Raw genomic sequence first — 142,431 nt, 5'->3', positions numbered from 1 at the left:
CTCAAGGTAGGGAGATCTTCAGGGGGGTAGTGTTAGGTTTATTTAAGGGGGGTTTGGGTTAGAGTAGGGGTATGTGGGTGGTGGGTTGTAATGTGGGGGGGGGAGATTGTGTTTTTTTTTTTACAGGCAAAAGAGCTGTTTTCTTTGGGGCATGCCCCGCAAAGGGCCCTGTTCAGGGCTGGTAAGGTAATAGAGCTGTTAACTTTTGTAATTTAGTATAGGGTAGGGCATTTTTTTTATTTTGGGGGGCTTTGTTATTTTATTAGGGGGCTTAGATTAGGTGTAATTAGTTTAAAATTCTTGTAATATTTTTTTATTTTTTGTAATTTAGTGTTTGTTTTTTTTGTAATTTAGTGGGGGGTTTTTGTACTTTAGTTTATTTAATTGTAGATAATTGTAGGTACTTGTAGTTAATTTATTTAATGATAGTGTAGTATTAGGTTTTATTGTAACTTAGGTTAGGATTTATTTTACAGGTAATTTTGTAATTATTTTAACTAGGTAGCTATTAATTAGTCAATAACTATTTAATAGCTTTTGTACCTAGTTATAATAAATACAAAGTTGCCTGTAAAATAAATATAAATGCTAAAATAGCTACAATGTAACTATTAGTTATATTGTAGCTATCTTAGGGTTTATTTTACAGGTAAGTATTTTGTTTTAAATATGATTCATTTATTTAATGATAGTGTAGTGTTAGGTGTAATTGTAACTTAGGTTAGGATTTATTTTACAGGTAAATTTGTAATTATTTTAACTAGGTAGCTATTAAACAGTAAATATCTATTTAATAGCTATTGTACCTAGTTAAAATAAATACAAAGTTGCCTGTAAAATAAAAATAAATCCTAAAATAGCTACAATGTAACTATTAGTTATATTGCAGCTATCTTAGGGTTTATTTTACAGGTAAGTCTTTAGTTTTAAATAGGATTCATTTATTTAACTATAGTAAATTTATTTCGTTTTATTTAAATTATATTTAAGTTAGGGGGTGTTAGTGTTAGGGTTAGACTTAGGTTTAGGGGTTAATAACCTTATTATAGTAGCGGCGACGTTGGGGGCGGGAGATTAGGGGTTAATAATTGTAGGTAGGTGGCGGCGATGTTAGGGAGGGCAGATTAGGGGTTAATAAAATGTATTATAGTGTTTGCGAGGCGGGAGTGCAGCGGTTTAGGGGTTAATACATTTATTATAGTGGCGGCGATTTGCGGTCGGCAGATTAGGGGTTAATACTTGTAGATAGATTGCGGCGACGTTGGGGGAGGCAGATTAGGGGTTAATAACTATAATGTAGGGGTCGGCGGTGTTAGGGACAGCAGATTAGGGGTTAATAGCTATAATGTAGGCGGCGGCGATATCGGGTCGGCAGATTAGGGGTTAATACTTGTAGTTAGATTGCGGCGACGTTGGGGGAGGCAGATTAGGGGTTAATAACTATAATGTAGGGGTCGGCGGTGTTAGGGACAGCAGATTAGGGGTTAATAGCTATAATGTAGGTTGCGGCGATATCCGATCGGCAGATTAGGGGTTAAATAATGTTATTATAGGGTTTGCGATGTGGGGGGGCCTCGGTTTAGTGATTCATAGGTAGTTTATGGGTGTTAGTGTACTAAAACATACCGAATTTCGGAACGGAATAGAACCGAATTCAGCCGAATCAGAATAAATCCAAAACGAATTTATTCGGATCCGAATAAATCCGAAACGAATTTATTCAAATTTTGCCGAATCCGATTCGATCCGAAACGAAATTTGAAAAGTCCGAATCGTTCCGAACCGAAAACGAACCGAATTTTTTAGCCGTGCACATGTCTACATGAAAGAAAGTCCGCGCCAAGAATGACGCAATAAAATGAAGCATTTTCAGCCCCCGCGAGCCTAATAGCCCACAGGGAAAAAGTCAAATTTTAAGGTAAGAAAAAAATTGATTAATTCATATGCATTATCCCAAATATGAAACTGACTGTCTGAAATAAGGAATGTTGAACATCCTGAGTCAAGGCAAATAAATGTTTGAACACATATATTTAGAACTTTATATAAAAGTGCCCAACCATAGCTTAGAGTGTCACAGAAAATAAGACTTACTTACCCCAGGACACTCATCTACAAGTAGTAGAAAGCCAAACCAGTACTGAAACGAGAATTAGTAGAGGTAATGGTATATATAAGAGTATATCGTCGATCTGAAAAGGGAGGTAAGAGATGAATCTCTACGACCGATAACAGAGAACCTATGAAATAGACCCCGTAGAAGGAGATCATTGAATTCAAATAGGCAATACTCTCCTCACATCCCTCTGACATTCACTGAACGCTGAGAGGAAAACCGGGCTCCAACCTGCTGCGGAGCGCATATCAATGTAGAATCTAGCACAAACTTACTTCACCACCTCCATAGGAGGCAAAGTTTGTAAAACTGATTTGTGGGTGTGGTGAGGGGTGTATTTATAGGCATTTTGAGGTTTGGGAAACTTTGCCCCTCCTGGTAGGAATGTATATCCCATACGTCACTAGCTCATGGAATCTTGCTAATTACATGAAAGAAAAGGCGTCCTCCAGATGGAGGATCCGCAATGCTACGGGAAAACTGCATGTGTAGAGATAACAATGTAGGGTACGCACCTCACTGGACGACAACTCCTCAGAGGTGGGCGGTTCCGTGGTATCAAACATGTTTAATACCACATTATCAAGGCATATGGAAGATAATTGAGAGGGGGAACTAGGACATCCTCACTATATAAACAGGAATTACTCTTTAGGAATAGAGGGAGTGCCCTCTAAAGTAACAGAATCCTCCATCGCTAGTGCAATAAACAGAGAACTAGAGAAATAAAACATTTTATTTTAATTAAAAAACCGGCACCCTTATACCCCAATGACTGGGGCACTCACCACTTCCTATGACCCAGACAGTAAAGAGATTTATGACTCCTCTCTGATAGTCCGGTCAGGAAAGAGGGAATGAATCACATAGTGCACAATGCAGGACTGTCCCTGCTATGAGAGAAAGCGTGCCAAGCTTGTAAGCTGCATGGCTCTCAAAGTGAAACCTGTATATTCCATAACAGCCTATGAGCCTAACATCTCACACATAAAGCAGCATAAAATCAAATAAACATAAGATTATTACTCCCCCCTGATCGATAATCCCCCTAAGGAGATATTAACCCTTGATTCTATAAATATAAAAGGTGCCAAACTGTGACCCTGTCTTCTGTGTTAACATTATATAATAAAAAATGAAACGATTTTAACAGAATCTACGCCGTGGAACAGGAACACGGCTTTTCAAGTGTGATGGTTTAGTAGCTTCGCTCCTGACATGGACTTGAGTGTAAAAAGCAGGCAGTGAAACTCATCAACGCCGATTGCTATAGGAGCTGTTAATATGAGTCTGGATGGTGTTGCAGAGTAGAGCTCTCCCTGCATCTCCGGACTCTAACTTTCACCCAGGCCCTCAGTGAGAAGCTTATAGGGCTACTTAAAACTCCTGTCCCATTGCAAAGAGTAGTACCCTCCATAAGAGACAAAACAAATTCTGACACTTCTCTGCCAACCTCCTGGGATGAAAGGCAAAGAATAACTGGGGGGATGAGGGAAGTGGGAGGAGTATTTAAGCCAAAGGTAATGAAGGTAATGAATTTCCCAAAGGTAATGAAGGTAATGAATTTCCCAAAGGTAATGAATGCGGCTGTGGACTCTTTCCCATTAGGAAGAAAACGGCTTTGAAAGCTACAAAAAAACCTGAGAGAAACATGCAAAACTATTCGCCTGAATACTAGTTAGGCAAATGCTTTTGCCTAAGCAAATGGCTTTTAAAGCTAAAATAAATATTTGCCTGAAATTACTATTCGCCTACCACATGTTCACTGCTACACATGATCACGAACATGGCAAACAGACCTTACCAACAAATTATATCAGACTGCATGAAGTGTGAAAACACATACTTAGGATACTTGTGCAAAAAGGAAAATTGGTACAGTTGTTACACACACCCTGATCCGTAGATCTGCCCTCTAAAAGCTTAACAAAAAAAGTACAGAGGGGACTAATTTGTAGGACTCCATAATAGAGAATCAAACCTTAGAAACAACTAAAGAGTCAAGTTAACACACAGAAAAGTAAAGAAAATAGTGAGATGTATCACACAGTGTAATAGGAAAAAGCAGTATATACCAAACAAGATCCTCATCCCCCTAAAGGGTTAATTAACTGCGGACCCAGTTTCACCTAAAAACAAAACAAAAAATAAAACCAGTCAGCCCTAGCTCTTACCACATCCATATTAGTAAAACCAGTCAGCCCTAGAATTTTCAGCAGCTCGCAGCAGATACCTCTGGTCCCCAGTATTAGAGAAAGCAGGAGACATAATGTGCGCCACAGCCAGAAAATGCTACAGCAACTATGCCGCCTGCTTATTAAAAAAATGCATATATCTCAAGTGAAGGAAGCTTCAACAGTACGTGGATCAACAAACTTATGATGGGATGAAAAAAGAAGTACGTTAGTGGAGTACTATGCAACCAATATGGTGATCAGTTGATGAAAAGGGGCATACTAAACACTGGTGTGAATAAACCTGCAGTGTGATCTTAATATTATGCAGTACAATAATGCTAGTTTCTACATTTCACAGGTAAAAAAGGTATGAAATAAATCAGATGATATCGTCATGTTTGTAAATATGGATAAACAACTTTTGCAAACCCTTGAAGAATTATCTGCACATATGCTTTGCTTTGAGAGGGAACTATGCAGCGCATTTCAGCATAATTATGGAGAAACCTTAGATAAGAAATGTCCTACCAAAAATCTACCAAAGGTGCCGAACAAGGGACCAAACATAGCCATCCTGCCAGTACTAACTGAATATGGGGTAAATGTGACACATATGAATAACGTAAATCGCCAAAACTGACCAGTTAAAGTCCGGAACAAAAATGGAGGCTGCAGCGTCGAATAGTAGACATATTTGCTTCAATATGTAACAATATTACAAACCTTAGAAATAACAGATCAGCAACGGAATAGTAATATTCGTTCATGCCACAAACGAAAGCCACAGGCTTCCATCGGATAGGCCGTCAGACTAAGGGCTAGATTTATCAAAGCTGAGGCGTACAGGGGCACGTATACGCGCCCCTGTACGCCTCAGCTCGCCTGTGGCGGGGCAAAATTACCCGTAGGTAATTAACATTGCACACGAGCGCAATTTTGCGCTGGCATGCAATCCCGCCACCTGCCCGCGCACAGCCAATCACGCGCGGGCAAGAGCTGTCAATCTCCTCGGTCAGACTCGACCGCGGAGATTGAATTTCGCCACCTTAGAGGTGGCGAAGAGCTTAGGGAAGCAGCGGTCTGGTGACCACCGCTTGATAAATTACGGCAAGTTCTTATGAGAACTTGCAGCCGTAGGGGCTTGATAAATCGAGCCCTAAACGTCAAAGCATAGTAACGAGACAACCAAGTAGCTAGTAAACTCACACCAGGACATTCCTGGAAGTATAAGAGACAACTCAAAGGAAAGAACCCACCACCACTGCTAATGGAAGGTTCCTGCAAGCCCTCCAAACCTAAGAACGATCCTGCGAGAGACAAAATACGTGGTCGATAGCCAAACAGAGCAGTCAAAATAACTGACCTCTACTCCGAGCGAACAGTCCTATCATAGAAGCGACTGTCAATGTCCCAATGTCCTAATGCGATCAAATAAAAACAATTGTTCACTTTTTCACAAACTTTAGGTTTCTCACTTAATTTATTTACAAACAACTTGTGCAATTATGGCACAAATGGTTGTAAAATGCTTCTCTGGGATCCCCTTTGTTGAGAAATAGCAGACATATATAGCTTTGGCGTTGCTTTTTGATAATTAGAAGGCCGCTAAATGCCACTGCGCACTTCATGTGTATTATGCCCAGCAGTGAAGGGGTTAATTAGGGAGCATGTAGGGTTAATTTTAGCTTTAGTGTAGTGGACAACCCCAAGTATTGATCTAGGCCCATTTTGGTATATTTCATGCCACCATTTCACCGCCAAATGCGATCAAATAAAAAAAAAAAAATGTTAATTTTTTCACAATTTTAGGTTTCTCACTGAAATTATTAACAAACAGCTTGTGCAATTATGGCACAAATGGTTGTAAATGCTTCTCTGAGATCCCCTTTGCTCAGAAATAGCAGACATATGTGGCTTTGGCGTTGCTTTTTGGTAATTAGAAGGCCGCTAAATGCCACTGCGCATCACATGTGTATTATGGCTAGCAGTGAAGGGGTTAATTAGGTAGCTTGCAGGGTTAATTTTAGCTTTAGTGTAGAGATCAGCCACCCACCTGACACATCACATCCCCTGATCCCTCCCAAACAGCTCTCTTCCCTCCCCCACCCCACAATTGTCCCAGCCATCTTAAGTACTGGCAGAAAGTCTGCCAGTACTAAAATAAAAGCTATGTTTTATTTTTTTTGGGCATATTTACATATGCTGTGTAGGATCCCCCCTTAGCCCCCAACAGCTCTCTAACCCTCCCGCTCTAACTTATTAGGAGCCATCTTAGGTACTGGCAGCTGTCCGCCAGTACCCAGTTTACAAAAAAATAGATTGTTTTCTTTTTTTTCTGTAGTGTAGCTTTCCTCCCCCCCAAAGACCAAACCGCCCACCCCCTCAGATTAATTTTATTTTTATTTCCCTCTCTGTAGTGTAGCGGTTCCCACCCGCTCCCGCCCACGGCTAACCCGCCCACGATCTTGCACCCCTCTGCGTCACACAAGCCATCGATGGCCGCCCACCTGCCTCCCACCCACCGACAATACCGGCCATAGATGTCCAGTGCAGAGAGGGCCACAGAGTGGCTCTCTCTGCATCAGATGGCCAAGGAGGGTTATTGAAGGATGCCTCGATATCGAGGTATTACTGCAATAATACAGGGTACATCCTCAGTCGTTAAGGGTATTTTTTTGGAGGATGTACCCTGCACATTGTCGGTCGTTAAGGGGTTAAAAGTCCCCCACTGTTCATTAACCCCCCTTAGGAGATATTAACCCTTGATTCCATAAAGATAAAGGAGTCCCAACTGAGACCCTGTATTCTATCACTACAAATATTCCACAGTGAAAGGAAAATTAAACGATCTTACCAGAATCTATGCCGTGGAACAGTAACACGGTCCTTCAAGTGTGACAGATAGTAGCGTCGCTTCTGACATGGACTTGAGTGCAGAAAGCAGGCAGCAAAACTTGTCAACGCCGATTGCTTACGGAGCTGTTGATATGAGTCGGGATGGTTTTGTAGAAAGACTCTCCCTGCATCTCCGGACTCCAACTTTCATCCATGCTCGCACTGAGAGGCTGACAGGACTACTTAAAACTCCAGTCCCAACTCGAAGAGTACTACCCTCCATAAGAAACTATTCCGTTATCTTCTGACACTTCTCTGCCAACCTCCTGTGACGAAAGGCTGGGGATGAGCGAAGTGTGGGAGGTATTTAAGCCTTTGGCTGGGGTGTCTTTGCCTCCTCCTGGTGGTCAGGTTCTGTAATTCTGAAAAGTAATGAATGCAGCTGCGGACTCTCCCCGTTTTAAGAAGAAAATTAGAACCCCAAGGTGTAGGGGTGAATCGGTGTAACCAAGTGTCCCAAATATACCAGTATGTTTCCATTTGGCTGATTGTATTCTATAAGTATTTCTCCATTGTGGCCATATAGTATACTGTATCTTAGTAAATCGAAGAGTTTGTTCGTTTCCAGGCTCGGGCAATAAATAATTTAGTGCCTGTTAAAATAAAAATAGTCAGTCTCTTTGACGTGTCTGGGGTGCCACTTTCAAGAACATGTAAAAGTGTGAAGGGGTTAGAGTTGATGTAAGGTGTAAAGAATTTAGCAGTTGTTTGATTTCTCCCCACAATGGGGACAAATTCGGGCAAGCCCACCATATATGTAGATACGATCCTAAAGAACACAAATCTCGCCAACAAAGTGGCAAGGCCGTTGGAAACAGTTTAGCTAGTCGAGCTGGGGTTCTATGCCACTTAAAGGGACAGTCAACACCAGAATTTTTGTTGTTTAAAAAGATAGATAATCCCTTTATTACCCATTCCCCAGTTTTGCATAACCAACACTGTTATATTAATACACTTTTTACTTCTGTGACTTACTTGTATCTAAGCATCTTCTGACCGCCCCTAATCACATGACTTTTAGTTATTATCTATTGACTTGCATTTTAGCCAATTAGTGCAGTGTCTGCCACTAGCCACGGGCGTGATCACAATGCTATCTATATGGCCTACATGAGCTTGCTCTCCCCTGCTGTGAAAAGAAAATAAAATAGAGGCGGCCTTCAATGGCTTATAAATTATCATATGTGCTTTCCTATGTTTGCTTTCAACTAGAATACCAAGAGAACAAAGCAAAATTGTTGATAAAAGTAAATTGGAAAGTTGTTTAAAATTACATGCCCGATTTGAAAAATGAAAGTTTTTTTTGGACTTGACTGTCCCTTTAAGCAATAGCTTAATATAGACCTCCAGTATGGTAACACAATGTAGTTTTCTTGGTCAGAGAAATAGAATTGTCAAAATATTGATCAGAGAATACTGTCTCAAGTTCTCTGCTCCATGTTCTAAGTTGCCAAGGCATTCAAGTAGTGAGTTCTGAGAGGAGAAAGAGGGGTTTATACAGTTTAGAGCCGCTAATCCACTTATTTTCCCATGGTGTAATTTCTCTAAGTGTGTTTGGGAAAGCCCCAGGTTCTGATGAAGCTAAGGACGCGAAAACTAAACTAAGTGGGTACCACATTGAATCTCTGAGCTGTAGAGGTTAATGAGGTTTGGTCATATAAGTTCTCTACAAATGTCAGGTCCTTAGTCTTCCAAAATAACTGTACTAGTATACACCCATCCTACTATATATTATACTACGAGCTGCACCACTGTTGGTGAAAACCCCATCAAGCCCCAGACTAACATTTAGCTATTTCCTGGAAGATAGAAACTTAAGATCTTGTACTATACCCTATTTAAATTTTATATGTGCAAATAACCTAAATATAACATAAGTATAAACTTCTAGCCCCGCCCCCATATAGTTTACTTGGTAAGTGTAGGAAAAACATAATTTATGCTTACCTGATAAATTTATTTCTCTTGTAGTGTGTTCAGTCCACGGGTCATCCATTACTTATGGGATATATTCTCCTCCCCAACAGGAAGTTGCAAGAGGATCACCCAAGCAGAGCTGCTATATAGCTCCTCCCCTCACATGTCATATCCAGTCATTCGACCGAAACAAGACGAGAAAGGAGAAACTATAGGGTGCAGTGGTGACTGGAGTTATAATTTAAAATTTAGAACCTGCCTCAAATAGACAGGGCGGGCCGTGGACTGAACACACTACAAGAGAAATAAATTTATCAGGTAAGCATAAATTATGTTTTCTCTTGTTAAGTGTGTTCAGTCCACGGGTCATCCATTACTTATGGGATACCAATACCAAAGCTTAAAGTACACGGATGATGGGAGGGACAAGGCAGGAACATTAAACAGAAGGAACCACTGCCTGTAGAACCTTTCTCCCAAAAACAGCCTCCGAAGAAGCAAAAGTGTCAAATTTGGAAAATTTGGAAAAAGTGTGAAGTGAAGATCATGTTGCAGCCTTGCAAATCTGTTCAACAGAGGTCTCATTCTTAAAGGCCCAGGTGGAAGCCACAGCTCTAGTGGAATGAGCTGTAATTCTTTCAGGAGGCTGCTGTCCAGCAGTCTCATAGGCTAAGCGTATTATGCTACGAAGCCAAAAAGAGAGAGAGGTAGCCGAAGCCTTTTGACCTCTCCTCTGTCCAGAGTAAACGACAAACAGAGAAGAAGTTTGTCGAAAATCTTTAGTTGCCTGTAAGTAGAACTTCAGAGCACAGACCACGTCCAGATTATGCAAAAGACGTTCCTTCTTTGAAGAAGGATTAGGACATAAGGATGGAACAACAATCTCTTGATTGATATTCTTGTTAGAAACAACCTTAGGTAAAAACCCAGGTTTAGTACCCAGGACTACCTTGTCTGAATGAAAGATCATATAAGGAGAATCACAATGTAAGGCAGATAACTCAGAGACTCTTCGAGCCGAGGAAATAGCCATCAAAAACAAAACTTTCCAAGATAAAAGCTTAATATCAATGGAATGAAGGGGTTCAAACGGAACACACTGAAGAACTTTAAGAACCAAGTTTAAGCTCCACGGGGGAGCAACAGCTTTAAACACAGGCTTAATCCTAGCCAAAGCCTGACAAAAAGCCTGGACGTCTGGATTCTTTGCCAGACGCTTGTGTAAAAGAATAGACAGAGCAGAAATCTGTCCCTTTAGTGAACTAGCGGATAAGCCCTTTTCTAAACCCTCTTGTAGAAAAGACAATATCCTAGGAATCCTAACCTTACTCCATGAGTAACTCTTGGATTCACACCAATATAAATATTTACACCATATCTTGTGGTAAATTTTTCTGGTAACAGGTTTCCGAGCCTGTATTAATGTATCAATAACCGAATCCGAAAACCCACTCTTTGATAGAATCAAGCGTTCAATTTCCAAGCAGTCAGCCTCAGAGAAATTAGGTTTGGATGGTTGAAAGGACCCTGAACTAGAAGGTCCTGCCTCAGGGGTAGAGACCATGGTGGACAGGACGACATGTCCACTAGGTCTGCATACCAGGTCCTGCGTGGCCACGCAGGCGCTATCAGAATCACTGATGCTCTCTCCTGTTTGATCCTGGCAATCAGTCGAGGTAGCAACGGAAAAGGTGGAAACACATAAGCTATGTTGAAAATACAAGGGGCTGTTAGAGCATCTACCAGCACCGCTCCCGGGTCCCTGGACCCGTAACAAGGAAGCTTGGCGTTCTGGCGAGATGCCATGAGATCCAGATCCGGTTTGCCCCAACGATGAATCAGTTGGGCAAATACCTCCGGGTGAAGTTCCCACTCCCCCGGATGAAAAGTCTGGCGACTTAAAAAATCTGCCTCCCAGTTCTCCACGCCTGGGATGTAGATCGCTGACAGGTGGCAAGAGTGAGACTCTGCCCAGCGAATTATCTTCGAGACTTCCAACATCGCTAGGGAACTCCTGGTTCCCCCTTGATGATTGATGTAAGCCACAGTCGTGATGTTGTCCGACTGAAATCTGATGAACCTCAGTGTTGCCAACTGAGGCCAAGCTAGAAGAGCATTGAATATTGCTCTTAATTCTAGAATGTTTATTGGGAGGAGTTTCTCCTCCTGAGTCCACGATCCCTGAGCCTTCAGGGAGTTCCAGACTGCTCCCCAGCCTAGTAGGCTGGCATCTGTTGTTACAATCGTCCAATCTGGTCTGCGAAAAGTCATTCCTTTGGACAGATGAATCCGTGACAACCACCAGAGAAGAGAATCTCTGGTCTCCTGGTCCAGATTTAGCAAAGGGGACAGATCTGAGTAATCCCCGTTCCATTGACTTAGCATGCATAGTTGCAGCGGTCTGAGATGTAGGCGCGCAAATGGCACTATGTCCATTGCCGCGACCATTAAGCCGATTACTTCCATGCACTGAGCTACTGATGGGCTTGGAATGGAGTGAAGGATACGGCAAGCATTGAGAAGCTTTGATAACCTGGACTCCGTCAGGTAAATCTTCATCTCTACAGAATCTATAAGAGTCCCTAGAAAACAAAATTTATGCTTACCTGATAAATTCCTTTCTCCTGTAGTGTGGTCAGTCCACGGGTCATCATTACTTCTGGGATATTAACTCCTCCCCAACAGGAAGTGCAAGAGGATTCACCCAGCAGAGCTGCTACATAGCTCCTCCCCTCTACGTCACCTCCAGTCATTCGACCAAGGACCAACGAGAAAGGAGAAGCCAAAGGGTGTAGTGGTGACTGGAGTATAATCCAAAAAATTTTTTAGCCTGCCATAAAAAACAGGGCGGGCCGTGGACTGACCACACTTAACAGGAGAAAACAAAATTTATGCTTACCTGATAAATTCCTTTTATCAGGTAAGCATAAATTTTGTTTTCTCCTGTTAAGTGTGGTCAGTCCACGGGTCATCATTACTTCTGGGATACCAATACCAAAGCTAAAGTACACGGATGACGGGAGGGACAGGCAGGCTCTTTATACGGAAGGAACCACTGCCTGAAGAACCTTTCTCCCAATAACAGCCTCCGAAGAAGCAAAAGTGTCAAATTTGTAAAATTTGGAAAAAGTATGAAGAGAAGACCAAGTTGCAGCCTTGCAAATCTGTTCAACAGAAGCCTCATTCTTAAAGGCCCAAGTAGAAGCCACAGCTCTAGTAGAATGAGCTGTAATTCTTTCAGGAGGCTGCTGTCCAGCAGTCTCATAGGCTAACCGTATTATGCTACGAAGCCAAAAAGAGAGAGAGGTGGCCGAAGCCTTTTGACCTCTCCTCTGACCAGAATAAACGACAAACAGGAAAGACGTTTGTCGAAAATCCTTAGTTGCCTGAAGATAAAATTTCAGGGCACGGACTACATCTAGATTGTGTAGCAGACGTTCCTTCTTCGAAGAAGGATTAGGACACAAGGATGGAACAACAATCTCTTGATTGATATTCCTGTTAGTGACTACCTTAGGTAAGAACCCAGGCTTAGTACGCAGAACTACCTTGTCTGAATGAAAAATCAGATAAGGAGAATCACAATGTAAGGCAGATAACTCAGAGACTCTTCGAGCCGAGGAAATAGCCATTAAAAACAGAACTTTCCAAGATAACAGCTTGATATCAATGGAATGAAGGGGTTCAAACGGAACACCCTGTAAAACATTAAGAACTAAGTTCAAACTCCATGGCGGAGCAACAGTTTTAAACACAGGCTTGATCCTAGCTAAAGCCTGACAAAAAGCTTGAACGTCCGGAACTTCTGACAGACGTTTGTGTAAAAGAACGGACAGAGCTGAAATCTGTCCCTTTAAGGAACTAGCGGATAAACCCTTTTCTAAACCTTCTTGTAGAAAAGACAATATCCTAACCTTACTCCATGAGTAACCCTTGGATTCGCACCAATATAAGTATTTACGCCATATTTTGTGGTAAATCTTTCTGGTAACAGGCTTCCTAGCCTGTATTAAGGTATCAATAACTGACTCAGAAAAACCACGTTTTGATAAAATCAAGCGTTCAATTTCCAAGCAGTCAGCTTCAGAGAAATTAGATTTTGATGTTTGAAGGGACCCTGGATCAGAAGGTCCTGTTTCAGAGGTAGAGACCAAGGTGGACAGGAGGACATGTCCACTAGATCTGCATACCAAGTCCTGCGTGGCCATGCAGGCGCTATTAGAATCACTGATGCTCTCTCCTGTTTGATTCTGGCAATCAATCGAGGAAGCATCGGGAAAGGTGGAAACACATAAGCCATCCCGAAGGTCCAAGGTGCTGTCAAAGCATCTATCAGAACCGCTCCCGGATCCCTGGATCTGGACCCGTAACGAGGAAGCTTGGCGTTCTGTCGAGACGCCATGAGATCTATCTCTGGTTTGCCCCAACGTCGAAGTATTTGGGCAAAGACCTCCGGATGAAGTTCCCACTCCCCCGGATGAAAAGTCTGACGACTTAGGAAATCCGCCTCCCAGTTCTCCACTCCCGGGATGTGGATTGCTGACAGGTGGCAAGAGTGAGACTCTGCCCAGCGAATTATCTTTGATACTTCCATCATTGCTAGGGAGCATCTTGTCCCTCCCTGATGGTTGATGTAAGCTACAGTCGTGATGTTGTCCGACTGAAACCTGATGAACCCCGAGTTGTTAACTGGGGCCAAGCCAGAAGAGCATTGAGAACTGCTCTCAATTCCAGAATGTTTATTGGCAGGAGACTCTCCTCCTGATTCCATTGTCCCTGAGCCTTCAGAGAATTCCAGACAGCGCCCCAACCTAGTAGGCTGGCGTCTGTTGTTACAATTGTCCAGTCTGGCCTGCTGAATGGCATCCCCCTGGACAGATGTGGCCGAGAAAGCCACCATAGAAGAGAATTTCTGGTCTCTTGATTCAGATTCAGAGTAGGGGACAAGTCTGAGTAATCCCCATTCCACTGACTTAGCATGCACAATTGCAGCGGTCTGAGATGTAGGCGTGCAAAGGGTACTATGTCCATTGCCGCTACAATTAAGCCGATCACCTCCATGCATTGAGCTACTGACGGGTTTTGAATGGAATGAAGGACACGGCATGCATTTTGAAGCTTTGTTAACCTGTCTTCTGTCAGGTAAATCTTCATTTCTACAGAATCTATAAGAGTCCCCAAGAAGGGAACTCTTGTGAGTGGAAAGAGAGAACTCTTCTTTTCGTTCACCTTCCATCCATGCGACCTTAGAAATGCCAGTACTAACTCTGTATGAGACTTGGCAGTTTGAAAGCTTGTATCAGAATGTCGTCTAGGTACGGAGCTACCGAAATTCCTCGCGGTCTTAGTACCGCCAGAAGAGTACCCAGAACATTCGTGAAGATTCTTGGAGCAGTAGCCAATCCGAATGGAAGAGCTACAAACTGGTAATGCCTGTCTAGGAAGGCAAACCTTAGATACCGGTAATGATCTTTGTGAATCGGTATGTGAAGGTAAGCATCCTTTAAATCCACTGTGGTCATGTACTGACCCTTTTGGATCATGGGTAAGATTGTCCGAATAGTTTCCATTTTGAACGATGGAACTCTTAGGAATTTGTTTAGGATTTTTAAATCCAGGATTGGCCTGAAAGTTCCCTCTTTTTTGGGAACCACAAACAGATTTGAGTAAAACCCTTGTCCTTGTTCCGACCGCGGAACCGGATGGATCACTCCCATTAGTAAAAGATCTTGTACACAGCGTAGAAACGCCTCTTTCTTTATTTGGTTTGTTGACAACCTTGACAGATGGAATCTCCCTTTTGGGGGAGAGGATTTGAAGTCCAGAAGATATCCCTGAGATATGATCTCTAACGCCCAGGGATCCTGGACATCTCTTGCCCAAGCCTGGGCGAAGAGAGAAAGTCTGCCCCCCACTAGATCCGTTCCCGGATCGGGGGCCCTCAATTCATGCTGTCTTAGGGGCAGCAGCAGGTTTCCTGGCCTGCTTGCCCTTGTTCCAGGACTGGTTAGGTCTCCAGCCTTGTCTGTAGCGAGCAACAGCTCCCTCCTGTTTTGGTGCAGAGGAAGTTGATGCTGCTCCTGCTTTGAAATTACGAAAGGAACGAAAATTAGACTGTCTAGCCTTAGGTTTGGCTCTGTCTTGAGGCAGGGCATGGCCTTTACCTCCTGTAATGTCAGCGATAATTTCTTTCAACCCGGGCCCGAATAAGGTCTGCCCTTTGAAAGGTATATTAAGCAATTTAGATTTAGAAGTAACGTCAGCTGACCAGGATTTTAGCCACAGTGCTCTGCGTGCCTGAATGGCGAATCCGGAATTCTTAGCCGTAAGTTTAGTTAAATGTACTACGGCATCCGAAATAAATGAGTTAGCTAACTTAAGGGCTTTAAGCTTGTGTGTAATCTCATCTAATGGAGCTGATTCAAGTGTCTCTTCCAGAGACTCAAACCAAAATGCTGCTGCAGCCGTGACAGGCGCAATGCATGCAAGAGGTTGCAATATAAAACCTTGTTGAACAAACATTTTCTTAAGGTAACCCTCTAACTTTTTATCCATTGGATCTGAAAAGGCACAGCTATCCTCCACCGGGATAGTGGTACGCTTAGCTAAAGTAGAAACTGCTCCCTCCACCTTAGGGACCGTTTGCCATAAGTCCCGTGTGGTGGCGTCTATTGGAAACATCTTTCTAAATATAGGAGGGGGTGAGAACGGCACACCGGGTCTATCCCACTCCTTAGTAACAATTTCAGTAAGTCTCTTAGGTATAGGAAAAACGTCAGTACTCGACGGTACCGCAAAATATTTATCCAACCTACACATTTTCTCTGGTATTGCAACTGTGTTACAATCATTCAGAGCCGCTAACACCTCCCCTAATAATACACGGAGGTTTTCCAGCTTAAATTTCAAATTTGAAATGTCTGAATCCAGTTTGTTTGGATCAGAACCGTCACCCGCAGAATGAAGCTCTCCGTCCTCATGTTCTGCAAATTGTGACGCAGTGTCTGACATGGCCCTAATATTATCAGCGCACTCTGTTCTCACCCCAGAGTGATCACGCTTACCTCTTAGTTCTGGTAATTTAGCCAAAACTTCAGTCATAACAGTAGCCATATCCTGTAATGTGATTTGTAATGGCCGCCCAGATGTACTCGGCGCTACAATATCACGCACCTCCCGAGCGGGAGATGCAGGTACTGACACGTGAGGCGAGTTAGTCGGCATAACTCTCCCCTCGTTGTTTGGTGAAATATGATCAATTTGTACAGATTGACTTTTATTTAAAGTAGCATCAATGCAGTTAGTACATAAATTTCTATTGGGCTCCACTTTGGCTTTAGCACATATAGCACAGATATCTTCCTCTGAATCAGACATGTTTAACACACTAGCAAATAAACTAGCAACTTGGAAATACTTTTCAAGTAATTTACTATAATATGAAAACGTACTGTGCCTATAATAAGCACAGAAAAAGTTATGACAGTTGAAAATTAATAAACTGAGAAGTTATAGCATCAAATCTTTGAAAAAACACAATTTTAGCAAAGGATTGCTCCCATTAGCAAAGGATAACTAACCCTGATAGCAGAAAAAAAACAATACAGAAATAAACGTTTTTTATCACAGTCAACTACAATCTCACAGCTCTGCTGTGAGTGATTACCTCCCTCAAAATAAGTTTTGAAGACCCTTGAGTTCTGTATGAGATGAACCGGATCATGCAGGGAAGACAATAAACTTCTGACTGAATTTTTTGATGCGTAGCAAAAGCGCCAAAAAAGGCCCCTCCCCCTCATACACAACAGTGAGAGAGATCAGTAAACTGTCTTAAATTAAATAAAACGACTGCCAAGTGGAAAAAAATAGTGCCCAAAACATTTTTTCACCCAGTACCTCCGAAAATTAAACGATTTTACATGCCAGCAAAAAAACGTTTAACATTAAATAAATTAAGTGTTATTAAAAAGCCTGTTGCAAGTCCCTGCAAATTAGGCTAAAGTCTTATGTATACAGTATAATTCCAGTGAAGTGCCATTCCCCAGAATACTGAAGTGTAAAATATACATACATGACAGCCTGATACCAGTTGCTGCTACTGCATTTAAGGCTGAGTTTACATTATATCGGTATGGCAGATTTTTCTCATCAATTCCATTGTCAGAAAATAGTAAGCTGCTACATACCTCTTTGCAGATTAATCTGCCCACTGTCCCGTGATCTGAAGTTTACCTCTCCTCAGATGGCCGAGAAACAGCAATATGATCTTAACTACGCCGGCTAAAATCATAGAAAAAACTCAGGTAGATTCTTCTTCAAATTCTACCAGAGAAGGAATAACACACTCCGGTGCTATTATAAAATAACAAACTTTTGATTGAAGGTATGAAACTAAGTATAATCACCACAGTCCTCTCACACATCCTATCTATTCGTTGGGTGCAAGAGAATGACTGGAGGTGACGTAGAGGGGAGGAGCTATGTAGCAGCTCTGCTGGGTGAATCCTCTTGCACTTCCTGTTGGAGAGGAGTTAATATCCCAGAAGTAATGATGACCCGTGGACTGACCACACTTAACAGGAGAAAAGGGACCCTTGTGAGTGGTAACAGAACTCTTTTCCACGTTCACTTTCCACCCATGCGACCTCAGAAATGCTAGAACTATCTCTGTATGAGACTTTGCATTTTGAAAACTTGACGCTTGTATCAGAATGTCGTCTAGGTACGGAGCCACCGCTATGCTTCGTGGTCTTAGTACAGCCAGAAGAGAGCCCAGAACCTTTGTAAAAATTCTCGGGGCCGTAGCTAATCCGAAGCGAAGCGCTACAAACTGGTAATGCCTGTCTAGAAAGGCAAACCTTAGGTACCGATAATGATCTTTGTGAATCGGTATGTGAAGGAAGTCATCCTTTAAATCCACTGTGGTCATATATTGACCCTCTTGGATCATGGGTAGGATGGTCCGAATGGTTTCCATCTTGAACGATGGAACCCTTAGGAATTTGTTTAAGATTTTTAAATCTAAGATTGGTCTGAAGGTTCCCTCTTTCTTGGGAACCACAAACAGATTTGAATAAAACCCTTGCCCCTGTTCCGCCCGCGGAACTGGGTGGATTACTCCCATCACTAAGAGGTCTTGTACACATTGTAGAAATGCCTCTTTCTTTACTAGGTTTGTTGATAACCTTGACAGATGAAACCTCCCTTGTGGAGGAGAAGTTTTGAAATCCAGAAGGTATCCCTGAGATATAATCTCCAACGTCCAGGGATCCTGTACATCTCTTGCCCAAGCCTGGGCGAAGAGAGAGAGTCTGCCCCCCACAAGATCCGTCTCCGGAAAGGGGGCCCTGACTTCATGCTGTCTTAGGGGCGGAAGTAGGCTTTCTGGCCTGCTTGCCCTTGTTCCATGACTGGTTGCCTTTCCAACCCCGTCTGTAACGAGCAGTAGTTCCTTCCTGTTTTGGAGCGGAGGAAGTTGATGCTGCTCCTGCCTTGAAATTACGAAAGGCACGAAAATTAGACTGTTTGGCCTTCGATTTGGCCCTGTCCTGAGGAAGGGTGTGGCCCTTACCTCCAGTAATGTCAGCAATAATTTCCTTCAAGCCGGGCCCGAATAAGGTGTGCCCTTTGAAAGGAATGTTTAGTAATTTAGACTTAGAAGTTACATCTGCTGACCAGGATTTAAGCCAAAGCGCTCTGCGCGCCTGTATGGCGAATCCGGAATTTTTAGCCGTAAGTTTGGTTAAATGCACTACGGCATCCGAAACAAACGCATTAGCCAGCTTAAGGGTTCTAATCTTGCTCAGAGACTCATCCAATGGTGCTGTGCGAATCGCCTCTTCCAGAGACTCAAACCAGAATGCCGCTGCAGCAGTGACAGGCGCAATGCATGCAAGAGGCTGTAATATAAAACCTTGTTGAACAAACATTTTCTTAAGATAACCCTCTAATTTTTTATCCATTGGATCTGAGAAAGCACAGCTATCCTCCACCGGGATAGTGGTACGCTTGGCTAGAGTAGAAACTGCTCCCTCCACCTTAGGGACCGTCTGCCATAAGTCTCGTGTGGTGGCGTCTATAGGGAACATTTTTCAAAATATCGGAGAAGGGGAAAAAGGCACACCGGGTCTATCCCACTCCTTACTAATAATCTCTGTAAGCCTCTTTGGTATAGGAAAAACGTCAGTACACACCGGCACCGCGTAGTATTTATCCAGCTTACATAATTTCTCTGGGATTGCCACCGTGTCACAATCATTCAGAGCCGCTAACACCTCCCCTAGCAACACGCGGAGGTTCTCGAGCTTAAATTTAAAATTTGAAATTTCTGAATCCGGTCTCCCCGAATCAGAACCGTCACCCACAGAATGAAGCTCTCCGTCCTCATGTTCTGCAAACTGTGACGCAGTATCAGACATGGCTCTCGTGTCATCGGCACGCTCTGTCCTTAACCCAGAACTGTCGCGCTTGCCTCTTAACTCGGGCATATTGTATAATACTTCTTTCATAACATTAGCCATATCATGTAAAGTGATTTGTAAGGGCCTTGATGTACTTGGCGCCTCAATCTCACGCACCTCCCGAGCGGGAGACGAAGGTACTGACACGTGAGGAGAGTTAGACGGCATAACTGCCCCCTCGCTGTCTGGTGATAATTTTTTAATCGGTACAGATTGATTTTTCAAAGTAACATCAATACAATTGGTACACATATTTCTATTGGGCTCCACAACGGCTTTTAAACATAATTAACAAGCAGATTCCTCTGTATCAGACATGTTTAAACAGACTAGCAATGAAGCTAGCAAGCTTGGAAAATACTTTCAATAAGTTTGCAAGCAATATAAAAAACGCTGCAGCGCTTTTAAAAAACACAGTTGAGTAACAAAGAACTAATTTAGTTATAGTCAACAATTCCTTAAATGTATTAATTAGCATTGCACCCATAGAGGATTGCACCCATTAGCAACAGGATGATTAACCCCTCAGTACCCAAATAAACGGATATCAAATTAATATTAAACGTTTTTATCACAGTCTAACACACTGTCACAGGTCTGCTGTAACTGATTACCTCCCTCAAAAACTAATTTTGAAGACCCCTGAGCTCTCTAGAGACGTCCTGGATCAAGGAGGAAGAAGCAGCAAGACTGTGCTAGAATTTTAAAGGCGCTAAAAAGAGGCCCCTCCCGCTCATTTACAACAGAGGGAGACCTGATATAACGGTTTCTATGCAGAAATATACGTTAGCCATGTGGAAAAAAATTCATGCCCAAAAGGATTTATCACCAAAGTACCTCACAAAACGAATAACATGCCAGTAAACGTTTTGAAAATAAACTTCTTTTAATGTCATGCAAAGTTATCACTAAGCCTGCAACCAGTCGCTACCACTGCAGAAAAGGCTTAAGCATTATTTCAGTATTAACAGTATTTTCTCAGTCAAATTCTAGTCCCTAGAAAATAACTCTACTGTGCATACATTTATCAGCCTGATACCAGTCACTACTACTGCATTTAAGGCTGTACTTACATCATACGGGTAACAGCAGTATTTTCTTAGTCAATTCCATTCCCAGAAAATATTGTACTGCACATACCTCATTTGCGGGGGACCCCGCATGCTATTCCCATGTTCTGAAGTTACCCCACTCCTCAGAATGTCGAGAACAGCCAGTGGATCTTAGCTACGCCTGCTAAGATCATAGAAAACGCAGGCAGTTTCTTCTTCCAAATACTGCCTGAGATAGAAAAACAGCACACTCCGGTGCCATTTAAAATAAACTTTTGATTGAAGAATAATTAAGTAAAAACTCCAACTCCTCCCATGACCTCCTTCTTTGTTGAGGGTTGCAAGAGAATAACTGGGTATGACATGTGAGGGGAGGAGCTATATAGCAGCTCTGCTTGGGTGATCCTCTTGCAACTTCCTGTTGGGGAGGAGAATATATCCCATAAGTAATGGATGACCTGTGGACTGAACACACTTAACAAGAGAAATGTATACAATGACCTATATTCCTAAAATCTTACTTTATATAACTCTATAGCTGTACCTATTGTTTGACTTCCTCTAGGGGATCTTAACGTACACTTGTCCAAAATAACTGAGGTTTGTTTTATAATTTGCCTGGCCGCATAGAGGACATTGCCATGTTAGACCACTTTACAGTTAACTATATCTAAGTTATGTCAATGTTAATTGATATTATGTGATTGTTGCCCTTAAATATTGTATTGCTAACATAATATGCCTAATAACAATTTTGTTCATAGATGTACATTACTTTTCACTGTATGAGAGACTCTGTATGTGGCACTTTGTATGGACTTGTTTTTCTTTTCACCTCAATAAAAATATAAATTAAAATTTAACAAAAAAAAAAAAAAACAACAACAGACCGTTAAATCCATTAAATATTTAAGTAAAAACAAGCTTTACAAATAAAAAGTATTTTTAGTTAAGTGTACAAAATATTTCCATTGATAACAGTGTACAAAAAGGTTATACATTTTAAAAGTATTAGCTAATACTAAAAGGTGCTTAATATTTCCTTCATTAATAGTGTTAAAAATATCAACATAACTGACATGCGTCATATAAAGCAAACTTGTGGCCAGACCACTCACTTGTCCTCTGAAACCAACACAATTTTTGTCCAGGAATATATTTATATTTTAATCAGCTGTAGATAAAAACAGACAAATAAAAAGGAAATTATATTTTGGAGACATTATGCTAATAGGGTCCAAATTCCTTCTGAAAAGCAGCTATTATGGTAGTAACTTATATTTAAAATATCTCCTCAAAGTGTTTTTATTTCAAAAGAAAGGTTGTAGGAGCATTTAACTGCTTAGGAAGAAATATGAAGTAATTTTTTTCTTGCTACTAGGGGACATGCTAGAATACCATCTGCAATCAACAAATGTGTATTATCCCATGTCTTCGTACAGCAAATTACACGGTTGGGAAAAGGAATTTAGACAACTTTCAAAACAAACTGCAGAAACAGCAAGATATTCTGATTATACATTTATATACAAGACTTCAGGGTCACTTGCATACTATTTTTGTTAATGCTTTCGTACATATTTTTCTATTTAAAAAACAAAATAAAAAAAGAATGACTGAAGGATCTTATTTTCTTACATTTTTTTAACTTTTGTAAATTAATTTGTAATTGCAAATACTGGACATATTTAAGTATGATACAAGAATGATTAAAATGTTTAAGTATGTATAGTTAGAAAATGTTAGCAAATATGTGCTTGCAAAGGATAAAAATACCATCTTTAGTAACTCCACTGGCACACGATTAAGATTACCTGAGACTGTCAGTGCTTTAGATGTCCTAAAAACAGACACCATTAGCTCCTTATAGTATGTTCTGTAGAACGTTGGTTTATATTCTATATTCATGTAACCACTTTCAATAAAAAAGGGATTCATATGGATGTGCTTAACTTTTCATTTTTTCAATAGAAAAAAAATAGTAGTGGGCTAAATTTATAGTAATAATTTCCTAAAGTGAAATGAATTAACTGACAATTTATTCTAGCATTGATTTCTGCCTGAGTACCAGAAGCTTGGCACAGCGCTACTGTCCATTTGTAAATGTTAATATATAGATTATAAGGCATTCTCATTGTGCGCCCATATTAGCAATACTGGTTAGAGCCATTTCTGTCAGATCCCCAAGCGTTCTCTGAAGTCCCCTTGTCCTCCTCTTCAAAGCTGGCCAGGAGCGGTATGCGCCATGCAACTTATTAGTCATTAAATTGTGGTAATTCAAAATAGCTTCTTTTCTAAGAAAAAAATAAAGAGGGGAAAACGTATTAATATTAAATTGTATTTAACAGACGCTATTACTCCTAAGAGTAAATAAATGTACTTGGGTTAGAAGCACACTCCTGAGCTTACATCCTTGCTTTTCAACAAAGGTTAAGAGAATGAAGCAAGTTTGACAATAGAAATAAAACTAGAAAGTTGTTTGAAACTGTATACTCTGAATCATGAAAGAAAAGGTTTGAATTTATGTCTCTTTAACAAGAGTGACATGTTAAAGGGACAGTAGACCCAAAAATTACTATTACTTATTTAGATTAGTTCATTAAAGATCTTTACAGCCAACTGTAGCCCAATTTTCATCTAAATAAAACGACAGAAAAACATAATTTATGCTTACCTGATAAATTTATTTCTCTTGTAGTGTAGTCAGTCCACGGGTCATCCATTACTTATGGGATTATATCTCTTCCCCAACAGGAAGTTGCAAGAGGATCACCCAAGCAGATCTGCTATATAGCTCCTCCCCTCACATGTCATATCCAGTCATTCGACCGAAACAAGACGAGAAAGGAGAAACCATAGGGTGCAGTGGTGACTGGAGTTTAAATAAAATTTAGACCTGCCTTAAAAAGACAGGGCGGGCCGTGGACTGACTACACTACAAGAGAAATAAATTTATCAGGTAAGCATAAATTATGTTTTCTCGTGTTAAGTGTAGTCAATCCACGGGTCATCCATTACTTATGGGATACTAATACCAAAGCTAAAGTACACGGATGAAGGGAGGGACAAGGCAGGAACTTTAAACGGAGGGAACCACTGCCTGAAGTACCTTTCTCCCAAAAATAGCCTCCGAAGAAGCAAGTGTGTCAAATTTGTAAAACTTTGAAAAAAAGTGTGAAGTGAAGACCAAGTCGCAGCCTTGCAAATCTGTTCAACAGAAGCCTCATTCTTAAAGGCCCAGGTGGAAGCCACAGCTCTAGTAGAATGAGCTGTAATTCTTTCAGGAGGCTGCTGTCCAGCAGTCTCATAGGCTAAGCGTATTATGCTACGAAGCCAAAAAGAGAGAGAGGTAGCCGAAGCCTTTTGACCTCTCCTCTGTCCAGAGTAAACGACAAACAGGGAAGAAGTTTGACGAAAATCTTTAGTTGCCTGCAAATAGAACTTCAGGGCACGGACTACGTCCAGATTATGCAAAAGTCGTTCCTTCTTTGAAGAAGGGTTAGGACACAATGATGGAACAACAATCTCTTGATTGATATTCCTGTTAGAAACTACCTTAGGTAAGAACCCAGGTTTAGTACGCAGAACTACCTTGTCTGAATGAAAAATCAGATAAGGAGAATCACAATGTAAGGCAGATAACTCAGAGACTCTTCGAGCCGAGGAAATAGCAATCAAAAACAGAACTTTCCAAGATAAAAGTTTAATATCAATGGAATGAAGGGGTTCAAACGGAACGCCTTGCAGGACGTTAAGAACTAAGTTTAAGCTCCACGGCGGGGCAACAGTCTTAAACACAGGCTTAATCCTAGCCAAAGCCCGACAAAAAGCCTGAACGTCTGGAATTTCTGCCAGACGCTTGTGTAGAAGAATAGACAGAGCAGAAATCTGTCCTTTTAACGAACTAGCGGATAAGCCCTTTTCTAAACCCTCTTGTAGAAAAGACAATATCCTAGGAATCCTAACCTTACTCCATGAGTAACTCTTGGATTCGCACCAATACAAATATTTACGCCATATCTTATGGTAAATTCGTCTGGTAACAGGTTTCCTAGCCTGTATTAGGGTATCAATAACCGACTCCGAGAAGCCACGCTTTGATAGAATCAAGCGTTCAATCTCCATGCAGTCAGCCTCAGAGAAATTAGATTTGGATGGTTGAAAGGACCCTGAATTAGAAAGTCCTGCCTCATAGGCAGAGACCATGGTGGACAGGACGACATGTCCACTAGGTCTGCATACCAGGTCCTGCGTGGCCACGCAGGCGCTATCAGAATCACTGATGCTCTCTCCTGTTTGATCTTGGCAATCAGTCGAGGCAGCAGCGGAAACTGTGGAAACACATAAGCCATCTTGAAAACCCAAGGGGCTGCTAGAGCATCTATCAGCGCCGCTCCCGGGTCTCTGGACCTGGATCCGTAATGAGGAAGCTTGGCGTTCTGGCGAGACGCCATGAGATCCAGATCTGGTTTGCCCCAACGATGAATCAGTTGAGTGAAGACCTCCGGATGAAGTTCCCACTCCCCCGGATGAAAAGTCTGGCGACTTAGAAAATCCGCCTCCCAGTTCTCCACGCCTGGGATGTAGATTGCTGACAGGTGGCAAGAGTGAGACTCTGCCCAGTGAATTATCTTCGAGACTTCCAACATTGCTAGGGAACTCCTGGTTCCCCCTTGATGATTGATGTAAGCCACAGTCGTGATGTTGTCCAACTGAAATCTGATGAACCTCAGAGTTGCTAACTGAGGCCAAGCTAGAAGAGCATTGAATATTGCTCTTAACTCCAGAATATTTATTGGAAGGAGTTTCTCCTCCTGAGTCCATGATCCCTGAGCCTTCAGGGAATTCCAGACTGCGCCCCAACCTAGAAGGCTGGCGTCTGTTGTTACAATCATCCAATCTGGCCTGCGAAAGGTCATCCCCTTGGACAGGTGGGGCCGAGAAAGCCACCATAGAAGAGAATCTCTGGTCTCTTGGTCCAGATTTAGTAGAGGGGACAAATCTGAATAATCCCCATTCCACTGACTTAGCATGCACAATTGCAGCGGTCTGAGATTCAGTCGCGCAAATGGTACTATGTCCATTGCCGCTACCATTAAGCCGATTACTTCCATGCACTGAGCTACTGACGGGTGTGGAATGGAATGAAGGGCACGGCAAGCATTTAGAAGTTTTGATAACCTGGCCTCCGTCAGGTAAATTTTCATCTCTACAGAATCTATAAGAGTCCCTAGGAAGGGAACCCTTGTGAGTGGTAATAGAGAACTCTTTTCCACGTTCACCTTCCACCCATGCGACCTCAGAAATGCCAGAACTATCTCTGTATGAGACTTGGCAGTTTGAAAACTTGACGCTTGTATCAGAATGTCGTCTAGGTATGGAGCCACCGCTATGCCTCGCGGTCTTAGTACCGCCAGAAGTGAGCCCAGAACCTTTGTAAAGATTCTTGGAGCCGTAGCTAACCCGAAGGGAAGAGCTACAAACTGGTAATGCCTGTCTAGGAAGGCAAATCTTAGGTACCGATAATGATCCTTGTGAATCGGTATGTGAAGGTAGGCATCCTTTAAGTCCACAGTGGTCATGTACTGACCCTCTTGGATCAACACAGCATAGAAACGCCTCTTTCTTTATTTGGTTTGCTGATAACCTTGAAAGATGAAATCTCCCTTGTGGAGGAGAAGCTTTGAAGTCCAGAAGATATCCCTGAGATATGATCTCCAACGCCCAGGGATCCTGGACATCTCTTGCCCAAGCCTGGGCGAAGAGAGATAGTCTGCCCCCCACTAGATCCGTTTCCGGATAGGGGGCCCTCTCTTCATGCTGTCTTAGGGGCAGCAGCAGGTTTTCTGGCCTGCTTGCCCTTGTTCCAGGACTGGTTAGTTTTCCAGCCCTGTCTGTAACGAGCAACAGCTCCTTCCTGTTTTGGAGCGGAGGAAGTTGATGCTGCTCCTGCCTTGAGGTTACGAAAGGCACGAAAATTAGACTGTTTGGCCTTTGATTTGGCCCTGTCCTGAGGTAGAGCATGGCCCTTACCTCCCGTAATGTCAGCGATAATTTCTTTCAAGCCGGGCCCGAATAAGGTCTGCCCTTTGAAAGGAATATTAAGCAATTTAGATTTAGAAGTCACGTCAGCTGACCAAGATTTAAGCCATAGCGCTCTGCGCGCTTGGATGGCAAATCCGGAGTTCTTAGCCGTAAGTTTGGTTAAATGTACGACGGCATCAGAAACAAATGCGTTAGCTAGCTTAAGTGCTTTTAGCTTGTTCATAATTTCATCCAATGGAGCTGTGCAAATGGCCTCTTCCAGAGACTCAAACCAGAATGCCGCCGCAGCAGTGACAGGCGCAATGCATGCAAGGGGCTGTAAGATAAAACCTTGTTGAACAAACATTTTCTTAAGGTAACCTTCTAATTTTTTATCCATTGGATCTGAAAAACAACAACTATCCTCCACCGGGATAGTGGTATGCTTAGCTAAAGTAGAAACCGCTCCCTCCACCTTAGGGTCCGTCTGCCATAAGTCTCGTGTGGTGGGGTCTATAGGAAACATTTTTCTAAATATGGGAGGAGGGGAAAAAGGCACACCGGGTCTATCCCACTTCTTGCTAATAATCTCTGTAAGCCTTTTAGGTATAGGAAACGCGTCAGTACACACCGGTACCGCATAGTATCTATCCAACCTACATAATTTTTCTGGAATTGCAACCGTGTTACAATCATTCAGAGCCGCTAATACCTCCCCTAGCAATATGCGGAGGTTCTCAAGCTTAAATTTAAAATTAGAAATCTCTGAATCCAGTCTACCTGGATCAGATCCGTCACCCACAGAATGAAGCTCTCCGTCTTCATGTTCTGCAAATTGTGACGCAGTATCGGACATGGCTCTCACATCAGCGCGCTCTGTCCTTAACCCAGAGCTATCACGCTTGCCTCTTAATTCTGTCATAACAGTAGCCATGTCTTGCAAAGTGATTTGTAAGGGCCTCCCTGATTTACTTGGCGCCTCAAAATCACGCACCTCCTGAGCGGGAGGCGAAGGTACTGACACGTGAGGAGAGTTAGTCGGCATAACTTCCCCCTCGTTGTCTGGTGATAATTTCTTTGCATGTAAAGACTGACTTTTATTCAAAGTTACATCAATGCATTTAGTACACAATCTTCTATGGGGCTCCACATTGGCCTTCATACATAGTGAACAAACAGATTCATCTGTGTCAGACATGTTTAAACAGACTAGCAATGAGACTAGCAAGCTTGGAAAATACCTTTCAAATAAATTTACAAGCAATATAAAAAACGCTACTGTGCCTTTAAGAAGCACAAAAAGCTGTCACAGTTGAAATAACAATGAACCAAATTAGTTATAGCAACCAAATTTTCACAGTAAATATATTAAGTTAGCAAAGGATTGCACCCACCAGCAAATGGATGATTAACCCCTTAATACCCAAAAACGGATAACAATTTAATAATTAACGTTTTTATCACAGTCAACCACACTGTCACAGGTCTGAGGTGACTGATTACCTCCCTCAAAATGAATTTTAAAGACCCCTGAGCTCTCTAGAGACGTCCTGGATCATGGAGGATGAAGTAGGAAGATTGTGACTGAATTTTTACTGCTCAAAAAAGCGCTAAAACAGGCCCCTCCCACTCATATTACAACAGTGGGGAAGCTCAGTTAACTGTTTCTATGCAGAAACAAAAGTTAGCCATGTGGTAAAAATCATGCCCCAATAAGTTTTATCACCAAGTACCTCACAAAAAACGATTAACATGCCAGTAAACGTTTTGAACATACATTTTATAAGTTATTAAGTGTTATTAATAAGCTTTCTACCAGTTGCTTTTACTGCAGTTAAGGCTCACACATTACTTCAGTATTAACAGTATTTTCTGAGTCAAATTCCATTCCCTAGAAAAATACTTCAGTGTACACACACTCCTCAGCCTAATACCAGTCGCTACCACTGCATTTAAGGCTGTACTTACATTACATTGGTATCAGCAGTAATTTCTCAGTCAATTCCATTGCTTAGAAAAATAATTTACTGCACATACCTCATTTGCAGGGGGGCCCTGCATGCTATTCCCCTTTTCTGAAGTTACCTCACTCCTCAGAATGTGCGAGAACAGCCAGTGGATCTTAGTTACGTCTGCTAAGATCATAGAAAACGCAGGCAGATTCTTCTTCTAATGCTGCCTGAGAAACAAACAGCACACTCCGGTGCCATTTAAAATAACAAACTTTTGATTGAAGAAATAAACTAAGTTTAAAAACACCACAGACCTCTCACAACAACCTATCTTTAGTTAGCTTGCAAGAGAATGACTGGGTATGACATGTGAGGGGAGGAGCTATATAGCAGATCTGCTTGGGTGATCCTCTTGCAACTTCCTGTTGGGGAAGAGATATAATCCCATAAGTAATGGATGACCCGTGGACTGACTACACTTAACAAGAGAAATACACTTACTAGTTCTCATCTGGCCGTTTTCAAATGGCCGCCTGACCCCTCCATCTCTGATGTCTCCCAAAGCTTCCACTACAAGATCCTGTTGATCCTGCGCGTTCCTGTCTCCCGCATGCGCTGTTTTTGTTTAGTGAGACACCCATATGGCACCCCCCCTCACTATCTCCCCTCACTTCACTATCTCCCTCATTCATACCCGCAATCTCAGCTCTCAAGCTGTTCCTACCTGGTACTCACTGCCAATATGCCAAGTACTGTGTGTTACAGAGAATGAGAGGCAGTGAGTGCCGGGCAGTAACAGCTTATAGACCCAGTTATCGCTGTTACACGCGCAGACCCACATCACATCGCCGCCTGTCCGGCACTCACTGCCTCTCATTCCTCTGCAACACACAGCGCAAGGAGGTTGGTTAAAGAGTCTCACTTATAGGCAATCTGTACTCTGCTACTATGAAGTAAACAGTGAACTGCAAATGCTATACATCTTGCAATCTATTTGCCTTTTAAACTAATACTCCCAGGAAATTCATGTTTGAACACAATTCATACCTGCAGTTTCATTGCTCACAGGCTATTAGGGACCACCAATAGCTTTGTAGGTACAGACACACCTCCATAACTATGGCAACCTAAATATGTGTTTTTTTAAATCATAAATAAACTTTTTTTTTTTTTTTTTAGAATGAGCATAGGAAGCAGACTTGAATGCTCTGTCCTTTAAACAACAACCATGATATTTTGTCCCTTTGCGGCGCTTACTACAGCTCCGGCTGGTGGTGTGATCAATGCTATATGTTACAGAGAATGAGAGGCAGTGAGTGCGGGGCAGGAAAAGCTTGTAGACCCAGTTATCGCTGTTACACGCGCAGACCCACATCACATCGCCGCCTGCCCGGCACTCACTGCCTCTCATTCCACTGCAACACGCAGCGCACAGCATGGATCACACCACCAGCCGGAGCTGTAGTAAGCGCCGCAAAGGGACAAAATATCATGGTTGTTGTTTAAAGGACAGAGCATTCAAATCAGCTTCCTATGCTCATTCTAAACCCCCCACCTATTTAGGTTGCCATAGCTATGGAGGTGTGTCTGTACCTACAAAGCTATTGGTGGTCCCTAATAGCCTGTGAGCAATCAAACCGCAGGTATGAATTGTGTCCAAACATGAATTTCCTAGGAGTATTAGTTTAAAAAGCAAATAGATTGCAAGATGTATAGCATTTGCAGTTCACAGTTTACTTCATAGTAGCAGAGTACAGATTGCCTATAAGCGAGACTCTTTATCCAACCTCCTTGCGCTGTGTGTTACAGAGGAATGAGAGATAGTGAGTGCCGGGCAGGTGACGATGTGATGTGGGTCTGTGCGTGTAACAGCGATAACCGAGTCTACAAGCCGTTTCTGCCCGGCACTCACTGCCTCTCATTCTCTGTAACACACAGAGCACAGAACTTTGCATATTGGCAGTGAGTGCCGGGTAGGAACAGCTTGGGAGAAGAGATTGCGGCCGTGAGGATGAATGAGGGAGATAGTGAAGTGAGGGGAGATAGTTAGTGTGAGGGGGGTTGCCATAAGAGTGTCTCACTGAACTGAACAAAAACAGCGCATGCGGGAGACAGGAACGCGCAGGATCAACAGGATCCTGTAGTGGAAGCTTTGGGAGACGTCAGAGAAGGAGGGGTCGGGCGGCCATTTGAAAAGGGCTAGATGAGAACTAGTAAGTGTATTTTCTGGCAAAGTTTATTTAGATGAAAATTGGGATACAGTTGGTTGTAAAGATCATTAATGAACTAATCTAAATAAGTAAAAGTAATTTTTGGGTTGACTGTCCCTTTAAAAGGAATATTAAACCATGAGGAAAATAAATAATTGCAATATACATTGCCTCTCTTTTGCTATTACTATAAAATACATAAGAAAAAAACATAATTTATGTAAAAACTTACCTGATAAATTAATTTCTTTCATATTGGCAAGAGTCCATGAGCTAGTGACGTATGGGATATACAATCCTACCAGGAGGGGCAAAGTTCCCCAAACCTCAAAATGCCTATAAATACACCTCCCACCTTACCCACAACTCAGTTTAACAAATAGCCAAGAAGTGAGGTGATAAAAACAAGGAGTAAAAAAGCATACAAAAAGAGGAACTGGAAATATAATTGTGCTTTTATACAAAAAATCATAACCACCATAAAAAGGGTGGGCCTCATGGACTCTTGCCAATATAAATGAATTTATCAGGTAAGTTCTTACATAAATGATGTTTTCTTTCATGTAATCATGAGCTAGTGACGTATGGGATAGAAATACCCAAGATATGGAAGTCCACTAGAGAGGGAGGGATAAAATAACAGCTATTTCCGCTGAGAAAATTAAATCCAAACAAAAAAATAAGTCTCTCATAAATTTCTCAAATTTTCAAGAAAAAAAAACAAATCATAAGCAGAAGAATCAAACAGACAGCTGCCTGAAGAACTTTTCTACCAAAGACTGCTTCTGAAGAAGCAAATACATCAAAATGGTAAAATGTAGTAAATGTATGCAAAGAAGACCAAGTTGCTTCTATGCAAATCTGATAAACTGAAGCTTCATTCTTAAAAGCCCCAAGAAGTGGTGACTGATCTAGTAGAATGAGCCATAATTCTCTGAGGTGGAGACTGTCTCGCCTCCTAATAAGCCTTGTGAATCAAAAGCTTTAACCAAGATGCCAAAGAAATGGCAGAAGCTTTCTGACCTTTCCTGGAACCAGAAAAAACAAATAAATAGACTAGAAGTCTTTCTGAAATCCTTAGTAGCTTCGATATAGTATTTCAAAGCTCTTACAACATCTAAAGAATGTAAAGATCTTTTAAGAACATTCTTATGATAATGACACAAAGAAGGAACAACAATTTTCCTACTAATGTTGCTAGAATTTTCAACTTTAGGAATAAATTTAAACGAAGTCCGCAATACAGCTTTATCCTTATGGAAAATCAGAAAAGGAGACTTGCAAGAGAGCAGGCAATTCAGAAACTCTTCTAGCAGAAGAGATGGCCAAAAAGAACAACACTTTCCAAGAAAGTAGTTTAATATAAAAAACATGGATAGGCTCAAAAGGAGGAGCCTGTAAAGCCTTTAAAGCCAGATTAAGACTCCAAGGAGGAGAGATTGATTTAATAACAGGCTTGATACGAACAAAAGCCTGAACAAAACAGTGAACATCAGGAAGTTTAGCAATCTTTCTATGAAATAAAACAGAAAGAGCAGATATTTGTCCCTTCAAAATACTTGCAGACAAACCTTTATCCAAACCATCCTGAAGAAACTATAAAATTCTAGGAATTCTAAAAGAATGCCAAGAGATTTTATGAGAAGAACACCATGAAATATAGGCTTTCCAACCCCCCCCCCCCGAGAAAAAAATCTTCCTTGAAACAGACTCACGAGTCAGAGAAACCTCTATGACTAAGCACTAAGCGTTCAATTTCCATAACTTCAAAATCTAGCGATTTGAGATCCTGATGGAAAAACAGCCCTTAGGCCCTTGCCTTAAAGGAAGTGGCCACGGTTGGCAACTGGACATTTGGACAAGATCCGCAAACCAAAACCTGTGAGGCCATGCTGGTGCTAACAGAAACACATGCGATTGTTCCATTACAATCTTGGAGATCACCTTTGGAAGAAGAGCTAGAGGCGGAAAAATATAAGCAGGTTGGTAAAACCAAGGAACTGCTAACGCATCCACCATCTCCGCCTGAGGATCCCTGGACCTGGAAGCTTTTTGTTTAGATGGGAAGCCATCAGATCTATTTCGGGAAGACCCCACATCTGTACAATCTGACAAAATACATCTGGATGGAGAGACCACTCCCCTGGATGTAAAGGCTGGGATATGTATCGCAGAAATTAGACATGAGTCGGATTCCGCCCAAGAAAGTATCAGAGATACTTTTTGTCATCGCTAAAGGACTGCGACTCCCACCCTGATGATTGACATATGCCACAGTTGTGATATTGTCTGTCTGAAAACGAATGAAATATTCTCTCTTTAATAGAGGCCATGCCTGAAGAGCCCTGAAAATAGCACGGAGCTCTAAAACATTGATTGGTAACCTTGCCTCTTGAGGATTCCAAACTCCTTGTGCTGTCAGAAACCCCCAGACAGCTCCCCAACCTGTGAGACTTGCATCTGTTGAAATCACAGTCCTGGAAGGACGAACAAAAGAGGCTCCTTGAATAATCCGGATGATGGTCTAACCACCAAGTCAGAGTGAGTAGAATGCTGGGATTTAAGAATATCAATTGCGATATCCGAGTATAATCCCTGCAACATTGATTCAGCATGCAAAGCTGCAGAGGTCTCATATGAAAATGAGCAAAGGGGATCGCGTCCGATGCTGCAGTCATGAGACCTAAAACTTCCATGCACATAGCCACTGAAGAGAATGATCGAGACTGAAGGTTTAGACAGGTTGAAGCTAGGGTTGCACCGATACCGATACTAGTATCGGTGCCGATACCAAGTATTTGTATGAGTACTTGTACTCATGCAAATGCACCGATTATTGAAACCGATACCTCCAATTCCTACCCATATGCCATCTTGTGGCGTTTTTCAAACTGTATTTCATTTTAAGCTGGAGTGGAGACTTAACTAAAAATTGTTCACTTCTGTTCTGCCAATACAAATTGCTGTTAAGTGCTTTAAAAGCTGCTACTTTACAGCTGGAAGCCTCTCATCTTGCACAATTATGCTCAAAATATACTGTACTCTGAGGAACACCCTTAGCCAGGGCTGGACTGGGAATAAAAAGCAGCCCTGGAAAAATATGAAGACCAGCCATATTTTCTGTTGAGTCAGTAGAATACAAATGACCCATTTTTCTCAAAGGGGATTACTGGGATACTATTTCCCCAATATTAATTTTCAGAATTAAATTATATTACTTTGTATTAAATACAAATGTCAGATTTATCAGTTATATAGGCACCCTACAACCCAATTGCATCCAGTAATCGCCCCTTTAAATTGTAGCTTTCCAGCCCCAGCTGCTGCAGCTGTTATTTATTGTTGTTGTTAATATATTTTATTCTAATAATTTTATTTATAAACATGTTCTGTGAACTTTGTGACAACAAGCACATAAAACCGTTTTATTATTTCAAAATGTCTTTTAAGATACAGTTCATAATTCTAAAGAAGTGATCTTAAATCATTAGTCTGTACTGTGCTTGGTACTGTTATGACATAAAAAAAGTATCGGTAATTGGTATCGGTGAGTATTTGAAAAAAAGTTTTGGTACTTGGTCTTAAAAAAATGGTATCGGTGCAATCCTAGTTGAAACCAACTTCAAACGTCTCTTGTCTGTTAGAGACAGAGTCATGGATACTGAATCCATCTGGAAACCTAAAAAGGTAACCCTTGAATGAGGAATCAAGAAACTCTTTGGTAAATTGATCCTCCAACCATGTCTTTGAAGAAACAACACAAGTTGATTTGTGTGAGATTCTGCTAAATGTAAAGATTGAGCCAGTACCAAGATATCGTCCAAATAAGGAAACACTGCAATAACCTGCTCTATAATTACAGATAGAAGGGCACCGAGAACCTTCGAAAAGATCCTTGGAGCTGTTGCTAGGCCAAATGGAAGAGCAACAAATTGGTAATGCTTGTCTAGAATAGAGAATCTCAGAAACTGATAGTGGTCTGTATGAATCAGAATGTGAAGATATGCATCCTGTAAGTCTATTGCTAAACAAAAGGCAAAATAGTTCTTATAGTCACCATCTTGAAAGTTGGGACCCTTACAAATTGATTCAAAAACTTCAGATCCAGAACTGATCTGAATTAATTTTACTTCTACATGACAATGAATAGATTTGAATAAAAACCCAGACCCTGTTCCAGAAGTGGAACTGGTACAATCACTCCTGAAAGCTCCAGATCTGAAAAACACTTCAGAAATGCCTTAGCTTTCACAGGATTTGTTGGAACGTGAGAGAGAAAATATTTTCTTACAGGAGGTCTTATTCTGAAACCTATTCTATACCCCTGAGAGACAATATTCTGAATCCAATGATTCTGAACGGAACCTGCCCAAACGTATTGAAATAATTTCAGTAGAACTGGATTGAGGGCCGCACCTTCTTGCAGTCTTGGGGGCTGGCTTTGGTTTCTTATAAGGCTTGGATTTATTCCAACTCGAAGATGGCTTCCAATTGGAGCCAGAGTCCTTAGGGGAAGGTGGCGAAAGGAACGAAACCGATTAGACGCTTTAGATTTACCCTTAGACTTTATCTTGAGGCAAAAAAAAAACCTTCCCCCCAGTAATAGTGGAAATAATAGAATCCAACTGGGAACCAAACACATTATTACCCTGGAATGATAAAGATACTAACCTAGATTTAGATACCATGTTAGCATTCCATTATTTGAGCCATAAAAGCTCTTCTAGCTAAAATAGCCAAAGACATAGATTTAACATAAATCTTGATATCAAAAATAGCATCACAGATAAAATCATTAGCATGTTGAAGCAAACGAAGAATGCTATGCAAATCAGAATCTTTTTCCCGTTGTACTAAGCTATCCAACCAAAAAGTTGATGCAGCTGCAACATCAGCCATAGAAATGGCAGGTCTGAGAATATAGCCAGAATTTAAATAAGCCTTCCTTAGATAAGATTCAATATTCCTATCTAAAGGATCCTTAAAAGAGGTACTATCTTCCATACGAATAGTAGCATGCTTAGCAAGAGTAGAAATAGCCCCATCAACCTTAGGGACTTTTTCCCAAAGCTCTAACTTAGCCACTGGCAAAGGATACAACTTTTTAAACCTTGAAGAAGGAACAAACGAAGTACCAGGCTTAGACCATTCCTTAGTAATCAGATCAGAAATAGCATCAGGAACAGGGAAAACCTCATGAGTATTCACAGGAGGTTTATAGACAGAATTTAAACATTTACTGGATTTATTATCAAGAGGACCAAACTCCTCAATATCCAAAGTTATTAACACTTCTTTTAACAAAGAACAAATATACTCAATCTTAAAAAGATAAGTTGATTTATCAGTGTCAATGTCTGAAGTAGGATCTTCTGAATCAGAGAAATCCTCATCAGAGGTGGATATGTCAGTAATTACAAATTTCATCAGTATTATGAAAAGTTTTAAAAGACCTTTTACGTTTATTTGAAGGCGGAATAGCAGCCATAGCCTTCTGTATCACATAAGCAATATCATTTTTCATATCAACAGGGATATTATGTACATTAGATGTTGAGGGAGCAACAGATACTGTACTAGCACTAATAGAAACTTTTTCTGCATGCAAAAGCTTATCATGACAACTGTTACATACTACAGCTGGAGATCGCCACTAGCTTACAACAGATACACTTAGCTTTGGTAGAACTGTGTTCAGGCAGCATGGTTCCTACAGCAGCTTTTGACACAGGATCAGATTGAGACATTTAAACAAAAATATCTTATTTCCACATATAGCAGTTTCAGGAATGGGAAAAAATGAAAATGCTAAAATTGCCAAAAACAAATAGCATAGCCCTCTGAGCATAAAGAAGGCAAGGAGCATATAGGAAGTGGGGTAAATAAATAACAGCATTTTGCGCCCTCGCAAGCCTAATTTGCCTGCAAGTTTTAAGACAAAAACATGTCAACTTGGAAAAAAGACTATACCCCAGGTAAGACAAAACTTCCTAAAACATGATTCCCCTATTGAAACTGCCAGACTGCAAAGGGAAATACACATAGACCTGACGCATGGCAAATATAAGTACAATACATATATTTAGAACTCTATATAAATACATAAAGCGCCAACCATAGCTGAGAGTGTCTTAAATAATGATACATACTTACCGAAAGTCACCCATCCACATATAGTAGATAGCCAAACCAGTACTGAAAACTATCAGCAGAGGTAATGGTATGTAATAGTATATTGTCGATCTGAAAAGGGAGGTAGGAGATGAATCCCTACGACCGATAACGGAGAACCCTTGAAAAGATTTTCCGTGAGAAAAACCATAAAAAAAAAAAAATCAATAGGCGATACTCTCTTTATATCCCTCTGACAAACACTGTACTCTGAGAGGAATTGGGCTTCAGAATGCTTAGAAGTGCTTATCATAGAAGAAATCATAAAAATCAAGCACAAAGTTTGTAAAACTGAGTTGTGGGTGTGATGGGAGGTGTATTTACAGGCATTTTGAGGTTTGGGAAACTTTGCCCCTCCTGGTAGGATTGTATATCCCATACGTCACTAGCTCATGGACTCTTGCCAATTACATGCAAGAAATGTTCTAATCCTACACTTCCTAGAGAGGCTGGAGGTCAAATTCTGACATTGATATTTAGCCAAGTATTGTATCCAAGTGATTGCTTAGAGAAGTGCCAAGTCGTGCACTGAAATTCAGAATTTTCAAGTAATTTATTAGTGATTTGTACAAAATGACAGATATATAAACTCAATTTTAAAAAGCGAAATACATGTACAAAACCAGCTGTTCAAACTGCTTGGGATTGGAAAAGGTTTGGATTTCTGAATATTTGTATAAATGGGACAGCTTGAAGAAGGAATGGAACCAAGTGTAAAGAGCAATATCTTATGCCATTTAGGCAATATTTATATGTCATAATACAGCTTCTACTGTACGTGCAACCTAAAGGTAGTTTTATATAGTTTTGTATACATAATACTAACATACACACACATTATATATAATTTCAGAATATTTTTTTTATTTTGGATTTGGGGATTTGTAGCTGTAGCAGTTTTAAAGGCCTAAAACCCAAAAGGTTAAGCATATTTTTCTATGTTTTATATAAAGAATACTTACAGCAAAACAGATTTTAGAAAGAGTTTGGTTTGTTTCCTTTGCTAATTTAGTAAAATGATCACAGATAACTTTGTCAGGATCTATTCCTTAAGCAATCTATTTTTTTTAAAGGGACAGTATACACTACATTTTTATTTGCATCAATGTTTTGTAGATGATCCATTTATATAGCCCATAAAGTTTTATTTGTTTTTTTAAAATGTATAGTTTTGCTTATTTTTAAATAACATTGCTCTGATTGTCAGACTCCTAACCAAGCCCCAAAGTTTAATGAGAATACTGTCAGCTACCTTCTCCAGCTTGCTCCTGTTTGTGTAAAGGGTCTTTTCATATGCAAAAGAAGGGGGAGGGGGGGGTGTCTTATTTCCCACTTGCAGTGGGATTTCCAGCTACCTTTTCAACAGAGAAACTGAAAGCTTCTAAGTTTTTAAACAGTTTTATACTGGATTTTTATATCAGTGTCTGTGCATCTTATTCTTTATAGTAGTGTCAATTACATGCAGTTATATGAAAATGAGTGTATACTGTCCCTTTAAGAACCGAAAGAAGCAAAGTTATAGTTTTGTATTCACAAAGGCATCAGTACAAAAATCTAAGTAGTAAATATATCTGGTATACTGCCAGACAAGACTACCGCTCCTATGTGACAGCATTAAAAATTATGTGCACCATAAATTAATACAAGGACCCATATAAAGAGTGCAAAGCGTAAAAAGCACAGAATATCTTAAGAACAAGTCAAGTATTGTCATGAAAAGAATGCATTAAGTTATACACAAATAGAACATGAAGATTACACAGAGATTACAGCACAGCAGTGGCAAAGAATATGCACTGAAGAGAGCGATAACTGGGAAAGACGCCAGAGAGGAAGAATATGTTATAAAGGAAAGCAGTCAATTCCATTAAATCTTTTTTTTTTTTACAGCAGAATTGTATATCCACAAAAGCACAATAAAAAGACAATGCAATAGCGTTTAGACTAAATTTCAAATTATCAGTAGATTTTTTTTTTCTGAGATCCCTGCCTCACGAGACAGCCATCAGCCAATTACAGACTCTTACATATACACTGTGAACTCATGCACATCAGAAGATGGTGCCTCAAAAAGTGTGCATATGAAAAGACTGAAAACAAGTTGATAATAGAATTAAAATTTGAGGTTTTTTTTGCTTTAAACTGCATAATTTGAATAATGAAAGTTTAATATTGACGTTAGTATCCCTTTAAACTAGTGGAAGCACTAAGGGAGCGCATCTACAAGACCAATGAAGAATAAAATACAAAATTGCTGGTTTGCTGCAGGTAAAAGGAGAACTTTTTTTTGTATTATTCTGATGGACGTGCTCTTTGACCTTTTAGTATGTTAAGTTGGTAACTTTTATAAGTTAAAATAGAGAATTCATTAGTTTAGCCATGGAACCAAAGAATGGTAATGGAGCACCAAGCACAAAAGCGGAATACAAATGAACAGAGCCTTAGATAAGTGGTTCGGATTAACAATATGTTAAAGGGACAGTCTAGTCAAAAATAAACTTTCATGATTCAGATAGGGCATGCAATTTTAAACAACTTCCAATTTACTTTTATCATCAATTTTGCTTTGTTCTCTTAGTATTTTTAGTTGAAAACTAAACCTAGGTAGGCTCATATATGCTAATTACTTAGCCCTTGAAGGCCGTCTCTTATCTGAATTCATCACAATGGGCTTTAGTTCATGTGTGCCATATAGATAACATTGTGCTCACCCCCGTGGAGTTACCTAGGAGTCAGCACTGATTGATTCAAATACAAGTCTGTGAAAAGAATTGAAATAAGGGGGCAGTCTGCAGAGGCTTAGATACAAGGTAATCACAGAGGTAAAAAGTGTATTAATATAACTGTGTTGGTTATGCAAAACTGGGGAATAGGTTATAAGGGGATTATCTTTTTAAACAATACACATTCTGTTGTAGACTGTCCATTTAAGTACAATTAAATTACATATCTGATCAACAGAAGCCTCGTTCTTGAAGGCCCATGTGGAAGCCACAGCCCTAGTGGAGTGAGCTGTGATTCTTTCAGGAGGCTGCCGTCCGGCAGTCTCGTAAGCCAATCGGATGATGCTTTTAAGCCAAAAGGAAAGAGGTAGAAGTCGCTTTTTGACCTCTCCTTTTACCAGAATAGACGACAAACAGAGAAGATGTTTGTCTGAAATCTTTTGTAGCTTCTAAATAGAATTTTAGAGCACGGACTACGTCCAAATTGTGTAACAAACGTTCCTTCTTTGAAACTGGATTCGGACACAAAGAAGGTACAACTATCTCCTGGTTAATATTTTTGTTAGAAACAACCTTTGGAAGAAAACCAGGCTTAGTACGCAAAACAACCTTATCTGCATGGAACACCAGATAGGGCGGAGAACACTGCAGAGCAGATAACTCTGAAACTCTTCTAGCAGAAGAAATAGCAACCAAAAACAAAACTTTCCAAGATAACAACTTAATATCTATGGAATGTAGAGGTTCAAACGGAACCCCTTGAAGAACTGAAATAACTAAATTTAAACTTCAGGGAGGAGTCAAAGGTCTGTAAACAGGCTTGATCCTAACCAGAGCCTGAACAAATGCTTGAACATCTGGCATAGCTGCCAGTCGTTTGTGTAGTAACACAGATAAAGCAGAAATCTGTCCCTTTAGAGAACTCGCAGATAATCCTTTATCCAAACCTTCTTGCAGAAAGGAAAGAATCTTAGGAATTTTTATCTTATTCCAAGGGAATCCCTTGGATTCACACCAGCAGATATATCTTTTCCATATTTTATGTTAAATCTTTCTAGTTACCGGTTTTCTGGCCTGAACCAGAGTATCAATCACAGAATCTGAAAACCCACGCTTTGATAGAATCAAGCGTTCAATCTCCAAGCCGTCAGCTGGAGGGAGACCAGATTTGGATGTTCGAATGGAAACTGAACAAGAAGGTCCTGTCTCAAAGGTAGCTTCCATGGTGGAACCGATGACATTCACCAGGTCTGCATACCAAGTCCTGCGTGGCCACGCAGGGGCTATCAAGATCACCGAGGCCCTCTCCTGTTTGATCCTGGCTACCAGCCTGGGAATGAGAGGAAACGGTGGAAACACATAAGCTAGGTTGAAGATCCAAGGCGCCACTAGTGCATCCACTAGAGTCGCCTTGGGATCCCTGGATCTGGACCCGTAGCAAGGAACCTTGAAGTTCTGACGAGACGCCATCAGATCCATGTCTGGAATGCCCCATAATTGAGTCAATTGGGCAAAAATCTCCGGGTGGAGTTCCCACTCCCCCGGATGCAATGTCTGACGACTCAGATAATCAGCTTCCCAGTTTTCCACACCTGGAATGTGGATCGCAGATGGATGGCAGGAGTGATTCTCCGCCCATTGTATTATTTTGGTTACTTTCATCGCCAGGGAACTCCTTGTTCCCCCCTGATGATTGATATACGCAACAGTCGTCATGTTGTCTGATTGGAATCTTATGAATCTGGCCTTTGCAAGCTGAGGCCAAGCCCTGAGAGCATTGAATTTCGCTCTTAGTTCCAGAATGTTTATCGGGAGAACAGACTCTTCTCGAGACCATAGTCCCTGAGCTTTCAGGGATTCCCAGACCGCACCCCAGCCCACTAGACTGGCGTCGGTCGTGACAATGACCCACTCTGGTCTGCGGAAGCTCATTCCCTGGGATAGGTGGTCCAGGGATATCCACCAACGGAGTGAATCTCTGGTCTTCTGATCTACTTGAATCACTGGAGACAAGTTTGTATAGTCCCCATTCCACTGTTTCAGCATGCACAGTTGTAATGGTCTTAGATGAATTCGCGCAAAAGGAACTATGTCCATTGCTGCAACCATCAACCCTACTACTTCCATGCACTGAGCTATGGAAGGTCGTGGAACAGAATGAAGAACTTGACAAGCGCTTAGAAGTTTTGACTTTCTGACATCTGTCAGAAAGATCCTCATTTCTAAGGAATCTATTATTGTTCCCAAGAAGGGAACTCTTGTTGACGGAGACAGAGAACTTTTTTCTATGTTCACCTTCCATCCGTGAGATCTGAGAAAGGCCAGGACGATGTCTGTATGAGCCTTTGATCTTGAAAGGGACGACGCTTGTATTAGAATGTCGTCCAAGTATGGTACTACTGCAATGCCCCTCGGTCTTAGAACCGCTAGAAGGGACCCGAGTACCTTTGTGAAAATCCTTGGAGCAGTGGCTAATCCGAATGGGAGGGCCACAAACTGGTAATGTTTGTCCAGAAAGGCGAACCTTAGGAACTGATGATGTTCTTTGTGGATAGGAATATGTAGGTACGCATCCTTTAGATCCACGGTAGTCATAAATTGACCTTCCTGGATAGAGGGTAGAATCGTTCGAATGGTTTCCATTTTGAACGATGGTACCCTGAGAAATTTGTTTAGGATCTTTAAATCCAGAATTGGTCTGAAGGTTCCCTCTTTTTTGGGAACTACGAACAGATTTGAGTAAAATCCCATTCCTTGTTCCGTCATTGGAACTGGGTGTATCACTCCCATCTTTAACAGGTCTTCTACACAATGTAAGAACGCCTGTCTCTTTATTTGGTTTGAGGATAAGTGAGACATGTGGAACCTTCCCCTTGGGGGTAGTTCCTTGAATTCCAGAAGATAACCCTGAGAAACTATTTCTAGCGCCAAGGGATCCTGAACATCTCTTGCCCAAGCCTGAGCAAAGAGAGAGAGTCTGCCCCCCACTAGATCCGGTCCCGGATCGGGGGCTACTCCTTCATGCTGTTTTGTTAGCGGTAGCAGGCTTCTTGGTCTGCTTACCCTTGTTCCAGCCTTGCATCTGTTTCCAGGCTGTTTTGGACTGTGAGGCATTACCCTCTTGCTTAGAGGATGCAGAATTAGAGGCCGGTCCGTTCCTGAAATTACGAAAGGAACGAAAATTAGACTTATTCTTGGCCTTGAAAGGCCTATCTTGTGGGAGGGCGTGACCCTTTCCCCCAGTTATTTCTGAGATAATCTCTTTCAATTCTGGTCCAAAGAGTTTTACCCTTGAAGGGGATGTTAAGCAATTTTGTCTTGGATGATACATCCACTGACCAAGACTTTAGCCAAAGCTCTCTGCGCGCCACAATTGCAAACCCTGAATTTTTCGCCGCTAATCTAGCTAATTGCAAAGCAGCATCTAAAATAAAAGAGTTAGCCAACTTAAGTGCGTGAACTCTGTCCATAACCTCCTCATATGGAGTCTCTCTACTACCTCGAACCAGAACCACGCTGCTGTAGTGACAGGAACAATGCACGAAATGGGTTGTAGAAGGTAACCTTTCTGTACAAAAATCTTTTTAAGCAAACCTTCCAATTTTTTATCCATAGGATCTGTGAAAGCACAGCTATCCTCGATAGGAATAGTAGTGCGCTTGTTTAGAGTAGAAACTGCCCCCTCGACCTTAGGGACTGTCTGCCATAAGTCCTTTCTGGGGTCGACCATAGGAAATAATTTCTTCAATATAGGAGGGGGAACAAAAGGTATGCCGGGCTTCTCCCACTCCTTATTCACTATGTCCGCCACCCGCTTGGGTATAGGAAAAGCGTCGGGGTGCACCGGAACCTCTAGGAACTTGTCCATCTTGCATAATTTTTCTGGAATGACCAAGTTGTCACAATCATCCAGAGTAGATAGCACCTCCTTAAGCAGTGCGCGGAGATGTTCTAATTTAAATTTAAATGTCACAACATCAGGTTCAGCCTGTTGAGAAATTTTTCCTGAATCTGAAATTTCCCCATCTGACAAAACCTCCCTCATGGCCCCTTCAGATTGGTGTGAGGGTATGACAGAACAATTATCATCAGCGCCCTCCTGCTCTTCAGTGTTTAAAACAGAGCAATCGCGCTTTCTCTGATATGCAGGCATTTTGGATAAAATATTTGCTATGGAGTTATCCATTACAGCCGTCAATTGTTGCATGGTAATAAGCATTGGCACGCTAGAAGTACTAGGGGCCTCCTGCGTGGGCAAAACTGGCGTAGACACAGAAGGAGATGATGTAGAACCATGTCTACTCCCTTCATCTGAGGAATCATCTTGGGCAATTTCATTATCTGTGGCAGTACTGTCCTTACTTTGTTTGGACGCTATGGCACAATTATCACACAATTTTGAAGGGGGAGACACATTGGCTTTCATACATATAGAACATAGCTTATCTGAAGGCACAGACATGTTAAACAGGCTTAAACTTGTCAATAAAGCACAAAAACCGTTTTAAAACAAAACCGTTACTGTCTCTTTAAATTTTAAACAGAGCATACTTTATTACTGAATATGTGAAAAAATATGAAGGAATTGTTACCAAAATTTCACCACAGTGTCTTAAAGCATTAAAAGTATTGCACACCAATTTTCAGAGCTTTAACCCTTAAAATAACGAAACCGGAGCCGGTTACAGATTTAACCCCTATACAGTCCCAGCTACAGCCTTTGCTGTGACTTTACCAAGCCCAGAGGGGAATACGATACCAAATGACGCCTTTTAGGAACTTTTCCAACTACTTTCAGGTCCTCACACATGCATCTGCATGTCTTGCTCTCAAAAACAACTGTGCAGTAATGGCGCGAAAATGAGGCACAGCCTACAACTGGGAAGGCCCTTCCTGACTGGAAAAGGTGTCTAACATAGTGCCTGACGTTAAAAAACGTTCCCCAAGTTTATAAGTGTGAATTATCAGCATAAACATGTATAAAATATCCAAATAAAGCAATCGATTTAGCCCATAAAAGTGTCTACCAGTTTTATAGCCCATATTAAGCCCTTTATTCTGTTTGAGACTAAGAAAATGGCTTACCGGTCCCCATGAGGGGAAATGACAGCCTTCCAGCATTACAGTCTTGTTAGAAATATGGCTAGTCATACCTTAAGCAGAAGAGTCTGCTGTTTCCCCCAACTGAAGTTACTTCATCTCAACAGTCCTATGTGGAAACAGCAATCAATTTTAGTTACTGTCTGCTAAAATCATCTTCCTCTCACAAACAGAAATCTTCATCCTTTTCTGTTTCAGAGTAAATAGTACATACCAGCACTATTTTAAAATAACAAACTCTTGATAGTGGAATAAAAAAACTACAACTAAACACCACATACTCTTAACCATCTCCGTGGAGATGTTGCCTGTGCAACGGCAAAGAGAATGACTGGGGTGGGCGGAGCCTAGGAGGGACTATATGGCCAGCTTTGCTGGGACTCTTTGCCATTTCCTGTTGGGGAAGAGATATTCCCACAAGTAAGGATGACGCCGTGGACCGGACACACCAATGTTGGAGAAAATATATCAGTACATTTTTTACTAGCACTATGAGTAATAAATCTCCCCCTCTAGAGGCTAAGTATGTGCAGTTGTGAGAAATATAAATAAATGAACAGCGAAGTGTTTCTAAAAATTGTGGTGAACCACCCAATCTGCCAATTGATGCCCCATACTTGTGGCATTGGTCTGCTCTTAACTCCTCCAGGACATGGTGGGTTGCGTGTCAAACTCATGAGTTTGGCAGGCAAAAAACCTTAACTCTCTCCTCCTTGACTTCCCCTCACCATGTTCCAGTTTGTCCTGTATCCGGCAAAATTATGACTACCACTGATCCTACTTAGTGCTCCAAGAGGATATGCGCAATGAGAGAAGTGCTTATAATCACCCCAAATGAGTCTTACAGTGCAGCCACTGATTTAGTGTTCTACATATAGTTGCAAGCATTGCCCATCAAAAACCCCCCATATATAACCACCTACAAATACCTCAGAGAGACAATCGTGCACAAACCTCAGCAAATAAATGACACACTGGCCTATGCTGATGTGTGCTAGCTACAAAGTACCTAACAATGTACTTTCTGAAAGCCTGTGGGCTGTGTGGGACATGACATACACAGCTGTTAGTCCAGAGGTTTCATCAGAGAGCCCATACTCTACTGATACTTACAACATAGGACATAACCAAGGAGTAAATCTTCTTGGCCAACCAGAGGGGCAAAAGGAACTGTCCCAGCGACCCCGTGGTCAGCTTGTGACCACAATTCCTGTGATTCCTGCAATTCTCTTCAAAGATTTACCTTATGAGGGAAATTTTGGATCAATATCCCAGAATGTTCTGAATAAAATAGTTTAACACCTCTATCTTCACTTGCTCTCAGACTAGGCAAAGAAAATACTGGTAATGATGAGATCTATTTCACGCATGCATCCTTCAGGTCTATGGTAATGAGGAGATCTATTTCACACATGCATCCTTCAGGTCTCTGGTAATGAGATCTATTTCACGCATGCATCCATCAGGTTGTTGGTAATGATGTGATCTATTTAACATATGCATCCTTCAGGTCTATGGTAATGATGTGATCTATTTCATTCATGAAACCTTCAGGTCTATGGTAATGGTGAGCTCTATTTCCCACATGCATCCTTCAGGTCTCTGATAATGATGAGATATATGCAATACATGCACTTCAGTTCTATGATAATGATGAGATCTATTTAAAGTATGCAATCCATCAGGTCTCTGGTAATGATGTGATCTATTTCCCGCATGCATCCTTTAGGTCTCTGGTAATGATGCGATCTATTTCACGCATGCATCCTTCAGGTCTCTGGTAATGATGAGATATATGTAATACATGCATCCTTCAGCTCTACAGAACAAGGATGAGTCAATCCACTGCATTTTCTTTCTTTGAAGAGAAAAAGGATTGGAGAAAAACCACAATGCTGCTTTTTACAAGGAACAAAATTAAATCTTAGTTTAAAAATGTGTGAAGTAGAACACTCTTGTGATTCTTCATGAACAGGAGAAAACCTCAAGATTTAAAAAGCTTTTCTAGATTCCCGAGGAACCTCAGAAAGACTGAGCCTCTTAGGACTAAAAATTGCCTACCCTAAAAAACACTATGGTTAAACCTAGAATGAGATATATAAAAGCCATACCTTTTTTTAAAAGTCTCAGCCTACCAATCTTGGATAAGCATTTGGATCACTTTTTCATTAAGAGGAGTTTCTATGATATGTAACATATTTAATAAAAGATTCTAAGTGCCAAGAACCTGTACCTTTCCCTTCAGAGGAAATATATAGAAGGATACCCTAGGATATATGTATCCACAATCCAGGTTTTAATCTGCAAAAAATTAAAATGGCTGAAGAGAAAAGTCCAAACACGGAATATACATAAAAGGGTTGCAAAAAATAAAATATAAGAGCTAAAATCACGTCTTATGCAGAACCCCCTGCCAAGTATTGAAAATATACCACACACAGTTTGTCTATAAAGAGAGAACAAAAAAAAAAAGTTAATTTGTTCGTCTCAAGACTGATTCCACTCACCATGGATGTTTAAGGGATACTGAACATAATTTTTTTCTTTTGTGATTCAGATAGAGCATGCAATTTTAAAAAACGTTCTAATTTACTCCTAGTATCAATTTTTCTTAATTCTCTTGATATCTTTTATTTGAAAAATAAAGTCCAGAACCCCGGACAGCACTTGTTTATTGGTGGATGAATTTATCCACCAATCAGCAAGAACAACCCAGGTTGTTCACCAAGAACATTTGCTAATGGGAGTAAATTAGAAAGTTGCTTAAAATTGCGTGCTCTATCTGAATCACAAAAGAAAAAATTTGGGTTCAGTGTCCCTTTAAGGAAGTCATCCTTCACAGGAATACAACGGTGCTTGGCTAATTTAGATATGTGGCACAGTACCGTACAAAACTAACAATAAAACAAACACATAGCAATATAGTATACGTTTTCCTGTTTCTCAATGTTCACGAGGGAAGACGGGGATGCCTTTGAAATATGCAGAATGGAACCACCCCACAGACAAAACAATCACATATTCTAATTAATTTGTGCACACTCACACAAAGCAATGATACTTGTCACAGTTCTCATCAGAAAGCGTCCATGAACGAGTGAATGCATATATATATATATATATATATATATATATTTACACATACACATACATACTGTATATACACACACATACATATACACACACACACACACACACACACCATGATAAAAAAAATAAGTGTTTTTTATATTTTATTTTGTATTCAAGTCACATCTTTCCAATTTGTCTTTGAAATTAATAGTCTTCTTATTTTGACAGAATTCTGCATAGAGTTTTAAAATATTAGATATTTTCACAATTGTGCTACATAATCGCGATTTTTTTTACTGGAAGCCAGACAGGTTAAATAAAGAATGCACAAATACTGCAGGTAGCTAAAGTGCTCAAATGTGAACCCTAAAAACATGCAAATAGTTTACAAATATGAATAAGAACGGTTAGTGTGCAAACAATGCTGCAGGTACACAGACAATATGTATTTTGTATCTTCAAGCTAAAAGGGCAATTTGAAAGTCCCAAATTTAAATGTTTCCATGTTAAAAGTGTATTTGTAAGTGACGGTGGCCATAAATAAAAATTGATAAAGTGAACAAACAGTGGATTCTCTTTACAAATTAACTTTATTATACGTGGCTTACTCTCAGCTAGGTGCAGACAATATATAGGAAAATAAACATAAAATACTGCAAACCAAAAATAGATGGTATTATATAAAATCCTCACTAGGCTTACAGCTGACCGATTGTGCAATAGTAAATGTATTCCTTTAGCGTATCAACTGTAATCTCTGCTTGGAGAGCTGCTCTTTCAGCAAAGGGGATAAACACAGAAGCGTATCATAGGCTTTGTGTATTGTTTATTAGGAGAGCGTGGATGAATAAAAGAAGAGAGGGTTTTTAAGATGTATAATAGGCCAAGCGTGTCCACAGAAACCTTTTAACATTTTTTTATTTATTCTTAAAAATTGCCGTTTTGGAATATTTAAACTTCCATTTATCTAAAGGACAGCTTTAAGTATGTATACAATTATTTGTATCCTCGGTTTAGAAATTACTTTCTGTTTGTAATTGATTGCCAATAATTTCTATTTCTAAAGAAAATGATTTATCTCAATTATAACAGGTAAACAGTAAACCATAATTATTTGAATTAATTTATTTCATATAGTTATTGAGTGACTTAATTCCCTTACCAGAGGATACAAATATCATCTATATATTTCGTTAATAAGAATTGCGCCTAGTATCCATACAATTTTTACTCTACAATTGGTATAATGAGTTACTGGAAACACATTAAAAAGGGACAGTTAACAGTAAAATTGTTATTGTTTAAAAAGATAGATAACCCATTTACTACCCATTCCCCAGCTTTGTTATATTAATATACTTTATAACATTCAAACTTCTAAAGTGCTGCTTGTTTCTAAGCCACTATAGACAGCCTCTTAATCACATGCTTTTTTTAAATGGCTTTTCACAACAGGAGACTGCTAGTTCATGTGGGCCATATAGATAACATTGTGCACAAAACTGCTAAAATACAAGTCAATAGATAATAAATAAAATGTCATGTGCTCAGGGGGCTGTCAAAATAGGCTTAGATACACGGTACTCACAGCATATTAATATAACCATGTTGGCTGTGCAAAACTGGGGATTAGGAAATAAAGTGATTATCTTTTTAAACAATTTTTTTAGTTGAAAAAGTCATTTTACAAAATTAAACTTTTATGATTCAGATAGAGCATGCACTCCTAAGTAACTTTCTAATTGACTCCTATTACAAATTTTATTTGTTCTCATTGTATCTTTATTTGAAAATGCAAGAATGTAAGCTTAGGGGCTGGCCCATTTATGATTCAGCACCTGGGTAGCGCTTGCTAATCGGCGGCTACATTTACACTCCAATCAGCAAGCGCTACCCAGGTGCTGAACCATAAATGGGCCGGCCCCTAAGCTTACATTATTACTTTTTCAAATAAAGATATCAAGAGAATGAAGAAAAAAATTATAATAGAAGTAAATAAGAAAGTTGCATGCACTTTTTGAATCATGAAAGTTTAATTTTGACTAGATTATCCCTTTAAGAGAAAAAGTAATTAGTAGAGGTATTTGTTATATGGTTGCCTCTTATGTTAAAACAAAATTTATGCTTACCCGACAAATTTCATTTTGGATATGGAGAGTCCACAACGCCAATTAATAGTGGGAATATAACTCCTGCCCAGCAGGAGGAGGCAAAGAGCACCACAGCGAAGCTGTTAATTGTCACTCCACTACCCATTATCCCCAGTCATTCTACCAAAGGGAAATGGAAAAAGAAATAGCACAAAGGTGTAGGAGGTGCCTGGGGTTTAGTAAAAAATAACCGTCTTAAATTAAGGGTGAGGTCGTGGACTCTCCATATCCGGAAAGAAATGTATCAGGTAAGCATACATTTTGGTTTATTTCCTAAGATATGGAGAGTCCACGTCGTCATTCAATTACTAGTGGGAACCAATACCCAAGCTAGAGGACACAGAATGACTAGGGAGGGAAAACAAGAATGGCAGACCTAACCAGAAGGCACCACCGTTTGAAGAACCTTTCTCCCAAAAGAAGCCTCAGCCAAGGCAAAAGTATCAAGTTTGTAAACTGTGGAAAAAGTATGCAGAGAGGACCAAGTTGCAGCCTTGCAAGTCTGTTCCACAGAAGCTTCATTTTTGAAAGTCCAAGAAGAGGAGACAGCCCTCGTGGAATGAACAGTAATTCTCTCAGGAGGCTGCTGACCAGCAGTCTCATAAGCAAAACAAATAATACTTCTCAACCAGAGAGAAAGAGAAGTAGCAGTAGCTTTCTGACCCTTACACTTTTCTGAGAAACAAACAAACAAACAGGGCAGAAGACTGGTGAAAATCCTTAGTCGCCTGTAGGTAGAATTTCAGAGCATGCACATCATCAAAGTTGTGCAACAGACATTCCTTATGAGGAGGATTAGGACACATAGAAGAAACGACAATTTCCTGATTAATATTTCTATCCAAAACCACTTTAGGGAGAGATCCTAACTTGGTATGCAGGCCCACTTTATCCGCATGAAAAATAAGGTAAGGCAATTCACACTGCAAAGCCGAGAGCTCTGAGACTCTCCAAGCAGAAGAGATAGCAATAAGAAACAAAACCTTTCAAGATAACAACTTAATATCTATGGAATGCATTGGCTCAAACGGAGCCTGCTGCAAAACTTTAAAAACAAGGTTAAGGCTCCAAGGAGGAGCAACAGGTTTAAACACAGGCCTAATTCTGACAAAAAGATTGAACATCTGACACATCCGCCAGACGCTTGTGCAACAAAATAGATAAAGCAGAAATCAGACCATCCTAGAGAAAAGACAGAATTCTAGGAATCCTGACCATACTCCAAGAATAGCCCTTTGATTCACACCAATAAAAAGGTATTTACGCCATACCTTATGGTAAATTTTTCTAGTAACTGGCTTGCGAGTCTGAATCATGGTCTCAATGACCGACTCAGAAAAACCACGCTTAAACAGAACTAAGAGTTCAATCTCCAAGCAGTCAGCTACAGAGAAACGAGATTTGGATGGAGGAATGCACCCTGAGAAGGTCCTTCCTCAGAGGCAACCTCCAAGGTGGCAGAGATGACATTCACTAGGTCTGCATACCAGATCCTGCGAGGCAATGCAGGAGCTATTAGAATTACCGACACAATCTCCTGCTTTATACGAGCAATATCTCGTAGAAGGAGCGCAAACAGAGGAAACAGGTATGCTAGACCAAAATCCCAAGGAACCGCCAGAGCATCTATCAGGGCGGCCTTCGGATCTCTTTACCTTGAACTGTACCTTGGAAGTTTTGCGTTCTGTCGAGACGCCATCAGGTCCAACTCCGACACCACTCATTTGAGGGTTAACCTGGAGAACACCTCCAGATGGAGAGCCCACTCCCCGGGATGAATTGTCTGTCTACTCAGGAAATCCACTTCCCAGTTGTCCACTCCTGGAATGTGGATGGTAGACAGACAACAATTGTGAGCTTCCGCCCACTGAATAATCCGTGCCACTTCCTTCATGGTTAAGGAACTCTGAGTTCCTCCCTGGATGTAAGACATTGAGGTGATATTGTCCGACTGGAACCTGATAAATCGGCCTAAGGACAATTGAGGCCAAGCCATCCGAGCATTATAAATCGCTCTCAACTCCGATATGTTTATAAGGAGAGTAGATTCCTCTCGAGTCCATAGACCTTGTGCCTTTAATGAGTCCCAGACTGCTTCCCAGCCAAGCAGGCTGGCGTCCGAGGTCACAATCACCCAGGAAGGTCTCCGGAAGCATGTGCTCTGCGTCAGATGCTCCTGAGAAAGCCACCACGAGAGTCTCTTTTGAAGACTGGTCTAGATCTATCCTCCGAGACAGATCCGAATGGTCGCCGTTCCATTGTATTAGCATGCATAATTGCAGAGCTATCAAATGGAATTGAGCAAAGGGAATGATGACTATCAGACCAATTACCTCCATACATTGAGCCACTGATGGCTGAACAGTAGACTGAAGAGAGAGGCAAGAGGAGAGAATTTTAGTTTAGGTTTTTTTTTTTTTTAATTATAGTCCCTAAGAAAACCACCCTTGTAGCTGAAACAAGGGAACTCTTTTCCAGATTCACTTTCCAACCGTGGGAACGTAGAAAAGACAACAAGATCTCTGACGAGAGTTTGCTTGTTGAAATGATGGCGCCTGAACCAATATGTCGTCCAGGTAGGGCAACACTGCAATTTCCCGAGACCTGATCACTGCCAAAAGAGCCCCCAGAACCTTTGAGAAAATTCTGGGAGCTGTGGCAAGGCCAAACAGAAGAGTCACAGACAAAGTTTTTGTCTAGAAAGGTGAATCTCAGGAACTTGTAATGATCCTTGTGGATGGGAACATGAAGATACGTGTCCTTCAAGTCTATGCTCGTCATAAACTGACTCTCTTGGACCAAAGGAAGAATGGAACAAAGGGTTTCCATTTTGAAGGACGGTACCCTGAGAAACTTGTAGAAACACTTTAGGTCTAGAATAGGGCGAAAAGTTCCCTTCCTTTTGGAAACCACAAACAGGTTTGAATAGAATCCTAGACCCTGTTCCCTTACCGGAACAATCACACCCAGGGAGGAAAGATCCCGAATGCAGTTAAGGAATGTCTCTTTTTACCTGATCTGCAGATAATCTTGAGAGAAGAAACCTGCCCTTGGGAGGAAGAGATTTGAATTATATTTTGTAACCTTGAGACACTATGTCCACAGCCCAAGGATCTGCGACATCTCGAATCCAAGCTCGACAAAACAGGGAAAGTCTACCCCCCACTTGATCTGATCCCGGACCGGGGGCAAACCCTTTATGTGGATTTAGACTCAGCTGCGGGTTTCTTTGATTGCTTCCCCTTGTTCCAAGACTGATTGGGTTTCCAGGAAGGCTTGGACTGTTCCTGCTTAGAAGAGGAAGACTTTCCTTTGAGGTTGCGAAAGGAACAAAAATTACTTTGACATCCTTTAGGTCTGTTCTTCTTGTCTTGTGGTAGAAAAGACCCTTTCCTCCCCGTAATATCAGAAATGATCTCTGACAGACCAGGTCCAAACATGGTCTTACCCTTGTAAGGAAGCGCCAGAAACTTGGAATTAGAGGTAACATCAGCTGACCAAAATTTTAGACATAAAGCCAGACATCTTGGCTCCCAGTCTAATAATTTGAATGTTAACATCAGAAATAAAGGAATTAGATAGTTTGAGAGCCTTAATCCTGCCCTGGATCTCCTCCAACGGAGTCTCTGCTAAAACTGATTCAGACAAGGCATTGTACCAATAAGATGCAGCACTTGCTACTGTGGCAATACAGACTTCTGGTTGCCATGGAAGACTCTGATTAACATACATCTTTATTAAATAAGTCTCCAGCTTCTTGTTCATGGGATCCTTAAAGGAGCAGCTATCCTCTATAGGGATTGTAGTTCTCATAGCCAGAGTAGAAATAGCCCCTTCTACTTTAGGCACCATGCGCCTTGAATCTTTATTGAAGTCAGCAACAGGAAAAATAAAATTAAAGACGGGGAAAAAGGTATCCCTGGCTTCTCCCATTCCTGTGAAATAATCTCTGTCACACAGTCTGGAACAGGAAACGCCTCCACAGAGGAAGGAACATCATAGTATTTATTAAGTTTACTAGATTTCTTAGGGTTGATAATGACAGGAATATAGGAGTGGTCCAAAGTAGCTAATACCTCCTTTAGCAATACACAAAGGTGTTCAAGCTTAAATCTGAAGTTTACTTCTTCAGTATCAGATGAAGGATTAATACTGTCCCAATCTGAGATTTCCCCCACAGAGGCTACCAACATATCCTCCTCATCAGACTTATGAGGAAGGGCAACCTAAGTAGCAGTAGGTGGAACAGAAACCAGGAGGCTGAGAGGAACAGCAGGGCACTGCATGTGGCACCACTGAGGCTTGGGACGTTTGAGGAGAAAGCTGTGGCATTGCCTGAACAGCATCAAAATGAGAGACATTAGGCTCAGCAAAAAGAAGTTTATCTTTACATTTCAATGTCCTTGTTACACATGATGAACAAAATTGCATAGGGGAAACAATTTGGGCCTCTAAACACAATAAGCAAATATTCATAAGAGCAGACTCCTGCTCCAGATCCATAGAAGACATGTCCCCAAAAACAGTTTGAATGACACAAAAAAATAAAACTGTCACTGTAAGAAAAAAAAAAACATAATTTATGCTTACCTGATAAATTTATTTCTCTTGTAGTGTATCCAGTCCACGGATCATCCATTACTTATGGGATATATTCTCCTTCCCAACAGGAAGTTGCAAGAGGATCACCCACAGCAGAGCTGCTATATAGCTCCTCCCCTCACTGCCATATCCAGTCATTCGACCGAAACAAGACGAGAAAGGAGAAACCATAGGGTGCAGTGGTGACTGTAGTTTAAATAAAATTTAGACCTGCCTTAAAAAGACAGGGCGGGCCGTGGACTGGATACACTACAAGAGAAATAAATTTATCAGGTAAGCATAAATTATGTTTTCTCTTGTTAAGTGTTTCCAGTCCACGGATCATCCATTACTTATGGGATAAGAATACCAAAGCTAAAGTACACGGATGATGGGAGGGACAAGGCAGGATTAAACGGAAGGAACCACTGCCTGAAGAACCTCTCCCAAAAACAGCCTCCGAAGAAGCAAAAGAATCAAATTTGTAAAATTTTGAAAAGGTGTGAAGCGAAGACCAAGTCGCAGCCTTGCAAATCTGTTCAACAGAGGCCTCATTTTTAAAGGCCCAGGTGGAAGCCACAGCTCTAGTAGAATGAGCTGTAATCTTTTCAGGGGGCTGCTGTCCAGCAGTCTCATAGGCTAAGCGAATTATGCTCCGAAGCCAAAAGGAAAGAGAGGTTGCCGAAGCTTTTAGACCTCTCCTCTGTCCAGAGTAAACGACAAACAGGGAAGATGTTTGGCGAAAATCTTTAGTAGCTTGTAAGTAAAACTTCAAGGCACGGACTATGTCCAGATTATGTAAAAGACGTTGCTTCTTTGAAGAAGGATTAGGACACAATGATGGAACAACAATCTCTTGATTGATATTCTTGTTAGAAACCACCTTAGGTAAAAACCCAGGTTTGGTACGCAGAACTACCTTATCTGCATGAAAAAACAGATAAGGAAAATCACATTGTAAGGCAGATAGCTCAGAGACTCTTCGAGCCGAGGAAATAGCCATCAAAAACAGAACTTTCCAAGATAAAAGCTTAATATCAATGGAATGAAGGGGTTCAAACGGAACTCCTTGAAGAACTTTAAGAACCAAGTTTAAGCTCCACGGGGGAGCAACAGTTTTAAACACAGGCTTAATTCTAACCAAAGCCTGACAAAATGCCTGGAACGTCTGGAACCTCTGCCAGACGCTTGTGCAAAAGAATAGACAGAGCAGAAATCTGTCCCTTTAAAGAACTAGCTGATAATCCTTTGTCCAAACCCTCTTGGAGAAAGGACAATATCCTAGGAATCCTAACCTTACTCCATGAGTAATTCTTGGACTCACACCAATAAAGATATTTACGCCATATCTTATGGTAGATTTTCCTGGTGACAGGCTTTCGTGCCTGTATTAAGGTATCAATGACTGACTCGGAGAAGCCACGCCTTGATAGAATCAAGCGTTCAATCTCCATGCAGTCAGTCTCAGAGAAATTAGATTTGGATGATTGAAAGGACCTTGTATCAGAAGGTCCTGCCTCAGAGGCAGAGTCCATGGTGGAAAGGATGACATGTCAACTAGGTCTGCATACCAGGTCCTGCGTGGACACGCAGGCGCTATCAGAATCACTGATGCTCTCTCCTGCTTGATTTTGGCAATCAGTCGAGGGAGCAGAGGAAATGGTGGAAACACATAAGCCAGGTTGAAGAACCAAGGAGCTGCTAGAGCATCTATCAGCGTCGCTCCAGGGTCCCTGGACCTGGATCCGTAACAAGGAAGCTTGGCGTTCTGGCGAGACGCCATGAGATCCAGTTCTGGTTTGCCCCAACGATGGATCAGTTGAGCAAACACCTCCGGATGGAGTTCCCACTCCCCCGGATGAAAAGTCTGATGACTTAGAAAATCCGCCTCCCAGTTCTATACGCCTGGGATGTGGATCGCTGACAGGTGGCAAGAGTGAGACTCTGCCCAGCGAATTATATTTGAGACTTCTAACATCGCTAGGGAACTCCTGGTTCCCCCTTGATGGTTGATGTAAGCTACAGTCGTGATGTTGTCCGACGCTAACTGAGGCCAAGCTAGAAGAGCATTGTATATTGCTCTTAACTCCAGAATATTTATTGGGAGGAGTTTCTCATCCTGAGTCCACGATCCCTGAGCCTTCAGGGAGTTCCAGACTGCGCCCCAACCTAGAAGGCTGCCTGCGAAAGGTCATACCCCTGGACAGATGGACCCGAGATAGCCACCAGAGAATAGAATCTCTGGTCTCTTGATCCAGATTTAGAAGAGGGGACAAATCTGAGTAATCCCCATTCCACTGACCTAGCATGCATAATTGCAGCGGTCTGAGATGCAGGCGCGCAAATGGCACTATGTCCATTGCCGCTACCATTAAGCCGATTACTTCCATGCACTGAGCCACTGACTGACGTGGAATGGAATGAAGGACACGGCAAGCATTTAGAAGTTTTGAAAACCTGGACTCCGTCAGGTAAATTTTCATCTCTACAGAATCTATAAGAGTCCCTAGGAAGGTGACTCTTGTGAGTGGGGATAGAGAACTCTTTTCCACGTTCACTTTCCACCCATGCGACCTCAGAAATGCCAGAACTATCTCTGTATGAGACTTGGCAATTTGAAAGCTTGACGCCTCTATCAGGATGTCGTCTAGATACGGAGCCACCGCTATGCCTCGCGGTCTTAGAACCGCCAGAAGTGAGCCCAGAACCTTTGTAAAAATTCTCGGGGCTGTAGCCAACCCGAAGGGAAGAGCTACAAATTGGTAATGCCTGTCTAGAAAGGCAAACCTTAGGAACCGATGATGATCTTTGTGAATCGGTATGTGAAGGTAGGCATCCTTTAAGTCCACTGTGGTCATGTACTGACCTTCTTGGATCATGGGTAGGATGGTGCGAATAGATTCCATTTTGAATGATGGAACTCTGAGGAATTTGTTTAAGATCTTTAGATCCAAGATTGGTCTGAAGGTTCCCTCTTTCTTGGGAACCACAAACAGATTTGAATAAAACCCCTGTCCCTGTTCCGTCCGCGGAACTGGATGGATCACTCCCATTACTAGGAGGTCTTGCACACAGCTTAGGAATGCCTCTTTCTTTATCTGGTTTGCTGATAACCTTGAAAGATGAAATCTCCCTTGTGGAGGAGAAGCTTTGAAGTCCAGAAGATATCCCTGAGATATGATCTCCAAGCCCAGTGATCCTGAACATCTCTTGCCCACGCCTGGGCGAAGAAAGTTTGCCCCCCACTAGATCCGTTTCCGGATAGGGGGCCGTTCCTTCATGCTGTCTTGGGGGCAGCAGCAGGTTTTCTGGCCTGCTTGCCCTTGTTCCAGGACTGTTAGGTTTCCAGGCCTGTTTGGAATGAGCAACAGTTCCCTCTTGTTTTGAAGCGGAGGAAGATGATGCTGCTCCTGCCTTGAAATTTCGAAAGGCACGAAAATTAGACTGTTTGGCCTTTGATTTGGCCCTGTCCTGAGGAAGGGTATGACCCTTGCCTCCAGTAATGTCAGCAATGATTTCCTTCAAGCCAGGCCCGAATAAGGCCTGCCCCTTGAAAGGAATATTGAGTAATTTAGACTTTGAAGTCACGTCAGCTGACCAGGATTTAAGCCATAGCGCCCTACGCGCCTGGATGGCGAATCCGGAATTCTTAGCCGTTAGTTTAGTCAAATGAACAATGGCATCAGAAACAAATGAGTTAGCTAGCTTAAGCGTTCTAAGCTTGTCAATAATTTCATCCAATGGAGCTGTATGGATGGCTTCTTCCAGGGCCTCAAACCAGAATGCCGCCGCAGCAGTGACAGGCGCAATGCATGCAAGGGGCTGCAAAACAAAACTTAGTTGAATAAACATTTTCTTAAGGTAACCCTCCAATTTTTTATCCATTGGATCTGAAAAAGCACAACTGTCCTCAACAGGGATAGTGGTACGCTTTGCTAAAGTAGAAACTGCTCCCTCCACCTTAGGGACTGTCTGCCATAAGTCCCGTGTAGTGGCGTCTATTGGAAACATTTTTCTAAATATAGGAGGTGGGGAAAAGGGCACACCGGGTCTATCCCACTCCTTGCTAATAATTTCTGTAAGCCTTTTAGGTATAGGAAAAAAGTCAGTACACACCGGCACCGCGTAGTATCTATCCAGCCTACACAATTTCTCTGGAATTGCAACTGTGTTACAGTCATTCAGAGCAGCTAATACCTCCCCAAGCAATACACGGAGGTTCTCAAGCTTAAATTTAAAATTAGAAATCTCTGAATCAGGTTTCCCCGAGTCAGAGATGTCACCCACAGACCGAAGCTCTCCGTCCTCATGTTCTGCATACTGTGACGCAGTATCAGACATGGCTCTAACAGCATTTGCGCGCTCTGTATCTCTCCTAACCCCAGAGCTATCGCGCTTGCCTCTTAATTCAGGCAATCTAGATAATACCTCTGACAGGGTATTATTCATGATTGCAGCCATGTCCTGCAAGGTAATCGCTATGGGCGTCCCTGATGTAGTTGGCGCCATATCAGCGTGCGTCCCCTGAGCGGGAGGCGAAGAGTCTGACACGCGGGGAGAGTTAGTCGGCATAACTTCCCCCTTGATAGAACCCTCTGGTGATAATTCTTTTATAGATAAAGACTGATCTTTACTGTTTAAGGTGAAATCAATACATTTAGTACACATTCTCCTATGGGGCTCCACCATGGCTTTCAAACATAATGAACAAGAAGGTTCCTCTGTATCAGACATGTTTAAACAGACTAGCAATGAGACTAGCAAGCTTGGAAAACACTTAAAACAAGTTTACAAGCAATATAAAAAACATTACTGCGCCTTTAAGAAAAACTAATTTGGTCCTAAATTTGAAATAACAGTGAAAAAAGGCAGTTACACTAACAAAATTTTTTACAGTGTATGTAACAAGTTAGCAGAGCATTGCACCCACTTGCAAATGGATGATTAACCCCTTAATACCAAAAACGGAACAACAAGTGACAAAAACGTTTTTTAAACAGTCACAACAACTGCCACAGCTCTACTGTGGCTTTTTACCTCCCTTAATACGACTTTTGAAGCCTTTTGAGCCCTTCAGAGAAGTCCTGGAACATGCAGGAAGAAGCTGGATGTCTGTGTCTGTAATTTTTGGTGCGCAAAAAAGCGCTAAAAACAGAATTTATGTTTACCTGATAAATTACTTTCTCCAACGGTGTGTCCGGTCCACGGCGTCATCCTTACTTGTGGGATATTCTCTTCCCCAACAGGAAATGGCAAAGAGCCCAGCAAAGCTGGTCACATGATCCCTCCTAGGCTCCGCCTACCCCAGTCATTCGACCGACGTTAAGGAGGAATATTTGCATAGGAGAAACCATATGTTACCGTGGTGACTGTAGATAAAGAAAATAAATTATCAGACCTGATTAAAAAAACCAGGGCGGGCCGTGGACCGGACACACCGTTGGAGAAAGTAATTTATCAGGTAAACATAAATTCTGTTTTCTCCAACATAGGTGTGTCCGGTCCACGGCGTCATCCTTACTTGTGGGAACCAATACCAAAGCTTTAGGACACGGATGAAGGGAGGGAGCAAATCAGGTCACCTAAATGGAAGGCACCACGGCTTGCAAAACCTTTCTCCCAAAAATAGCCTCAGAAGAAGCAAAAGTATCAAATCTGTAAAATTTAGAAAAAGTGTGCAGTGAAGACCAAGTCGCTGCCTTACATATCTGATCAACAGAAGCCTCGTTCTTGAAGGCCCATGTGGAAGCCACAGCCCTAGTGGAGTGAGCTGTGATTCTTTCAGGAGGCTGCCGTCCGGCAGTCTCATAAGCCAATCGGATAATGCTTTTAATCCAGAAGGAGAGAGAGGAAGAAGTTGCTTTTTGACCTCTCCGTTTACCAGAATAAACAACAAACAAAGACAAAGTTTGTCTGAAATCCTTAGTAGCTGCTAAGTAAAATTTGAGAGCACGAACTACATCCAAGTTGTGCAACAAACGTTCCTTCTTTGAAACTGGATTAGGACACAAAGAAGGCACAACTATCTCCTGGTTAATGTTTTTGTTAGAAACAACTTTTGGAAGAAAACCAGGTTTAGTACGCAAAACCACCTTATCTGCATGGAACACCAGATAAGGAGAAGAACACTGCAGAGCAGATAATTCTGAAACTCTTCTAGCAGAAGAAATTGCAACCAAAAACAAAACTTTCCAAGATAATAACTTAATATCAACGGAATGTAAGGGTTCAAACGGAACCCCCTGAAGAACTGAAAGAACTAGGTTGAGACTCCAAGGAGGAGTCAAAATTTTGTAAACAGGCTTGATTCTAACCAGAGCCTGAACAAAGGCTAGAACATCTGGCACAGCTGCCAGCTTTTTGTGAAGTAACACAGACAAGGCAGAAATCTGTCCCATCAAGGAACTTGCAGATAATCCTTTTTCCAATCCTTCTCGAAGGAAGGATAGACTCTTAGGAATCTTAACCTTGTCCCAAGGGAATCCTGCAGATTCACACCAACAGATATACCAAATTATGTGGTAATTTTTCTGGTTACAGGCTTTCAGGCCTGAACAAGAGTATTAATAACAGAATCTGAGAACCCTCGCTTTGATAAGATCAAGCGTTCAATCTCCAAGCAGTCAGCTGGAGTGGGTCGAACGGACCTAGAACAAGAAGGTCTCGTCTCAAAGGTAGCTTCCATGGTGGAGCCGATGACATATTCACCAGATCTGCATACCAAGTCCTGCGTGGCCACGCAGGAGCTATCAAAATCACCGACGCCCTCTCCTGATTGATCCTGGCTACCAGCCTGGGGATGAGAGGAAACGGCGGGAACACATAAGCTAGTTTGAAGGTCCAAGGTGCTACTAGTGCATCCACTAGAGCCGCCTTGGGATCCCTGGATCTGTACCCGTAGTAAGGAACTCTGAAGTTCTGACGAGAGGCCATCAGATCCATGTCTGGAATGCCCCACGGTTGAGTGACTTGGGCAAAGATTTCCGGATGGAGTTCCCACTCCCCCGGATGCAATGTCTGACGACTCAGAAAATCCGCTTCCCAATTTTCCACTCCTGGGATGTGGATAGCAGACAGGTGGCAGGAGTGAGACTCCGCCCATAGAATGATTTTGGTCACTTCTTCCATCGCTAGGGAACTCCTTGTTCCCCCCTGATGGTTGATGTATGAACTTGGCCCTCGCTAGCTGAGGCCAAGCTTTGAGAGCATTGAATATCGCTCTCAGCTCCAGAATATTTATCGGTAGAAGAGATTCTACCCGAGACCAAAGACCCTGAGCTTTCAGGGATCCCCAGACCGCGCCCCAGCCCATCAGACTGGCGTCGGTCGTGACAATGACCCACTCTGGTCTGCGGAAGGTCATCCCTTGTGACAGGTTGTCCAGGGACAGCCACCAACGGAATGAGTCTCTGGTCCTCTGATTTACTTGTATCTTCGGAGACAAGTCTGAATAGTCCCCATTCCACTGACTGAGCATGAACAGTTGTAATGGTCTTAGATGAATGCGCACAAAAGGAACTATGTCCATTGCCGCTACCATCAAACCTATCACTTCCATGCACTGCGCTATGGAAGGAAGAGGAACGGAATGAAGTATCCGACAAGAGTCTAGAAGTTTTGTTTTTCTGGCTTCTGTCAGAAAAATCCTCATTTCTAAGGAGTCTATTATAGTTCCCAAGAAGGGAACCCTCGTTGACGGAGATAGAGAACTCTTTTCCACGTTCACTTTCCATCCGTGAGATCTGAGAAAGGCCAGGACAATGTCCGTGTGAGCCTTTACTTGAGGAAGGGACGACGCTCGAATCAGAATGTCGTCCAAGTAAGGTACTACAGCAATGCCCCTTGGTCTTAGCAGTGGCTAATCCGAAAGAAAACGCCACGAACTGGAAATGCTTGTCCAGGAATTCAAACCTTAGGAACCGATGATGTTCCTTGTGGATAGGAATATGTAGATACGCATCCTTGAAATCCACCTTGGTCATGAATTGACCTTCCTGGATGGAAGGAAGAAGTGTTCGAATGGTTTCCATCTTGAACGATGGAACCTTGAGAAACTTGTTCAAGATCTTGAGATCTAAGATTGGTCTGAACGTTCCCTCTTTTTTGGGAACTATGAACAGATTGGAGTAGAACCCCATCCCTAGTTCTCCTAATGGAACAGGATGAATCACTCCCATTTTTAGCAGGTCTTCTACCCAATGTAAGAATGCCTGTCTTCTTATGTGGTCTGAAGACAACTGAGACCTGTGGAACCTCCCCCTTGGAGGAAGCCCCTTGAACTCCAGAGAATAACCTTGGGAGACTATTTCTAGCGCCCAAGGATCCAGAACATCTCTTGCCCCAGCCTGAGCGAAGAGAGAGAGTCTGCCCCCCACCAGATCCGGTCCCGGATCGGGGGCCCGCATTTCATGCTGTCTTGGTAGCAGTGGCAGGTTTCCTGGCCTGCTTTCCTTTGTTCCAGCCTTGCATAGGTCTCCAGGCTGGATTGGCTTGAGAAGTATTACCTTCCTGCTTAGAGGACGTAGCCCTTGGGGCTGATCCGTTTCTGCGAAAGGGACGAAACTTAGGTTTATTTTTGGTCTTGAAAAGACCTATCCTGAGGAAGGGCGTGGCCCTTGCCCCCAGTGATATCAGAGATAATCTCTTTCAAGTCAGGGCCAAAGAGTGTTTTCCCCTTGAAAGGAATGTCAAGCAATTTGTTCTTGGAAGACGCATCCGCTGCCCAAGATTTTAACCAAAGCGCTCTGCGCCACAATAGCAAACCCAGAATTTTTTCGCCGCTAACCTAGCCAATTGCAAGGTGGCGTCTAGGGTGAAAGAATTAGCCAATTTAAGAGCACGAATTCTGTCCATAATCTCCTCATAAGAAGAAGAATTACTAATAATCGCCTTTCCTAGCTCATCAAACTAGAAACACGCGGCTGCAGTGACAGGGACAATGCATGCAATTGGTTGTAGAAGGGAACCTTGCTGAACAAACATCTTTAGCAGACCTTCTAATTTTTTATCCATAGGATCTTGGAAAGCACAACTATCTTTTATGGGTATAGTGGCGCGCTTGTGTAGAGTAGAAACCGCCCCCTCGACCTTGGGGACTGTCTGCCATCAGTCCTTTCTGGGGTCGACTATAGGAAAACAATTTTATAAATATGGGGGGAGGTACTAAAGGTATACCGGGCCTGTCCCATTCTTTACTAACAATGTACGCCACCCGCTTGGATATAGGAAAAGCTTCGGGGGGCCCCGGGGCCTCTAAGAACTTTTCCATTTTACATAGTGGTTCTGGAATGACCAGATAATCACAATCATCCAAATTGGATAACACCTCCTTAAGCAGAGCGCGGAGATGTTCCAACTTAAATTTAAAAGTAATCACATCAGGTTCAGCTTGTTGAGAAATGTTTCCTGAATCTGAAATTTCTCCCTCAGACAAAACCTCCCTGGCCCCCTCAGACTGGTGTAGGGGCCCTTCAGAAACCATATCATCAGCGTTCTCATGCTCTACAGAATTTTCTAAAACAGAGCAGTCGCGCTTTCACTGATAAGTGGGCATATTGGCTAAAATGTTTTTGATAGAATTATCCATTACAGCCGTTAAATGTTGCATAGTAAGGAGTATTGGCGCACTAGATGTACTAGGGGCCTCCTGTATGGGCAAGACTGGTGTAGACGAAGGAGGGGATGATGCAGTACCATGCTTACTCCCCTCACTTGAGGAATCATCTTGGGCATCATTTTTACTAAATTTTTTTATGACATAAAATACATATAGTTAAATGAGAAGGAACCTTGGTTTCCCCACACTCAGAACACAATCTATCTGGTAGTTCAGACATGTTAAACAGGCATAAACTTGATAACAAAGCACAAAAAACGTTTTAAAATAAAACCGTTACTGTCACTTTAAATTTTAAACTAAACACACTTTATTACTGCAATTGCGAAAAAGTATGAAGGAATTGTTCAAAATTCACCAAAATTTCACCACAGTGTCTTAAAGCCTTAAAAGTATTGCACACCAAATTTGGAAGCTTTAACCCTTAAAATAACGGAACCGGAGCCGTTTTTATATTTAACCCCTTTACAGTCCCTGGAATCTGCTTTGCTGAGACCCAACCAAGCCCAAAGGGGAATACGATACCAAATGATGCCTTCAGAAAGACTTTTCTATGTATCAGAGCTCCACACACATGCAGCTGCATGCCATGCTGTCCTCAAAAACAAGTGCGCCATACCGGCGCGAAAATGAGGCTCTGACTATGATTAGGGAAAGCCCCTAAAGAATAAGGTGTCAAAAACAGTGCCTGCCGATATAATCATATCAAAATACCCAGAATAAATGATTCCTCAAGGCTAAATATGTGTTAATAATGAATCGATTTAGCCCAGAAAAAGTCTACAGTCTTAATAAGCCCTTGTGAAGCCCTTATTTACTATCTTAATAAACATGGCTTACCGGATCCCATAGGGAAAATGACAGCTTCCAGCATTACATCGTCTTGTTAGAATGTGTCATACCTCAAGCAGTAAGAGACTGCACACTGTTCCCCCAACTGAAGTTAATTGCACTCAACAGTCCTGTGTGGAACAGCCATGGATTTTAGTTACGGTGCTAAAATCATTTTCCTCATACAAACAGAAATCTTCATCTCTTTTCTGTTTCTGAGTAAATAGTACATACCAGCACTATTTTAAAATAACAAACTCTTGATTGAATAATAAAAACTACAGTTAAACACTAAAAAACTCTAAGCCATCTCCGTGGAGATGTTGCCTGTACAACGGCAAAGAGAATGACTGGGGTAGGCGGAGCCTAGGAGGGATCATGTGACCAGCTTTGCTGGGCTCTTTGCCATTTCCTGTTGGGGAAGAGAATATCCCACAAGTAAGGATGACGCCGTGGACCGGACACACCTATGTTGGAGAAATAGGCCCCTCCCACTCATATTACAACAGTGGAAAGCCTCAAGGAACTGTTTCTAGGCAAAATTCAAGCCAGCCATGTGGAAAAACTAGGCCCCAATAAGTTATCACCAAACATATATAAAAAACGATTAAACATGCCAGCAAACGTTTTAAAATACACTTTTATAAGAGTATGTATCTCTATTAATAAGCCTGATACCAGTCGCTATCACTGCATTTAAGGCTTTACTTACATTACTTAGGTATCAGCAGCATTTTCTAGCAAATTACATCCCTAGAAAAATAATTTAACTGCACATACCTTATTGCAGGAAAACCTGCATGCTATTCCCCCTCTGAAGTTACCTCACTCCTCAGAATATGTGAGAACAGCAAAGGATCTTAGTTACTTCTGCTAAGATCATAGAAAACGCAGGCAGATTCTTCTTCTAAATACTGCCTGAGATAAACAGTACACTCCGGTACCATTTAAAAATAACAAACTTTTGATTGAAGAGATAAACTAAGTATAAAACACCACAGTCCTCTTACGACCTCCATCTTTGTTGAGAGTTGCAAGAGAATGACTGGATATGGCAGTGAGGGGAGGAGCTATATAGCAGCTCTGCTGTGGGTGATCCTCTTGCAACTTCCTGTTGGGAAGGAGAATATATCCCATAAGTAATGGATGATCCGTGGACTGGATACACTTAACAAGAGAAAAACAATTTCCCCCAAAGAATCAAACTACAGATCTTTTTTTTTTAAATTTTTTATTAATAACCTGATAAAAGACAACCTCTACACCTCAGATAAACTGAGGTGCTCCTACCGGGCCCCTCTAAAGAAAAACGCTATTACATCTTTTGCAAACAGATCTCTGAGAACTCTGGAAATGGCTCCGACAGGAACCACTGCTCTGTTCATATGCTGAGAGCGGAAGTGCAGGAGAGTCACACGATCAGCTAAAAAAAACTGCGCCACACACAAAAGCGCGCGTTCCCAATACAGCCGACGAACCGTCCCTACCAAGAAGCGTAATAAAAGTTTAACGATCCTAGTGAGAATCTTTCTCTCTGCAAAAAGCTCTATGAGAATACGCTATCAAACTGAGTTATGCTGCCAAAGTGTCTTAAAAAGTACCACCATTGCGAACATACATTTGTCCCTATTAAGTACAAAATGAGCCACGTTTTTAATAAAATAGGTTAATCCTTCCCACAATGAAAGATATTAACCCACAAGTATCTCACATCGGTGCCTGCAACCTGCCAATGTTAAATCCTTAACAAAGGATAAATGTGTCTCAAAAATTTTGCAGCCATATTCTTGTAAAGTGAAAGCCTCCAGTATCTAGAATACAAAATGCACTTACCTGCAATCTAGCAGTCCGGCAGGGAGACAGCTCACAAGGTGTTAAAGGACACATACTCCTTACAGAGACCTGCAGAAGAAAGAACAGAGACGCCAACTCTATAGCTAGGGCAGCAATATGATGGGAAACAAAGCAAGGACTACTTTACAACTTCCTAACTGCTTAAAAGCAACCACTACTCTACTGAAGAGATAACGTGGACTAAGCTAAACCCCTATCCTTGCTTGCAGGGAAAAGTACCCAAAAAAGGATATAATTTCTTCAGACACCAAACTTCACCTCCTCCATTGGCAGAGGCAAAGAGAATGACTGGGGATTATGGGTAGGGGAGTGACACTTAACAGCTTTGCTGTGGTGCACTTTGCCTCTTCCTGCTGGCCAGGAGTGATATTCCCACTAGTAATTGATGACGTTGTGGACTCTCCATATATTAGGAAAGAAATATATATTAACACAGGTTTTTTTTTATAGTTTGCTTTCAAATACTATATTACTTAAAGGGACATAAAAGTATTACATATGCATAGGATATCACTTTAAATATAAGAATAACCCCATTCACATGGTTAAAAACAAAGTTATATGCAAGAAACTGAGCAATTATAAAATGCTAAAACACATTATCTTTTTACAGTTAAGTCCTTTTAAAAACCTGCTTCAGTTTAAGTAGCCGACATATCTAAAAAAAAATATTGTACAAGCTAAATTTCTTTTAATAGGATCAAGACATTGTAGTAGCTTTGAAACAATGTTTAAAATTATGAATAGAGAACATTATAAGGACAATTTATTAGAGTTATGAAACTGCCAATTCCAGTGTTTTAAGAAGAATATACGCTACCTTGTGAAAATAAGGGACCCAAAGCGTGAGATAGCTAAATGTAACCATCAGTAAGGCTGACAGACATTTCCTTGTGTTAGTATAAAGTGTAGAAAATCAAGTCCATGCAGTATTATATATAATTAAAATTTGAAATGTTACCTGTTTGATATCTTCAGTTATCAATAAGAGAAACGGTCAAGTCACTGATAACAGATGGAAGAATAAGATGTCAGGAGGTTTGTTGTTTTTTTTTTTTGTTTATGGAAACGTCAAAATAAAACATGTAATAGAACAGTGTTCTCCAACTAAAAATGTTGCCCACTCAGGTAGGGGCATATTAATACTTTGCAATATTATAATATTTTCTATTAACAAATGTTAACTATGCAAAGCACATATTAATTGCATCATTTAACAAACTTATTTAATGCCAATTTGTGCAACAAAAATTTAATATTAGAGTTCATGTACTTACTAAGGAAAAATGTGAGTTAAACTATATTTTGAAGATTTTTTATCTTCCCCGACCCCTGTACTTTGTTTGCATGTGTAAAGCATACAAAGTGCAATGTTTATCTAGTTCATAAAGTAGTAAACTGCATTCAATTTAAATGTAGTAATGTTGCAGCCTGTTTCAGTTTTATTAACTTGAAGAAAAACTAGATGAGAAACTATGTTCCTACTTTTCTCAAAATTAAAAAAACGCATATAAAAAAAAAAATCTATAGCTATTTATGTTAACACCAGAGGAATCATATGAATAATACACAAATTATCGAAATGGCATATTTAAAGTGAGAGTAATGTCAAAATTAAGTTTTTATTATTTAGTTAGACTTAGTAGAGCATATAATTGAATAACAATTACAGTAATTATTAAAGTTGCTTTGTTTATACTTGTAGTGAGTCTGCTCATATATTTAGCACTCTATGGCAGCAGTGTTTGTAGCAATGTTATACATTGTTGTAAAAACTGCTGCCATACAGTGCTAAAGTCGGGTGCACACTCTTAAACTCCTATGAACCTACCTAGGATTACTATACAACAAAGGATACCAAAAGAGAGCAAAGCAAATTTTAGAATAGAAGTAAATTAGAACATTTTATAAAAAAAATGTCATGCTCTATCTAAACAAGGAAATTTAAATTTGGACTCTCTTGTTAATGACAATGTATAGTATAAACTATGTAGCATTGTAAGTAAGGGCTAATTAAAGCTTAAAGGGACATGAACCCCAAATTTTTTATTTCGTGATTTAGAAAGAGCATGTAATTTTAAACAACTTTCTAAGTTACTTCTATTATCTAATTTGCTTAATTCTCTTGATATCACTTGCTGAAAAGCATATCTAGATATGCTCAGAAGCTGCTGATTGGTTGCTGCACATAGAGGCCTTGTGTGATTGGCTCACACATGTGCATTGCTATTTCTTCAACAAAGGATATCTAAAGAATTGAGCAAATTAGATAATAGAAGTACATTGGAAAGTTGTTTAAAATTGCATGCCCTATCTGAATCATGAAAGTTTAATTTTGACTAGACTGTTCCTTTAATACACCTTGGATCTCACAGAATTATCTAGTTTAAAAGACAGATACAATTTATTAAACAATAGCATAAACTACACTTGGAATATTTGTTTTATTTGGAGGATTGTGAAGATTAGAAAAAGTTGGGTTTTCCTTAATAAGAAACATATAGGTTGTGATGTAAATTTTAATTTGGTGCTTAAAATGGAAGCATGGGAAGTATAACTAAGGGAAGAGGATATCTATAGAGTGAATGGCTCCCATAACACTTGTTGTCTTGGTAGCAGACATAAGCCTCAGGCAACAGTAGACTCAAGGGCCCATCAGGCACATAGCTTACCTTTCTTCTTTTAAGATGGCCTCATCAAAAACTTGAGAAAGACGTTTTAGCTGTTGGATTCCCGTGGAGACGGTTTCTAAGTCCTTGTCAAACTGTCTGGAAAGGTAAAGAAAAAAAACAAAACTTCAAGTATGTCTGTAAAATGTAGAATAAGGTACTGAATTCATGGGTAGTTAAACATGCAAAATTCTAAAGTAGATGTTCTATTAATAAGGCGGCTCACAGTCTTGAATATTCCAAATTCACCATCCCTAACACAAGGATTGGCTGACTGAGTTTCATGTTAGTATGCCCTAATGATAAGTTTTATCAATGTATTTTATGGTTTGTAGTGTGCTCCATTCAACTATGCAAAACATTATGTTTATGATAAGCAGGACTTTAAAACAGAAACTAACTTGTTTAAATAGATGACAATTTTATGTGAACAATCTGTTTAAAACAAGTAATTGGTAGAAGATGCCAAGTAAGTCAGACAGCATGACAACAAATTTGAAAGAGGGGAGTCCGCTCTTCCAAACGAGAGGTCACATGTGCCTCTAGCCCAGATGGGAGGCGATCACCTGCAACTTAAAATGGCACGCAACCACTAATTGGAAAGGACATCCCCTTTTTTCCAAATGAGTGCCCTGAGGGCTGAGATATAGACTTGCAAAGCTCCCCTACAGTTTATTGCAGGACGTTTCCACCCCCTTGTGACTTCACAGTGCCTGCCAGTAAGGGGCACCTATGAGAAGAGAGACTGCAGTCTCCTTCCTCAGCTGTAGTGCTTTGGTGGTGGTAAGGGGCGACGACCCTACGGCATCATTAGCTCTGCAGTATAGTAGTACATGACAAAGGGTTGCCATGTGTATGCATTGTAAGAGGTTAACCAATTTATAACAAATTATTATTGGTTTTATTGTCCCAAAAACCCTTCCAGCAGGGATTAAACACATTTCTAGTAGGTCAGTAATGCAAAATGTTATAATGAAACAGAGTGTGTACTTTTGCATTAGAATCTCCATTTAAAAGTCTAACAACAATGATGTACTGGCCTTTATAAGAAAATGAAATACCTTCTCCTATTGACTGGTGAGGAATAAGGGCTCTTCAGGGCTGCAGCTCTTACAGACCTTCTTAGGTTCTTCAGTTCATCTTTACCCACTAAAGTAGAGAAACTTCTCCATTGTGAGTTGATTACACTTCTGTTCCGCTGAGAGGTCCTCTTGCTGGATCTCGGGGTAGTCCTAGAGCTTGGGCTGGCTTCCTCTACAAGCCTGCGACTTTTAAAGCGTCTAGGCGTGTTACTTTTCTTGCTACTTACAGGAGTGCAACTTTGTCTCCTTTTTACTCTTTCTGGAGAAGTCAATAAATATTGATGCTGGTTTTTCCGATTCTTTTGTATTTTCTGTAGAAAACAAAAACAAAAAAATAAATAATTAATTTAAAAATGTTTTAACAAATAAAGGGTGGATGAGTACACACTGTTCTGCATGCTTCTGGTCTAATCAATTAACAAAATAACCTGATTTCCCTGTAAATTCAACACATATTAATAGGTTGTATTTACAAAGAACAGGTGGTATAGTGTTAATAGGCAAGCAGAAACAAAACAGAAATCAGAATAAAGTTAACTTGTCCTCCCCAGTTAAAGGGACAGTAAAAATATTACATGTATAAAATGGTTTAGCTATGTATATAAAAACAACTATGCAATTTATTTTTATTATCTCTTTTTTCTTCAATGCAATTTAGCTCTGAAAATTGTAGATTTTCTACTTCCCTGAGCTGGAAATGTCCGTCTCTAATTGGCTATAACAGATAATTTAAAAACAAATGTATACTAACATCATTTTAACTGTGGTTAGCCTTGTCAGCTGCACACTCCAGCCCAGGTGGGCCTATTACTTTGTTGAATATCAGTAAAAATTAACATTTTTTATTAATTATGTTTGCATTTGGCAACGAAAGTGGCAGGAAATGTACCAAAACGGGCCTAGATCACTAGCTTGGGTTGTATATACTACTAAATAATATATAGTTTTGATAGGTAAATAAAAAAACAAGGCTCTATTTCTGTTTAAATTAAATTATAGCAAAAATGCTAAAAAGTCTACAGTATTTTGGGCAAAAATTCCTGGTAGCGAAGGGAATAAAAAAAAAGATAGATTATCCCTTTATTACCCATTCCCTTGTTTTGCATAACCAACACGGTTATAATATATTGTTTTTACCTCTGTGATTACCTTGTATCTAGGTAATCACAGAGGCTTAGGCCTCTGCAGACTGCCCCCTTTTTACAGTTTTTTGACAGACTTGCATTTTAGCCAATCAGTGCGGACTCAAATAACTCTACAGGAGTGAGTACAATGTTATTTATATGGTACACATGAACTAGCGCTATTTATCTGTGAAAAATTGTTAAAAAGCACTGAGATAAGAGGCGGCTTCAATGGTTTAGAAATTAGCATGAGCCTACCTAGATTTAGCTTTCAATAAAGAATACAAAGAGAACAAAGCTAATTTAATGATGAAAGTTAATGGGAAATTGCATGTCCAATCATGAAAGATACATTTTGACTAGACTGTCCCTTTAAAGAAATATTGTTAGAAATAATTATAAAACAGAATTTATGCTTACCTGATAAATTACTTTCTCTTACGTTGTATCCAGTCCACGGATTCATCCTTACTTGTGGGATATTCTCAATCCCTACAGGAAGTGGCAAAGAGAGCACACAGCAGAGCTGTCCATATAGCTCCCCTCAGGCTCCGCCACCCCAGTCATTCGACCGACGGTTAGGAGAAAAAGGAGAAACCATAGGGTGCAGTGGTGACTGTAGTATTACAAAATTAAATTTGAACCTGACTTAATTGCCAGGGCGGGCCGTGGACTGGATACACCGTAAAAGAAAGTAATTTATCAGGTAAGCATAAATTCTGTTTTCTCTTACATGGTGTATCCAGTCCATGGATTCATCCTTACTTGTGGGATACCAATACCAAAGCTTTAGGACACGGATGAAGGGAGGGAACAAGTCAGGTAACCTAAATGGAAGGCACCACTACTTGCAAAACCTTTCTCCCAAAAATAGCCTCCAAAGAAGCAAAAGTATCGAATTTGTAAAATTTGGCAAATGTATGCAGTGAAGACCAAGTCGCTGCCTTACAAATCTGTTCAACAGAAGCCTCATTCTTGAAAGCCCATGTGGAAGCCACAGCTCTGGTGGAATGAGCTGTAATTCGTTCAGGAGGCTGCTGTCCAGCAGTCTCATAGGCCAATCTGATGATGCTTTTCAGCCAGAAGGAAAGAGAAGTAGCAGTCGCTTTCTGACCTCTCCTCTTACCAGAATAGACAACAAACAATGATGAATTTTGTCTGAACCTTATCTGCATGGAACACCAGATAGGGTGAATTACACTGCAAAGCAGACAATTCAGAAACTCTTCGAGCAGAAGAAATAGCTACCAAAAACAAAACTTTCCAAGATAATAACTTAATATCTATGGAATGTAAAGGTTCAAACAGAACCCCTTGAAGAACTGAAAGAACTAAATTTAGACTCCATGGAGGAGCCACAGGTTTGTAGACAGGCTTGATTCTAACTAGGGCCTGTGCAAACGCCTGAACGTCTGGTACAGCTGCTAGACGCTTGTGTAACAGGATAGACAGAGCAGATATCTGTCCCTTTAAAGAACTAGCTACCAAACCTTTCTCCAATCCTTCTTGGAGAAAAGACAATATCCTTGGAATCCTAATCTTACTCCACGAGTAACCCTTGGATTCACACCAACAAAGATATTTCCGCCATATCTTATGGTAAATTTTCCTGGTGACAGGCTTTCTGGCCTGGATCAGAGTATCTATAACTGATTCAGAGAACCCACGCTTAGCTAGAATTAAGTGTTCAATCTCCAAGCAGTCAGTTGCAGAGAAACTAGATTTGGATGCTTGAAAGGACCTTGTATTAGAAGATCCTGCCTCGATGGCAGTTTCCATGGTGGAACCGATGACATGTCCACTAGGTCTGCATACCAAGTCCTGCGTGGCCACGCAGGCGCTATCAGAATTACCGAAGCCTTCTCCTGTTTGATTCTGGCTACTAGCCGAGGGAGAAGAGGAAACGGTGGAAAGACATAAGCTAGACTGAATGACCAAGGCGCTACTAAAGCATCTATCAATGCCGCCTTGGGATCCCTGGATCTGGATCCGTAAAGGGGAAGTTTGGTGTTCTGACGGGACGCCATCAGATCCAATTCTGGAATGCCCCATAGCTTGGTCAGCAGAGCAAAAACCTCCGGGTGGAGTTCCCACACCCCCGGATGGAAAGTCTGACGACTCAGAAAATCCGCCTCCCAGTTGTCTACTCCTGGGATGTGAATTGCAGATAGATGGCAGGAGTGATCTGATCCTCCGCCCATTTGATGATCTTGGTTACTTCCTTCATCGCTAGGGAACTCTTTGTTCCTCCCTGGTGATTGATGTACGCTACAGTCGTGATGTTGTCCGACTGAAATCTGATGAATTTGGCCTCCGCTAGTTGAGGCCATGCCTGGAGCGTATTGAATATCGCTCTCAGTTCCAAAATGTTTATCGGGAGAAGAGATTCTTCCCGAGACCATAGACCCTGAGCTTTCAGGGAGTCCCAGACCGCACCCCAGCCTAGCAGACTGGCATCGGTCGTGACAATGATCCACTCCGGTCTGCGGAAGCTCATTCCCTGAGACAGGTGATCCTGAGACAACCACCAGAGAAGAGAGTCTCTGGTGTTCTGGTCCATTTGTATTTGAGGAGACAAATCTGCATAATCCCCATTCCACTGTTTGAGCATGCACAGTTGCAGTGGTCTTAGATGAATTCGGGCAAAAGGGACAACGTCCATTGCCGCAACCATTAATCCGATTACCTCCATGCACTGAGCCACAGAAGGCCGAGGAATGGAATGAAGAACTCGGCAAGTAGTTAAAAGCTTTGACTTCCTGACCTCTGTCAGAAATATTTTCATTTCTACCGAGTCTATTAGTGTTCCCAGGAAGGGAACCCTTGTGAGCGGGGACATAGAACTCTTTTCTACGTTCACCTTCCACCCGTGAGACCTTAGAAAGGCCAGAACAATGTCCGTATGAGCCTTGGCTCCGTGAAAAGACGACGCCTGTATTAAGATGTCATCTAGGTAAGGTGCTACTGCAATGCCCCGCGGTCTTAGTACCGCTAGAAGGGACCCTAGCACCTTTGTGAAAATTCTGGGAGCGGTGGCCAACCCGAAAGGAAGGGCCACGGACTGGTAATGCGTGTCCAGAAAGGCAAACCTTAGGAACTGATGATGATCTTTGTGGATAGGAATATGTAGGTACGCATCCTTTAGATCCACGGTAGTCATATATTGACCTTCCTGGATCATCGGCAAGATTGTCCGAATGGTTTCCATTTTGAAAGATGGAGCTCTGAGGAATTTGTTTAGAATTTTTAGATCCAGGATTGGCCTGAAAGTCCCTTCCTTTTTGGGAACTACGAACAGGTTTGAGTAAAAGCCCAGTCCTTGTTCTGCAATTGGAACTGGGTGTATCACTCCCATCTTTAGAAGATCTTCTACACAGCGTAAGAACGCCTGTTTCTTTGTCTGGTCTGAAGACAAACGAGAAATGTGGAACCTTCTCCTTGGGGGAGAGTCCTTGAATTCTAGAAGATACCCCTGAGCAACAATTTCTAATGCCCAGGGATCCGGAACATCTCTTGCCCAAGCCTGAGCAAAGAGAGAGAGTCTGCCCCCTACTAGATTCGGTCCCGGATCGGGGGCTACCCCTTCATGCTGTCTTGGTAGCAGGCGCAGGCTTCTTGGCCTGTTTACCCTTATTCCAGCCCTGCAAGGGTTTCCAGGTTGCTTTGGGCTGTGAAGCGTTATCTTGCTTTGCGGCAGCAGAGGTTGCAGCAGGTCCGCTCCTGAAGTTGCGAAAGGAGCGAAAGTTAGCCTTGTTTTTGGCCTTAAACGGTCTATCCTACGGGAGGGCATGGCCCTTCCCCCCAGTGATATCCGCTATAATTTCTTTGAACTCGGGACCAAAAAGGGTCTTTCCCTTGAAAGGAATGTTTAGTAACTTTGTTTTGGACGACACGTCAGCCGACCATGATTTGAGCCAAAGCGCTCTTCGCGCCATAATGGCAAAACCCAAATTTTTTGCCGCTAACTTAGCTAATTGGAAAGTGGCATCAGTGACAAAAGAATTAGCCAGCTTTAGAGCATGAATTCTATCCATGACTTCGTCATATGAAGTCTCCCTCTGGAGCGACTCCTCCAGCGCCTCAAACCAAAAAGCCGCTGCAGTAGTTACAGGAATAATGCAGGCAATTGGCTGAAGAAGGAAACCTTGCTGAACAAACATTTTCTTCAGCAAACCTTCCAATTTTTTATCCATAGGGTCTTTAAAAGCACAACTGTCTTCTATTGGTATAGTTGTAAGCTTAGCAAGTGTTGAAACTGCTCCCTCTACCTTAGGGACCATCTGCCACTCGTCCCGCCTGGGGTAATTTATGGGGAACATTTTCTTAAAGATGGGGGGGGGGGACAAAAGGTACACCTGGTCTCTCCCACTCCCTAGTCACAATATCCGCCACCCTCTTCGGGATCGGAAACGCATCAGTGTATACAGGGACCTCTAAAAACCTGTCCATTTTACACAATTTTTCTGGGACCACCATGGGGTCACAATCATCCAGCGTAGCTAAAACCTCCTTAAGCAGGACGCGGAGGTGTTCCAGCTTAAATTTAAACGCTAAGGAATCTGACTCTGCCCGCTGAGAAACTTTTCCTGTGTCAGAAACTTCTCCCTCGGACAGACCATCCCTCACTGCCACTTCAGAGTGTTGTGAGGGTACAACAGATAAATCATCCAAAGCTTCTGATTGCTCATCCTCTGTTCTTAAAACTGAGCTATCACGCTTCTTTGGAAAAACTGGCAGTTTGGATAGAAAGGCAGCAAGGGAATTATCCATAACCGCTGCTAATTGTTGTAATGTAATAGGGGCCAATGCGCTAGAGGTACTAGGCAACGCTTGCGCGGGCGTAACTGGTGTCGACACATGGGGAGAGGAAGGAGGACTATCCTCATTACCTTCCGTCAAAGAATCATCTTGGGCTACATTTTTAAGTGTCACTGCATGGTCATTAAAATGTTTAGATACCTTAGCACACTTTAAACACAAATGCAATGGGGGTACCGCCATGGCTTTTAAACACATAGAACATCTGTAGGCTCAGACATGTTATACAGTCTTAGACAGCACTCAAATACAGTAAAATACACTTTCTGAAAAAATGGTACTGTGCCTTTAAATAATAAAAAGCGCACACTTTTTTACCAAATCTCAAAAAAAACATCCAATCTTTATGAAATTTTCACCATATGATCCTAATGCTTTGAAATGATTGCACAATAAGTTTCAAGACAATTAACCCCTTATTGCCCAAACCGGAGCAAATTGAAGCAGGCCACCGGTTTAACACACTACAGCACCATGCCACAGTCTCTGCTGTGGCCCTACCTTCCTTGGGGATTAGTTTTGGACGAAAATAAGCTTCCCTGGAGTCCTCCTGCAATCTCTGGACTCTACACGTGAAGCTGCATGAAGCTGTCTTGCAAAAGAACTGTGCAACTGAGGCGCGAAAATTAGGCCCCCTCCCTCTTCACGGAGTTGTGGGGCCTTCCTAAGCCAAATTAGGTGTCTAAAAATATGCCAGGCGTATAAAACCCCAAAAAGTGTTCCAAACGTAATAAACACTTGTGCAAATATCAGATTATAGTAATAAAATAATCGATTTTCCCCATAACAGTGTCCACCAGTGATTTAAACCCTTAACTAAGCCATGCTTCTATACTGAGTCTCAGAAAATGGCTTACCTTCCCACATGGGGATTTCTGTCAGTCTTCTAGCATTACCAAGTCTTGTTAGAAAAAAAGTGACTGAGCATACCTTAAGCAGTTAAGCCTGCAAACTGTTCCCCCCAACTTAAGTTCTCCGGTACTCAACAGTCCTGTGTGGGAACAGCAATGGATTTTAGTTACAACATGCTAAAATCTTTTTCCTCTCAGCAGAAATCTTCATCACTTTCTGCCTCAGAGTAAATAGTACAAACCGGCACTATTTTAAAATAAACTCTTGATTGAAGAAATAAAAACTACAAATCTAACACCACATTCACTTTACCCTCCCGTGGAGATGCTACTTGTTAGAGCGGCAAAGAGAATGACTGGGAGGGCGGAGCCTGAGGGGAGCTATATGGACAGCTCTGCTGTGTGCTCTCTTTGCCACTTCCTGTAGGGATTGAGAATATCCCACAAGTAAGGATGAATCCGTGGACTGGATACACCATGTAAGAGAAATAGTATTAAAATAACCTTATGAACATTGCACAGAAAATAAAGAAATGACTATTATTTATATATTTCACTAAAACGTCTGTTCATATATATCAGTTTGTGTTCCTTTAGTATTCAGCCATGTTTTATGTATAGACAAGCGTTTAAAATTATTTTCCTGTATTAACCTGTCTCACCTCAGCAGGAACACTGTTTTGCAAGCTCACCACTGGTTCTGCAGATTAATGCGTCCTCACATTACCACAGAGTCTACAAATCTTCACAGTATGACCTTTTGTTGTGTTTTTTTCCCTTTAGTTTTTATATACAGTTTCCTTAAAGGACCAGTAAATACAGTAGATTTGCATAATCAACAAATGCATGATACAAGGACAATGCAATAGCTCTTAGTCTGAACTAGTTTGAGATGAGTAGTAAATTTGTTTGACAAATTTCAAAGTTATGTCTATTTCCACTCCTCCTGTATCATGTGACAGCCATCAGCCAATCACAAATGCATATGCGTATATTCTGTGATTTCTTGCACATGAAAGAAAAGGAGATTGACAAAGACTGACATTAAAAAGTTTGATTTATTAAAAATATTAGGGCTGAAACAGCTAATCGACTAAATCAATAATAATCGATAATGAAAATATTTTCATTATCGATTAGTTGGGCTGCTTGCAGCCACGCTAGAGAAGGCGTGCCTATTGCAGAGCGGGGAAGAGATCAGAGAAGACGTGTAAGAAGAGAGAAGTGAAGTCAGAAGTGCGATAGAGAAGAAAACTGCAGGATGTAATTATTATCCGTGACCGATCCAGCTTTCGGGTCAGCTGATGTGTGTGCAGAAAACTGACAGTGTCAGAGATAATAAACTTCCCGGTATACCCGAGCATACTTTGGGGCATTGTGGGACAAGAACCTTTATGTTGTAAGTGATCGGTACATTTAAAAGCTGCTAGTGGTTATTGGTATTATTAACTGTAGCTGGCTGCCACTTAACGTTGCTTATTACAGCTGCTATTGTATGAACTGCTGACTCGGTGACTCCAAATGATTAATTATGTTCCTTTTGCTAATTATATTTTTTGTTGTATGCTCAGTTCCAGCACCGATAAGAGCCGAAACCTGTCCTTTTAAAGGAACAAGCAGCAAGTCCCTTCTCCAAACCGTCTTGAAGAAAAGAAAGAATCCTGGATACCCTGACCTTATGCCAGGGGTATCCACGTTCTTCACAGCAGAATAAGTCGGCCCTCCACACCTCATGACAGATGCAACGGGTAACCGGCTTTCTAGCTTGAATTACAGTATCAATCACTCTCTCAGAAAAATCTCTCTTGTCTAGGCTAAGCGTTCAATCTCCACGCAGTCAGCCTCAGAGAATCTAGATTTTGATGAACAAAGGGACCCTGTACCAGCAGATCCCTGCGACAAGGTAACCTCCATGGAGGAGAAGATGACATCCCCATCAGGTCCGCAAACCACATCCTTCACAGCCACGACGGAGCAATTAGAATAGTCAAAGCCTGCTCCTACTTGATGTGGGCCACTACCCAAGGTAGAAGTGGCAACGGTGGAAAAATGTAAACTGGGTTGAACCCCAGGGCACTGCTAAGGCATCTATCAGCACTGCCTGGGGATCACTGGACTGCAACCCATATCTGGGTAGCTTGGTATTGAGTCTGAACACCATGAGATCTATCTCCGGCGACCTCCATCTGTTGCAAATCTCCGCAAACACCTCTGGGTGGAAAGATCACTCCCCTGGATGAAACTATTGTCTTCTGAGAAAATCTGCTTCCCAGTTGTCCACACCCGGAATGTGGATTGCTGACAGCGAGCAGTTGTGGACCTCTGCCCAATCCAGAATCCAAGAGACTTCCCTCATGGCTAGGGAGCTTCTCGTTCCCCCGATGGTTGATTTAAGCCACCGAGGTAATGTTGTCCAATTGGAATCGGATACACTGGGACGAACCCAGAAGAGGCCAAGCCTTCAGAGCGTTGAAGATCGCTCGAAGTTCCAGAATGTTGATCGGGAGAAGAGACTCCCCTCGAGTCCACCAGCCCTATGCCTTCCTGGCACCCCAAACAGTTCCCCATCCTGATAGACTTGCGTCCGTAGTCACAATCTCCCAGGATGGTCACAAGAAGGATGACCCATGGGAGAGGCAATCTGGACAGAGCCACCAAGACAGCGATACGATTGGTTGTCCAGAGAAATCTGTTGGGATAGATCTGAGTGATCCTGGTTCCATTGCCTCAGCATGCACAACTGCAGAGGTCTGAGATGGAATCTGGCAAATGGGATCATATCAATGCTGGACACCATGAGCCCAATCACCTCCATACACCGGGCCACAGATGGCCTTAAGGAGGTCTGGAGGACAAGACAACTGGAAGTAATTTTGCAACGTCTCTGGTCTGTAAGAAATATCTTCATGGATACGGAATCTATTATCGTGACCAGGAATTCCACTCTGGTACTGGGAACCAGAGAACTCTTTCCTAAGTTTATCTTCCATCCATGAGACTGAAGAAGAAGAGCTCTCGAATGGTCTTTTTCCAGCGGGCAGGACATAGCTTGGACCAGAATGTCATCCAAATAAGGCGCTGCTGCAATACCTTTGGATCTCGGCACCACGAGCCGAGTCCCCAGAACCTTTGTAAAGACTCTTGGGGCAGTAGCCAGACCAAAGGGAAGAGCTACAAACTGGAAGTGCTGATCCAGAAAAGCTAATCTTAAAAACTTGAAGTGATCCTTGTTTATTGGCACATGAAGGTAAGCATCCTTCAAGTCTATTGTGGTCATCACCTGTACTCTTGAACTAAGGGCAGAATAGACCTTATCGTCTCCATCTTGAACGATGGCACAGACAGAAACTTGTTTAGGCACTTTAGGTCTAGAATCGGGACAAAATGTACCGTCCTTCTTTGGTGTCACAAAAAGGTTTGAGTAGTATCCCAAACCTCTCTCTGCTAGAGGTACTGGTACAATGACTCCAAGGGAAAAAAGAGATCCCTCACGCACCCTAGAAAGGCGTCTTGTTTTTGAAGACAGGTTTGATAAGAGGAATTTGCCCCTGGGTGGATGATATAGGAAACCTATCCTGTAACCCTGGGCAATGACCTCCAGAACCCAAGTGTCTTGCACATTTCCCAGCCTCCACAAAGAGAGATAGACTGCCCCCAACAAGATCCAGTGAGGGATCCGGGGCCGACCCTTGTCTTGGCGGATTGAGATGGTTTCCAAGTTGCCTTGGACTGATCCGGCTTTGCGCAAGGCTGCTGGCGTTGGGAGTTATCCGAATGAAAGGGCCGAAAATTAGGACCCTGTCCTTTAGCTTTATTGTTCTTATCCTGCGGTAAAAAGGTACCTTTACCCCCAGTGACCGTAAATATGATAGAGTCCAGTCCTGGACCGAAAAGAATCTTCCCCTTAAATGGAAGGGAAAGTAATCTAGACTTTGAAGTCATGTCAGCAGACCAAGACTTCAACCATAGAGCCCTCCGGGCTAGAACAGAAAAGCCTGATGTCTTGGCATTCAAGCGGATAATCTGCATATTTGCATCACAAATGAATGAATTAGCTACCCTCAATGCCTTAATTCTTTCTTGGATTCCACCTCAATCATCTCCGACAGAGAATCACACCAATAGGTAGCGGATCCATCCACCGCAGCAACCACCGCTGCAGGCTGAAATAAAAATCCTGTGTGCTGAAACATCTTTCTTAAAGTTTCTAGCTTCTTATCCATGGGCTCCTTAAACAACGTACTATCAGCAGGCGGGATAATGGTGCGTTTAGCAAGTGTGGAGATAGCTCCATCCACCTTAGGGACAGACCCCCACAACTCTAATTGGGAGTCAGGGACGGGGAACAATTTCTTAAAAGAAGAAGGGGAAAAAAAGAGGATCCAAGGCTTTCCCATTCATTCCTAATGATATATGCCATCTTTACGGGAACTGGGAAAGTTTGTGGCACCACCCTGTCCTCATAAACCTTATCAAGCTTAGGAATAGAAGGTTCCTCAGGTAACTTAGGTTCCGGAACCTCTAACGTAGCCAACACTTCCTTTAACAGAAAGCGTAAGTGTTCTATCCTAAATCTAAAGTCTGGTTCCTCCGCATCCAGAGGCCTAGAGGTAGCCAATTCCGACCCAGAAAGAGCCTCCTCTGAAGTATCACAGGTGTCTTCATCAGCGGATAATATATATAACTGATACTTTGTTTCTGATATCGAAACTAAAAATATATATATATATATATATATATATATATATATATATATATATATATATATATATATATATATATATATATATATATATATCACTACTCCTTGCAGCACACAGTCTATGATCAAACTTCTGCATTCTCCTGGATAATTTTATTATGAGAATCATTTGTGGGACTGTTAAACAGAATTTAACTTGTGTCCTGTGACGAAAGGCAAAGAATGACTGGGGGATGAGGGGAGTGGGGGAGGTATTTAGGCCTTTAGCTGGGGTGTCTTTGCCTCCTCCTGGTGACCAGGTTCTGTATTCCCACAAGGAATGAAGCCGTGGACTTTCCTCATATTAAAGGGACAGTATACACTCATTTTCATATAACTGTATGTAATAGACACTACTATAAAGAATAAGATGCACAGATGCTGATATAAAAATCCAATATAAAATGGTTTAAAAACGTACTTAGAAGCTTTCAGTTTAGCTCTGTTGAAAAGGTAGTTGTAAAGCCCACTGCAAGTGGGAAATAAGACACTCTACCCCTCCCCCTTCTTTTTGCATATGAAAAGACCCTTTACACAAACAGGAGCAAGCTGGAGAAGGTAGCTGACGGTATTCAAATAAAACTTTGGGGCTTGGTTAGGAGTCTGAAAATCAGAGCAATGTTATTTAAAAATAATCAAAAACAACCTAAGTAGCAGTAGGTGGAACAGAAACCAGGAGGCTAAGAGGAACAGCAGGGCACTGCATGTGACACCACTGAGGCTTGGGACGTTTGAGGAGAAAGCTGTGGCATTGCCTGAACAGCATCAAAATGAGAGACATTAGGCTCAGCAAAAAGAAGTTTATCTTTACATTTCAATGTCCTTGTTACACATGATGAACAAAATTGCATAGGGGAAACAATTTGGGCCTCTAAACACAATAAGCAAATATTCATAAAAGCAGACTCCTGCTCCAGATCCATAGAAGACATGTCCCCAAAAACAGTTTGAATGACACAAAAAAATAAAACTGTCACTGTAAGAAAAATAAAAACATAATTTATGCTTACCTGATAAATGTATTTCTCTTGTAGTGTATCCAGTCCACGGATCATCCATTACTTATGGGATATATTCTCCTTCCCAACAGGAAGTTGCAAGAGGATCACCCACAGCGGAGCTGCTATATAGCTCCTCCCCTCACTGCCATATCCAGTCATTCGACCGAAAACAAACAGAGAAAGGAGAAACCATAGGGTGCAGTGGTGACTGTAGTTTAATTAAAATTTAGACCTGCCTTAAAAGGACAGGGCGGGCCATGGACTGGATACACTACAAGAGAAATACATTTATCAGGTAAGCATAAATTATGTTTTTTCTTGTTAAGTGTATCCAGTCCACGGATCATCCATTACTTGTAGGATACCAATACCAAAGCTAAAAGTACACGGATGATGGGAGGGACAAGGCAGGATTAAGAGGAAGGAACCACTGCCTGAAGAACCTCTCCCAAAAACAGCCTCCCAAGAAGCAAAAGTATCAAATTTGTAAAATTTGTAAAAGGTGTGAAGCGAAGACTAAGTTGCGGCCTTGCAAATCTGATCAACAGAGGCCTCATTTTTAAAGGCCCAGGTGGAAGCCACAGCTCTAGTAGAATGAGCTGTAATCCTCTCAGGGGGCCGCTGTCCAGCAGTCTCATAGGCTAGGCGTATTACGCTCCGAAGCCAAAAGGAAAGAGGTTGCCGAAGCTTTTTGACCTCTCCTCTGTCCAGAGTAAACGACAAACAGGGAAGATGTTTGACGAAAATCCTTAGTAGCTTATAAGTAAAACTTCAAGGCACGGACTACGTCCAGATTATGTAAAATATGTTCCTTCTTTGAAGGAGGATTAGGACACAATGATGGAACCACAATCTCTTGATTGATATTCTTGTTAGAAACCACCTTAGGAAAAAACCCAGGTTTGGTACGCAGAACTACCTTATCTGCATGAAAAATCAGATAAGGAGAATCACATTGTAAGGCAGATAGCTCAGAGACTCTCCAAGCCGAGGAAATAGCCATCAAAAACAGAACTTTCCAAGATAAAAGTTTAATAGCAATGGAATGAAGGGGTTCAAACGGAACTCCTTGAAGAACCTTAAGAACCAAGTTTAAGCTCCACGGGGGAGCAACAGGTTTAAACACAAGCTTAATTTTAACCAAAGCCTGGCAAAATGCCTGGACGTCTGGAACCTCTGCCAGATGCTTGTGCAAAAGAATAGACAGAGCAGAAATCTGTCCCTTTAAGGAACTAGCTGATAATCCTTTGTCCAAGCCCTCTTGGAGAAAGGACAATATTCTAGGAATCCTAACCTTACTCCATGAGTAATTCTTGGATTCACACCAATAAAGATATTTACTCCATATCGTGTGGTAGATTTTCCTGGTAACAGGCTTTTGTGCCTGTATTAAAGTATCAATGACTGACTCGGAGAAGCCACGTTATGATAGAATCAAGCGTTCAATCTCCATGCAGTCAGTCTCAGAGAAATTAGATTTGGATGATTGAAAGGACCTTGTATCAGAAGGTCCTGTCTTAGAGGCAGAGTCCATGGAGGAAAGGATGACATGTCCACTAGGTCTGCATACCAAGTCCTGCGTGGCCACGCAGGCGCCATCAGAATCACCGATGCTCTCTCCTGTTTGATTTTGGCAATCAGTCGAGGGAGCAGAGGAAACGGTGGAAACACATAAGCCAGGTTGAAGAACCAAGTCGCTGCTAGAGCATCTATCAGCGTCGCTTCTGGGTCCCTGGACCTGGATCCGTAACAAGGAAGCTTGGCGTTCTGGCGAGACGCCATGAGATCCAACTCTGGTTTGCCCCAACGATGAATCAACTGAGCAAACACCTCCGGATGGAGTTCCCACTCCCCCGGATGGAAAGTCTGACGACTTAGAAAATCCGCCTCCCAGTTCTCCACGCCTGGGATATGGATTGCCGACAGGTGGCAAGAGTGGTACTCTGTCCAGTGAATTATTTTTGAGACTTCTAACATCGCTAGGGAACTCCTGGTTCCCCCTTGATGGTTGATGTAAGCTACAGTTGTGATGTTGTCCGAATGAAATCTGATGAACCTCAGTGTTGCTAACTGAGGCCAAGCCAGAAGAGCATTGAATATCACTTAACTCCAGAATATTTATTGGAAGGAGTTTCTCCTCCTGAGTCCACGATCCCTGTGCCTTCAGGGGGTTCCAGACTGCACCCCAACCTAGAAGGCTGGCACCTGTTGTTACAATTGTCCAATCTGGCCTGCGGAAGGTCATACCCTTGGACAGGTGTACCCGAGACAACCACCAGAGAAAAGAATCTCTGGTCTCTTGATCCAGATTTAGCAGAGGGGACAAATCTGTGTAATCCCCATTCCACTGACTCAGCATGCATAATGGCAGCGGTCTGAGATGAAGCCGCGCAAATGGCACTATGTCCATTGCCGCTACCATTAAGCCGATTACCTCCATACACTGAGCTACCGAAGGGCGCGGAATGGAGTGAAGAACACGGCAAGCATTTAGAAGTTTTCAGAACCTGGACTCCGTCAGGTAAATTATTTCTACAGAATCTATAAGATTTCCTAAGAAGGAGACTCTTGTGAGTGGGGATAGAGAAAACTTTTCCTCGTTCACTTTCCACCCGTGCGACCTCAGGAATGCCAGAACTATCTCTGTATGAGACTTGGCAACTTGAAAGCTTGACGCCTGTATCAGGATGTCGTCTAGATACGGAGCCACCGCTATGCCTCGCGGTCTTAGAACCGCCAGAAGTGAGCCCAGAACCTTTGTAAAGATTCTCGGGGCTGTAGCCCGAAGGGAAGAGCTACAAATTGGTAATGCCTGTCTAGAAAGGCAAACCTTAGAAACCGATGATGATCTTTGTGAATTGGTATGTGAAGGTAGGCATCCTTTAAGTCCACTGTGGTCATGTACTGACCTTCTTGGATCATGGGTAGGATGGTCCGAATAGTTTCCATTTTGAATGATGGAACTCTGAGGAATTTGTTTAAGATCTTTAGATCCAAAATTGGTCTGAAGGTTCCCTCTTTTTTGGGAACCACAGATTTGAATAAAAACCCTGTCCTTGTTCCGTCCGCGGAACTGGATGGATCACTCCCATAACTAAGAGGTCTTGCACACAGCGTAGGAATGCCTTTCTTTATCTGATTTGCAGATAGCCTTGAAAGATGAAATCTCCCTTGTGGAGGGGAAGCTTTGAAGTCCAGAAGATATCCCTGAGATATGATCTCCAACGCCCAGGGATCCCGAACATCTCTTGCCCACGCCTGGGCGAAGAGAGAAAGTCTGCCCCCTACTAGATCCGTCGCCGGATAGGGGGCCGTTCCTTCATGCTGTCTTAGAGGCAGCAGCAGGCTTTCTGGCCTGCTTGCCTTTGTTCCAGGACTGGTTAGGTTTCCAGGCCTGCTTAGATTGAGCAAAAGTTCTCTCTTGTTTTGAAGCGGAGGAAGTTGATGCTGCACCTGCCTTGAAATTTCGAAAGGCACGAAAATTAGACTGTTTGGCCTTTGCTTTGGCCCTGTCCTGAGGAAGGGTGTGACCCTTACCTCCAGTAATGTCAGCAATAATTTCCTTCAAACCAGGCCCAAATAAGGTCTGCCCCTTGAAAGGAATATTGAGTAATTTAGACTTTGAAGTCACATCAGCTGACCAGGATTTGAGCCATAGCGCCCTACGCGCCTGGATGGCGAATCCGGAAATTCTTAGCCGTTAGTTTAGTCAAATGAACAATGGCATCAGAAACAAATGAGTTAGCTAGCTTAAGAGTTCTAAGCTTGTCAACAATTTCAGTCAATGGAGCTGTATGGATGGCGTCAAACCAGAATGCCGCCGCAGCAGTGACAGGCACAATGCATGCAAGGGGCTGTAAAATAAAACCTTGTTGAATAAACATTTTCTTAAGGTAACCATCTAATTTTTTATCCATTGGATCTGAAAAAGCACAACTGTCCTCAACAGGGATAGTGGTACGCTTTGCTAAAGTAGAAACTGCTCCCTCCACCTTAGGGACAGTCTGCCATAAGTCCCGTGTAGTGGCATCTATTGGAAACATTTTTCTAAATATAGGAGGTGGGGAAAAGGGCACACCGGGCCTATCCCACTCCTTACTAATAATTTCTGTAAGCCTTTTAGGTATTGGAAAAACATCAGTACTCACCGGCACTGCATAGTATTTATCCAGCCTACACAATTTCTCTGGCACTGCAATTGTGTCACAGTCATTCAGAGCAGCTAATACCTCCCCAAGCAATACACGGAGGTTCTCAAGCTTAAATTTAAAATTAGAAATCTCTGAATCAGGTCTCCCCGAATCAGAGAAGTCACCCAAAGACTGAAGCTCTCCGTCCTCAGGTTCTGCATATTGTGACGCAGTATCAGACATGGCTCTTACAGCATCTACGCGCTCTGTATCTCATCTAACCCCAGAGCTATAGCGCTTGCCTCTCAATTCAGGCAATCTGGATAATACCTCTGACAGGGTATTATTCATGATTGCAGCCATGTCCTGCAAAGTAATCGCTATGGGCGTCCCTGATGTACTTGGCGCCATATTAGCGTGCGTCCCTTGAGCGGGAGGCGAAGGGTCCGACACGTGGGGAGAGTTAGTCGGCATAACTTCCCCCTCGACAGACCCCTCTGGTGACAATTCTTTTATAGATAAAGACTGATCTTTACCGTTTAAGGTGAAATCAATACATTTAGTACACATTCTCCTATGGGGCTCCACCATGGCTTTTAAACATAATGAACAAGTATCCTCTGTTTCAGACATGTTTGTACAGACTAGCAATGAGACTAGCAAGCTTGGAAAACACTTTAAAGCAAGTTAACAAGCAATATAAAAAACGTTACTGTGCCTTTAAGAGAAACAAATTGACAAAATTTGAAACAGTGAAAAAAGGCAGTTACACTAAAAAAATTTTTACAGTGTATGTAACAAGTCAGCAGAGCATTGCACCCACTTGCAAATGGATGATTAACCCCTTAATAACAAAAACAGAATAATAAATGACAAAAACGTTTTTTAAACACAGTCACAACAACTGCCACAGTCTACTGTGATTGTTACCCTCCTCAAACACGACTTTGAAGCCTTTTGAGCCCTTCAGAGATGTCCTGTATCATGCAGAGGGAAGCTGAATGTCTCTCTCAGTATTTTTAGCTGCACAGAAAAGCACTAAAATAGGCCCTTCCCACTCATATTGCAACAGTGGAAAGCTTCAGGAAACTGTCTCTAGGCAGAAATCAAACCAGCCATGTGGAAAAAAAACTAGGCCCCAATAAGTTTTGTCACCAAACATATAATAAAACGTTTGCTGGCATGTTAATCGTTTTTAATTACATTTTTATAAGAGTATGCATCTCTATTAATAAGCCTGATACCAGTAGCTATCACTGCATTTAAGGCTTTACTTACATTAATCCGGTATAAGCAGCATTTTCTAGCAAATTCCATCCCTAGAAAAATATTAACTGCACATACCTTATTGTAGGAAAACCTGCACGCCATTCCCTCTCTGAAGTTACCTCACTCCTCAGAATATGTGAGAACAGCCATGGATCTTAGTTACTTCTGCTAAGATCATAGAAGAAGAATCTGCCTGCATTTTCTAAATACTGCCTGAGATAAACAGCACACTCCGGTACCATTTAAAAATAACAAACTTTTGATTGAAGAAATAAACTAAGTATAAAACACCACTCTCCTCTTACGACCTCCATCTTTGTTGAGGGTTGCAAGAGAATGACTGGATATGGCAGTTAGGGGAGGAGCTATATAGCAGCTCTGCTGTGGGTGATCCTCTTGCAACTTCCTGTTGGGAAGGAGAATATCCCATAAGTAATGGATGATCCGTGGACTGGATACACTTAACAAGAGAAAGAAGCTGTTTCTGCTTCTTAAAATGTGGCTGCGGGCTCTGCATAGCCTCAAAAGCTGTAAATGCAGCTTCACAAACTCATCCATTAATTTTACTCTAAATTCAAAGGAGCAGTAAATACAGTGGATTTGCATAATCAACAAATGCATGCAAAAAGACCTTCAAGGAGTAGTAATTTTTTTCTGACAAATTTCAAAGTTATGCCTATTTCCACTCCTCTTGTATCATGTGACAGCCATCAGCCAATCACAAATCCATATTTTGTGGATTCTTGCACATGCTCAGTAGGAGCTGGTGACTAAAATTGAAAATATAAAAAGACTGTGCATATTTTGTTAGTGGAAGTAAATTGGAAAGTTGATTACAATTGCTGCTCTATATGAAAGTTTAATTTTGACTCGAGTGTCCCTTTTAAGCCTTTTAACCTGTACTATAGTTTGCAAAAATAAATCTTCTACATAATGTGCTCATGGGAAAGGTTCCCCTCAGTTATAGCTTGTGTGTGAAATCAGGACCTTAGATTACTATTGCATTTGTGAAATCAGAACCTTAGATTATGATTGAAGAATACTGAATTTATACTTCCCGATAAATGTATTTCTTTCGGGCTGATGAGTCCATAGCTTCATATCACGTGGGATATATTCCAGCCTATCAGGTCGTTAAGGACCCTCACAGAGCTTTAGTCCCTACCACTTTCTCTCCCTCTCCTGTGTACTTATAGCCGAGCAAAGTGGACATGGAAAAAAAAAAAAAAAAAAAAAAACAGTAGAAAAATAAGAGGTGCATATGAGAACTGTCACCCATATACACAAATAGAGTGGGGGCTATGGACTCACATTAGCCCAAAGGAAATAAATTAATTGGTAAGTATAAATTCTGTTTTCCTTCTTAGCTGATGAGAGTCCATAGCTTCAGATCATGTGGGCTACAATACCCAAGCAGAGAGTCCAGGTTTAGGACAAATGGTACAAAAAAGTAGGCAGTTACTATTTGCCAGACACTGTTGCCTGAAGGACTTTCCAGCAGAAGAAGCATAAATGTCAAAATGATAAAATTTGGAAAAAATAATTAACTCTTGATAGAAGAGCACCTCTTAAATCTTTAACCTTTCTCCTTGGAGGCCAAGAAAAAAAACTGAAAAAGGAAAACTGCGAGTGGACTTCCGGCTGGAGGCGGGGCAGGCAGGTAGCTGCAGGTAGCTACTGCTGTGGCTCTGCGTCTCTGATAGGAGATACTCTACACCTGCCAGCCGTTTTGCAACACCCTTGACTACAACTGGCCTGGGTAACTGAGCTAGCGTTTCAGTGGTCCCGCAAAGGAAGTCTGTTCACATAGCCGAAGTGTGCCTGTTGGCTAAGGCACGATACTCCAACTGATACCTGCATTTCCTCGCATGACCTGTCGTCACAGACGTCCAGTAGCCGGCCTTGTTTGCTCCGAAGCGGAGAAGTGGTTTGAGGTTGCGACCCCCCCTGGAGGATGGTCCTAAAGAGGCAGGAGACAGTATGTGGCGGTAATAGCTGGTAGTGGCGCCCAGCTTAATTGCAAATTCACAGCGCTCCCCCCGGCGTGTAAGAACTTAAGCCGCTGGTGGTGGAAATCACTACTGTTTGCTGCCGGGAGTTGTTGGAGACCCAATACCGACCACTGTAAGTGAAGTGAGCTGCTAAAAGATTGCTTTGCAGTACCGGGATTTCCTGCCTGTGTCTTTCATCGTGGTTGGAGCATCTTGGAGGGTAGTCCAGCAGGGCTACAGAGGAGCGCCCTCCGCTGCAGGAAATTCGGCTGGTATTATTGGCCGGTCAGGTTTGGACACACAGGCTTGCGAAGGTAAGCCATGCAACTCAGCCGGTCGGTGCTGACGTGGGAGCCTGTCTCTGCTCTACTACGCGTCCCACTTTTAGAGCAAGGTTCTTTCTCCCCTCGGGAGCATCTGCCAAGCGAAGGAAGTCCTACGACTGATAGCCTGTCAGTGCAATGTGCTAGTGGACCTTGCCCTGGCTTAAACATGAAGCGGGAGAACTGCTGTAGTATCACTAGCGTGTGATCTATGGCAGTGATTTTTAACCTTTTTTTTGCTGTGGCACACTTTTTTACATTAAAGAATCCTGTGGCACACCACCATCGCAAAATTTAAAAAAAAATCACACATTGTAGCCTAATACAGCATATATATATATATATATATATACACACATACACACAAACACACACATACTGTATGTAATGTGCTGTTATGCCATGCCTCATACAAACTACCCCTGCACTGGGAGTAAAAAACAAGCAAAGTTTAAAAAATATGTCACACTGTTGTCAGTCTGCCGTGGCACACCTGAGGATCTCTCACGGCACACTAGTGTGCCACGGCACACTGGTTGAAAAACACTGATCTATGGTACCTCTTTTTTACCTTTCTATTACAGACTGTGTATTTATGTGGAGTAACGTCTGAAGGCTGTAAATGGTGTTGGTGCTATCCATAATATAACATTTTGGGGACAAGAACTTGTGGATTCTTTACCATTGTGGTGGTGTTGGCTAGCAATATTTGAGGACTCCACTATGGCAAACCAGCCCAAATTAGGTATTTTCTGTCTGCATGTATTTGAACGTACCTATATTTTTTGTGTTTGGGCTGGGCCGCAAACGTTTTGTCTTCTTGCTATAAGTTGCAACAGTTCTGCTAGTATCTATACTATTTGTATCTTGCCAGCTGGAAATTTTATTACAGCAAATAAGATCTAAAAGGACTCTTTAATGATTACTTTGGGATTTAAAAACAACATGGTAACATTTTGATTTACTTTGCCTATTTAAATGTTGTTTGCCTTAATTATATCTAGTCCACACTCCAGCCATTTCCTTTTGTGGTAACGAATACCTGTAACTTTACTACAGACTTAGCGATTTGCAGGCAGACGCTGCCCTATTGGTATTCAGGTTAATGTAGCGTTATGATATATAGGCTGAGTATAAGTTGACCTACATGCTTATATCAATATTTAAAATGTATTTACATTGATATTTAGTGTATTAGGCTCTGTACGAGTTGATCTGGGAACTTGTATCCCTGACTGAGAATAGATAGTTAACTACATTAGTTGCTTGGGAGGAGTTTAAAAGTGGTGGATTCTTTTGTTTGGTAATACTATTATATTTTTTTGTACTGTTTAGACTGGTCAAATACTTATGTCAGTTTAATCACACTGTGCTTTTTTTCCCCTTACTTTTTGAATGCAATAGATATGCGTAGTAAGGCCTGTTGATAATATCTCACTCATTCACTGTTTCATGTGGTTCTATTAAGTATTACGGATTATAATACCTATTACATTTGGGATATATATATATATATATATATATATATATATATACACACACATACATATATACTGTATATGTGTATATATATATATATATATATATATATATATATACACACACACACACATACATATATACTGTATATATATATATATATACACACACACACACATACATACTGTATATATATATATATATATATACACACACACACACACACATACATATATACTGTATATATATATATATATATATATATATATATATATATATATATATATATATATATATATATATATATATATATATATATATATATAAAAAAAGAGATACGGAGGGGACGCAATTGCTATGAGCTTCTAGAAGAGAGCCATATAGTTCCAAAGTAAATACTAATATGGCTACAATTGAATTTGTGGTGCAGACCCTTAAATAAATTTCATGGTTTTGTAAGAAAGAGAAAATCCTGAAAAAATATAGATGCCAGGATAAAAGACAGGGATTTCAGCACTCTTTTAAAAAAAGGTTTATTAGCTCAAAAAATATATATGATCCTGTGTATCCAAAATGAAAGCTGTAATGGTTTCAAGAAAGATCAATCTTTGACAGTTAAATCCGAGGACAAAAAATCCTAGGAATATGCTTAGCAATAGGTAAATACACAAATGACCAAGTAGTGTTTGTAATAGAAACATAAAACATAATACTTAACAAACCTGACCGGTCAGGGGTAAGTGTTCAAGCATGAACAGGATACATTAATAAAAGGCGTAGCTTCTATCAAATCTTAGACAAAAGTATCTCATTGTACTCACAATGCTATAGATGCAGTTTATGTCTTGGTAAACTATAGTCAGACTAATATTTCTTACTGCCTTCGGCACCTTTAGAAATATAAGATACAGGAATTGCCAGCCCTTTAAATTAGAATTTTAATATGGCGGATTTTGCAGCTGAGGTTGCAAAAATCTTGGCAACGCAATTTGAATCCATCAAAGTGGAGATCAGACAAGAGATTTCCACTTTAACAACATAAGTAAGACAGTTCACTATGAGATTAGATGAGGTGGAGAATAGAATATCTGATCTAGAAGATCAATATAATATACAAGAGCCACTATTAACATCCCATAGTAAATCTCTTGCAATATTACAATCCAAAATTGAAGATCTTAAGGATCGCTCAAGACGTAATAATTTAAAAATTATTGGATTACCTGAATCTTCTGAATTTCAAGATTTGATATTTTTTGTTACCAGCACCCTTCCCCGAGTATTACATATACCAACGCCTGAGACGCCCTTTCTAGTTGAGCACGCACATAGAATTGGATATCGCAGAGAAAATCAGGAGAATGTGAAACCAAGACCCATTATATTTAAATTTGTCAATTTCCAGGATAAATTATTATTCCTTAAATACTATCGGAAAATGGAGTCTTTAGCACGCACAAATTGCTAATGTTTCAAGACTTCTCTGCCAAAACCTTAAAGGACCAGTCAACACAGTAGATTTGCATAATCAACAAATGCAAGATAACAAGACAATGCAATAGCACTTAGTCTGAACTTCAAATGAGTAGTAGATTTTTTTTCTGACAATTTTAAACGTTATGTCTTTTTCCACTCCCCCTGTACCATGTGACAGCCATCAGCCAATCACAAATGCATACACGTACCATGTGACAGCCATCGGCCATACACAAATGCATACACACTTATTCTTGCACATGCTCAGTAGGAGTTAATGACTCAAAAAGTTTAAATATAAAAAGACTGTGCACATTTTGTTAATGGAAGTAAATTGGAAAGTTGTTTAAAATGTAATGCTCTATCTGAATCATGAAAGTTTAATTTTGATTGAGTGTCCCTTTAAGTAAAAGAAGGGAAATGTCCCCCTATTATGGTTGATTACTGAAGACTAAATATAACATCAAATTGATCTACCCTGCTAAATTGATTGTATTAAAAGATGGCACCTCGTGTATTTTAAATAATCCTGCAGAAGCTGAAACTTTTTGCAGAGAAGTGGGTGCTGAGTAGATCAAAATATGTAACTGAATTGCTACAGTACTTTTGAGGGTATTGATTGGATATCTCAAGTATTGTTATGTATGGGTTTCTTTTTGAATATGTGTTTTTTTTTTTTCTTATCTCTCTCCTGGCCCCGCCCCCTTACAATGGGTATCATGGTAGACTATATACTCCCCTTTTCAAGAGATTTTATACTATCCTTATTAGACCCCAACTAGTGAGATGAATTTGGGTCCTAATTTAATGTCCTGGAACGTTGGGGGAATAACCTCCCCAATTAAAAGGAAATCAATAATAAAATATCTTGGGAAATTTAAACCTGACATTGTTTTATTACAAGAACTTCATCTTAAAGCCCCAGAAATTATCAAATTAAAAACTAACTGGGTGGGGGAGGTTATTGCCACCTCACAGGACACTAGGAAAAGGGGAGTAGCGATCTTACTGAATAAAAAAACTAATATATCATATTGTGAGTAAAGAATTGGACCCAAACGGAGGATTCCTAATTGTTAAAATTGTTATTAATAAAATTAAATATATTATATGTAATATTTATAGCCCTAATTTAGTTGATTGTGAATTTTGGGATAATTTGGCTGTGAAATTACATGGATATATAGGCCTTAACTTAATAATCGCTGATGACTTTAACTTATTAGCGGATCCTATTCTAGACAATTCTAACAGAAGGGTTGTTAAGTCTAGAGACAGGAAAGTCGAAATTTTCAAAAAATTCTGTTTTCAATTGGGGATTATTGATATCTGGTGGGTTCAGAATCCTGATCTACGTGCATATACCTGTTTGTCAAATGCACATCAATCACTATCTAGAATTGACTATTTTTGTATTTCAGACTCTTTGCTGAAGTGGAATTGGGAGGCCAAAAATGAAGATATTTTAATATCTGACCATTCTGCCATATCATTACACTGTAAGTCTACTATGAAGACTGTTATTATTATTATTATTAATAATAATAATATATTTTTCCCTAAACACCTTAGCAATAATGTTAATTTCCAAAATTGGTTGAGTATCAAATGGTTCGAATTTTATAATAACAATGCAAATTATCTTTGGAAGGTAGAAGTGTTCTGGGAAACGGCCAAAGCTGTTATTCGTGGGGAGATAAAATCATATATGATCCAGCAGAAGAAAAAATGTAGTCGTATTGAAGTGCAGCTAGCTAATTATGTCAAAAACACATATAGAGCTTACTTGGATAACCCCATTAAAAGTAAATGGGATATCAATGTGAAGGTAAAAACAAAGCGAGACATTCATTTAGAACAAAAAAGTACACAAGGAGCATTTAGATTGAAAGCTCTATATGGTGGATTTGTTGGCAGATCGGACAAATATCTTGCCAGAATTACCAAGCCCAGCTCAAGAAATGTTATTCCGGCCATTAAAGTAGGTTCAAAGAGAGTTACCAATCAGTTAGATATCGAAAAAGCTTTCCAGGAATTCTTTGAGGACCTCTATACAGCAGAACCTTACAATTTGAACCACCAAAAATAATTCTTGTCTGCAGAAATAATCTCGGCTATTAATTCCCCTATTACAGGCGAGGATATCGTTTATGCCATTAAAAAGGCTAAATTAAATAAAGCTCCTGGATCGTATGCCCTTCCATTGGAATTTTACCGTATTTTACAAATGCAGATCACCCCAACATTAAATAAATTATATAATTATTATTTTTGCGAAAGTTTAGAATGTTCACCCTATTTTGCGGGGGCAAATATTTTATTAATTCTAAAGAAGGACAAAGACCCCGAATGTCCTAGTTCCTATAGACCTATTTCGGTTCTTAATACCGACTATAAACTATTAGCGCAATTTTAGCTGAACGATTAAAACTACAAATTGGGGATATAATACATGAAAATCAATCGGGGGTTCATGCCAGGGCATAACCCCGCCAGGAATATATGGAAACTTTTTCTATTGATGGAATATAGTTGGAATAAGCGTAAGGATCTTAGATCCCCTGTAATATCTGACAAAGCCATTCTAACGGTCGATGCCGAGAAGGCTTTTGACCGGATAAGTTGGGATCACATGTTTTTCTCGTTGGCACAATTTGGTCTGGTAGGGAATTTTTATAATTGCATTTGTGCTATTTATAGCAGGCCTTCTTCTGCCATTATAATTAATGGCATGATTTCCCCGCGATTTATATTGCAAAGAGAAACCCGACAAGGATGCCCATTATCACCGATGCTATTTAACATTTGCTTAGAACATTTAGCTATGCTGCTCCGTCAGGAGTTAGATGGTATTTCAGTGGCAGAGGAGAAATTGGTATTACTCTTATATGCAGATGACTTACTATTATTTCTATCTAACTTCCAAGTCACATTGCCGAAGTTACAGAACATAATCAAACAATATGGAGTACTTTCGGGGTATAAGATTAACATACACAAATCTGAATTGATGTGGTTATTTAATAGCTCAACAGCTAGAATTTATCATCCCTTCTCTGTAGTCACCCAAATCACTTACTTAGGGCTTAGAATATCTATAGATCCGAATGAATGGTACAGCCTGAATTATACTCATTGTCTGGAAACGTGTAAGAAAAAATTAGTAGATTGGATTACGTTACCTATTTCATTGACAACACGTGCTGTCCTAATTAAGACCATTCTTTTCCCTAAGATATTTTATATTTTCCAAAATATTCCGCTTCCCATCAATAAGGCAGATGTCTATAAGTATGATAAAGCCTGCTCTAGATTTCTTTGGAAGGGTACTAGAACCCGGATTGCGATACATCAACTTATGAATGCAAAAATGTCTGCCGGTCTAGCGCTCCCGAATTTACTAAGCTATAATCTAGTAGCTTTGGCAAGATATGCCATAGACTGGATTACAGAGAAAGAGCAGATTACATCTACTATAACGGAATCTAAATTGATATTTTTATTTAGTTTAAAGGCTATTTTACACTGCCCATTAACAGCCTTACCTTCAAATATCTTTGCTGTTAACATTATTAAAAACGTTATAACGGCGTGGCAGAAGTTATGCACAGAGGTAGGTACCTCCCTATACATTTCACAGTTTCTCCCTATTTGCGGTAACCCTGATTTTGGCCCGGGACTTTCAAATATAATTTTCAAATCATGGGCCTCAAAAGGATTATGCTGGATTCACCAGTTACAGGGGACAGATGGGTCACCTGGTAACTTATGCAGAATTGGCCAATAGATTTAGTCTCTCTTCGCAGGAATTATACGCGTATCTTCAAGTAAGACATTATATATATATGAGCTGATACATAAACATGGACCAGATTGGACTTTAGGTGAACTACAAAATAGAATAGTTATGTTGCTGGTAGTTATACAATTGCGCCATTATATTTACTTTTAAATAAAAAAACATCACGCTTACAGGTGGATGGTATTGTGGCAAAATGGTCAAATAAACTTTCTGATATCAATGATCAGTCTATAATTGATAGTTTTAAAATAACTGCACAAGCTTGGGTTCCAATATCCTGGCGGGAATCCCAGATAAAGATATGTCATATGAGCTATCTTACACCAGCTATCTTGTCAAATTGGTATAAAACAGTTCTGCCCTGTCCTAGATGTAGATCAACCTCAGCAGATTTAATGCATTGTTTTTGGGAATGTCCTAAAATTGCCCAGTTTTGGCAAAAAATTATATACTGGATGAATAATGTATTATATTTAAATTTCTATCCTAAACCAAGTGAATTTTTTTTTCTAGTGAAGTCTCATGAAACGGCGAAAAATCTTAAGCTTATAAATACCATTATTCTAATTGCTAGGAATCTTATTCTTAAAAGATGGAAAGCCAGGGCACCTCCCAAGGTCCCCCACTTAAAAAAAGCCCTGACTTTACAATTTATGGTGGAACAAATTAATCTATTATATCCTCAGGAAGAGCATCTACCTCAGTTTCTCAAGAAATGGGAAACTTATTTTTTCATTACCGATTACGTCACAAAAAAGTTTGATGAAACCCTTGATTAATTCAATTTTCGTACAGATGAATATATATATATACAGGGAGTGCAGAATTATTAGGCAAGTTGTATTTTTGAGGATTAATTTTATTATTGAACAACAACCATGTTCTCAATGAACCCAAAAAACGCATTAATATCAAAGCTGAATAGTTTTGGAAGTAGTTTTTAGTTTGTTTTTAGTTATAGCTATTTTAGGGGGATAACTGTGTGTGCAGGTGAAATTACTGTGCATAATTATTAGGCAACTTAACAAAAAACAAATATATACCCATTTCAATTATTTATTTTTACCAGTGAAACCAATATAACATCTCAACATTCACAAATATACATTTCTGACATTCAAAAACAAAACATAAACAAATCAGTGACAAATATAGCCACCTTTCTTTGCAAGGACACTCAAAAGCCTGCCATCCATGGATTCTGTCAGTGTTTTGATCTGTTCACCATCAACATTGCGTGCAGCAGCAACCACAGCCTCCCAGACACTGTTCAGAGAGGTGTACTGTTTTCCCTCCTTGTAAATCTCACATTTGATGATGGACTACAGGTTCTCAATGGGGGTCAGATCAGGTGAACAAGGAGGCCATGTCACTAGATTTTCTTCTTTTATACCCTTTCTTGCCAGCCACGCTGTGGAGTACTTGGACGCGTGTGATGGAGCATTGTCCTGCATGAAAATAATGTTTTTCTTGAAGGAAGCAGACTTCTTCCTGTACCACTGCTTGAAGAAGGTGTCTTCCAGAAACTGGCAGTAGGACTGGGAGTTGAGCTTGACTCCATCCTCAACCCGAAAAGGCCCCACAAGCTCATCTTTGATGATACCATATACATATATATACATATACATACATACTGGGCATTTTCCTCAGGGCTGGTTAGAAGGTAATGTCGAGGAACATTGACATATGGGGGGGTAGGGGGTGAGGGAGTGGCTGAAGTTTATGTTATTTTTTCCCTTTTTTTGTTTTGTTTTGTCTTGTCTTGGTCTGTTTTGTATTGGGGTGTTTTGTTTTGTTTCTTTTTGTGTATTTATTTTACTCTAAATAAAATTGGACTAGGTGGATATAACATATATAGAAGATATAGTTATTGCAGTTTTAACTTGGTAGCATAAATGGTCCGAATAATGGAGATGGCATCAACACTACCTAGTATATGTCTGCCAGATTAGGTGTCAATGTCAGTCATATTTAACTTTACAGACCTATTATTGTCTTTTATTGAATCTTAGAAGGGTCACTTATATTGCGTCAATAATGATTGACTTAGGTCTTAAATGTGGGTGTATCACAAATTGGCGAAGGGTATTTTTTAGCTAGATATTGTTTATGTATTTTTTAAATGTTTAAGAATTCTGTTTGCAATGTTTAATTTTCAATAGGTTAAACTTTTTCAATGGTATTTTTTGTGGCGCTTTACAGATATAACTTGGAAAATGAGAGAATGATGTTAATTAACAATATTTGGTTATTTCACTCTTTTTGTTTTTCTTTTTTCTGTATGTGGTATGTACTTAAAGTTCACAGTGTATGGGTTTAAGATGGTTTAAACCCATTTTAATTAGGGTTTAAGTTTAACTTTGTTTTCCTTTTATTGAAAATATCAATTGTAATAAATTTGGGTTCTTACCTAACAATTTGTATTGATATTGATCACTTAATGTATCGCTGACTGAGAATTGAATTTCATGTTGTTTTTCTATGTTGTGCGGTCAGACATATTTTTTTTTTCTGTCTCTGTATTTTTGTCTCTTCAATAAAAACAATAAAAAAAAAAAAAACTGAAGAGGAAGTGGGTGGGATTAAAGCTCTGTGAGGGTTCTTGACCTCCTCACGATAGGCTGGAAGATACTCTGCATGCTATGAAGCAATGGATTCTCATAAGCTAAGAAGGAAACAATATAGTTATCAGTAGAGTGAATAGCATGTTCTCTAAGGTTCAAATTGGCCATGGAAAGCAAAACATTTGAATCATGTATATGTAAGTACATTATTTTAGGGGCAAAAATATTAAGTAAAAACTGCTAAAAAAAATAAATAAAAGAAGGTGTGTTAAAACTTAGAGTCTTCAAAATTTGATACTGCTGTATACCTGCTCAGTGGCTGAAAAGGTCATGCATACAGCTGTACTGGTGGTAGGCTGTGAAAAGTCTCCACAAACAAAACAAGATTTATTCAGAACAGTAACCAAGGGGGAAAAATAATTATTAAAAATACCAATCCAAAAAAAGACAACACAAAAAACATGCCTTTAATTGCCCTTGAAGCTGAAAGAGTAATTTGGGTGTCTTTCGCTGATTAAAGTGCAATAGATTCTACAATTAAACTCAAAGACAAAAGGCAGCTTACAACAGACATGAAAAGGCTTCCTGTATGTCTCCTAAATTATTATTATAATTGTTTTAATGTACAAATCTATTCTAAAACTGTCTCACAATAAATCTGAAACTACTGGGTTTTTGTTAAAGTATTACAAACTAGATTAAAGACACAGGACCCATAAAGCAAATACAAAAGAGGATCATAGATATCTAGCAAAAATTCTTATCAAAATAAGACACATTCCAGGAATGCTTTGCATTTTCCCGCCCAAGGCCTCATTGGGGTGAAAAACTGGAAGCTATTCAGAGCATCTCAAGTGCAACTGCAATCAGAGATTTCTTGAGCAATGCGTCTCTGAAGCAAACGGCTGTTTTGATATGACTTAAAGGGCCATTATACACTCATTTTTTCTTTGCATAAATGTTTTGTAGATGATCTATTTATAAAGCCCATAAAGTTTTTTTTTTTTTTTTTTTTAAATGTTTTATGTGAATACCGTCAGCTACCTTCTCCAGCTTGCTCCTGTTTGTGTAAAGGGTCTTTTCATATGCAAATGAAGGGGAGGGGGGAGTGTCTTATTTCCCACTTGCAGTGGGCTTTCCAACTGCCTTTTCAACAGAGATAAAAACTGAAAGCCTCTAAGTAAGTTTTTAAACCATTTTATACTGGATTTTTATATCAGTATCTGTGCATCTTATTCTTTACAGTAGTGTCTATTACATGCAGTTATATGAAAATGAGTGTATACTGTCCCTTTAATAGTGTACATTGCTTGCTTTTCAAACTATCATTCCTCTTATTAAAGGGCTAATAAAGTGAAAAAATGACATGCTCTAATTCATTAGAGCATTTCATTTTATCACTAGAGGACCTGTGATACAATGTGTTTAACCACAATCTATGTGTTAAAGTTAAAGTACTGGTTGTGAGACACAGATAACTGCTGGTAATGAGTGGAAACTAGTCACATGACCAAGCTGTGTAACTATCGTGCTGATTTAGTCAACAACAGTTCTGACTCTGAACCAGCAGTTCTCTGCAATTCCCGAGTGGTAATTTAAACGTGTTTAACCCCTTTGTGGGGTTTAAACACATTAGCATTGCAGGGTTGCTAGTGATAAAATTACATAGCCTAATGAATTGGAGCATGTATATTTTGTTACACTTTTATAGCCCATTAGATTAGAAATGTAATAGAATATAGCTAGGCAGCTCTTTCTAGTGTGAAACATACATAAATATACAGATATTCTAAACGAAAGCAGAAAAAAATAAAAGAATGCTCTATTTTCTAAATGTAGTTATCGGGCAGACTGCTGGACTTTTCTGCAGAAAATATCAGCGACGAGCAGCTGTTTCCACACCCCTCACACCATAATTACTAGAACATGCATAGAATATGGATAATCACTGCTAAAAACTTAGCTTCAGCTAATCATTTCTGTAGAAAACCGCTGATTACAATAACTGCAGCCTCACAAACATATTATAGCTGTTACACATAACAACCCTAATAAAATATTCTGTCCAGGCACAGGGAGAAGCTTGTAAATGATATAGGAATAATTGTAGCACACTGATGTTTATGTTCCACTAAACAGCACCAATATGCTGTGAAAGAGACAAAGATTAGGTTCTTGGTCTGTCTAGAAAGTTCATTTTGAGTGGCTAAAATAATGTAATATATATAAAATTACATTTTCATGAATGTGCAGAGCATTGGAATGCAATTTATTATTAACTCCTATTTTTCTCTTCTACGCTCATCACTGAAGAAAACTGCGCTCTCGATATCCAAAGTCCTGAAGTTAGCGCGCCGGGGAAACTTTTACTTTGCTAACCTGCACGTGCTAAATAGTGCGCCACTTGTAATCTAGCACATTGTTTTAAAATATTGCAGCATTTTTCTACAGGACAAAATCCACTAACAATAGCACTATTGATAACTTGATATATATCTAGTTATAGTTGTGATCAAGAAATAAGAAAACAAACAAAAACTATTTAATCACTGCCTGTGTGAATCTGTATTAAAAAGGGACAGTAAAAGCCTTGTAAATTACAAGACATTTCTGCTACGTTGCTATAGAACAACATATCAGCTTATTCTAAGAACACTAAAATCAAAATTAAACTTTCATGTTTCGGATAGAGCCTGCAATTTTAAAACTTTCCAATTTACTTCCATTGTCAAAAGTGTATTTATAAGGAGCGCCTTACACCCTGTTAGCTGTTTAATAGAATAATCTCACAAATATTCTGAAACGGAGGATAAAGGGAAAATATAAACAGCGCTTCACCTATATATAGATATAGGATAGCTAGGGATGTTTATCAATGGGTCAATAAATTAAATGAAATAAATGTAAATACATATGAGTAAATTATCTTAATATTTAATTATCAAATCAATACATACATATGCACACTGTATATTAGTATATATAAAAACAATCAAGATAAAAATCAGAATAAAAAACATTCATAGATGAATCATTCGTAGGGAGAAAATTATAAATAACTTTCTAGGTAGACACACAGAGGAGAGGACGTCTCCACCTCCTCAAACAATAAAAAATCTTCAAAGAGCAATGTGCTATACTTGAGAATAGTAGCGTTCCACCTTTATTTAATTGCAAGTCACTTCTTTGCAGTATACTTTACAATGTTGCAAAAAACCTTCAAAGAGCAGTGTGCTATGCTTGAGATTAATGGCACTCCACCTTTACTAAGTTGCAAGTCTCTTTTTAGTTGCAGTGTACTTTACAATGTTGCAATGTGTATTGCTCGCTCCTTGGTGTTTTGGGCCACCTTTTATCTTAATATAGCTTAGCATTCAAGGAGGTCAAATTTGTTTATCTAAAAATTTCTGCATTCATATGCGTAAGAATAGTTCATGTGCTTGAAATGAAAGTTAGTAGTTGTTTTAAACAGTTTCTGGTGGCAAGCAAGTAGAAGGGTAGCTCCAAGAAGCACTTTAATCATGGTTCCGTGTACAAAATAGTTGCATTTGGAATATACACTCTCAGTACTGTAAAGTTCAGTGCAGGATAGGTAATTACAGGCAGGTATACTTTACCGGTCACCCTTTGTTTGCGATCTCCAGCGTGGATATTGTGGCGTCCTTTTGGCCCTGTATCGACCTGTCGGATAACGCTCTCACCTCTGACCTTGATATAGTGATGTCATCAATTTTCATCCGCAACGGGTATTGCCACTATGGTCTCTCCAGGTGTCCACTTCGCTGTAGGTGTGCCGGTAGCCTGCTTGTATGCTTCTTTCTTTAGATGCCAATAGTGATCATCCGGATTCTGTGTCTCAGAACTCTGCGCAGAGTATCAGATAAATTGTAGCCTGCTCGGCTGGTAGCTAATCCGGGTTCTTTCTTTTAGTAGCTCCTTCGAGGATACGTCTACGCGTTTCACCGTAGTGTAGGCTTTATCAAGACTGATCTTTCGAGGAGCTGTTTGTCAGGTTTAAATACCCCGCCTTTCATTTTCATAGGTTAGCGGTTTTCTTCGTTGCATGAGTGTGTATAGGGAGTCGTGATTATTCACAGTGTATCTTATTTTGTTTTTTTGCTACATATCGTCATTCCTTCTTCTCTTTTTTCAGGTGGAGTGCATATTTAAGTTGTACTTAAGCATACAGATATTTAACAAATTTGTAGATGGAGCGTGATGTTAATAGGTGGAAATACAGTCAAATTGTAAATTCATTTGTGTGGGTTGGATACTCATATATTTCATAGTTGATCTCATTTACTAGAATATTATAAATATTAGAAATAGTAAACATCAAATTAAGAAAAATTAGTAAAAATCAAATTCAGAGAAATTAAAAATTGGAATCAGTATATGGTATAAATTATAACAGAGTGGATGACTATATAATAAGATCACGTTTTCTTGATCAGCTATATATTATTTTCGATTTCACGATTATATTGGGGATCTAGTATATTTCCACTATTTGCTTATATTAAACTAGACGAGGACAACTATATATATATATATATATATATATATATATATATATATATATATATATATATATATATATATATATATATATATATATATATATATATATATATATATACACACACACACACACATCAAGCTTATATACAGCTTGACAGGAGTATCTGTATATATACATAATCATTTCTCATACTCTTATAGTTATTTTAAAGATTTTCATTCTACCATAAACAGATATACATCTAATTTGGAATCAAAAGTGTTATGGTTTACTAGTTATATTGTTATTTTTATTTTCAATATTTACATTTCAATATTTTCAGATAAACACAGATATACACCCAATATGGTATATATTCATTTTGCATAATTCTATTGATCACCTAGATATCTTTATTCTACCATAAAAGGATTTATATCCAATTTGGAATTTAATCCTTTTGGATATAGAGTGTCCATATTGTAAATATATTCAGCTTCTTTCTTTAGTATGACTTTTTCAAAATTCCCTCCTCGCCAAGGTTTCTTCACTTTCTTTATGCCCCAATATAGTAGACCTTTGATGCTGTTATTGTGTACTGTCCTAAAGTGTTCGTAGAGGTGTGTATCTAGATGGCCCTTCTCTATGTTCCATATATGTTCTCGAATCCTTGTGCGGAGGCATCTAGTTGTCTCGCCTAAATATTGCAATTTGCAACTACATTGAAGTACATATATAATATTATGGTCACTGCATCTGATGGTCTCATTGATTTTTGCTATATAATCATTGTTTGTTGCTTTTACTTCTTTGGTCTTGTTACTATACTTGCATGCTTTGCAACTATAGCATGGAAAAAATCCTACTATTCGTTTCCCTTTTAGATCTCTGTCACCCTTTTTATTTCCTTGTGTGAACTCACTGGGAGCTAGTACACTTTTCATATTTTTCGCCTTCCTATATATGAAGTTTGGGTTTGATGTTAGTTTCTCTCCTAAGATGGGATCATCCTGTAATAAATGCCAGTGTTTTCTTACAATTTTTTCTATGGATTTGTGGTCACTATTATAATTCGTAATGAATGGGACTTTGAATTTCTATCCCCCATCTTTCTTCCTTGCTACACTGCTAATTGATTGTGTGTTTGGCTCATACTATTCCCTCCCAGATTGTATTGCTAATTTTACCGTTTCTTGATTGTAACCCCTTTCTAAAAACCTTTCTTCTAGAATTTTTATTTGTGTGTCATAATCAGTTACTCTTGAGCAATTTCTACTGATTCTTAGACACTGACTTTTGGGAATATTCGTTATCCACCTAGAGAGGTGGCAGCTTTCAGAATGGATATACCCATTTGCATCCACTTTCTTGAAGTGGTTTTTTGTATATATAGTTTTATTCTCAATGAAAATGTCTAAATCTAGAAACGTTACAGTCTTATCATTTGTTTCATATGTAAATTTCAATCCATCATTATTCGAATTCATGTCATTAAACATTTTTACTAGACCTTGTTCGTCTCCCCGCCATACTATCAATACATCATCTATATAGCGCTTGAAGAGCACGAGACTCGCACCCAGATCATGTGCCTCTAGGAATCTTTGTTCCCAGAGTCCCATGAAAAGATTTGCGTAACTGGGTGCGAATCTCGTGCCCATCGCTGTGCCCCTTGTTTGTGTGAATATTTTATTATTGAAAACAAATATGTTGTTGTTTAATATGAATTCTATCCCTTTTAATATAAAACTTTTTTGATTTTCGGGCATGGTGTTATCAGTATCCAAAAAATATCTTACTGCTTCGAGGCCTTTATTATGTACGATGCTCGTATATAGAGCTGTGACGTCACAGGTTGCTAACCTATAGTTGTCACACCATTCGAGACTGTTTAGAAGGGTTAGTGCATCACTTGTATCTTTAAGATAAGTAGGTAGTGTTTTTACATATTTTTGTAACAGGATGTCAATGTACTGGGACAGGTTCGCTGTCAGCGAACCTATCCCAGATATGATAGGCCTGCCAGGGGGAGCTGTTAGATGCTTGTGAATCTTTGGCAAAAAGTAAAAGGATTGCCATTTTTGGGTGTTCTTGATTTATAAAATTGAATTCTTTAGTTGTTAGTATATTTCCATTTTTTGCCTCAGTTAATAATGATTTTAGCTTCCCTGCTGTCTTATTCAAGGGATTAAGTTTTAATTCCTGGTATGTGGTTTTATCATTAAGTATCCTATTTGCTTCCTCCAAATAGTACTCAGTATCCATTACCACAATTCCCCCGCCCTTGTCGGCGGGTTTTATTGTTATATTTTTATTATTTTTTAGATTATCCAGTGTTTGTTTCTCATCTTTATTTAGATTATATTTTGTTTTTACTTGATTATGTTTAAACTTAGCTAAGTCTTTCTGTAACATCTTTTCAAAGATTTCAATATGACTTCCTTTTTCATGAGTTGGATAAAATGAAGATTTGGGTTTCAAGGTGGTGTGTATAACACTCGGCGTACAGTTGATTCTTGTATCTACTACGTTTCTTTCTACTGGATTTTTAAAAAAATACCGTTTTAGAGTTAGTCTACAGATAAATTGATTTATGTGGATGTGAGTTTCGAATTTATTTAATCTCTGTGTGGGTGCAAAAGTTAAACCTTTTTTAAGGACCTTCTTTTCTGGACAGTTCAATTTTGCTAATATTAAAAATTCCCTTATCTATCTCCATCTTTTTTGTTCTTGTTCGTATTCCTCCCCTGGTTCCTCTATGTTTCTTTTTCTCTCTAATCGGGGGGTTTTGGACACTAGGCCTAACCCTAAAAAATCAGCTGATGATATACACAATTTTTTATATTCACACGTTGAGGCACAAACTCCTACTGAGCATGTGCAAGAGTTGACAGTATTTACATATACCCTTACTGCTCATTTGAAAGTGCTTTGGCATTGTCTTTTTATCAAAGGACGTGAAACCCAGTTTTTTATTTCATGCTTCAGATAGGGAATACTATTTTAACCAACTTTACTATTTACTTCTATTATTTAATTTGCTCAGTTCTCTTGCCATCCTTTGTTGAAGAAGCAATATACTACTGGGAGCTAGCTGAAAATCTAGGGTAAGCAAATAACATACATAAGCAAATATATGCAGCCACCAATCAGCAGCTCCTGAGCCTACCTACCTTTCAAAGGATAACAAGAGAACAAAATTAATTAGATAATAGAAATAAATTGGAAAGTTGTTTAAAATTGCATGCTCTGTGTGACGCGTGAAATAAATAAATTGGGTTTTAAGTCCCATTAACCTTTAAGCATCTGTAAATTACGCAATTCTACTTACTACGCATATGTTTAGTCTTATTTAAAGAGACAGTAAAGGCAAAAACAGAATTTATGCTTACCTGATAAATTACTTTCTCTTGCGGTGTATCCAGTCCACGGATTCATCCTTTACTTGTGGGATATCCTCATTCCCTACAGGAAGTGGCAAAGAGAGCACACAGCAGAGCTGTCCATATAGCTCCACCTCTAGCTCCACCCCCCAGTCATTCAACCAAAGGTTAGGAAGAAAAAAGGAGAATCCATAGGGTGCAGTGGTGACTGTAGTTTAAACAAGAAATTTTAACCTGACTTAAATGCCAGGGTGGGCCGTGGACTGGATACACCGCAAGAGAAAGTAATTTATCAGGTAAGCATAAATTCTGTTTTCTCTTGCAAGGTGTATCCAGTCCACGGATTCATCCTTTACTTGTGGGATACCAATACCAAAGCTTTAGGACACGGATGAAGGGAGGGAACAAGACAGGTACCTTAAACGGAAGGCACCACTGCTTGCAAAATCTGTCTCCCAAAAATAGCCTCCGAAGAAGCAAAAGTATCGAATTTGTAAAATTTGGCAAAAGTATGCAGTGAAGACCAAGTCGCTGCCTTACAAATCTGTTCAACAGAAGCCTCATTTTTGAAAGCCCATCTGGTAGAATGAGCAGTAATTCTTTCAGGAGGCTGCTGGCCAGCAGTCTCATAGGCCAAACGGATGATGATTTTCAGTCAAAGGGAAAGAGAGGTAGCAGTCGCTTTCTGACCTCTCCTCTTACCAGAATAGATAAACAAGGAAGATGTTTGTCTGAAATCCTTAGTTGCTTGTAAATAGAACTTTAAAGCACGAACTACATCAAGATTGTGTAAAAGATGTTCCTTCTTCGAAGATGGATTAGGACACAGAGAAAGAACAACAATTTCCTGGTTAATATTCTTGTTATAAACAACTTTAGGAAGAAAACCAGGCTTGGTACGCAAAACTACCTTATCTGCGTGGAACACAAGGTAAGGTGAATCACACTGTAAGGCAGATAATTCTGAAACTCTTCGAGCAGAAGAGCTAGCTACAAAAAACAAAACTTTCCAAGATAACAACTTAATGTCTATGGAATGTAAAGGTTCAAACGGAACCCCTTGAAGAACTGAAAGAACTAGATTCAAACTCCATGGTGAAGCCACAGGTTTATAGACAGGCTTGATTCTGACTAAAGCCTGAGCAAACGCTTAAACGTCTGGTACCTCTGCCAGACGCTTGTGTAACAGGATAGACAAAGCAGATATTTGTCCTTTTAAGGAACTAGCCGACAATCCTTTCTCCAATCCTTCTTGGAGAAAGGACAATATCCTGGGAATCCTAACCTTACTCCATGAGTAACCCTTGGATTCGCACCAACAAAGATATTTCTGCCATATCTTATGGTAGATTTTCCTGGTGACAGGCTTTCTAGCCTGAATCAGAGTATCTATAACTGACTCAGAGAACCCACGCTTTGATAGAACTAAGCGTTCAATCTCCAAGCAGTCAGACGTAGAGAAACTAGATTTGGATGCTTGAACGGACCCTGTATTAGAAGATCCTGCCTCATTGGCAGTGTCCATGGTGGGACAGATGAAATGTCCACTAGGTCTGCATACCAAGTCCTGCGTGGCCACGCAGGCGCTATTAGAATCACCGAAGCCTTTTCCTGCTCGATTCTGGCGACCAGACACGGTGGAAAAACATAAGCCAGATTGAAGGACCAAGGCGCTGCTAGAGCATCTATCAATTCTAACACCACATACACTTTACCCTCCCGTAGAGAGACCCTAGTGCTTAGAGTCGGCAAAGAGTATGACTGGGGGGTGGAGCTAGAGGGGGAGCTATATGGACAGCTCTGCTGTGTGCTCTCTTTGCCACTTCCTGTAGGGAATGAGGATATCCCACAAGTAAAGGATGAATCCATGGACTGGATACACCTTGCAAGAGAAATTAAATGTAATGGGATAGTAAACAACTTGTAATTAGAAGAGATTTCTGTTGCGTTGCTATAGAACATATTGGCCAAGTCTAAATGTTTTTAAAACAAACATCTTTTTTTACTGCAGTTTTTAAAAGCCAAACCACCAACAATTTGCCTTATTTGGAGAAGTCGATCTGGGCTTGAGTCTCTAGACAATAAGGCTCAACGCTGTCATAATATTTTAAGTGGATTGTTTTGCAGTGATCAGTTAAAGGGCAGTTTACTCAAACATTTTCTCCCCTTTAAAGTGAAGGTAAAGTATGGATGTTTTTTAAGCATAATTATATTACTTATAGCCTAAATAGTGTGATCGCTAACTTTTTTTCCAGCATTTCAATATGTATTTTTTAATTGCAAACGATTTATATTTACTAACTGTGCCGGTGTTTACTCCTCCCACGATCCATTTCCTGGTTTTTGACACTCTTACGTATAGAGCGGTCCCACCCGCTCTATACGTATCTCAAAAGAGCGTTCTCGTGTAACTAACAAATTGCGCATGCGCACATTGCTACGACGATTACCTATGCGCATGTGTTACTCAAATTGTTTGTAATGAAGAGTAAATAGCAGCGCTAAACGGGAGCGAGCTTCTCAAATAAGGGAAGAATTAATTGCAACGCATGCGCAAATCGTCAAGTAGAGGAATGACGTCAAATGATGGCCGCCTAACGGCCAGGTTTTCAATTGGCCTTTTCAAGAACGTGACCGGCAAGTAAAAAAAAAAAAAAAAAAAAAAGCGGGTTGTTTTGAAAGCGCAGAAAATTAAATGCAAAAACAGAGATAAGTGAGTTTATATGCTAAATTAAAAAAAAATGATGAATGAAAGTAGCATTAATTTTGGGATTATTTTAACATGTACTCATACAATAAAGCTAACTTTACCTTCACTTTAATGTGTTCCCAATGATCCACTTTAACTGTGGAGTGTATTAAATTGTTTACAGCTATTTCCATTATATTAGCATTTGAAATAGTTGATTTAGCCTGTGATATCCCCACCTATCCTGAAAGTTGTTGTAAACACAGTCAGCAGAAGAAATTACACTCCCAGTGGGGTATATAAGAGATAAGGTAATACAATGTTAATTTTCCATTGTTCTATCCAAGTATTGGTGATTTTTTTATGGACAGATATAAGATAAAGAAGCAGGAATATGTACACAATGTGATGAAGAAATGAGATCTGATTATTCCTACAAGCTCAACCCATTTTATTAGGTTGTGGCTTCAAAACACAAAATTAGCTAATTCATATACACAAACCTTAAAACGCAAAACTAATACATTTTATACTCTGCAGCTGGTAAAAAAAAAGTAATTGGAAAAACTATTTTATAGTATACTGTCCCTTTAAAGGGTCAGTGTACATACGTGTTATCAGAATGGAATTTATAGAATAATAATGAAATAACACAAAAGCCACTTAAAGCATTATGTAACATGAAAGTTTTTTTATTTTACTTCTAACTTTACAGCTCTGGTGCATCCGCCGTGAAATCCTGCCACACCCTCAGAAAAGGGCTGAGCAAAGGCCCCATAGTAGCAACTCCAGGGGATATTATAGGTCTCTCCTTATATTATATTATATATTAAACTAAACCCCTTAGATCTAAATTGTGTCACGCATTGCACCCTCTCTAATCTTGCAGTCCTCCAGTGTTGTCTCAGAATAAGCTACCCGTGCACTGCGCATGCGCTATGTGATGTCACCCAACTCCAAATCATCATGACAAATATATGTGGAATGCAGCGACATCAAAGAGTGCATGCGGAGTAATAGGATGGCTTATTCTGACGAAGGAGAAATTCCTAAAGTTATGCCCCTGTGGCTGCTTACTCGCATGTGCAGTCACAAAGGTAGCTAAGTCTGACAGATTTTTTTATTCTTATAGTGCATGTGCAGTGCACGGGTAGCTTATTCTGACAGAACACCGGTTGTAGACTTTCTCCCCACCTGGCCTGTTGTAAGTATAATTTCCAGGCAACGCTCCTGAGCTGAATGTCACCTGCCTATGGCAACCGCTTGAAATGCAGATACCTGCTGCCTGTGCCCAGACATCTCCAGCACCATAATCATGAAGTATGCCAGCAGCAGCACTCTGCACTGCCGCATCTATGAAAGAAGTCTGCTGCTGGGCAAGGAAAGCTTACTGATGAGGTGATGCAGAGTGCTGCTGCGGGCATACTCCTCAGGTATTTTCATAATCGATTAATCGGCCGATTATTTTTTCGATTAATCGGATAAAAAGAGAATCAATAATAGTTTTCTATGTTTTAAACAAAATCCACATAATGAGTGTTACAAATATAAACTTCAGACGAAAACTTTACATTATCACAACTGTTTATTCAATTTTTAAGCAGCAGAGCACAGTTTTATAATTAAACAAAACAAAACCACAAACTGTTTGAAAAGAGGTAGAACTAGAAAGAGTTAGACTATCAGTGTTAATAACATTCGGTTATTCACTCTTTCAGAAACTTTGCATTGAAATGCAAACATCTCAACATGTCCACATGCTTCTGGCTAAGGCTGGTTCTCTGTTTGCAGCTATATATTTCCTGCAGGAGAGAAAAGGCTGTTGAGGTGTATAAGTAGGGTTTTGCCAATTTCACCAAAGTGGGATATTTATATTTGTTAGCTCTTCACCAATGCTAAAGTGTTTTCTACCTTGGCAAGGGACCTCTCAATAAAGTAACCCTTGACTTCATTCTAACATAAAAATATCTTGAATATCTATATGCAATGGTAAATAACCAGCTATAAGGTTAGGAGAAATATCTAGTCCGCTCTAAAAATAACAGATATATACTTATAAAGGTTGAATCTGGTACATAACACAATTTATTAAAAATATAAAAAAAACAAGATCAAAAGCGCTAAGGACTGTATATCAATAACAGGACAAAGCTTTACACATTTATTTATACAGTACATATAATCAGCAATAGCAAGCAATACGCTAATAATTGTGCACATCAATTTAAATAACTCCCATCAATCTAGGGCAACGTGTAATCAACAAGCTTGGCACAATATCATGAAAAGCATAGTTCCAAATCACCAGATTTAATATAAACAATCCAAATGATGACTATTATATCTGGGTTGCACATAGGCCAGGGGTAGTTGTAAACTTATACTGTCCTGAAAAAGTGAAAAGTAGACGTCCTTTAGGCTAAGGACATAACCATAAAACACAATACCATAAGCAGGAGTTCATTGGAGTGAAGCAGCTGGTGTTGTGCACAGACCAACTAATTGCAAACCAACTAATCGATTATGAGATTCGTTGACAACTATTTTCATAATCGATTATTAGCGATTATGCCGATTAGTTCTTGCAGCTCTAGTGGAGTTATACATGACCAAGCACTAATTGGCTAAAATTCAAGTTTCTAAAAAGCACTGAGATAAGGGGCAGTCTGCAGAGGCTTAGACACAAGGTAATCACAGAAGTAAAAAGAATATTAAAGGGACATTATAGTTATTTTCAAGAACAGCATGGTTCCACTGTACATAACAATCATACATTTTTTTTTATCAGTATACACCAATTAAATGTTATTTATTCTTTTGGAGATATTTACTAAAAAAATATTTTTTTAATTCCACTGCCCAGAAAAAGAACAGATTGAACCTCCAATTAATCAGAGTCGGACGACCTACATGTATGAGAGAGTGTGTGCACTTCAGTGATTATGCAGCTCCTCTCCCTATCTTGTGAGAACATGTCACTCCAACTCTGATCCCGCCCCTCTGCGCACCTGCATGATTGATTGCACAGGTAATGGTTGATATAGCAACCTGTGAAGCTTCATACTTCAGAGAGGCAAATTAATAAGATGAGCGTTTGGACAGAAGCATTAGTTAGAATTTACAAATTGCCTTTGATTTGAGGGAGCATAAAATATATATATTACACATTGTACATAATAAAATCTTTTAATTCTAAAATTCTTGTGTTAGAAAATAAAGTTTCAACGAGATACAAACATTACAAAGTACGCAGTGATTCCCTTGACTGACACGCTAGCAGGGCTGGTATAAACGTCACTTAGGGATACCAGTTCCTCTGCTAGCGTGTCAAACAGTGTTCCTTATGAGAGTGCGTGCACGCTGATTGGACAAATATAGAAGGGAAAAAAACGCCTAATTTATGGGGCGTTTAGGAATACCTCTGCATTGGACTATTTTAAAATAAAACGTTTTATAGAATATTTGTATTGTCGTTGATGTGGAAATCTAGTATTCAGTGCATTCCAGTGCGTACACGTGTTGGCACATGTGCAGCAGCTCTCCTTTAGATAGCTATCATGAAACTTAGGTTCCAAAATGGTGGCACCCATAATTAGAGGGATGAGCATGTAATGTATCTAATGTTTAATGTCACTTTAATTCACCACCTCTGATGTGGTGGACAGGTTAGAAAGCAGAAAAGGGCTGCAAAAGCACCTTCATAAATAAGTCCCAAAATATAGTTATATAACCTGCACACAGGTATTAGATTCATTTTATATTAAACACAGGTATTAAATTACTGCTTGACATTAAAGTGACATTCAACACTAAATATTTACTTACTTAGTAGGATTTAGTGGTTAATGTACTTTTATTCTTCCTGTAGCCGTATAACGTATACAGTTTTCTTTCAAAATACAGTTTGCAGCCTCCGGGCCGATTGGAAATGGCTCCATGCCGTGGCATGCTCGTGCACAGTAGTTTGAGCATGCCCAGTGTCTTGAAATTGCCATGGTGTCCTTTTAAACACCGGAACCAAAGATCCGGCTCCGGTTTTTAAAAGGCCATTTTGGCAGTTTCAAGACACTGGGCATGCGCAAACTTCCGTACACTAGCATGAAACGTCTTGCTCGACATGGAGAGAATTGCTTGCTATAAAGCCATGGGTAATGATTACGTAACAAAGAGGGGTTTGGCGGACATTTCCAATCGGCCGGAAGCTGCAAACAGTGATTTTAAAAAGGAAACTGTATACATTATCCGGCTACAGGAAGAATAAAAGGACATTAACCACTAAATACAAATAAGTAAATATTTAGTGTCACATGTCCCTTTAAATTTGTTTCTTTGATTTTTTTTAAATAGTAAGCCTAAATTTTCAGAATTTACCTGTGACACAGAGTCCAACATGTTCTTAGCCGTCACAGTCACTGACCGCAAGGATCGCCGTGTCTTTGGTGCCATGGTGCTCCAGGCTGGAGAGGTGTTGCAGTTGATGTCAATGTGCTTAAGGGGCAGCCTTTTCCTTAGTGACATGCGCAGTGTGTTCAGTGAGCTTGATGAAGGGATCTTCCGGAATTTATCAGGCTGAGGGCTATCATCAATATTCTCCAGAATACTGTGCCTTCTCCAGCCAGCATTTTGCAAAACTGAAGTCATCTTTCAGAACACAAGTAAACTTCTGCAAAAGTAATAACACAACTTATTTGTAGCTTATCTACACCAATTGGCACGAGTATATGTACAGATGGATAGAGGTCATAAGTAGACAATGGCAGCCTTGCTTTGCTTAGATTCAAGTTTTGCCTGTTTGACCAAGCCATATTTAGTCAACTAACCTGCATTTTAAAGGCCACTTTTAGTGTTTGTATTTAAAGGGACATGAAACCCCAATTATTTTCTTCATGATTTAGAAATAACATACAATGTTAAACAACTTTCCAGTTTCTATTATCAAATTTGCTTCATTCCCTTGGTATCCTTTGCTGAAGGAGCAATGCAATACTGGTTTCTAACTGAACACTTTGGTAAGTCAATGACAATTAAGATTATATATATATATATATATATATATATTTTACACACATACACAAAATATATACATACATACACATAGCCACCAATCAGCAGCTAGTATCTAGATAAACTTTTCAGCAAAGGATAACAAGAGTAGAAAACAAATTAAATAAAAGAAGTAAATTGCAAAGTTGTTTAAAATTGTATGTGTCTAAATCATTGTCTAATTATGACTTTACCATCCTGTTAATCGTATTTATTTTTAAATTAAACACCTGCAAGCCGCCATCAGTCCCAGTTTAACCCAGCACACTTATCCAACAACCCTATCAGTGAAGCAGTCTGGTGCTGAATTGTAGTGTTAAAAGAAACAAACACTTAAAGGGACATGAAACCCATTTTTTTATTTTGTGATTCAGATACAGCATGCAATTTCAAATTGTCTTCATTATCTTTGTTGAAGGAAAAGTAATGCTATACTGGGAGCTAGCTGAACGCATTGGGTGAGCAGCCACCTACATTATCCCAGTAACGCATTGCTGCTCCTGAGCCTACCTAACTGTGCTTTGAACAAATGATATCAAGAGAATAAAGCAAATGTGAAAACAGGTGCACTATCTGAATCATGAAGTGTAATAAATAGCAATAATTAATGTATTTATAATACACAGATGTACAAAACAGAATTGAAAATAAACTTCCTGCTTTTGATAAACATAGCACAAGTAGTCTGTACACTAGAATTATACATTAGTTTACATATTGTATCAGTAAATTAATTAAAAACACATAAAAAGCTGCTTTGTTTGATAGATTTCACCATATCAAACACAATGGTTTTGCATACAAACAATAGAAGACCCAGACAGTGGCAAGTGATTTTTCTTTATTGTCACTTTCAATGGACCACACTTGAGATATTTGCATATCTATACAGCATTAAGAATTGTATCACATGGGATTTGCACTAAACTTTGCATAAAATAAAAATTAAAAATATGTATTTTGTCTCCTGCAAGTACTAAAATACTGCCTGTAACGCAAACCCTTCTATCAGTAGAAATAATTTATAACACAGCAAGTGTACAATGAAAAATAAACTGTGCTGATGCCTGCTGTAATTTGCTCCTGTTTTCTTATGCTATCTCAGTTTAGCTATGTTCACAGATGAAAATTATCTCAAGAACATTATACAGCCACCATAAATGTTTATAATCTGAGAGATGTGATCAGGAAACAGTGAAACAAGTAGAAATAAAATACCGGTAGATACAATTCAAATTTAAAAGGGACACTGAACCCAATTTTTTTTTTCTTTCGCGATTCAGATAGAGCATGCAATTTTAGGCAACTTTCTAATTTACTCCTATTATCAACTTTTCTTCGTTCTCTTGCTATCTTTATTTGAAAAAAGGGCATCTAAGCTTTTTTTTTTTATTCAGAACTCGGGACAGCTCTTTTTTATTGGTGTATGGATTTATCCACCAATCAGCAAGGACAACACAGGTTGTTCACCAAACATGGGTTGGCATCTAAACTTACATTCTTGCATTTCAAATAAAGATACCAAGATAATGAAGAAAATTTGATAATAGGAGTAAATTAGAAAGTTGCTTAAAATGTCATGCTCTATCCGAATCACAAAAGAAAAAATTTGGGTTCCGTGTCCCTTTAAGGGGATCAAAGAAAAGTCACACCATGAGTAAAAAGTATTTTAATCATTTTCAATTTTATCGGTGGTTATTATTTATTTTGTCGGACAATATACTGATTTTCATACAATATTGAGATTATCATATTCCCTACGTTATAGGCTGTTGGTCCACCTGGACGGATGGCAACTCTAGTGTTGGACCAAATATATATACGGCAAAGTAATCATCAAAATAAAAGTTTAAAAACGGTATTATCTGCTACATAAATGATCCCAATAAAATGTAACTACAGTGTTTATTTTACAGAAGGCGGAGGTGGTCCCTCGTATTATAAATAACGATTCATGACACTTACCCGTTCCAGAGGATCTCCTGTAACTTTCCTGATTCGAACAGAAAGGCTTTCTGTTCGAATCAGGCGCCACCACCCTGTGTTTGCGGAGTACTTTCCTCTAATTGGACGGCTTCTGGTGAGGTCACTCACAAGCGTGAACTCCCAGTGGATATTAACCCGTTCAAGATTACAGAAGCTTCAGCGGTCTCCTGGCCTTGTAGTGATTCAGTAGCGCTGCCCGGCAGTGTTAGGGTTGCACAAGAGGGCGCTGCCTCGTTTTGGGGCGCGGGAGATAGGCCTCAATATAAGAATTGAATTGTTGTTGTTACGGTGAAGTTCTGTGGTTCATCTGCATCCGTATTAGTGGGTTTAATATATGGGATGAGAAATATGTTCATAGTAAGTTACTAGGGATCGTTTAGCTAGACTGTATTGTTGTACGTAATAGATTGTACACCGCGTACTTTATTCTTTTGTGGAAGTAAAGCTAAAATGTTTATTACGTTATACATGGTGAGAACCTCTGCCCGAATTGGGATACAGTGCATGAAAAACGATTTTCCTACCATTATACTTCGTGTTTTTAAAAGGTTTATAAAAGTGCAAAAAAGAAAACGCTGTAATGTGTCACAGTATTTTATCAACATATTTTGCATATAACTGTTATGAAAGGAACACTAAACCCACATTTTTTCTTTCATTATTCAAATAGAGCATACAATTTTAAGCAATTTTCTAATTTACTCCTATTATCATTTTTTTTCTTTGTTCTCTTGCTATCTTTATTTGAAAAAGAAGGCATCTAAGCTAAGGAGCCAGACAATTTTTGGTTCAGACCCTGGACATCACTTGTCTGTTGGTGCTGTACAATCAGCAAGGACAACCCAGGTTGTGAACCAAAAATGGGCTGGCTTCTAAACGTACATTCTTGCTTTTCAAATAAAGATAACAAGAGAATGAAGAAAATTGATGATAGGAGTAAATTAGAAAGTTGCTTAAAATTGCATGCTCTTTCTGAATTACAAAAGAAAAAAATTGGGTTCAGTTTCCCTTTAACTATGTGTTTAACCCCCTTTTTGGGAGGTTAAACACATACGCCTAGATTTAGAGTTTTGCGGCCAAAGGGGTGCGTTAGCTACGCGTGCTTTTTTCTGGCCACACCTTTTAAATACCGCTGGTATTTAGAGTTCACAGAATGGCTGGGTTTTCAGTGTGTTAGGCTCCAAAAAGGGAGCGTAGAGCATAATTTAACGCCACTGCAACTCTCGATACCATTGATGCTTACGGACGCGGCCAGCTTCAAAAACCTGCTCGTGCACGATTCCCCCATAGAAAACAATGGGGCTGTTTGAGCTGAAAAAAAACCTAACACCTGCAAAAAAGCCGCGTTCAGCTCCTAACGCAGCCCCATTGTTTCCTATGGGGAAACACTTCCTACGTCTGCACCTAACACTCTAACATGTACCCCGAATCTAAACACCCCTAACCTTACACTTATTAACCCCTAATCTGCCGCCCCCGCTATCGCTGACCCCTGCATATTATTTTTAACCCCTAATCTGCCGCTCCGTACACCTCCGCCACCTACGTTATCCCTATGTACCCCTAATCTGCTGCCCTAACATCGCCGACCCCTATATTATATTTATTAACCCCTAATCTGCCGCCCCCAACGTCGCCTCCACCTAACTACACTTATTAACCCCTAATCTGCCGACCGGACCTGAGCGCTACTATAATAAATGTATTAACCCCTAATCCGCCTCACTCCCTCCTCAATAACCCTATAATAAATAGTATTAACCCCTAATCTGCCCTCCCTAACATTGCCGACACCTAACTTCAAGTATTAACCCCTAATCTGCCGACAGGAGCTCACCGCTACTCTAATAAATTTATTAACCCCTAAAGCTAAGTCTAACTTTAACCCTAACACCCCCCTAAATTAAATATAATTTAAATCTAACTAAATAAATTAACTCTTATTAAATAAATTATTCCTATTTAAAGCTAAATACTTACCTGTAAAATAAACCCTAATATAGCTACAATATAAATTATAATTATATTGTAGCTATTTTAGGATTAATATTTATTTTACAGGCAACTTTGTAATTATATTAACCAGGTACAATAGCTATTCAATAGTTAATAACTATTTAATAGTTACCTAGTTAAAATAATTACAAAATTACATGTAAAATAAATCCTAACCTAAGTTACAATTAAACCTAACACTACACTATCAATAAATTAATTAAATAAAATACCTACAATTATCTACAATTAAACCTAACACTACACTATCAATAAATAAATTAAATACAATTCCTACAATTAAATAAACTAACTAAAGTACAAAAAATAAAAAAGAACTAAGTTACAAAAAATAAAAAAATATTTACAAACATTAGAAATAAATTACAACAATTTAAAACTAATTACACCTACTCTAAGCCCCCTAATAAAATAACAAAGACCCCCAAAATAAAAAAATGCCCTACCCTATTCTAAATTACAAAAGTTCAAAGCTCTTTTACCTTACCAGCCCTTAAAAGGGCCCTTTGCGGGGCATGCCCCAAAGAATTCAGCTCTTTTGCCTGTAAAAAAAAAACATGCAATACCCCCCCCAAAATTACAACCCACCACCCACATACCCCTAATCTAACCCAAACCCCCCTTAAATAAACCTAACACTAAGCCCCTGAAGATCTTCCTACCTTGTCTTCACCTCGCCGGGTTCACCGATCGGTCCAGAAGAGGATCCAAAGTCTTGATCCAAGCCCAAGCGGGGGGCTGAAGAGTGACGTCCATCCTCGGGCTGAAGTCTGGATCCAAGCGGCGGCTGAAGAAATCCATCATCGGGATGAAGTCGGAAGTCCATCATCGGGATGAAGTCTTCTATCAAGCCGCATCTTCAATCTTCTTTCTTCCGGAGCGGAGCAGAACCATCTTCTTCCCAGCCGACGCGGATCCAACCTCTTCAAGCGACGCCTACTAGCCGAATGACAGTTCCTTTAAATGACGTCATCCAAGATGGCGTCCCTCGAATTCCGATTGGCTGATAGGATTCTATAGGCTCAGCCAATAGAATGCGAGCTCAATCTGATTGGCTGATTGGATCAGCCAATCGAATTGAACTTGATTCTGATTGGCTGATTCCATCAGCCAATCAGAATTTTCCTACCTTAATTCCGATTGGCTGATAGAATCCTATCAGCCAATCGGAATTCGAGGGACGCCATCTTGGATGACGTCATTTAAAGGAACCGTCATTCGGCTAGTAGGCGTCGCTTGAAGAGGTTGGATCCGCGTCGGCTGGGAAGAAGATGGCTCCGCTCCGGAAGAAAGAAGATTGAAGATGCGGCTTGATAGAAGACTTCATCCCGATGATGGACTTCCGACTTCATCCCGATGATGGACTTCCGACTTCATCCCAATGATGGATTTCTTCAGCCGCCGCTTGGATCCAGACTTCAGCCCGAGGATGGACGTCACTCTTCAGCCCCCCGCTTGGGCTTGGATCAAGACTTCGGACCCTCTTCTGGACCGATCGGTGAACCCGGCGAGGTGAAGACAAGGTAGGAAGATCTTCAGGGGCTTAGTGTTAGGTTTATTTAAGGGGGGTTTGGGTTAGATTAGGGGTATGTGGGTGGTGGGTTGTAATGTTGGGGGGGTATTGTATGGGTTTGTTTTACAGGCAAAAGAGCTGAATTCTTTGGGGCATGCCCCGCAAAGGGCCCTTTTAAGGGCTGGTAAGGTAAAAGAGCTTTGAACTTTTGTAATTTAGAATAGGGTAGGGCATTTTTTTATTTGGGGGGTCTTTGTTATTTTATTAGGGGCTTAGAGTAGGTGTAATTAGTTTAAAATTGTTGTAATTTATTTCTAATGTTTGTAAATATTTTTTTATTTTTTGTAACTTAGTTCTTTTTTATTTTTTGTACTTTAGTTAGTTTATTTAATTGTATTTATTTGTAGGAATTGTATTTAATTTATTTATTGATAGTGTAGTGTTAGGTTTAATTGTAGATAATTGTAGGTATTTTATTTAATTAATTTATTGATAGTGTAGTGTTAGGTTTAATTGTAACTTAGGTTAGGATTTATTTTACAGGTAATTTTGTAATTATTTTAACTAGGTAACTATTAAATAGTTATTAACTATTTAATAGCTATTGTACCTGGTTAAAATAATTACAAAGTTGCCTGTAAAAATAAATATTAATCCTAAAATAGCTACAATATAATTATAATTTATATTGTAGCTATATTAGGGTTTATTTTACAGGTAAGTATTTAGCTTTAAATAGGAATAAGTTATTTAATAAGAGTTAATTTATTTCGTTAGAATAAAATTATATTTAACTTAGGGGGGGTGTTAGGGTTAGAATTAGCTTTAGGGGTTAAAAAATTTATTAGAGTAGCGGTGAGCTCCGATCGGCAGATTAGGGGTTAATACTTGAAGTTAGGTGTCGGCGATGTTAGGGAGGGCAGATTAGGGGTTTATACTATTTATTATAGGGTTAGTGAGGCGGGAGTGAGGTGGATTAGGGGTTAATAAATGTATTATAATAGCGGCACGGTCCGGTCGGCAGATTAGGGGTTAATAAGTGTAGGTAGGTAGCGGCGACGTTGGGGGCGGCATATTAGGGGTTAATAAATATAATATAGGGGTCGGCGGTGTTAGGGGCAGCAGATTAGGGGTTCATAGGGATAACGTAGGTGGCAGCGGCGTGCGGTCGGCAGATTAGGGGTTAAAAATTTGAATAGAGTGGCGGCGATGTGGGGGGACCTCGGTTTAGGGGTACATAGGTAGTTTATGGGTTGTTATTGTACTTTAGAGCACAGTAGTTAATAGCTTTATAAACCGGCGTTAGCCCAGAAAGCTCTTAACTACTGACTTTTTTCTGCGGCTGGAGTTTTGTCGTTAGATTTCTAACGCTCACTTCAGCCACGACTCTAAATACCGGCGTTAGAAAGATCCCATTGAAAAGATAGGATACGCAATTGACGTAAGGGGATCTGCGGTATGGAAAAGTCGCGGCTGGAAAGTGAGCGTTAGACCCTTTCCTGACTGACTCTAAATACCAGAGGCGGTAAAAAGCAGCGTTAGTAGCCTCTAACGCTGGTTTTCACGGCTACCGCCCAACTCTAAATCTAGGCGATAGCTTTGCAGAGATGCTAGTGATAAAATGACATACTCTAAAATAGTATAACATCATTTTATCACTATAAGGGCCCCTTAAGTCAGATCCAATGCAGCAAAGCACTGATTGGACCAAGTTGAAAACATCTAGTTAGCCAATGACAAGAGGCATATGTGTATAGCCACCAATCCCTGTTCCTTTGCCTACCTTGGTATTTCAACAAAGACATTTTTTTTCAAGTAGAATTTTTTTTCACTTTCTGCAATTAAGTTTTTAGTGAAAAATTTTCTGCAGGTAATTTGGAAATTCAATTTTAAATTAGGCAGTTACACTAGAGCACCGACTGAATCACAATGTGTTGTGAGAATAATGCATTTTTTAAAGTTTTATAATATATCGTAGCAACCGAAAATTGCATTGCAAATTAGCTGCAGAGAAAAAAAATTTTTTTAAAAGGACACTGAACCCATTTTTTTTCTATCATGATTCAGATAGAGCATGCAGTTTTAAAGGGACAGTCAAGTCCAAAAAAGCTTTCATTTTTCAAATAGGGCATGTAATTTTAAACAACTTTCCAATTTACTTTTATCAACAATGTTGCTGTGTTCTCTTGGTATTCTAGTTGAAAGCAAACCTAGGGAGGCACATATGATAATTTCTAAGCCCTTGAAGGCCGCCTCTATTTTATTTACTTTTCACAGCAGGGGAGAGCAAGCTCATGTAGGCCATATAGATAGCATTGTGATCACGCCCGTGGCTAGTGGCAGACACTGCACTAATTGGCTAAAATGCAAGTCAATAGATAATAACTAAAAGTCATGTGATTAGGGGCGGTCAGAAGATGCTTAGATACAAGTTAGTCACAGAAGTAAAAAGTGTATTAATATAACAGTGTTGGTTTTGCAAAACTGGGGAATGGGTAATAAAGGGATTATCTATCTTTTTAAACAACAACAATTCTGGTGTTGACTGTCCCTTTAAGCAACTTTCTAATTTACTCCTATTATCAAATTATTTTCATTCTCTTGGTATCTTTATTTGAAATGCAAGAATGTAAGTTTAGATGCCGGCCCATTTTTGGTGAACACACTGTGTTGTTCTTGCTGATTGGTGGGTAAATTCACCTACCAATAAACAAGTGCTTTCCATGCCCGAACCAAAAAAATAGCTTAGATGCCTTCTTTTTCAAATAAAGAAAGCAGGAGAACGAAGAAAAATTGATAATAGGAGTAAATTAGAAAGTCGTTTAAAATTGCATGCTCTATCTGAATCACAAAATACATTTTTTTGGTTCAGTGTCCCTTTAAGTTTTTAAAACATCTCTTGAATAAAAGTGTTTCCTTTGCTCTTGGTCTAACATCATATAATTATAAGGTAAAATATATAGTGATAGAAAGGGGGGTTCCTAACAAGAACATCTTGCATATAGAAGACACAACTTTGCAGACCTGGAAAGATTAGGGGGTGGGGTTGGAAAATCCCAATCAATACGCTGCCCCATATATATTTTTTTTTATATATATTTTATTTATTAGATTTTTTTCCAATCTTACAGCATAAAGAAACAAAATTTACATCATCTGATATTATACTACATACCACTAGAATCGAGAGCATATATACTTTTCCCAAATGAGAGAGGGAAGAGAAGAAGAAAACATAAAAAAAATTAAACCTTCCATACTCTTCCTCGAATCTATCCCCAATCCCCCCCATCCCCCTCCCCACGGGCCGCACCATCTGAGTCAAAGAGCCATTCACCTCTCAATCTACAGCTTTCTATATAAACTGTATATTCAAAGGTTTTTATTACTCGTCTCTGCTCCTCTTGGTCTCAGGTTTTCAGCCACTTCCCCCACTTATCAAAAAAACGTGTAATATTAATTTCAATATAGAACAGGGTATCTTGTAGTTCTATAAGGAGCTGTTTATAGATACATTCCTTTAGGGCCGCAAAAGATGGTGGTCTGGCATTCTTCCAACCCTTTAAAATAAGATTCCTACCTATTAGAATTACCATTGTTACAAATTTTCTCCACTGTAAGTGTTTTTCCTCATATTTGAAGAAAAAAATCTGTTCTGCCTGCATGGTAATTTGGGACTTATATATCTTATTTATCCAAAAGTTTACCATTGCCCATTGGGGCAAAGCCAAAAGCTATGTACCAGATTTGTTCTGCTTTGTCTACATTTTATACAATATGTTCCTTATCCTGTACCTCCCCACTTAGCTATTTTCTCTGGTGTAATATATGCCATCCATGATATCTTTATGTGTTGTTCTCGCACAGGAATGGCTAGCGATGCCTCTTCTACCCTTTCCACACTTTTCAGTATAGTTTGATCTCTGAGATTCGTGAGGAACATTTCTCTCCATTTTACAACCCCTCCATTAAGGAGCTTTTTATAATCTGTGTTATTTACTATATTATAAAGGAGTGATATGGAGTATTTACCATTTTTGATGGCATTAATCACTGGTATTAATGGTGCAAGGTCCCAATTGTCACCTTGTGACCGACCGTATTAACTTCAAACAATAATGTCTGATTTGTAGGAAGGAATAAAAATGTTTGTTTGTCAATGGGAATTTATTTTTAATTACTTCAAACTCTTCGACCTTTATAATGCCCTGGTTCCTTTTTACTAATTGGATAATTTTAGATAGTCCCTTATCTCGCCATTGTGCAAATTTTTTGGAAGAAAGGCCCTGTTTGAATTCATAGTTCCCTTCAATAGTTAAAGGGACAGTATACTGTAAAATAGTTTTTCCCTTAATGTGTTTACAATTGCTTTTTTACCAACTGCAGAGTAAAAAATGTATGAAAATTAGCTTTTTAAGGTTTATTTCTGTATATTAAAGCTCTGATTTTGTGTTTTGAAGCCACAGCCTAATAAAATAGGTTGAGCTTGTAGGTATAATCAGATCTCATTACTGTATCACATTGTGCACATATACCTGCTTCTTTATCTTATATCTGTCCTTAAAACAATCACCAATACTTTGAGAGAACAATGGAAAATCAACATTTTATTACCTTATCTCTGCTTTATCACACTGGGAGTGTAATTTCTTCTGCTGGCTGTGTTTACAAAGCTTATCTATAGCTGGTACGCGCGGCCACAAACTTTCAGAATAGGTGGGGATACCACATGCTAAATTAACAATTTCAAATGCCAATATAAGGGTAAAGGAGCTACTTGTAAACAATTGAATACACTCCAGCAGGTAAAGTGGATCATTGGGAACAAATTAAAGGGGAGAAATTTTTTGAGTAAACTGTCCCTTTAAGAATTGTGATGCGGAGAAGTTAATTCCTAGATGTCTGCATGTCCTATGCCATGCCACGACTGTGTCCTTAAAAAATTCTAATCTTTTAACATATGGTGGGAGGTCTTTAACCTCTAGGTGAAGGATATTTTTTAAATATAGGGGTTTTACCAGACTATTTTCTGTTTCTAGAAGGGTAAAGTGATTGCTCTCCAAAAGCCAGTCCAAGGCAATCTTTACTACTGCCACTTAATTATAAATTGCTATATTGGGAAGTCCCATTCTGTCTGTCAGGAATCTACTCCTGGTTTTCTAATTTATTTTGGATTACCTGCTCTCCATCACCACTCCCCTGCACCTTAACCTCTTAAGGACATATGACGGAATTTTTCCATCATAAAACAATTGATCAAACTGAAAGCTGTGTCCTTAAAGGGTTAAACAGGTGCTTAGTTATTGTTGTTTTCAGCTAGAAGCTACGCACCTTAAACAGGTGCTTAGTTATTGTTGTTTTCAGCTAGAAGCTACGCCAAAATCTTGTCTCATCCCTGACTTAGGATCAAACAAGGATTACCTTAAAACCAAAGCTAAAGAAGTTACAGCAAAAGCTTTACTTTATTTTCACTGAACTGTGTCTGTGTGAGAAGCTACTCCTGCTATCCTATCCAGTTTACTACCTACAGCTTGAAACTCTGTGTGAGAGCATTGCCATACTCAGGAGGACTCTATTAAGAGTATCAAGGGACTCATCCCTGCACTGAATTTCAAGATACACTCCGGATTATTCTCTCCTTGCCTAACTACTAATTTCTACATTGCTATTCTGATTATACCATCCGTTTACAAACGGAACTTGACCACGCCCACTGGCTTAAAATTGAGCCGCAACCAAACAGAATCTCCAAGCGTTGTAAGGTAACAACTTCTATTACCTGCCACTGTTTGCCTCTCACCAACCGAAGGAACAGGAGGAAGTATTTCGTCCAGCTCCGGTAACAGAACTTAACCACGCCCCCTAACAGGATCTCTGTAAATACGTGACAGACTGCTATAAGGAACATCCACAGTGAGCAGAGTTAGTGCTATAAAACGGTGCATTCAAACCTACAGCATTTACTTCGCAGCAGCTCTGCACTAAGTGTGATCTGACAAGGTCTGAATGTTCACTTCCGTTTGTGGGAGGTGCCTGTTTAGACGCGTGCAACTGGCGTCCTGAGAGAACCATCCTCACACAGGCACTCCTGAGCATCTACGCGGCCGCTATGGTGTTCGACCGTGTCCTTACGTCGATGTGCACCGTCTGGATAGCAGGAAGTTCAAGCAGCCTTTTGTGACTCACTGGCTAGAGTCGCGAAACAGCACAGACAGCCGCTTCAAGTTACAAGCATACCGCTATAGCGCTCCCAGGACCCTGGGATCTGGAGGACGCTGGGCGGTTGATACCGCTCCCCAGATCCAGGGTAGGAGACAAGAAAAAGCTTACCAGTACCCATTGACATCTGGGTAAGAAGAAGTGCCGGTCAAGCCTGTCAAGCCGAGCCTGCTCCGAACGCTGGAGGGAAAGTGCGACACGCCTCCCAGAACCCCAGCGACATACAAAGATTCCTGGGATAGGAGGTGGAAAAAGTCGCTCTGCAGGAAAGATAAGTTTGTCTTCTCTTTATTCCCTGGCATTTGCCAAGTCACCCTATATAAAATCTACAAACGCACCTGTCTGGCTGAATATAGGATACCTTTTTTCTTTGGGAAGTTTGGCACCCACAGTCTCCTAGATATTGGTCTTTGGTCTGCATAGGAAGCAGAAGGACAGGGGGCCACATAGGGGTTTTTCAGAAGCTGCCCCCATTTGTAGAGAAGAAGGCCGGCTGTTAAAAAGTCTGGAAACTTTGAACTATAATTTACATATATAATCTACAGCGAGACCAGGGGTGGTTGACTTTGTCTTGAAGTGAGGTCTTCCAGCTATAACAAGACCGATCCAGCCTGTCTCAAGTTGTGGGGGACATTATTATAATACTCTCAAAAAAAGGGACTCTGATAATCATGTTTTATGATGAGTGTGTATATCTAGCAGCTCTAGATTGCTATACTGTATTGCTATAAAGTGTCATAAATTGAGATTGCTGCTCTCAGATATACTTAGAAGGCTGATAACGACCTGTAAAGGCCTTGTGTAAGCATTGAAAAGGGAAAGCCTTTAAAGTTTATACAACAAATTATTCTATAGCTATTAACTACATATTAGCTACATATCTGAGCTTAGAGTCATTATTCACAGCTTTTAATGACAGTCTTTGAAACTCTCACAATGTAATTATACCTGTCTAAGATGCTTTTCAAGATCTGAATTAAGTTGTATAGATTTGTATAATAATGATACACTATGTGGATCTCTAGTATAAGGATTCCATGATATATTGCAGTTTTCTATGTCTTCTATACCAATAGACTGGATCATTTGTTCAGCATTATCATACATCATAGTCAGTATACACTATTTTCAGTATAGGATATTATTAAATCGCTGTTTCTGTGTGTAAAGGCAGTGGCCAGTCTGATCAAACCAGTCAAATATATATATTGGAGGGTATTTTGTATCTTGTGTATTCAGGCTAATATATTGGTTCCTATGCCTAGCAGTTATATAAATTTAGCCAATTTTTGCTGGAGATATTAAAGTAGCAGCGTAAGCTCTGTTAAGGGAGTTTATCCAATTACTAAGATAGGAACAAGTGAGAGCTGTAAAAGAAATCTGCTGAGATTCAAGTTAGTATATATTGCCTGAAGCATAGGATATTATTATATCGCTGTTTTTGGGTGTAAAAGCATTGGTCAGTCTGACTATATCAATCCAATATACTTTTTGCAGTGTGATCTGATAGCTAGCGTATTCTGTTTAGTAGACCTATCTTCTTACCTCTGAGACAGTAAATAGAGATCTTAGTAAGTAAAGGGGGTAATATTCTGTTAAATTGTGAACCTTTTGTATTCTATCCCTGGCGCAAAAGTATAGGGATTGAAAAGGATTTAAAGGATTAAGATCCAATTTGCTCTCCAACAAAAACTAACTTATCCCTTGTATTGGGCAGAGATTTAGGACTGGTGGACTTTACACATGCACTTTAACTGATAGATATACATCACTTGTTTTTTTTTCTTGTTTTTTTTTTGTGTTTTTCTTTCACTAAACTTTAAACGACAGATATAGATCACCTGTTCCTTCTATTGAACACTAAACGACCGATATATAACACTTCTCTCTTCTATGAGACACTTATTTACTATCTACACTATAGAGAACACTCTATTATTATAACTAATTCACTTTTTTTTCTTTTTTTTTCTCTATCTCTATGTTCACGCCGTTTATTCGGCTTTCACTTTTTCTTTTCCACACCTCCAGTTTCCTTTTATGGACAAATATTTAGGGATCAGCAGATCTGACCCAGGCAGTATGCCTCCAAAAACTAAGGATAAGAAACCCAGGTCGAGTATGGGCAGCTCAGAAATAGGGGCAATGGATTCTGTACCGGGTCATAATACTATTATTGATACCAATAGCCTAGTAAAGCAAATCTCTGACCTATTCCTGCCACAATTTGAGGTTCTTAAAACAGACTTAGCTACCCTAACTAATAAGCGTAAGCAGGTCTCGAGCAGGTTAGGGGAAATTGAGAGTAGAATTTCTGATCTTGACGATCTTCATAGTACCCAACAAACCCTCTTGAATGCACAGACTAAGACTATTGAAACATTGCAAACACGACTGGATGATTTAGAAGACAGGTCACGAAGGAACAATTTGAGAATAATAGGCCTCCCAGAGACTCCGGAATTTGCGGATCTCATGACGTTTATTAAACGTACATTACCAGCATTGTTAGATATGCCTTTAAACAGTACAGAGATGGCTGTGGAGATAGTTCATAGGGTGGGCACATACCAAAAAAGAGACAACATCACACAATCTAAAAGACCTGTATTGGTGAAACTGTTACATTTCCAGGATAAACAGAAAATTCTTGCATACTATAGGAAAAAAGGTTCCGTAGAAGTTAATAATGAACAAATTTACCTATTCCAAGACTTCTCTGCTGAAACACTCAATAAGAGGAGACTGATGGCTCCTTGGTGTACACAAGTGATCAATGCAGGCTATAAAGCTACAATGATATACCCTGCAAAAACCAAAATCTTTTTAGACAATAGTACTCCTATTTTAAATTCAGTGGAGGAGGTCAGGCAATTTTTAGAAAATAGAAAATAAAAAGATAAATATATAGGTAGATTATACTAGCTTAAATAGATGGATAATGGAGTGGTTGTTCTTTCTTGTGCTGTTTCATTTGTTTTTTTTTTGGGGGGGGGGTTCTCGCTCTCTCCCTCGCTCCCATGCCCTCCCTTTATATTTACCCTATGGCTGTGTTATCATTCTGTGATTTAAGAGTTACTAATAGGTTCCCTCCATAACAAAAATGAAAAATCTGCTTAATTTATTCTACTGGAATGTGGGGGGCTTCTCGTCCCCCGCTAAGAGGAAAAAAATAATCCACCATCTGAAACCATACAAACCAGATATTGTCTTCCTGCAGGAGACTCATTTGAGTCTGCAGGAGGCAGAGAAACTAAAAATGGGATGTATTGGGGAAGTATTCGCGAACCCAGCAGTTAAAAGGAAGAGAGGAGTAGCATGTATTTTTAGTAAGGATCTAGAATTTCAACTATTGTCGCAGTATAAAGATGTAGACGGTAGATATTTGATCCTAGAAATAGAGATTAACAAAAGCCGGTATACTCTCTGTAATTTGTATGCCCCAAATGAATGTCGATCCGAGTTATATTTAAAATTAATTAACTTAGTAGATTCACAGTCAATCATTGGAGGGGATTTTAATAGTGTATGTGTTCCCCAACTGGATAGATTTAGGAATAGCGGTTCATATAGAGCAAAAAAGAAATTTTTTTTTCTGGCTTCATTTAAAAAAAACCTTAAACTTAGAGATATATGGAGGACCCAACACCCTGACGAAAAAATGTTTACATGTGAATCTAAGACGTACCATACATTCTCGAGAATAGATATGTTTTTGGTATCAGAAAGTCTATTACATTTAGAAATTAAGACAGACCATGCTATTGTTTCTCTGTCTATCCAGTTGGGAAACAATAGAGAGACTTTATGTGCTAAAAAAAAATTTCCCCTCATTCTTACATTCAAATATTCAGTTTAGAGATTGGCTAGTTCAGAGATGGAGAGAGTATGCCTCTCTTAATAAGGAATACTTCCCTAAGACGGAAATATTCTGGGAAGCCGCGAATGCCTTTTTCAGAGATGGAATAAAAGCCTACATGGTCAAAAGAAAGAGAAAGATAAGAGCCAGGGAATTACAACTAACAAATTATCTTAAAAATAAATTTATAAAATATATTGATAACCCTGATAATGGCTAATTATCAGAAGGCCAAAAGAGAGAGGGAGTTATTTCTAATGCAAAACCAGTTTCAACAAGATCTTAAAAATAAAGCTAATTATGGCACCCTCTCTCCTAAAACAGCAAAGCTGCTGGCAAATATCTCGAAAAGTAAGAGGAAAAATAACTTTATTGGATCAATATCTTTCAATGGGCAGAAATATAATACTCCAAACGATATTATAAGACAATTTCATTCATTTTTCCAGAAACTTTACTCCACGCCAGAAGTAAATCAAGAAGCGAAAAATAGATTTTGGAAGGATATTAAAATGCCTAAAATATCCCCAGCTCAGTTGAACATAATAAATGAAGAAATTACAGCAGAAGAAATCTCTAAGGCTATTAAAGAGGCAGCCCAAGGGAAGGCTCCAGGCCCTGACCAACTACCAAGTGAATTCTATAAAATTCTTTCGGTAGAGATTATCCCTACTTTGACCAAGTTGTTTAAAAATTACTTTCTACTACATTCTAAACCATCCCAGACCTTTTCTGCCTCAAATATTACTCTTATACTAAAGAAAGATAAAGATCCTAACTCTATGGATTCATATAGACCTATTTCGCTACTTAATTGCGATTATAAAATTTTAGCTAATATTCTTGCGTTGCGTCTTAAAAAAATTATAGCAGATGTCATTCATCCGGACCAAACCGGATTCATACCTGGCAGAACAGCGCAAAAAAACATAAGAAAAGCTATAATGATTATTGAATATATTCTTGCTTCCCATAGGACAGGGTCAGAGATGAAGCAAGATTTTGTGATATTAACGATCGATGCAGAAAAGGCTTTTGACTCTGTCCTATGGGATCATCTATTAACAACTTTAAATAACTTTGACTTTTCAGGGCATTTCTATAGGTATATCTCCGTACTATATCAAAATCCTATTTCATATCTAAGTATAAATAATATCCTCTCTCCCTCTATAACGCTGTTTAAAGGTACAAGACAGGAATGTCCCCTTTCACCCCTACTATTTAATCTGGCGATTGAACCGCTAGCTATTAAGAGTAGAGAAATTTTAGAGGGTATAAATATTAAGCAGCATGAGGCAATATTATCATTATATGCGGGTGATATTTTATTTTATATAAAAAATTCATCCAAAAACATACCAGCACTAGTTGATATTCTATCAGAGTTTAGCAAAATTACTGGGTATAGTATTAATCTATCTAAGTCAGATATCCTCTGGATAATTAAAAATAAAAATAGCCTTTTTGACAATCCTTTTAAGCCTTCAGATAAATATATTAAATATTTAGGAATAAATCTATCCAGAAAGCCAGAACAATGGTATGATCTAAACTTCTCTCATATATGGAGTAAATGTCTTGCTGAGATTCAAAGATGGAGTAGATTGCCCCTCTCACTATCAGTTAGGATAGCTTTAATTAAAATGCGAATATTTCCAAAAATGTTATACGTTATACAGAATGTTCCCTGCTTTCTACGTAAGGCAGATGTGCATAAATGTACTGCAGGCTGTTCCCGTTTTCTTTTGTTACAACACGCGAACAAAGGCACCACAAGGGCTATTTCCCTATTATTGTATAATTCTAAACTTAATGTTTGTTAGTTTATGAAATTTATATTATATAGGGAATGGTGCTAAATGCATAAAAATAAATATTCCAAAAAGACCAAGAAGACTCTCACAAGACTGTGGATATCTCCTGAAAGTATGCACATGTAAGCACTCTTAGCCTAGACTTTGAGGCGGTTTTTCCAGACCGGAGAAAAATAAAATATAACTTTTATTATGAATTGCGCTTAAAATAAGGGTAACACACACATTAAAATCGACACTAGCACTGTCATGTAATTGGACTATATATCTTCACTTGGGTGGAGGAATATAATATCAGTGGCCTATAATACTTATCTTAATTCCCCCAGAATAATGTTGTATTAGATATGTTATACTTAGAAGAAAAGATTTTAATGTGTGTGTTACCCTTATTTTAAGCGCAATTCATAATAAAAGTTATATTTTATTTTTCTCCGGTCTGGAAAAACCGCCTCAAAGTCTAGGCTAAGAGTGCTTACATGTGCATACTTTCAGGAGATATCCACAGTCTTGTGAGAGTCTTCTTGGTCTTTTTGGAATGTTCCCGTTTTCTGTGGGCACCTAAAAAACCTTGTATTGCATTATCAAGATTAATGCACCCGAAAGAAATGGGTGGTTTTGCTTTTCCAAATTTAGTAAACTATAATCTGGTATGTCTTGCCAAAATTGCCCTAGACTGGCTAACTTCTGTTAATTATGTCACTAGCCGTGAGATAGAAGACAATTTAATGTTCCCTTATTCGCTTAAAGCGGTATTACATGTAGCTAAGCACTCAAAGATAAAAGATCTTGCATTAAAATTTACTGTTCATAATGTAATCATAGCATGGCATAAAATCTGCAAACAATTAGACATCAAGCATACTCTCTCAAAATTTTTACCTATTAGAGGAAATCCGGACTTTGTAAGTGGTCTTACATCCTCTGCTTTCAGAAAATGGTCAGTAAACAATCTGAATTTTGTGATACAGATGGTGGATCCACTTTCTAACCACATGAAAACTTTTGAATCTTTAAGTAGAGAATTCAATTTAGACAGGAGATCTTTCTTCGCCTATCTACAGATCAGACATTTCTATTATAATCAGAAAGTTTTAGAAGGAGATGCCTGGTCTCTGGGACCATTAGATATTATTATTAGTGATGTCGCGAACCTAAAATTTTCGGCGCGAACCGCCATTGAATTCAATAGGCAGGCGAACTTTAAAACCTACAAGGACTCTTTCTGGCCACAATAGTGATGGAAAAGTTGTTTCAAGGGTACTAACACCTGGACTGTTGCATGCAGGAGGGGGATCCCTGGCAAAACTCCCATGGAAAATTACATAGTTGATGCAGAGTCTGCTTTTAAGCCATAATGGGTCTAAATCAACTAACATTCCCAAAGTGGCTGTCTCAAAACATCCCGGACAGAAGATAGATTGATAGTGATAGATAGGATAGATAGATATACATAGATTGATAGTTAGATCGAATCGATAGAAGAGAAATAGATAGATTTGTTAGATATATAATTACCCTAATAAATTCTAATAATCAAACATGCATTCTTGGACCCAACTAGCTTGTGTCAATTAGTACTTTTCTTAGCACTTTAATCCCTGTCCCCCCCCCCTATCGGGGGAGTTCAATATGGCCTGCCAGATTACCCTGAAAAATTATAATAATAAGACATGTGGTCTGCTACCTATTTTAACGAGGTTGTGTTTTAAGTACTACCATTCTTAGCACTTTAATCTCTGTAACTCCCCCTATTTGGTGAGGTCTATACGGCCTGGATGATTACCCATACAAAATATAATAATAAGACATCTGCTCTTGGTCTGCGACCCATGGTAACTATGTTGTGTTAATTAGTAATGTTTTTAATTTTAATTAGTAACTATACTGTGACAAAAAATTAGGATTGGTGTAAATAGTTGGCAAGACGGCCTGGCACAAAAGGATGGCAGACAGGAGGTACATGAAATTCAAGGACACTAGGAGACTGATTACTGACAGTCTAAACAGTGATGATTGACAATTTTTGCAATACTGTTAACAGAAATATGATTGCTGACAACAATTGGCTAGGTGGGGGCCTGGCTCACAGCAGGCTGCAAGGCAGGAGGAAAGTGCTATTCAATGGCACCAGCAAACTGAGGATTCAAATCACAGCAACTATTACCAAAAATTTTAATTTTTAATTATTATAATACTGTCACAACAAATATGATTGGCGTAAATATTTTTTAAGTAGGCCTGGCACACAGGCTTGGAAGGCTGTAGAAAAGTGTAATTCAAAGGCACGAGCAAACTGAGGATTAAGATCAACACTAAAAATTTTTTTTATTTAAATTAATAACTATACTGTCTGACTGTGACAACAATTATGATTGGTGTAAATAGTTGGCTAGACGGCCTGGCACAAAAGGCTGGCAGTGGCAGGCAGGAGGTAAATGAAATTCAATGGCACTAGGAGACTGAATATTTGCAGTCCAAAAAATTATGATTTTTTATTTTTTTTTATTTTTTATTACTGTTACAAGAATTGTGATTGGTGCCACTAATTGGCTACTTGGGCCTGGCAGACAGGCTGGCAGATATGAGTCGTGGATGGTAGGTAGGGCAACAATTTAACACAGTATGCTGTGTAAGTTACAAAAACACAGGACTGATAGAAAATTAAGTTACATTACACTAGCTAAATATTTTAAAATTTTAGATTTTAATATTAAAATTATGTTAAGAAGTGCAATGCACATATGACTCTATGAGTGGTCGCACTGGCTGGCTGCTACGTAGGGCAGCAATTATAACAACAGTATGCTGTGTAAGTCAGATAGACAGTTAGACACAGGCCTGATAGAAAATACAATTAGATTACACTAGCATAATGATTTAAAGACTTTTTTTTTTGGAAATTTTAAGAAAAAGGTTAAGCACATACATATGAGTCGTGGCTGATAGCCTTGGAAGGGCAGCTATTAAAAACAGTAGGCTCGGGGGCGGAGCAAGCCAGACTGCTGAGCGGTCGCATATTGAGAGAGCTCTGCTCACACAATATATAAAATTTATAATAAAAAAATGCTCAGCATTGTCTAACATATCAGTGAAGTTTGACTGATGACCGAGGGATTAAGGCTGTAGGGCTCAGTGGAGGTGTAAGGGCTCAATAAGAAGATCAGAGCTATTTCTTTTTTCAACTACCACAGTTCACTGCCGATTTTGATGAGGAGCGGCCATTTTCCAGGCCATGAGGGACTCAGAGTGAATGCCGACTTGCGCACAGCCAGCTGCTATACATATGATGGCTAAGTAGAGGATTCATCACTCTCTCCATTTGATCCCTGAGGATTGTTACGGCTAATTGTTTAACGGAGAGCCACAAAGGTAGCATGCTATACAACACACTGAACTCCTACGCAATAGCGGCACGGAACCTGCCCCTTAACAGAGGAAAACTCCACGCAGCTAAACATCTGGATATCCTAAACAGTTCCTTTATTCACAATGGAAAATCGTTTTTTAAGCGCTATATTAGCCTTAATTAGCAAGCTCGATACTCATCATCACTTGCTGACCCAAGAAATAAGGTTGGCCTGTAACCCTACATCGGATTTATCGGAAGATGCCGCAGAGATTCCTGACGACAGTCCTATCACCCCTGATACTATACGTTCCCCAGATACACAAGGGACAGACATATCTAAGGAAGGAGTAACACAAGGCGCATGGGAGGTGTTCGCAACACCCTTGAGCAACTGCCGAGACCCAAGGACCCAAAATCCCCTAATCTTCCACTGAGAGAGCCAATGCTGACTGCGAGCTTAGTTTGGGAACTGCGGGACCTCCGGTATTTAACTGGCTATGCAGATGCCGAGTGGGAAGCACCTAATAACAAAAGTGCCCTCTACAACAGAAATGCTTCATGGGCCCGGGTGGTAGTGTCGGGAGAGATGACCGGCCCTCTGATGCTCAGACCTGACTTATCCTTGCCAGTTAATCTCCCTGGAACTTGGCTTTGGTACCGGTACCATCAATACCTATACTCCTCATCCAAAACCTGCACTCTTCTCACCCGGTTTTTACCTGCTCGCTACATTAAGCTGGGTATTGGGTAATTCCCTTTAAGATTCTCTATCCCTCAAGGGGGACCCATCTTTGGGACACTGACCATATACCTACCACTCAGAGGACTGCTGTGAGGTCTGATGCCCAATCTATCTCAACGTATATACCCTTAATGAACAGTTGAGACATGTGTTATGCTTTTTTATTTGCATTTGTTCAATATGTTCTTTTTTTATATTTTATTAAGCTCATTGATTAGAGGTTCTTAGTGGATGCCCTGCTTTTTAGACTATTATATGCATCTAGATATGGGCCCTTAGAGAACCCCATACTTTGTTCTTTCTACTTTCCAGTATGATGTTGTAACTTATTAGATATTTTATAAATTGTTCAAACATGCTTATACTATCTCACCGCAGTTTTGGTCCACTATTACTTCACCTATGTCCATTGAGTGTACATATTCCAGATGTAAGATGGGGAATGGATCACACAAAATATCTCCACAGTCACTTACTCTGTAGCAGATACAACAAGTTTTCTTTTTATATATTAATGTACATGCGTTACTCCTTGGTCGGTAATTACTTTACATTCTTAATCCTTGCATGCCATGTCATAACATATTACACTACAGCTATGATAGAGGTTCTACTTACAGGATGTTAGTGTTTGAACTTGTATTTGATATACCTGGTAGCCATGCCTGCTTTACATTAGCCTTCCCTACTAGTTTGCTTTAAACCCTAACTTTTCTCAGATTACCTAGTCATATCACGTTGTGCCTGACATATAGCTGCTATTCAGTCTCTGCAACCCCTTTGGCCACTGTATCTACTCTTCAGCTCAGTCGCTAAAGAGAGGGATTGGCTGACTGTTTTTTTCACTATAGACGGTTCACTATGAGGTATATGGTTATCCTCCTGTTGAGGTCACTATACACTAGTAAAAATAGTACGATGTCTTAACCTCATTTTGCACTGGACACGCAGACTTTCTATATGTATTGTTTGTTTGAGGATTATTGTGTGTCTGTTTATCTTAGTTCCAATTTTTGATTATGCATTAACTTCTACACATGTATCTCAAATAATTTTCTGTATTATAACGCTAATTCTTGAGCCTTGCTATCTATGTACCTGAGACAAAAGTGCTTTTGCTTGTACCTTCTATATACTTGCTTACCACTCATGTAGCGAGTAGCTATCTATGTTATATAAGTAATTTGTATCTATAAATATTTATACTTTTGGCTCAAAAGCTATCCCAAATGTAACTACTCTTTAATAAGATGTTTGCACTTAATATGTCATGAGGGGTAAATCCCACGTTGCATTATAACTCACTAAGCATGTTACCCATAGTGACCTGGGTATTAAATGTCTACCTTACAAGTGATATGTTTCATATAGCTTATTACTATCTGCCCCCCTGCTTTTCCCCCCCCCCCCCCTCCCCTACCACAATTTGAGTGGCTCTTGCCCACTGCAATCCCTCTTCTTTCCTGTTCTCTACGACCCACTTGAGGTCTTCCTAAATGCTAACCTCCCACATCACCGTAGAAAATCCCATTCTATTCATGTTAGTGGTGCGGAGATCAGAGTGCAATCATTAAAATATAAAATGAAGTTTCATCTTAACTTGCCAAAGCTTATACTTGACACCTCTCTAGATACAACTTAGGTTTCTATTTGATAAGGCTGACTTTTTCATGTTATTATCATCATAATTATCTTTGTGAACCCTAAAACTCATGACTCAACTTGATACCTAGCATAGTTATTCCTCTACTAGCCGTACAGATAAAATGTATATCACAATACTACATGTTGTACCCTAATGTTGATTTTATGTATGGGCAAATGTTGTATTCTATATTCTTTTTGTTTTGTGAAACTTCAATAAAAAATGTAATAAAAAAAAACAAAACAAAAAAAAAAAAACAGTAGGCTCTGTATGTCGGATACACACACGCCTGATAGAAAATACTATTAGATTACACTAGAAAAATGATTGAAATTATTTTTTGGGGGGGAAATTAAAAAAAGGTTAAACACATATGAGTCGTGGCTCATAGACTAGGGAGGGCAGCAAGTAAACACAGTAGGCTCTCTATGTCAGCAAAACACACAGGCCGGATAGAAAATTATATTACATTACACTAGCAAACAAATTTAAACTTTTTTTTTTTTTATATTAAAATTAAGGTGAAAGAAAAATAGATATGAGTGCTGGGTGGCTGCCTGGCACAGACCAATTAACCAAAAGACTGAAAAAAAAGAGGTATATTAATGCTGAGTGAGCCTGACAGACACAGGCATGATAGTAAATGTAATTAGATTACACTAGCGAAATATTTTTTTTTTTTTAATTTAAAATAATGTTATAAACGGATATTAACACTGGTGGCTGCTGGCTGGCACAGAGCAATGAACCAGAGTATATGCTGTGTGACACTGGCCTAATAGAAAATGAAAAAAAATTACAATAGAAAAATAATTATATTTTGGGGTTAGTTAAATTTAAACTAATGTTGTCAGGGAGATATCAGTGGTGGCAGTAGTCACAGCATATGATGTGAGCCTTAAACACACAGCTGAAAGCCAGGCAAATGCTAATAAAAAAAAAAACAACAAAAAAAAACGGCACGAAATATAGCCCTAAAAAGGGCTTTTTGGGGTGCTGTGCTTGCAGCAGAGATGAGTGGAGTCCTTCTGGACTGTAAATACACTAGCCTAGCTATGTTTTTCCTATGAATGTCAGGAGCAAAAACACAACACGTCCTCTCATTAAAAAAGCAAGGTCGTTATGAGTATAAAATGGCGGATTCCGAGTAGCTGGGAGTGTCTGTGAGGGAGTGTCTGATGTTGATTTGCTCTAATGTGTCAGGCGGCTGTGACATAAAGGGTCAAAGTTTCCACAATGATGACACATAGGGGCGGATCAAACATCGCCATGTGTTCGCCCACAAACGCGAACAACCTATGTTCGCTGTGAACCGTTCGCGGGCGAACAGTTCGGGACATCACTAATTATTATCAATAGATTTCATAAGGGGGATTATTCTATCTCTTCTATGTACAAATTACTCTCAGTTAAGGATTCAGAGACCAGGGTTAACAGTCTTCTACGTATATGGAAATTAGATCTGCCTGAGATTGATATAGAATACTTTCAAAATAGCCTCTCCAGGATAAGTTATTACACAAACAACATGGCAATGAGAGAATCTCACCTGAAGTTGCTGAATAGAGCCAATCTGACTCCAAATAGACTTGCTAAGTGGAAAAGGGATAGTGCCTGCTATAGATGCAGTTTCCTTGCTGCTGACATATTTAATCTTTTCTACAGGGAGTGCAGAATTATTAGGCAAGTTGTATTTTTGAGGATTAATTTTATTATTGAACAACAACCATGTTCTCAATGAACCCAAAAAACTCATTAATATTAAAGCTGAACAGAGCTGCAACATCACTGGAGTGCCCAAAAGCACAAGGTGTGCAATACTCAGAGACATGGCCAAGGTAAGAAAGGCTGAAAGACGACCACCACTGAACAAGACACACAAGCTGAAACGTCAAGACTGGGCCAAGAAATATCTCAAGACTGATTTTTCTAAGGTTTTATGGACTGATGAAATGAGAGTGAGTCTTGATGGGCCAGATGGATGGGCCCGTGGCTGGATTGGTAAAGGGCAGAGAGCTCCAGTCCGACTCAGACGCCAGCAAGGTGGAGGTGGAGTACTGGTTTGGGCTGGTATCATCAAAGATGAGCTTGTGGGGCCTTTTCGGGTTGAGGATGGAGTCAAGCTCAACTCCCAGTCCTACTGCCAGTTTCTGGAAGACACCTTCTTCAACCAGTGGTACAGGAAGAAGTCTGCATCCTTCAAGAAAAACATTATTTTTATGCAGGACAATGCTCCATCACACGCGTCCAAGTACTCCACAGCGTGGCTGGCAAGAAAGGGTATAAAAGAAGAAAATCTAATGACATGGCCTCCTTGTTCACCTGATCTGAACCCCATTGAGAACCTGTGGTCCATCATCAAATGTGAGATTTACAAGGAGGGAAAACAGTACACCTCTCTGAACAGTGTCTGGGAGGCTGTGGTTGCTGCTGCACGCAATGTTGATGGTGAACAGATCAAAACACTGACAGAATCCATTGATGGCAGGCTTTTGAGTTTCCTTGCAAAGAAAGGTGGCTATATTGGTCACTGATTTGTTTTTGTTTTGTTTTTGAATGTCAGAAATGTATATTTGTGAATGTTGAGATGTTATATTGGTTTCACTGGTAAAAATAAATAATTGAAATGGGTATATATTTGTTTTTTGTTAAGTTGCTTAATAATTATGCACAGTAATAGTCACCTGCACACACAGATATCCCCCTAAAATAGCTATAACTAAAAACAAACTAAAAACTACTTCCAAAACTATTCAGCTTTGATATTAATGAGTTTTTTGGGTTCATTGAGAACATGGTTGTTGTTCAATAATAAAATTAATCCTCAAAAATACAACTTGCCTAATAATTCTGTACTTGTCCAAAGATGATTAAACTATGGAAACAAGTAGAATATTGGTTAAACAGGCATTTGCCTGTGAAAATAGTACTTAATCCATCATATATCTTCCTCCTGGTCCATGAACAGATCAAAAACAGAGCTTTGATTAATACAGTAATTTTACTGGTTAGACAAATGATCCTTAGAAAGTGGAAGGATAGAAGAGCTCCTACTATAGCCTCCATTATATGCACCATCCAGTTTCAAATCCTGGTAGAACAATTTGATCCAGGAATAGCTGAGGGGAAAAATTTAAAGAGATTCCTCGAAAAATGGGATAAAGTAATTTTAGCACAGCCTAGAGAGATTCAGCTTCAAATATTGAAATATTTTCGCAATTCAGCGGACTTCCTATTATTAGTATTATCAGACAGGTACCCCGAATTTTGGAGAGAATCTCTCCTCTCCTGAGGTAGAGGAGTGAGAAGCTGGGGTAGTAGGAGAGAGGGGGAGAACATTCACTTTTTTTTGTTTGTCTGTTTGTTCTGTTTGTCTGTTTGTTTTGTTTGTTCTGTTTTGTTTTGTTTGTTTTTCTTATTAAAAATATAAATCCCAGGAGTGTGC

General features: G+C 39.9%; 1 protein-coding gene across 2 annotated transcripts; it reads right to left on the bottom strand.

The window, feature by feature from the left end:
* Positions 1-21,509: 21,509 nt before the first annotated feature.
* On the bottom strand, positions 21,510-117,878 carry PIMREG (PICALM interacting mitotic regulator). 2 transcript variants are annotated; one of them, XM_053704605.1, is made up of 6 exons: positions 117,803-117,878; positions 115,166-115,457; positions 70,632-70,963; positions 69,574-69,669; positions 67,863-67,906; positions 22,777-22,911 (listed from the first exon to the last, which is right to left on the bottom strand). In XM_053704605.1, the coding sequence occupies exons 2-5, from the start codon at positions 115,433-115,435 to the stop codon at positions 67,876-67,878; spliced, it is 729 nt and encodes a 242-aa protein (XP_053560580.1). In that variant the 5' UTR covers positions 115,436-115,457; positions 117,803-117,878; the 3' UTR covers positions 22,777-22,911; positions 67,863-67,875. The 2 variants fall into 2 exon arrangements, with proteins under 2 accessions (XP_053560579.1, XP_053560580.1); XM_053704604.1 differs by lacking the exon at positions 67,863-67,906 and having other exon boundaries at positions 21,510-22,911.
* Positions 117,879-142,431: the final 24,553 nt, after the last annotated feature.

Source organism: Bombina bombina, chromosome 3 (assembly GCF_027579735.1).
Source record: "Bombina bombina isolate aBomBom1 chromosome 3, aBomBom1.pri, whole genome shotgun sequence".
NCBI classification, from domain to species: domain Eukaryota; kingdom Metazoa; phylum Chordata; class Amphibia; order Anura; family Bombinatoridae; genus Bombina; species Bombina bombina.
This window is presented reverse-complemented; position numbering and strand designations above follow the sequence as displayed.

What these genes read in the sequence shown, in the direction of transcription:
- PIMREG (XM_053704604.1), bottom strand. Translation starts at nt 115,435, where the DNA reads ATGACTTCAGTTTTGCAAAATGCTGGCTGGAGAAGGCACAGTATTCTG. An exon ending in TCACCAGTCAATAGGAGAAG is followed by an intron (nt 69,670 to 70,631) that starts GTATTTCATTTT and finishes TTACCTTTCCAG; the next exon opens with ACAGTTTGACAAGGACTTAG. An exon ending in GCCATCTTAAAAGAAGAAAG is followed by an intron (nt 22,912 to 69,573) that starts GTAAGCTATGTG and finishes TTTTTTTCTTAG; the next exon opens with AAAAGAAGCTATTTTGAATT.